This window comes from Electrona antarctica (genome assembly GCF_951216825.1).
Source record: "Electrona antarctica genome assembly, chromosome: 15".
In the NCBI taxonomy this organism is placed as follows: Eukaryota; Metazoa; Chordata; class Actinopteri; order Myctophiformes; family Myctophidae; genus Electrona; species Electrona antarctica.
Genome location: NC_136796.1, coordinates 42,478,246 through 42,622,424, shown reverse-complemented (window position 1 = coordinate 42,622,424; position 144,179 = coordinate 42,478,246). Strand labels below are relative to the sequence as shown.

Here is a 144,179-nt window from a genome sequence, read left to right as displayed (position 1 = left end):
TAGTTTTAGAAATATAGTGCTTCCAAATTTGAGAATTTTACTATGGGGCTCAATGGCAGATATTGGCACGTCAAAAAAGCACTTTCACCTAGAAACTCCATTCACACTTTTTATAATTCAGCTTACTGTGGAGACACATGCTGGAACTTTTTACGTTGAAATGTTTTGTAGTTTCTGAGTTATTTAACTTTAACGCCCAATGCATTCTCAATGGCAATAGCACAAACTTTGGCATGCTACTAGTCCTACATACTTACACCTAGAAACCCCATTCAAGCCTACTTAGGTTCATCTTACGGTGGACATGTTTGCCTGAAAAGGAATCTTTGAAATGTGTCATAGTTTTAGAAATATAGTGCTTCCAAATTTGAGAATTTTACAATGGGGCTCAATGGCAGATATTGGCACGTCAAAAAAGCACTTTCACCTAGAAACTCCATTCCCACTTTTTATAATTCAGCTTACTGTGGAGACACATGCTGGAACTTTTTACTTTGAAATGTTTTGTAGTTTCTGAGTTATTTAACTTTAACGCCCAATGCATTCTCAATGGCAATAGCACAAACTTTGGCATGCTACTAGTCCTACATACTTACACCTAGAAACCCCATTCAAGCCTACTTAGGTTCATCTTACGGTGGACATGTTTGCCTGAAAAGGAATCTTTGAAATGTGTCATAGTTTTAGAAATATAGTGCTTCCAAATTTGAGAATTTTACAATGGGGCTCAATGGCAGATATTGGCACGTCAAAAAAGCACTTTCACCTAGAAACTCCATTCCCACTTTTTATAATTCAGCTTACTGTGGAGACACATGCTGGAACTTTTTACTTTGAAATGTTTTGTAGTTTCTGAGTTATTTAACTTTAACGCCCAATGCATTCTCAATGGCAATAGCACAAACTTTGGAATGCTACTAGTCCTACATACTTACACCTAGAAACCCCATTCAAGCCTACTTAGGTTCGTCTTACGGTGGACATGTTCGCCTGAAAAGGAATCTTTGAAATGTTTCATAGTTTTAGAAATATAGTGCTTTCAAATTTGAGAATTTTACAATGGGGCTCAATGGCAGATATTGGCACGTCAAAAAAGCACTTTCACCTAGAAACTCCATTCACACTTTTTATAATTCAGCTTACTGTGGAGACACATGCTGGAACTTTTTACTTTGAAATGTTTTGTAGTTTCTGAGTTATTTAACTTTAACGCCCAATGCATTCTCAATGGCAATAGCACAAACTTTGGCATGCTACTAGTCCTACATACTTACACCTAGAAACCCCATTCAAGCCTACTTAGGTTCATCTTACGGTGGACATGTTTGCCTGAAAAGGAATCTTTGAAATGTGTCATAGTTTTAGAAATATAGTGCTTCCAAATTTGAGAATTTTACTATGGGGCTCAATGGCAGATATTGGTACGTCAAAAAAGCACTTTCACCTAGAAACTCCATTCACACTTTTTATAATTCAGCTTACTGTGGAGACACATGCTGGAACTTTTTACGTTGAAATGTTTTGTAGTTTCTGAGTTATTTAACTTTAACGCCCAATGCATTCTCAATGGCAATAGCACAAACTTTGGCATGCTACTAGTCCTACATACTTACACCTAGAAACCCCATTCAAGCCTACTTAGGTTCATATTACGGTGGACATGTTTGCCTGAAAAGGAATCTTTGAAATGTGTCATAGTTTTAGAAATATAGTGCTTCCAAATTTGAGAATTTTACAATGGGGCTCAATGGCAGATATTGGCACGTCAAAAAAGCACTTTCACCTAGAAACTCCATTCACACTTTTTATAATTCAGCTTACTGTGGAGACACATGCTGGAACTTTTTACGTTGAAATGTTTTGTAGTTTCTGAGTTATTTAACTTTAACGCCCAATGCATTCTCAATGGCAATAGCACAAACTTTGGCATGCTACTAGTCCTACATACTTACACCTAGAAACCCCATTCAAGCCTACTTAGGTTCATCTTACGGTGGACATGTTTGCCTGAAAAGGAATCTTTGAAATGTGTCATAGTTTTAGAAATATAGTGCTTCCAAATTTGAGAATTTTACTATGGGGCTCAATGGCAGATATTGGCACGTCAAAAAAGCACTTTCACCTAGAAACTCCATTCACACTTTTTATAATTCAGCCTACTGTGGAGACACATGCTGGAACTTTTTACGTTGAAATGTTTTGTAGTTTCTGAGTTATTTAACTTTAACGCCCAATGCATTCTCAATGGCAATAGCACAAACTTTGGCATGCTACTAGTCCTACATACTTACACCTAGAAACCCCATTCAAGCCTACTTAGGTTCATCTCACGGTGGACATGTTTGCCTGAAAAGGAATCTTTGAAATGTGTCATAGTTTTAGAAATATAGTGCTTCCAAATTTGAGAATTTTACAATGGGGCTCAATGGCAGATATTGGCACGTCAAAAAAGCACTTTCACCTAGAAACTCCATTCAAACTTTTTATAATTCAGCTTACTGTGGAGACACATGCTGGAACTTTTTACGTTGAAATGTTTTGTAGTTTCTGAGTTATTTAACTTTAACGCCCAATGCATTCTCAATGGCAATAGCACAAACTTTGGCATGCTACTAGTCCTACATACTTACACCTAGAAACCCCATTCAAGCCTACTTAGGTTCATCTTACGGTGGACATGTTTGCCTGAAAAGGAATCTTTGAAATGTGTCATAGTTTTAGAAATATAGTGCTTCCAAATTTGAGAATTTTACAATGGGGCTCAATGGCAGATATTGGCACGTCAAAAAAGCACTTTCACCTAGAAACTCCATTCACACTTTTTATAATTCAGCTTACTGTGGAGACACATGCTGGAACTTTTTACGTTGAAATGTTTTGTAGTTTCTGAGTTATTTAACTTTAACGCCCAATGCATTCTCAATGGCAATAGCACAAACTTTGGCATGCTACTAGTCCTACATACTTACACCTAGAAACCCCATTCAAGCCTACTTAGGTTCATCTTACGGTGGACATGTTTGCCTGAAAATAAATCTTTGAAATGTGTCATAGTTTTAGAAATATAGTGCTTCCAAATTTGAGAATTTTACTATGGGGCTCAATGGCAGATATTGGCACGTCAAAAAAGCACTTTCACCTAGAAACTCCATTCACACTTTTTATAATTCAGCTTACTGTGGAGACACATGCTGGAACTTTTTACGTTGAAATGTTTTGTAGTTTCTGAGTTATTTAACTTTAACGCCCAATGCATTCTCAATGGCAATAGCACAAACTTTGGCATGCTACTAGTCCTACATACTTACACCTAGAAACCCCATTCAAGCCTACTTAGGTTCATCTTACGGTGGACATGTTTGCCTGAAAAGGAATCTTTGAAATGTGTCATAGTTTTAGAAATATAGTGCTTCCAAATTTGAGAATTTTACAATGGGGCTCAATGGCAGATATTGGCACGTCAAAAAAGCACTTTCACCTAGAAACTCCATTCCCACTTTTTATAATTCAGCTTACTGTGGAGACACATGCTGGAACTTTTTACTTTGAAATGTTTTGTAGTTTCTGAGTTATTTAACTTTAACGCCCAATGCATTCTCAATGGCAATAGCACAAACTTTGGAATGCTACTAGTCCTACATACTTACACCTAGAAACCCCATTCAAGCCTACTTAGGTTCGTCTTACGGTGGACATGTTTGCCTGAAAAGGAATCTTTGAAATGTTTCATAGTTTTAGAAATATAGTGCTTTCAAATTTGAGAATTTTACAATGGGGCTCAATGGCAGATATTGGCACGTCAAAAAAGCACTTTCACCTAGAAACTCCATTCACACTTTTTATAATTCAGCTTACTGTGGAGACACATGCTGGAACTTTTTACTTTGAAATGTTTTGTAGTTTCTGAGTTATTTAACTTTAACGCCCAATGCATTCTCAATGGCAATAGCACAAACTTTGGCATGCTACTAGTCCTACATACTTACACCTAGAAACCCCATTCAAGCCTACTTAGGTTCATCTTACGGTGGACATGTTTGCCTGAAAAGGAATCTTTGAAATGTGTCATAGTTTTAGAAATATAGTGCTTCCAAATTTGAGAATTTTACAATGGGGCTCAATGGCAGATATTGGCACGTCAAAAAAGCACTTTCACCTAGAAACTCCATTCACACTTTTTATAATTCAGCTTACTGTGGAGACACATGCTGGAACTTTTTACGTTGAAATGTTTTGTAGTTTCTGAGTTATTTAACTTTAACGCCCAATGCATTCTCAATGGCAATAGCACAAACTTTGGTATGCTACTAGTCCTACATACTTACACCTAGAAACCCCATTCAAGCCTACTTAGGTTCATCTTACGGTGGACATGTTTGCCTGAAAAGGAATCTTTGAAATGTTTCATAGTTTTAGAAATATAGTGCTTTCAAATTTGAGAATTTTACAATGGGGCTCAATGGCAGATATTGGCACGTCAAAAAAGCACTTTCACCTAGAAACTCCATTCACACGTTTTATAATTCAGCTTACTGTGGAGACACATGCTGGAACTTTTTACGTTGAAATGTTTTGTAGTTTCTGAGTTATTTAACTTTAACGCCCAATGCATTCTCAATGGCAATAGCACAAACTTTGGCATGCTACTAGTCCTACATACTTACACCTAGAAACCCCATTCAAGCCTACTTAGGTTCATCTTACGGTGGACATGTTTGCCTGAAAAGGAATCTTTGAAATGTGTCATAGTTTTAGAAATATAGTGCTTCCAAATTTGAGAAATTCAGAATGGGGGTCAATGGCAGATTTTGGCAAGTAAAGATTTGAGTGGGGTTTGAACCCACTATCTCCAGATCATGCAGCCAGTGTGGTAAGTCGCTGATCTACTTGCTACCTGCCACAATGCAGTCTGCTGTTCCCTTTGAGTACAACATTGATACAAAAATAAAATACAAAAAATAAAATACAAAAAATAAAATAACAGGAGATTTGTCTATTGTTTCTTTTGCTGTTGTTTATCTCTAGACGCTCGAATGTTTATGAACCACAATGGAAACAAGTCTCTGGCTCTTCTGTCATTATCTATTCGGCCTTTTAAGAACAGCATGCACAGTGGCTCACTGGGTACAGAGCCTGCCTGGTAATCAGGAGGCTGCAGGTTCAAGTCCTGGCTCTGACATAGTGTCCCAAAATCATGAAAATATGACATAATATATTATACCGTCCCAAACCATGGACTATAGTATGTCGTTTTTTCATGATTTTCATCTTTTTTTCAAATCCTCCAAAATCATGAAAAACGACATGCTATAGTATGCCGTCCGAAGCCATGAACTATAGTATGTCGTTTTTTCATGATTTTCATCTTTTTTTCAAATAGTCCAAAATCACGAAAAACGGCATGCTATAGTATGCCGTCCGAAAAAAATTATAACTTTGGCATGCTACTAGTCCTACATACTTACACCTAGAATCCCCATTCAAACCTATTTAGGTTCATCTTACGGTGGACATGTTTGCCTGAAAAGGAATCTTTGAAATGTTTCATAGTTTTAGAAATATAGTGCTTTAAATGTGAGAAATGTATAATGGCAGATAGTGGCACGTCAAAATCACTTTCACCTAGAAACTCCATTCACACATTTTATAATTCAGCTTACTGTGGAGACACATGCTGGAACTTTTTACTTTGAAATGTTTTGTAGTTTCTGAGTTATTTAACTTTAACGCCCAATGCATTCTCAATGGCAATAGCACAAACTTTGGCATGCTACTAGTCCTACATACTTACACCTAGAAACCCCATTCAAGCCTACTTAGGTTCATCTTACGGTGGACATGTTTGCCTGAAAAGGAATCTTTGAAATGTGTCATAGTTTTAGAAATATAGTGCTTCCAAATTTGACAATTTTACAATGGGGCTCAATGGCAGATATTGGCACATCAAAAAAGCACTTTCACCTAGAAACTCCATTCACACTTTTTATAATTCAGCTTACTGTGGAGACACATGCTGGAACTTTTTACGTTGAAATGTTTTGTAGTTTCTGAGTTATTTAACTTTAACGCCCAATGCATTCTCAATGGCAATAGCACAAACTTTGGCATGCTACTAGTCCTACATACTTACACCTAGAAACCCCATTCAAGCCTACTTAGGTTCATCTTACGGTGGACATGTTTGCCTGAAAAGGAATCTTTGAAATGTGTCATAGTTTTAGAAATATAGTGCTTCCAAATTTGAGAATTTTACAATGGGGCTCAATGGCAGATATTGGCACGTCAAAAAAGCACTTTCACCTAGAAACTCCATTCAAACTTTTTATAATTCAGCTTACTGTGGAGACTCATGCTGGAACTTTTTACGTTGAAATGTTTTGTAGTTTCTGAGTTATTTAACTTTAACGCCCAATGCATTCTCAATGGCAATAGCACAAACTTTGGCATGCTACTAGTCCTACATACTTACACCTAGAAACCCCATTCAAGCCTACTTAGGTTCATCTTACGGTGGACATGTTTGCCTGAAAAGGAATCTTTGAAATGTGTCATAGTTTTAGAAATATAGTGCTTCCAAATTTGAGAATTTTACTATGGGGCTCAATGGCAGATATTGGCACGTCAAAAAAGCACTTTCACCTAGAAACTCCATTCCCACTTTTTATAATTCAGCTTACTGTGGAGACACATGCTGGAACTTTTTACTTTGAAATGTTTTGTAGTTTCTGAGTTATTTAACTTTAACGCCCAATGCATTCTCAATGGCAATAGCACAAACTTTGGAATGCTACTAGTCCTACATACTTACACCTAGAAACCCCATTCAAGCCTACTTAGGTTCGTCTTACGGTGGACATGTTTGCCTGAAAAGGAATCTTTGAAATGTTTCATAGTTTTAGAAATATAGTGCTTTCAAATTTGAGAATTTTACAATGGGGCTCAATGGCAGATATTGGCACGTCAAAAAAGCACTTTCACCTAGAAACTCCATTCACACTTTTTATAATTCAGCTTACTGTGGAGACAAATGCTGGAACTTTTTACTTTGAAATGTTTTGTAGTTTCTGAGTTATTTAACTTTACCGCCCAATGCATTCTCAATGGCAATAGCACAAACTTTGGCATGCTACTAGTCCTACATACTTACACCTAGAAACCCCATTCAAGCCTACTTAGGTTCATCTTACGGTGGACATGTTTGCCTGAAAAGGAATCTTTGAAATGTGTCATAGTTTTAGAAATATAGTGCTTCCAAATTTGAGAATTTTACTATGGGGTTCAATGGCAGATATTGGCACGTCAAAAAAGCACTTTCACCTAGAAACTCCATTCCCACTTTTTATAATTCAGCTTACTGTGGAGACACATGCTGGAACTTTTTACTTTGAAATGTTTTGTAGTTTCTGAGTTATTTAACTTTAACGCCCAATGCATTCTCAATGGCAATAGCACAAACTTTGGAATGCTACTAGTCCTACATACTTACACCTAGAAACCCCATTCAAGCCTACTTAGGTTCGTCTTACGGTGGACATGTTTGCCTGAAAAGGAATCTTTGAAATGTTTCATAGTTTTAGAAATATAGTGCTTTCAAATTTGAGAATTTTACAATGGGGCTCAATGGCAGATATTGGCACGTCAAAAAAGCACTTTCACCTAGAAACTCCATTCACACTTTTTATAATTCAGCTTACTGTGGAGACAAATGCTGGAACTTTTTACTTTGAAATGTTTTGTAGTTTCTGAGTTATTTAACTTTACCGCCCAATGCATTCTCAATGGCAATAGCACAAACTTTGGCATGCTACTAGTCCTACATACTTACACCTAGAAACCCCATTCAAGCCTACTTAGGTTCATCTTACGGTGGACATGTTTGCCTGAAAAGGAATCTTTGAAATGTGTCATAGTTTTAGAAATATAGTGCTTCCAAATTTGAGAATTTTACTATGGGGCTCAATGGCAGATATTGGCACGTCAAAAAAGCACTTTCACCTAGAAACTCCATTCACACTTTTTATAATTCAGCTTACTGTGGAGACACATGCTGGAACTTTTTACGTTGAAATGTTTTGTAGTTTCTGAGTTATTTAACTTTAACGCCCAATGCATTCTCAATGGCAATAGCACAAACTTTGGCATGCTACTAGTCCTACATACTTACACCTAGAAACCCCATTCAAGCCTACTTAGGTTCATCTTACGGTGGACATGTTTGCCTGAAAAGGAATCTTTGAAATGTGTCATAGTTTTAGAAATATAGTGCTTCCAAATTTGAGAATTTTACAATGGGGCTCAATGGCAGATATTGGCACGTCAAAAAAGCACTTTCACCTAGAAACTCCATTCCCACTTTTTATAATTCAGCTTACTGTGGAGACACATGCTGGAACTTTTTACTTTGAAATGTTTTGTAGTTTCTGAGTTATTTAACTTTAACGCCCAATGCATTCTCAATGGCAATAGCACAAACTTTGGAATGCTACTAGTCCTACATACTTACACCTAGAAACCCCATTCAAGCCTACTTAGGTTCGTCTTACGGTGGACATGTTTGCCTGAAAAGGAATCTTTGAAATGTTTCATAGTTTTAGAAATATAGTGCTTTCAAATTTGAGAATTTTACAATGGGGCTCAATGGCAGATATTGGCACGTCAAAAAAGCACTTTCACCTAGAAACTCCATTCACACTTTTTATAATTCAGCTTACTGTGGAGACAAATGCTGGAACTTTTTACTTTGAAATGTTATGTAGTTTCTGAGTTATTTAACTTTACCGCCCAATGCATTCTCAATGGCAATAGCACAAACTTTGGCATGCTACTAGTCCTACATACTTACACCTAGAAACCCCATTCAAGCCTACTTAGGTTCATCTTACGGTGGACATGTTTGCCTGAAAAGGAATCTTTGAAATGTGTCATAGTTTTAGAAATATAGTGCTTCCAAATTTGAGAATTTTACTATGGGGCTCAATGGCAGATATTGGCACGTCAAAAAAGCACTTTCACCTAGAAACTCCATTCACACTTTTTATAATTCAGCTTACTGTGGAGACACATGCTGGAACTTTTTACGTTGAAATGTTTTGTAGTTTCTGAGTTATTTAACTTTAACGCCCAATGCATTCTCAATGGCAATAGCACAAACTTTGGCATGCTACTAGTCCTACATACTTACACCTAGAAACCCCATTCAAGCCTACTTAGGTTCATCTTACGGTGGACATGTTTGCCTGAAAAGGAATCTTTGAAATGTGTCATAGTTTTAGAAATATAGTGCTTCCAAATTTGAGAATTTTACAATGGGGCTCAATGGCAGATATTGGCACGTCAAAAAAGCACTTTCACCTAGAAACTCCATTCACACTTTTTATAATTCAGCTTACTGTGGAGACACATGCTGGAACTTTTTACTTTGAAATGTTTTGTAGTTTCTGAGTTATTTAACTTTACCGCCCAATGCATTCTCAATGGCAATAGCACAAACTTTGGCATGCTACTAGTCCTACATACTTACACCTAGAAACCCCATTCAAGCCTACTTAGGTTCATCTTACGGTGGACATGTTTGCCTGAAAAGGAATCTTTGAAATGTGTCATAGTTTTAGAAATATAGTGCTTCCAAATTTGAGAATTTTACAATGGGGCTCAATGGCAGATATTGGCACGTCAAAAAAGCACTTTCACCTAGAAACTCCATTCCCACTTTTTATAATTCAGCTTACTGTGGAGACACATGCTGGAACTTTTTACTTTGAAATGTTTTGTAGTTTCTGAGTTATTTAACTTTAACGCCCAATGCATTCTCAATGGCAATAGCACAAACTTTGGAATGCTACTAGTCCTACATACTTACACCTAGAAACCCCATTCAAGCCTACTTAGGTTCGTCTTACGGTGGACATGTTTGCCTGAAAAGGAATCTTTGAAATGTTTCATAGTTTTAGAAATATAGTGCTTTCAAATTTGAGAATTTTACAATGGGGCTCAATGGCAGATATTGGCACGTCAAAAAAGCACTTTCACCTAGAAACTCCATTCACACTTTTTATAATTCAGCTTACTGTGGAGACACATGCTGGAACTTTTTACTTTGAAATGTTTTGTAGTTTCTGAGTTATTTAACTTTACCGCCCAATGCATTCTCAATGGCAATAGCACAAACTTTGGCATGCTACTAGTCCTACATACTTACACCTAGAAACCCCATTCAAGCCTACTTAGGTTCATCTTACGGTGGACATGTTTGCCTGAAAAGGAATCTTTGAAATGTGTCATAGTTTTAGAAATATAGTGCTTCCAAATTTGAGAATTTTACTATGGGGCTCAATGGCAGATATTGGCACGTCAAAAAAGCACTTTCACCTAGAAACTCCATTCACACTTTTTATAATTCAGCTTACTGTGGAGACACATGCTGGAACTTTTTACGTTGAAATGTTTTGTAGTTTCTGAGTTATTTAACTTTAACGCCCAATGCATTCTCAATGGCAATAGCACAAACTTTGGCATGCTACTAGTCCTACATACTTACACCTAGAAACCCCATTCAAGCCTACTTAGGTTCGTCTTACGGTGGACATGTTTGCCTGAAAAGGAATCTTTGAAATGTTTCATAGTTTTAGAAATATAGTGCTTTCAAATTTGAGAATTTTACAATGGGGCTCAATGGCAGATATTGGCACGTCAAAAAAGCACTTTCACCTAGAAACTCCATTCACACTTTTTATAATTCAGCTTACTGTGGAGACACATGCTGGAACTTTTTACTTTGAAATGTTTTGTAGTTTCTGAGTTATTTAACTTTACCGCCCAATGCATTCTCAATGGCAATAGCACAAACTTTGGCATGCTACTAGTCCTACATACTTACACCTAGAAACCCCATTCAAGCCTACTTAGGTTCATCTTACGGTGGACATGTTTGCCTGAAAAGGAATCTTTGAAATGTGTCATAGTTTTAGAAATATAGTGCTTCCAAATTTGAGAATTTTACTATGGGGCTCAATGGCAGATATTGGCACGTCAAAAAAGCACTTTCACCTAGAAACTCCATTCACACTTTTTATAATTCAGCTTACTGTGGAGACACATGCTGGAACTTTTTACTTTGAAATGTTTTGTAGTTTCTGAGTTATTTAACTTTACCGCCCAATGCATTCTCAATGGCAATAGCACAAACTTTGGCATGCTACTAGTCCTACATACTTACACCTAGAAACCCCATTCAAGCCTACTTAGGTTCATCTTACGGTGGACATGTTTGCCTGAAAAGGAATCTTTGAAATGTGTCATAGTTTTAGAAATATAGTGCTTCCAAATTTGAGAATTTTACTATGGGGCTCAATGGCAGATATTGGCACGTCAAAAAAGCACTTTCACCTAGAAACTCCATTCACACTTTTTATAATTCAGCTTACTGTGGAGACACATGCTGGAACTTTTTACGTTGAAATGTTTTGTAGTTTCTGAGTTATTTAACTTTAACGCCCAATGCATTCTCAATGGCAATAGCACAAACTTTGGCATGCTACTAGTCCTACATACTTACACCTAGAAACCCCATTCAAGCCTACTTAGGTTCATCTTACGGTGGACATGTTTGCCTGAAAAGGAATCTTTGAAATGTGTCATAGTTTTAGAAATATAGTGCTTCCAAATTTGAGAATTTTACAATGGGGCTCAATGGCAGATATTGGCACGTCAAAAAAGCACTTTCACCTAGAAACTCCATTCACACTTTTTATAATTCAGCTTACTGTGGAGACACATGCTGGAACTTTTTACGTTGAAATGTTTTGTAGTTTCTGAGTTATTTAACTTTAACGCCCAATGCATTCTCAATGGCAATAGCACAAACTTTGGCATGCTACTAGTCCTACATACTTACACCTAGAAACCCCATTCAAGCCTACTTAGGTTCATCTTACGGTGGACATGTTTGCCTGAAAAGGAATCTTTGAAATGTTTCATAGTTTTAGAAATATAGTGCTTTCAAATTTGAGAATTTTACAATGGGGCTCAATGGCAGATATTGGCACGTCAAAAAAGCACTTTCACCTAGAAACTCCATTCACACTTTTTATAATTCAGCTTACTGTGGAGACACATGCTGGAACTTTTTACTTTGAAATGTTTTGTAGTTTCTGAGTTATTTAACTTTACCGCCCAATGCATTCTCAATGGCAATAGCACAAACTTTGGCATGCTACTAGTCCTACATACTTACACCTAGAAACCCCATTCAAGCCTACTTAGGTTCATCTTACGGTGGACATGTTTGCCTGAAAAGGAATCTTTGAAATGTGTCATAGTTTTAGAAATATAGTGCTTCCAAATTTGAGAATTTTACTATGGGGCTCAATGGCAGATATTGGCACGTCAAAAAAGCACTTTCACCTAGAAACTCCATTCACACTTTTTATAATTCAGCTTACTGTGGAGACACATGCTGGAACTTTTTACGTTGAAATGTTTTGTAGTTTCTGAGTTATTTAACTTTAACGCCCAATGCATTCTCAATGGCAATAGCACAAACTTTGGCAGCTACTAGTCCTACATACTTACACCTAGAAACCCCATTCAAGCCTACTTAGGTTCATCTTACGGTGGACATGTTTGCCTGAAAAGGAATCTTTGAAATGTGTCATAGTTTTAGAAATATAGTGCTTCCAAATTTGAGAATTTTACAATGGGGCTCAATGGCAGATATTGGCACGTCAAAAAAGCACTTTCACCTAGAAACTCCATTCCCACTTTTTATAATTCAGCTTACTGTGGAGACACATGCTGGAACTTTTTACTTTGAAATGTTTTGTAGTTTCTGAGTTATTTAACTTTAACGCCCAATGCATTCTCAATGGCAATAGCACAAACTTTGGAATGCTACTAGTCCTACATACTTACACCTAGAAACCCCATTCAAGCCTACTTAGGTTCGTCTTACGGTGGACATGTTTGCCTGAAAAGGAATCTTTGAAATGTTTCATAGTTTTAGAAATATAGTGCTTTCAAATTTGAGAATTTTACAATGGGGCTCAATGGCAGATATTGGCACGTCAAAAAAGCACTTTCACCTAGAAACTCCATTCACACTTTTTATAATTCAGCTTACTGTGGAGACAAATGCTGGAACTTTTTACTTTGAAATGTTATGTAGTTTCTGAGTTATTTAACTTTACCGCCCAATGCATTCTCAATGGCAATAGCACAAACTTTGGCATGCTACTAGTCCTACATACTTACACCTAGAAACCCCATTCAAGCCTACTTAGGTTCATCTTACGGTGGACATGTTTGCCTGAAAAGGAATCTTTGAAATGTGTCATAGTTTTAGAAATATAGTGCTTCCAAATTTGAGAATTTTACTATGGGGCTCAATGGCAGATATTGGCACGTCAAAAAAGCACTTTCACCTAGAAACTCCATTCACACTTTTTATAATTCAGCTTACTGTGGAGACACATGCTGGAACTTTTTACGTTGAAATGTTTTGTAGTTTCTGAGTTATTTAACTTTAACGCCCAATGCATTCTCAATGGCAATAGCACAAACTTTGGCATGCTACTAGTCCTACATACTTACACCTAGAAACCCCATTCAAGCCTACTTAGGTTCATCTTACGGTGGACATGTTTGCCTGAAAAGGAATCTTTGAAATGTGTCATAGTTTTAGAAATATAGTGCTTCCAAATTTGAGAATTTTACAATGGGGCTCAATGGCAGATATTGGCACGTCAAAAAAGCACTTTCACCTAGAAACTCCATTCACACTTTTTATAATTCAGCTTACTGTGGAGACACATGCTGGAACTTTTTACTTTGAAATGTTTTGTAGTTTCTGAGTTATTTAACTTTACCGCCCAATGCATTCTCAATGGCAATAGCACAAACTTTGGCATGCTACTAGTCCTACATACTTACACCTAGAAACCCCATTCAAGCCTACTTAGGTTCATCTTACGGTGGACATGTTTGCCTGAAAAGGAATCTTTGAAATGTGTCATAGTTTTAGAAATATAGTGCTTCCAAATTTGAGAATTTTACAATGGGGCTCAATGGCAGATATTGGCACGTCAAAAAAGCACTTTCACCTAGAAACTCCATTCCCACTTTTTATAATTCAGCTTACTGTGGAGACACATGCTGGAACTTTTTACTTTGAAATGTTTTGTAGTTTCTGAGTTATTTAACTTTAACGCCCAATGCATTCTCAATGGCAATAGCACAAACTTTGGAATGCTACTAGTCCTACATACTTACAACTAGAAACCCCATTCAAGCCTACTTAGGTTCGTCTTACGGTGGACATGTTTGCCTGAAAAGGAATCTTTGAAATGTTTCATAGTTTTAGAAATATAGTGCTTTCAAATTTGAGAATTTTACAATGGGGCTCAATGGCAGATATTGGCACGTCAAAAAAGCACTTTCACCTAGAAACTCCATTCACACTTTTTATAATTCAGCTTACTGTGGAGACACATGCTGGAACTTTTTACTTTGAAATGTTTTGTAGTTTCTGAGTTATTTAACTTTACCGCCCAATGCATTCTCAATGGCAATAGCACAAACTTTGGCATGCTACTAGTCCTACATACTTACACCTAGAAACCCCATTCAAGCCTACTTAGGTTCATCTTACGGTGGACATGTTTGCCTGAAAAGGAATCTTTGAAATGTGTCATAGTTTTAGAAATATAGTGCTTCCAAATTTGAGAATTTTACTATGGGGCTCAATGGCAGATATTGGCACGTCAAAAAAGCACTTTCACCTAGAAACTCCATTCACACTTTTTATAATTCAGCTTACTGTGGAGACACATGCTGGAACTTTTTACGTTGAAATGTTTTGTAGTTTCTGAGTTATTTAACTTTAACGCCCAATGCATTCTCAATGGCAATAGCACAAACTTTGGCAGCTACTAGTCCTACATACTTACACCTAGAAACCCCATTCAAGCCTACTTAGGTTCATCTTACGGTGGACATGTTTGCCTGAAAAGGAATCTTTGAAATGTGTCATAGTTTTAGAAATATAGTGCTTCCAAATTTGAGAATTTTACAATGGGACTCAATGGCAGATATTGGCACGTCAAAAAAGCACTTTCACCTAGAAACTCCATTCACACTTTTTATAATTCAGCTTACTGTGGAGACACATGCTGGAACTTTTTACGTTGAAATGTTTTGTAGTTTCTGAGTTATTTAACTTTAACGCCCAATGCATTCTCAATGGCAATAGCACAAACTTTGGCATGCTACTAGTCCTACATACTTACACCTAGAAACCCCATTCAAGCCTACTTAGGTTCATCTTACGGTGGACATGTTTGCCTGAAAAGGAATCTTTGAAATGTGTCATAGTTTTAGAAATATAGTGCTTCCAAATTTGAGAATTTTACAATGGGGCTCAATGGCAGATATTGGCACGTCAAAAAAGCACTTTCACCTAGAAACTCCATTCCCACTTTTTATAATTCAGCTTACTGTGGAGACACATGCTGGAACGTTTTACTTTGAAATGTTTTGTAGTTTCTGAGTTATTTAACTTTAACGCCCAATGCATTCTCAATGGCAATAGCACAAACTTTGGAATGCTACTAGTCCTACATACTTACACCTAGAAACCCCATTCAAGCCTACTTAGGTTCGTCTTACGGTGGACATGTTTGCCTGAAAAGGAATCTTTGAAATGTTTCATAGTTTTAGAAATATAGTGCTTTCAAATTTGAGAATTTTACAATGGGGCTCAATGGCAGATATTGGCACGTCAAAAAAGCACTTTCACCTAGAAACTCCATTCACACTTTTTATAATTCAGCTTACTGTGGAGACACATGCTGGAACTTTTTACTTTGAAATGTTTTGTAGTTTCTGAGTTATTTAACTTTACCGCCCAATGCATTCTCAATGGCAATAGCACAAACTTTGGCATGCTACTAGTCCTACATACTTACACCTAGAAACCCCATTCAAGCCTACTTAGGTTCATCTTACGGTGGACATGTTTGCCTGAAAAGGAATCTTTGAAATGTGTCATAGTTTTAGAAATATAGTGCTTCCAAATTTGAGAATTTTACAATGGGGCTCAATGGCAGATATTGGCACGTCAAAAAAGCACTTTCACCTAGAAACTCCATTCACACTTTTTATAATTCAGCTTACTGTGGAGACACATGCTGGAACTTTTTACGTTGAAATGTTTTGTAGTTTCTGAGTTATTTAACTTTAACGCCCAATGCATTCTCAATGGCAATAGCACAAACTTTGGCATGCTACTAGTCCTACATACTTACACCTAGAAACCCCATTCAAGCCTACTTAGGTTCATCTTACGGTGGACATGTTTGCCTGAAAAGGAATCTTTGAAATGTTTCATAGTTTTAGAAATAAAGTGCTTTCAAATTTGAGAATTTTACAATGGGGCTCAATGGCAGATATTGGCATGTCAAAAAAGCACTTTCACCTAGAAACTCCATTCACACGTTTTATAATTCAGCTTACTGTGGAGACACATGCTGGAACTTTTTACGTTGAAATGTTTTGTAGTTTCTGAGTTATTTAACTTTAACGCCCAATGCATTCTCAATGGCAATAGCACAAACTTTGGCATGCTACTAGTCCTACATACTTACACCTAGAAACCCCATTCAAGCCTACTTAGGTTCATCTTACGGTGGACATGTTTGCCTGAAAAGGAATCTTTGAAATGTGTCATAGTTTTAGAAATATAGTGCTTCCAAATTTGAGAATTTTACTATGGGGCTCAATGGCAGATATTGGCACGTCAAAAAAGCACTTTCACCTAGAAACTCCATTCACACTTTTTATAATTCAGCTTACTGTGGAGACACATGCTGGAACTTTTTACGTTGAAATGTTTTGTAGTTTCTGAGTTATTTAACTTTAACGCCCAATGCATTCTCAATGGCAATAGCACAAACTTTGGCATGCTACTAGTCCTACATACTTACACCTAGAAACCCCATTCAAGCCTACTTAGGTTCATCTTACGGTGGACATGTTTGCCTGAAAAGGAATCTTTGAAATGTTTCATAGTTTTAGAAATATAGTGCTTTCAAATTTGAGAATTTTACTATGGGGCTCAATGGCAGATATTGGCACGTCAAAAAAGCACTTTCACCTAGAAACTCCATTCCCACTTTTTATAATTCAGCTTACTGTGGAGACACATGCTGGAACTTTTTACTTTGAAATGTTTTGTAGTTTCTGAGTTATTTAACTTTAACGCCCAATGCATTCTCAATGGCAATAGCACAAACTTTGGCATGCTACTAGTCCTACACCTCTTCAGGAAACACTACCCTTCCTCTCTGCCTGACCTACTTGTTGTTAACTAGTTGTACGAACGCTTGTTTTCTATTGTTGTATTGTTTATTGGATCTTGTTTAGTCGATACACTTAATTGTTCTAGCTCATGCTCATTTGATTTAGCTATTTTGTCTCATCTGGTTAAGGAAATAGGTAGCTGATATATTGCACTTTTACCTTAGCGCTAGGTATACTCTTGGTTGCTTGTTTTTGCAGAAAATGCACTAAAGACTTCTGGTGATTAGTAGTTTTTGTTCCCTACCTATGTTGAATACACTTATTGTAAGTCGCTTTGGATAAAAGCGTCTGCTAAATGACTGTAATGTAATGTAATGTAATGTAATGTACATACTTACACCTAGAAACCCCATTCAAGCCTACTTAGGTTCATCTTACGGTGGACATGTTTGCCTGAAAAGGAATCTTTGAAATGTTTCATAGTTTTAGAAATATAGTGCTTTCAAATTTGAGAATTTTACAATGGGGCTCAATGGCAGATATTGGCACGTCAAAAAAGCACTTTCACCTAGAAACTCCATTCACACTTTTTATAATTCAGCTTACTGTGGAGACAAATGCTGGAACTTTTTACTTTGAAATGTTTTGTAGTTTCTGAGTTATTTAACTTTACCGCCCAATGCATTCTCAATGGCAATAGCACAAACTTTGGCATGCTACTAGTCCTACATACTTACACCTAGAAACCCCATTCAAGCCTACTTAGGTTCATCTTACGGTGGACATGTTTGCCTGAAAAGGAATCTTTGAAATGTGTCATAGTTTTAGAAATATAGTGCTTCCAAATTTGAAAATTTTACTATGGGGCTCAATGGCAGATATTGGCACGTCAAAAAAGCACTTTCACCTAGAAACTCCATTCACACTTTTTATAATTCAGCTTACTGTGGAGACACATGCTGGAACTTTTTACTTTGAAATGTTTTGTAGTTTCTGAGTTATTTAACTTTACCGCCCAATGCATTCTCAATGGCAATAGCACAAACTTTGGCATGCTACTAGTCCTACATACTTACACCTAGAAACCCCATTCAAGCCTACTTAGGTTCATCTTACGGTGGACATGTTTGCCTGAAAAGGAATCTTTGAAATGTGTCATAGTTTTAGAAATATAGTGCTTCCAAATTTGAGAATTTTACTATGGGGCTCAATGGCAGATATTGGCACGTCAAAAAAGCACTTTCACTTAGAAACTCCATTCACACTTTTTATAATTCAGCTTACTGTGGAGACACATGCTGGAACTTTTTACGTTGAAATGTTTTGTAGTTTCTGAGTTATTTAACTTTAACGCCCAATGCATTCTCAATGGCAATAGCACAAACTTTGGCATGCTACTAGTCCTACATACTTACACCTAGAAACCCCATTCAAGCCTACTTAGGTTCATCTTACGATGGACATGTTTGCCTGAAAAGGAATCTTTGAAATGTGTCATAGTTTTAGAAATATAGTGCTTCCAAATTTGAGAATTTTACAATGGGGCTCAATGGCAGATATTGGCACATCAAAAAAGCACTTTCACCTAGAAACTCCATTCACACTTTTTATAATTCAGCTTACTGTGGAGACACATGCTGGAACTTTTTACGTTGAAATGTTTTGTAGTTTCTGAGTTATTTAACTTTAACGCCCAATGCATTCTCAATGGCAATAGCACAAACTTTGGCATGCTACTAGTCCTACATACTTACACCTAGAAACCCCATTCAAGCCTACTTAGGTTCATCTTATACGGTGGACATGTTTGCCTGAAAAGGAATCTTTGAAATGTGTCATAGTTTTAGAAATATAGTGCTTCCAAATTTGAGAATTTTACAATGGGGCTCAATGGCAGATATTGACACATCAAAAAAGCACTTTCACCTAGAAACTCCATTCAAACTTTTTATAATTCAGCTTACTGTGGAGACACATGCTGGAACTTTTTACGTTGAAATGTTTTGTAGTTTCTGAGTTATTTAACTTTAACGCCCAATGCATTCTCAATGGCAATAGCACAAACTTTGGCATGCTACTAGTCCTACATACTTACACCTAGAAACCCCATTCAAGCCTACTTAGGTTCATCTTACGGTGGACATGTTTGCCTGAAAAGGAATCTTTGAAATGTTTCATAGTTTTAGAAATATAGTGCTTTTAAATTTGAGAAATTCAGAATGGGGGTCAATGGCAGATTTTGGCAAGTAAAGATTTGAGCTGGGTTTGAACCCACTATCTCCAGATCATGCAGCCAGTGTGCTAAGTCACTGATCTACTTGCTACCTGCCACAATGCAGTCTGCTGTTCCCTTTGAGTACAACATTGATACAAAAATAAAATACAAAAAATAAAATAACAGGAGATTTGTCTATTGTTTCTTTTGCTGTTGTTTATCTCTAGACGCTCGAATGTTTATGAACCACAATGGAAACAAGTCTCTGGCTTTTCTGTCATTATCTATTCGGCCTTTTAAGAACAGCATGCACAGTGGCTCACTGGGTACAGAGCCTGCCTGGTAATCAGGAGGCTGCAGGTTCAAGTCCTGGCTCTGACATAGTGTCCCAAAATCATGAAAATATGACATAATATATTATGCCGTCCCAAACCATGGACTATAGTATGTCGTTTTTTCATGATTTTCATCTTTTTTTCAAATCCTCCAAAATCATGAAAAACGACATGCTATAGTATGCCGTCCGAAGCCATGAACTATAGTATGTCGTTTTTTCATGATTTTCATCTTTTTTTCAAATAGTCCAAAATCACGAAAAACGGCATGCTATAGTATGCCGTCCGAAAAAAATTATAACTTTGGCATGCTACTAGTCCTACATACTTACACCTAGAATCCCCATTCAAACCTATTTAGGTTCATCTTACGGTGGACATGTTTGCCTGAAAAGGAATCTTTGAAATGTTTCATAGTTTTAGAAATATAGTGCTTTAAATGTGAGGAATTTATAATGGCAGATAGTGGCACGTCAAAATCACTTTAACCTAGAAACTCCATTCACACGTTTTATAATTCAGCTTACTGTGGAGACACATGCTGGAACTTTTTACTTTGAAATGTTTTGTAGTTTCTGAGTTATTTAACTTTAACGCCCAATGCATTCTCAATGGCAATAGCACAAACTTTGGCATGCTACTAGTCCTACATACTTACACCTAGAAACCCCATTCAAGCCTACTAAGGTTCATCTTACGGTGGACATGTTTGCCTGAAAAGGAATCTTTGAAATGTTTCATAGTTTTAGAAATATAGTGCTTTCAAATTTGAGAATTTTACAATGGGGCTCAATGGCAGATATTGGCATGTCAAAAAAGCCCTTTCACCTAAAAACTCCATTCAAACTTTTTATAATTCAGCTTACTGTGGAGACACATGCTGGAACCTTTTACGTTGAAATGTTTTGTAGTTTCTGAGTTATTTAACTTTAACGCCCAATGCATTCTCAATGGCAATAGCACAAACTTTGGCATGCTACTAGTCCTACATACTTACACCTAGAAACCCCATTCAAGCCTACTTAGGTTCATCTTACGGTGGACATGTTTGCCTGAAAAGGAATCTTTGAAATGTTTCATAGTTTTAGAAATATAGTGCTTTTAAATTTGAGATATTCAGAATGGGGGTCAATGGCAGATTTTGGCAAGTAAAGATTTGAGCTGGGTTTGAACCCACTATCTCCAGATCATGCAGCCAGTGTGCTAAGTCACTGATCTACTTGCTACCTGCCACAATGCAGTCTGCTGTTCCCTTTGAGTACAACATTGATACAAAAATAAAATACAAAAAATAAAATAACAGGAGATTTGTCTATTGTTTCTTTAGCTGTTGTTTATCTCTAGACGCTCGAATGTTTATGAACCACAATGGAAACAAGTCTCTGGCTTTTCTGTCATTATCTATTCGGCCTTTTAAGAACAGCATGCACAGTGGCTCACTGGGTACAGAGCCTGCCTGGTAATCAGGAGGCTGCAGGTTCAAGTCCTGGCTCTGACATAGTGTCCCAAAATCATGAAAATATGACATAATATATTATGCCGTCCCAAACCATGGACTATAGTATCTCGTTTTTTCATGATTTTCATCTTTTTTTCAAATCCTCCAAAATCATGAAAAACGACATGCTATAGTATGCCGTCCGAAGCCATGAACTATAGTATGTCGTTTTTTCATGATTTTCATCTTTTTTTCAAATAGTCCAAAATCACGAAAAACGGCATGCTATAGTATGCCGTCCGAAAAAAATTATAACTTTGGCATGCTACTAGTCCTACATACTTACACCTAGAATCCCCATTCAAACCTATTTAGGTTCATCTTACGGTGGACATGTTTGCCTGAAAAGGAATCTTTGAAATGTTTCATAGTTTTAGAAATATAGTGCTTTAAATGTGAGAAATTTATAATGGCAGATAGTGGCACGTCAAAATCACTTTCACCTAGAAACTCCATTCACACGTTTTATAATTCAGCTTACTGTGGAGACACATGCTGGAACTTTTTACTTTGAAATGTTTTGTAGTTTCTGAGTTATTTAACTTTAACGCCCAATGCATTCTCAATGGCAATAGCACAAACTTTGGCATGCTACTAGTCCTACATACTTACACCTAGAAACCCCATTCAAGCCTACTTAGGTTCATCTTACGGTGGACATGTTTGCCTGAAAAGGAATCTTTGAAATGTGTCATAGTTTTAGAAATATAGTGCTTCCAAATTTGAGAATTTTACAATGGGGCTCAATGGCAGATATTGGCACATCAAAAAAGCACTTTCACCTAGAAACTCCATTCACACTTTTTATAATTCAGCTTAATGTGGAGACACATGCTGGAACTTTTTACGTTGAAATGTTTTGTAGTTTCTGAGTTATTTAACTTTAACGCCCAATGCATTCTCAATGGCAATAGCACAAACTTTGGCATGCTACTAGTCCTACATACTTACACCTAGAAACCCCATTCAAGCCTACTTAGGTTCATCTTACGGTGGACATGTTTGCCTGAAAAGGAATCTTTGAAATGTGTCATAGTTTTAGAAATATAGTGCTTCCAAATTTGAGAATTTTACAATGGGGCTCAATGGCAGATATTGGCACGTCAAAAAAGCACTTTCACCTAGAAACTCCATTCAAACTTTTTATAATTCAGCTTACTGTGGAGACACATGCTGGAACTTTTTACGTTGAAATGTTTTGTAGTTTCTGAGTTATTTAACTTTAACGCCCAATGCATTCTCAATGGCAATAGCACAAACTTTGGCATGCTACTAGTCCTACATACTTACACCTAGAAACCCCATTCAAGCCTACTTAGGTTCATCTTACGGTGGACATGTTTGCCTGAAAAGGAATCTTTGAAATGTTTCATAGTTTTAGAAATATAGTGCTTTTAAATTTGAGAAATTCAGAATGGGGGTCAATGGCAGATTTTGGCAAGTAAAGATTTGAGCTGGGTTTGAACCCACTATCTCCAGATCATGCAGCCAGTGTGCTAAGTCACTGATCTACTTGCTACCTGCCACAATGCAGTCTGCTGTTCCCTTTGAGTACAACATTGATACAAAAATAAAATACAAAAAATAAAATAACAGGAGATTTGTCTATTGTTTCTTTTGCTGTTGTTTATCTCTAGACGCTCGAATGTTTATGAACCACAATGGAAACAAGTCTCTGGCTTTTCTGTCATTATCTATTCGGCCTTTTAAGAACAGCATGCACAGTGGCTCACTGGGTACAGAGCCTGCCTGGTAATCAGGAGGCTGCAGGTTCAAGTCCTGGCTCTGACATAGTGTCCCAAAATCATGAAAATATGACATAATATATTATGCCGTCCCAAACCATGGACTATAGTATGTCGTTTTTTCATGATTTTCATCTTTTTTTCAAATCCTCCAAAATCATGAAAAACGACATGCTATAGTATGCCGTCCGAAGCCATGAACTATAGTATGTCGTTTTTTCATGATTTTCATCTTTTTTTCAAATAGTCCAAAATCACGAAAAACGGCATGCTATAGTATGCCGTCCGAAAAAAATTATAACTTTGGCATGCTACTAGTCCTACATACTTACACCTAGAATCCCCATTCAAACCTATTTAGGTTCATCTTACGGTGGACATGTTTGCCTGAAAAGGAATCTTTGAAATGTTTCATAGTTTTAGAAATATAGTGCTTTAAATGTGAGAAATTTATAATGGCAGATAGTGGCACGTCAAAATCACTTTCACCTAGAAACTCCATTCACACGTTTTATAATTCAGCTTACTGTGGAGACACATGCTGGAACTTTTTACTTTGAAATGTTTTGTAGTTTCTGAGTTATTTAACTTTAACGCCCAATGCATTCTCAATGGCAATAGCACAAACTTTGGCATGCTACTAGTCCTACATACTTACACCTAGAAACCCCATTCAAGCCTACTAAGGTTCATCTTACGGTGGACATGTTTGCCTGAAAAGGAATCTTTGAAATGTTTCATAGTTTTAGAAATATAGTGCTTTCAAATTTGAGAATTTTACAATGGGGCTCAATGGCAGATATTGGCATGTCAAAAAAGCCCTTTCACCTAAAAACTCCATTCAAACTTTTTATAATTCAGCTTACTGTGGAGACACATGCTGGAACCTTTTACGTTGAAATGTTTTGTAGTTTCTGAGTTATTTAACTTTAACGCCCAATGCATTCTCAATGGCAATAGCACAAACTTTGGCATGCTACTAGTCCTACATACTTACACCTAGAAACCCCATTCAAGCCTACTTAGGTTCATCTTACGGTGGACATGTTTGCCTGAAAAGGAATCTTTGAAATGTTTCATAGTTTTAGAAATATAGTGCTTTTAAATTTGAGAAATTCAGAATGGGGGTCAATGGCAGATTTTGGCAAGTAAAGATTTGAGCTGGGTTTGAACCCACTATCTCCAGATCATGCAGCCAGTGTGCTAAGTCACTGATCTACTTGCTACCTGCCACAATGCAGTCTGCTGTTCCCTTTGAGTACAACATTGATACAAAAATAAAATACAAAAAATAAAATAACAGGAGATTTGTCTATTGTTTCTTTTGCTGTTGTTTATCTCTAGACGCTCGAATGTTTATGAACCACAATGGAAACAAGTCTCTGGCTTTTCTGTCATTATCTATTCGGCCTTTTAAGAACAGCATGCACAGTGGCTCACTGGGTACAGAGCCTGCCTGGTAATCAGGAGGCTGCAGGTTCAAGTCCTGGCTCTGACATAGTGTCCCAAAATCATGAAAATATGACATAATATATTATGCCGTCCCAAACCATGGACTATAGTATGTCGTTTTTTCATGATTTTCATCTTTTTTTCAAATCCTCCAAAATCATGAAAAACGACATGCTATAGTATGCCGTCCGAAGCCATGAACTATAGTATGTCGTTTTTTCATGATTTTCATCTTTTTTTCAAATAGTCCAAAATCACGAAAAACGGCATGCTATAGTATGCCGTCCGAAAAAAATTATAACTTTGGCATGCTACTAGTCCTACATACTTACACCTAGAATCCCCATTCAAACCTATTTAGGTTCATCTTACGGTGGACATGTTTGCCTGAAAAGGAATCTTTGAAATGTTTCATAGTTTTAGAAATATAGTGCTTTAAATGTGAGAAATTTATAATGGCAGATAGTGGCACGTCAAAATCACTTTCACCTAGAAACTCCATTCACACGTTTTATAATTCAGCTTACTGTGGAGACACATGCTGGAACTTTTTACTTTGAAATGTTTTGTAGTTTCTGAGTTATTTAACTTTAACGCCCAATGCATTCTCAATGGCAATAGCACAAACTTTGGCATGCTACTAGTCCTACATACTTACACCTAGAAACCCCATTCAAGCCTACTAAGGTTCATCTTACGGTGGACATGTTTGCCTGAAAAGGAATCTTTGAAATGTTTCATAGTTTTAGAAATATAGTGCTTTCAAATTTGAGAATTTTACAATGGGGCTCAATGGCAGATATTGGCATGTCAAAAAAGCCCTTTCACCTAAAAACTCCATTCAAACTTTTTATAATTCAGCTTACTGTGGAGACACATGCTGGAACCTTTTACGTTGAAATGTTTTGTAGTTTCTGAGTTATTTAACTTTAACGCCCAATGCATTCTCAATGGCAATAGCACAAACTTTGGCATGCTACTAGTCCTACATACTTACACCTAGAAACCCCATTCAAGCCTACTTAGGTTCATCTTACGGTGGACATGTTTTCCTGAAAAGGAATCTTTGAAATGTGTCATAGTTTTAGAAATATAGTGCTTCCAAATTTGAGAATTTTACTATGGGGCTCAATGGCAGATATTGGCACGTCAAAAAAGCACTTTCAACTAGAAACTCCATTCACACTTTTTATAATTCAGCTTACTGTGGAGACACATGCTGGAACTTTTTACGTTGAAATGTTTTGTAGTTTCTGAGTTATTTAACTTTAACGCCCAATGCATTCTCAATGGCAATAGCACAAACTTTGGCATGCTACTAGTCCTACATACTTACACCTAGAAACCCCATTCAAGCCTACTTAGGTTCATCTTACGGTGGACATGTTTGCCTGAAAAGGAATCTTTGAAATGTTTCATAGTTTTAGAAATATAGTGCTTTCAAATTTGAGAATTTTATAATGGGGCACAATGGCAGATATTGGCATGTCAAAAAAGCACTTTCACCTAGAAACTCCATTCACACGTTTTATAATTCAGCTTACTGTGGAGACACATGCTGGAACTTTTTACGTTGAAATGTTTTGTAGTTTCTGAGTTATTTAACTTTAACGCCCAATGCATTCTCAATGGCAATAGCACAAACTTTGGCATGCTACTAGTCCTACATACTTACACCTAGAAACCCCATTCAAGCCTACTTAGGTTCATCTTACGGTGGACATGTTTGCCTGAAAAGGAATCTTTGAAATGTGTCATAGTTTTAGAAATATAGTGCTTCCAAATTTGAGAATTTTACTATGGGGCTCAATGGCAGATATTGGCACGTCAAAAAAGCACTTTCAACTAGAAACTCCATTCACACTTTTTATAATTCAGCTTACTGTGGAGACACATGCTGGAACTTTTTACGTTGAAATGTTTTGTAGTTTCTGAGTTATTTAACTTTAACGCCCAATGCATTCTCAATGGCAATAGCACAAACTTTGGCATGCTACTAGTCCTACATACTTACACCTAGAAACCCCATTCAAGCCTACTTAGGTTCATCTTACGGTGGACATGTTTGCCTGAAAAGGAATCTTTGAAATGTGTCATAGTTTTAGAAATGTAGTGCTTCCAAATTTGAGAATTTTACAATGGGGCTCAATGGCAGATATTGGCACGTCAAAAAAGCCCTTTCACCTAGAAACTCCATTCAAACTTTTTATAATTCAGCTTACTGTGGAGACACATGCTGGAACTTTTTACGTTGAAATGTTTTGTAGTTTCTGAGTTATTTAACTTTAACGCCCAATGCATTCTCAATGGCAATAGCACAAACTTTGGCATGCTACTAGTCCTACATACTTACACCTAGAAACCCCATTCAAGCCTACTTAGGTTCATCTTACGGGGGACATGTTTGCCTGAAAAGGAATCTTTGAAATGTGTCATAGTTTTAGAAATATAGTGCTTCCAAATTTGAGAATTTTACTATGGGGCTCAATGGCAGATATTGGCACGTCAAAAAAGCACTTTCACCTAGAAACTCCATTCACACTTTTTATAATTCAGCTTACTGTGGAGACACATGCTGGAACTTTTTACTTTGAAATGTTTTGTAGTTTCTGAGTTATTTAACTTTAACGCCCAATGCATTCTCAATGGCAATAGCACAAACTTTGGCATGCTACTAGTCCTACATACTTACACCTAGAAACCCCATTCAAGCCTACTTAGGTTCGTCTTACGGTGGACATGTTTGCCTGAAAAGGAATCTTTGAAATGTGTCATAGTTTTAGAAATATAGTGCTTCCAAATTTGAGAATTTTACTATGGGGCTCAATGGCAGATATTGGCACGTCAAAAAAGCACTTTCACCTAGAAACTCCATTCACACTTTTTATAATTCAGCTTACTGTGGAGACACATGCTGGAACTTTTTACTTTGAAATGTTTTGTAATTTCTGAGTTATTTAACTTTAACGCCCAATGCATTCTCAATGGCAATAGCACAAACTTTGGCATGCTACTAGTCCTACATACTTACACCTAGAAACCCCATTCAAGCCTACTTAGGTTCGTCTTACGGTGGACATGTTTGCCTGAAAAGGAATCTTTGAAATGTTTCATAGTTTTAGAAATATAGTGCTTTCAAATTTGAGAATTTTACAATGGGGCTCAATGGCAGATATTGGCACGTCAAAAAAGCACTTTCACCTAGAAACTCCATTCACACTTTTTATAATTCAGCTTACTGTGGAGACACATGCTGGAACTTTTTACTTTGAAATGTTTTGTAGTTTCTGAGTTATTTAACTTTAACGCCCAATGCATTCTCAATGGCAATAGCACAAACTTTGGCATGCTACTAGTCCTACATACTTACACCTAGAAACCCCATTCAAGCCTACTCAGGTTCATCTTACGGTGGACATGTTTGCCTGAAAAGGAATCTTTGAAATGTGTCATAGTTTTAGAAATATAGTGCTTCCAAATTTGAGAAATTCAGAATGGGGGTCAATGGCAGATTTTGGCAAGTAAAGATTTGAGCTGGGTTTGAACCCACTATCTCCAGATCATGCAGCCAGTGTGCTAAGTCACTGATCTACTTGCTACCTGCCAAAATGCAGTCTGCTGTTCCCTTTGAGTACAACATTGATACAAAAATAAAATACAAAAAATAAAATAACAGGAGATTTGTCTATTGTTTCTTTTGCTGTTGTTTATCTATAGACGCTCGAATGTTTATGAACCACAATGGAAACAAGTCTCTGGCTCTTCTGTCATTATCTATTCGGCCTTTTAAGAACAGCATGCACAGTGGCTCACTGGGTACAGAGCCTGCCTGGTAATCAGGAGGCTGCAGGTTCAAGTCCTGGCTCTGACATAGTGTCCCAAAATCATGAAAATATGACATAATATATTATGCCGTCCCAAACCATGGACTATAGTATGTCGTTTTTTCATGATTTTCATCTTTTTTTCAAATCCTCCAAAATCATGAAAAACGACATGCTATAGTATGCCGTCCGAAGCCATGAACTATAGTATGTAGTTTTTTCATGATTTTCATCTTTTTTTCAAATAGTCCAAAATCACGAAAAACGGCATGCTATAGTATGCCGTCCGAAAAAAATTATAACTTTGGCATGCTACTAGTCCTACATACTTACACCTAGAATCCCCATTCAAACCTATTTAGGTTCATCTTACGGTGGACATGTTTGCCTGAAAAGGAATCTTTGAAATGTTTCATAGTTTTAGAAATATAGTGCTTTAAATGTGAGAAATTTATAATGGCAGATAGTGGCACGTCAAAATCACTTTCACCTAGAAACTCCATTCACACATTTTATAATTCAGCTTACTGTGGAGACACATGCTGGAACTTTTTACTTTGAAATGTTTTGTAGTTTCTGAGTTATTTAACTTTAACGCCCAATGCATTCTCAATGGCAATAGCACAAACTTTGGCATGCTACTAGTCCTACATACTTACACCTAGAAACCCCATTCAAGCCTACTAAGGTTCATCTTACGGTGGACATGTTTGCCTGAAAAGGAATCTTTGAAATGTTTCATAGTTTTAGAAATATAGTGCTTTCAAATTTGAGAATTTTACAATGGGGCTCAATGGCAGATATTGGCATGTCAAAAAAGCCCTTTCACCTAAAAACTCCATTCAAACTTTTTATAATTCAGCTTACTGTGGAGACACATGCTGGAACCTTTTACGTTGAAATGTTTTGTAGTTTCTGAGTTATTTAACTTTAACCACTCACTCCTCTCTGCCTTCTCCCTCTCACTAACCACTGCTAAAACCTCTTTCTACCACACCAAAATCCAATCCTGTACTTCTAACCCAAGGAAGCTCTTCTCCACTTTCTCCTCCCTCCTTAAGCCCCCTCCCCCCACCCAACCTTCATCCCTCACTGCTGATGTTTTTGTCAACTACTTCGAGAAGAAGGTTGACGATATCAGCAGCTCCTTCCCCCCCCTCCCCCATAAAGTGGCATCTGACTCAACCAACACTAACCCCAACACACCACGCATGTCCTCCTTCTCTCCTCTTTCCCCAGACGAGGTCCTACAACTAGTGACTTCCACTAGACCTACCACCTGTCCTCTCGACCCTGTCCCGTCTCCAATCTTCCAGACCATCGCACCTGATCTGCTCCCCTTCATCACCTCCATCATCAACACCTCAGTAACCTCAGGCTGCGTCCCATCTGCCCTCAAGTCAGCCAGAGTAACACCACTCCTCAAGAAACCAACCCTTGACCCCTCAGATGTCAAGAACTACAGACCGGTATCACTCCTTTCATTTCTATCAAAAAGCATTGAACGTGTTGTCTCCAACCAGCTCTCTCTCCATCTCTCACATAACAACCTGCTAGATCCCAACCAGTCCGGATTCAAAAAAGCCCACTCCACAGAAACTGCCCTGCTGGCAGTCACAGAAGCACTACATGCTGCCCAGGCTGCTTCCCACTCTGCAGTCCTGATTCTCCTAGACCTATCAGCAGCATTTGACACAGTGAACCACCAGCTGCTCCTAGACACCCTAGCGGATCTAGGCATCGGCGGGACGGCACTAAAGTGGTTCTCCTCTTACCTCACCGACCGGACCTACCAGGTCTCCTGGAAAGGTCTGTTATCATCCCCCCGAACCCTCCAAACTGGGGTCCCACAGGGATCTGTACTTGGTCCCCTCCTTTTCTCACTGTACACTAAATCCCTTGGCACTATCATCTCTGCCCACAATATATCCTATCACTGTTATGCCGATGACACACAACTGTTTCTATCCTTCCCCCCCTCTGCCACCCAGGTGGAAGAGCGCATCACTGCTTGCCTGGCTGACATCTCACAGTGGATGTCCTCCAACCACCTCAAACTGAACCCAGACAAGACTGAGCTTCTCTTCTTCCCAGCTAAGTCCTGCCCGATGCGGGAGCTAACTATTTCCGTAGACAACGCCCTGGTAACGTCTGTCCCAACAGCCAGGAACCTTGGTGTTGTCCTGGACAGTCAGCTCTCGTTCAAAACTCACATCACAGCTGTCACTCGATCCTGTAGGTTCACACTCTATAACATACGACGAATTAGACCGTTCCTCACCCAGGAATCATCCCAGCTCCTAATCCAGACAACAGTCCTGTCAAAACTTGACTATTGTAACTCTCTCCTTACTGGCCTACCGGCATGTGCACTGAAGCCTCTCCAACTGATCCAAAATGCCGCAGCTCGCTTGGTCTTCAACCAGCCAAAATTCTCACATGTCTCCCCCCTGCTCCGCTCCCTGCACTGGCTCCCGGTCGCTGCCCGCACAGAATACAAAACTCTGATGTTGGCATTTAAAGCAACCAAAGGTATGGCTCCCCCATATCTTGCCAGCATGATTGAACCCTACAAACCCTCCCGCGCACTCAGATCAGCCAACGCAGGGAAGCTGGAAGTACCCTCACTAAAAACGCCGGGACAACGCTCCACACGTCCCAAACTCTTCTCCCTTCTGGCCCCAAAACTGTGGAATGCACTTCCCGTTGCAATCAGAACTGCAGCATCACTCCCGATCTTCCGCCGTAGTCTGAAAACCCACCTTTTCAGACTCCATCATGGCCCATAGCACTTACCCTACCCCCTTAGACAGCACTTCTTAGACTTATATAGCATTTGAAACAGACTTATAGCATGTCATGTAGACAGCACAATAAGTGCATTGTATGTAGTCATAGCACTTCATACTATATATGTACAGCATAGTATAGCACATATGTGTAGTTTATATGTATAGTGTCATTATATAGATATGTTCTAGTTATAGTTTATATGTATAGTGTCATTATATAGATATGTTCTAGTCACGGTCTTAGCTTACGCATGTTTCGCGATAAATGCATTTTGTTACATATGTGATGTATTCCCATGCTTTTTGTTCTTGCCTATTGTAAGTCGCTCTGGATTAAGAGCGTCTGCTAAATGCCTAAATTGTAAAATTGTAAATTGTAACGCCCAATGCATTCTCAATGGCAATAGCACAAACTTTGGCATGCTACTAGTCCTACATACTTACACCTAGAAACCCCATTCAAGCCTACTTAGGTTCATCTTACGGTGGACATGTTTGCCTGAAAAGGAATCTTTGAAATGTGTCATACTTTTAGAAATATAGTGCTTCCAAATTTGAGAATTTTACTATGGGGCTCAATGGCAGATATTGGCACGTCAAAAAAGCACTTTCACCTAGAAACTCCATTCACACTTTTTATAATTCAGCTTACTGTGGAGACACATGCTGGAACTTTTTACGTTGAAATGTTTTGTAGTTTCTGAGTTATTTAACTTTAACGCCCAATGCATTCTCAATGGCAATAGCACAAACTTTGGCATGCTACTAGTCCTACATACTTACACCTAGAAACCCCATTCAAGCCTACTTAGGTTCATCTTACGGTGGACATGTTTGCCTGAAAAGGAATCTTTGAAATGTGTCATAGTTTTAGAAATATAGTGCTTCCAAATTTGAGAATTTTACAATGGGGCTCAATGGCAGATATTGGCACGTCAAAAAAGCACTTTCACCTAGAAACTCCATTCCCACTTTTTATAATTCAGCTTACTGTGGAGACACATGCTGGAACTTTTTACTTTGAAATGTTTTGTAGTTTCTGAGTTATTTAACTTTAACGCCCAATGCATTCTCAATGGCAATAGCACAAACTTTGGCATGCTACTAGTCCTACATACTTACACCTAGAAACCCCATTCAAGCCTACTTAGGTTCATCTTACGGTGGACATGTTTGCCTGAAAAGGAATCTTTGAAATGTGTCATAGTTTTAGAAATATAGTGCTTCCAAATTTGAGAATTTTACAATGGGGCTCAATGGCAGATATTGGCACGTCAAAAAAGCACTTTCACCTAGAAACTCCATTCACACTTTTTATAATTCAGCTTACTGTGGAGACACATGCTGGAACTTTTTACGTTGAAATGTTTTGTAGTTTCTGAGTTATTTAACTTTAACGCCCAATGCATTCTCAATGGCAATAGCACAAACTTTGGCATGCTACTAGTCCTACATACTTACACCTAGAAACCCCATTCAAGCCTACTTAGGTTCATCTTACGGTGGACATGTTTGCCTGAAAAGGAATCTTTGAAATGTTTCATAGTTTTAGAAATATAGTGCTTTCAAATTTGAGAATTTTACAATGGGGCTCAATGGCAGATATTGGCATGTCAAAAAAGCACTTTCACCTAGAAACTCCATTCACACGTTTTATAATTCAGCTTACTGTGGAGACACATGCTGGAACTTTTTACGTTGAAATGTTTTGTAGTTTCTGAGTTATTTAACTTTAACGCCCAATGCATTCTCAATGGCAATAGCACAAACTTTGGCATGCTACTAGTCCTACATACTTACACCTAGAAACCCCATTCAAGCCTACTTAGGTTCATCTTATGGTGGACATGTTTGCCTGAAAAGGAATCTTTGAAATGTGTCATAGTTTTAGAAATATAGTGCTTCCAAATTTGAGAAATTCAGAATGGGGGTCAATGGCAGATTTTGGCAAGTAAAGATTTGAGTGGGGTTTGAACCCACTATCTCCAGATCATGCAGCAAGTGTGGTAAGTCGCTGATCTACTTGCTACCTGCCACAATGCAGTCTGCTGTTCCCTTTGAGTACAACATTGATACAAAAATAAAATACAAAAAATAAAATAACATGAGATTTGTCTATTGTTTCTTTTGCTGTTGTTTATCTCTAGACGCTCGAATGTTTATGAACCACAATGGAAACAAGTCTCTGGCTCTTCTGTCATTATCTATTCGGCCTTTTAAGAACAGCATGCACAGTGGCTCACTGGGTACAGAGCCTGCCTGGTAATCAGGAGGCTGCAGGTTCAAGTCCTGGCTCTGACATAGTGTCCCAAAATCATGAAAATATGACATAATATATTATACAGTCCCAAACCATGGACTATAGTATGTCGTTTTTTCATGATTTTCATCTTTTTTTCAAATCCTCCAAAATCATGAAAAACGACATGCTATAGTATGCCGTCCGAAGCCATGAACTATAGTATGTCGTTTTTTCATGATTTTCATCTTTTTTTCAAATAGTCCAAAATCACGAAAAACGGCATGCTATAGTATGCCGTCCGAAAAAATTATAACTTTGGCATGCTACTAGTCCTACATACTTACACCTAGAATCCCCATTCAAACCTATTTAGGTTCATCTTACGGTGGACATGTTTGCCTGAAAAGGAATCTTTGAAATGTTTCATAGTTTTAGAAATATAGTGCTTTAAATGTGAGAAATGTATAATGGCAGATAGTGGCACGTCAAAATCACTTTCACCTAGAAACTCCATTCACACGTTTTATAATTCAGCTTACTGTGGAGACACATGCTGGAACTTTTTACTTTGAAATGTTTTGTAGTTTCTGAGTTATTTAACTTTAACGCCCAATGCATTCTCAATGGCAATAGCACAAACTTTGGCATGCTACTAGTCCTACATACTTACACCTAGAAACCCCATTCAAGCCTACTTAGGTTCATCTTACGATGGACATGTTTGCCTGAAAAGGAATCTTTGAAATGTGTCATAGTTTTAGAAATATAGTGCTTCCAAATTTGAGAATTTTACAATGGGGCTCAATGGCAGATATTGGCACATCAAAAAAGCACTTTCACCTAGAAACTCCATTCACACTTTTTATAATTCAGCTTACTGTGGAGACACATGCTGGAACTTTTTACGTTGAAATGTTTTGTAGTTTCTGAGTTATTTAACTTTAACGCCCAATGCATTCTCAATGGCAATAGCACAAACTTTGGCATGCTACTAGTCCTACATACTTACACCTAGAAACCCCATTCAAGCCTACTTAGGTTCATCTTACGGTGGACATGTTTGCCTGAAAAGGAATCTTTGAAATGTGTCATAGTTTTAGAAATATAGTGCTTCCAAATTTGAGAATTTTACAATGGGGCTCAATGGCAGATATTGGCACGTCAAAATCACTTTCACCTAGAAACTCCATTCACACGTTTTATAATTCAGCTTACTGTGGAGACACATGCTGGAACTTTTTACTTTGAAATGTTTTGTAGTTTCTGAGTTATTTAACTTTAACGCCCAATGCATTCTCAATGGCAATAGCACAAACTTTGGCATGCTACTAGTCCTACATACTTACACCTAGAAACCCCATTCAAGCCTACTTAGGTTCATCTTACGATGGAAATGTTTGCCTGAAAAGGAATCTTTGAAATGTGTCATAGTTTTAGAAATATAGTGCTTCCAAATTTGAGAATTTTACAATGGGGCTCAATGGCAGATATTGGCACATCAAAAAAGCACTTTCACCTAGAAACTCCATTCACACTTTTTATAATTCAGCTTACTGTGGAGACACATGCTGGAACTTTTTACGTTGAAATGTTTTGTAGTTTCTGAGTTATTTAACTTTAACGCCCAATGCATTCTCAATGGCAATAGCACAAACTTTGGCATGCTACTAGTCCTACATACTTACACCTAGAAACCCCATTCAAGCCTACTTAGGTTCATCTTATACGGTGGACATGTTTGCCTGAAAAGGAATCTTTGAAATGTGTCATAGTTTTAGAAATATAGTGCTTCCAAATTTGAGAATTTTACAATGGGGCTCAATGGCAGATATTGACACATCAAAAAAGCACTTTCACCTAGAAACTCCATTCAAACTTTTTATAATTCAGCTTACTGTGGAGACACATGCTGGAACTTTTTACGTTGAAATGTTTTGTAGTTTCTGAGTTATTTAACTTTAACGCCCAATGCATTCTCAATGGCAATAGCACAAACTTTGGCATGCTACTAGTCCTACATACTTACACCTAGAAACCCCATTCAAGCCTACTTAGGTTCATCTTACGATGGACATGTTTGCCTGAAAAGGAATCTTTGAAATGTGTCATAGTTTTAGAAATATAGTGCTTCCAAATTTGAGAATTTTACAATGGGGCTCAATGGCAGATATTGGCACATCAAAAAAGCACTTTCACCTAGAAACTCCATTCACACTTTTTATAATTCAGCTTACTGTGGAGACACATGCTGGAACTTTTTACGTTGAAATGTTTTGTAGTTTCTGAGTTATTTAACTTTAACGCCCAATGCATTCTCAATGGCAATAGCACAAACTTTGGCATGCTACTAGTCCTACATACTTACACCTAGAAACCCCATTCAAGCCTACTTAGGTTCATCTTACGGTGGACATGTTTGCCTGAAAAGGAATCTTTGAAATGTGTCATAGTTTTAGAAATATAGTGCTTCCAAATTTGAGAATTTTACAATGGGGCTCAATGGCAGATATTGGCACGTCAAAATCACTTTCACCTAGAAACTCCATTCACACGTTTTATAATTCAGCTTACTGTGGAGACACATGCTGGAACTTTTTACTTTGAAATGTTTTGTAGTTTCTGAGTTATTTAACTTTAACGCCCAATGCATTCTCAATGGCAATAGCACAAACTTTGGCATGCTACTAGTCCTACATACTTACACCTAGAAACCCCATTCAAGCCTACTTAGGTTCATCTTACGATGGAAATGTTTGCCTGAAAAGGAATCTTTGAAATGTGTCATAGTTTTAGAAATATAGTGCTTCCAAATTTGAGAATTTTACAATGGGGCTCAATGGCAGATATTGGCACATCAAAAAAGCACTTTCACCTAGAAACTCCATTCACACTTTTTATAATTCAGCTTACTGTGGAGACACATGCTGGAACTTTTTACGTTGAAATGTTTTGTAGTTTCTGAGTTATTTAACTTTAACGCCCAATGCATTCTCAATGGCAATAGCACAAACTTTGGCATGCTACTAGTCCTACATACTTACACCTAGAAACCCCATTCAAGCCTACTTAGGTTCATCTTATACGGTGGACATGTTTGCCTGAAAAGGAATCTTTGAAATGTGTCATAGTTTTAGAAATATAGTGCTTCCAAATTTGAGAATTTTACAATGGGGCTCAATGGCAGATATTGACACATCAAAAAAGCACTTTCACCTAGAAACTCCATTCAAACTTTTTATAATTCAGCTTACTGTGGAGACACATGCTGGAACTTTTTACGTTGAAATGTTTTGTAGTTTCTGAGTTATTTAACTTTAACGCCCAATGCATTCTCAATGGCAATAGCACAAACTTTGGCATGCTACTAGTCCTACATACTTACACCTAGAAACCCCATTCAAGCCTACTTAGGTTCATCTTACGGTGGACATGTTTGCCTGAAAAGGAATCTTTGAAATGTTTCATAGTTTTAGAAATATAGTGCTTTTAAATTTGAGAAATTCAGAATGGGGGTCAATGGCAGATTTTGGCAAGTAAAGATTTGAGCTGGGTTTGAACCCACTATCTCCAGATCATGCAGCCAGTGTGCTAAGTCACTGATCTACTTGCTACCTGCCACAATGCAGTCTGCTGTTCCCTTTGAGTACAACATTGATACAAAAATAAAATACAAAAAATAAAATAACAGGAGATTTGTCTATTGTTTCTTTTGCTGTTGTTTATCTCTAGACGCTCGAATGTTTATGAACCACAATGGAAACAAGTCTCTGGCTTTTCTGTCATTATCTATTCGGCCTTTTAAGAACAGCATGCACAGTGGCTCACTGGGTACAGAGCCTGCCTGGTAATCAGGAGGCTGCAGGTTCAAGTCCTGGCTCTGACATAGTGTCCCAAAATCATGAAAATATGACATAATATATTATGCCGTCCCAAACCATGGACTATAGTATGTCGTTTTTTCATGATTTTCATCTTTTTTTCAAATCCTCCAAAATCATGAAAAACGACATGCTATAGTATGCCGTCCGAAGCCATGAACTATAGTATGTCGTTTTTTCATGATTTTCATCTTTTTTTCAAATAGTCCAAAATCACGAAAAACGGCATGCTATAGTATGCCGTCCGAAAAAAATTATAACTTTGGCATGCTACTAGTCCTACATACTTACACCTAGAATCCCCATTCAAACCTATTTAGGTTCATCTTACGGTGGACATGTTTGCCTGAAAAGGAATCTTTGAAATGTTTCATAGTTTTAGAAATATAGTGCTTTAAATGTGAGAAATTTATAATGGCAGATAGTGGCACGTCAAAATCACTTTCACCTAGAAACTCCATTCACACGTTTTATAATTCAGCTTACTGTGGAGACACATGCTGGAACTTTTTACTTTGAAATGTTTTGTAGTTTCTGAGTTATTTAACTTTAACGCCCAATGCATTCTCAATGGCAATAGCACAAACTTTGGCATGCTACTAGTCCTACATACTTACACCTAGAAACCCCATTCAAGCCTACTAAGGTTCATCTTACGGTGGACATGTTTGCCTGAAAAGGAATCTTTGAAATGTTTCATAGTTTTAGAAATATAGTGCTTTCAAATTTGAGAATTTTACAATGGGGCTCAATGGCAGATATTGGCATGTCAAAAAAGCCCTTTCACCTAAAAACTCCATTCAAACTTTTTATAATTCAGCTTACTGTGGAGACACATGCTGGAACCTTTTACGTTGAAATGTTTTGTAGTTTCTGAGTTATTTAACTTTAACGCCCAATGCATTCTCAATGGCAATAGCACAAACTTTGGCATGCTACTAGTCCTACATACTTACACCTAGAAACCCCATTCAAGCCTACTTAGGTTCATCTTACGGTGGACATGTTTGCCTGAAAAGGAATCTTTGAAATGTGTCATAGTTTTAGAAATATAGTGCTTCCAAATTTGAGAATTTTACTATGGGGCTCAATGGCAGATATTGGCACGTCAAAAAAGCACTTTCAACTAGAAACTCCATTCACACTTTTTATAATTCAGCTTACTGTGGAGACACATGCTGGAACTTTTTACGTTGAAATGTTTTGTAGTTTCTGAGTTATTTAACTTTAACGCCCAATGCATTCTCAATGGCAATAGCACAAACTTTGGCATGCTACTAGTCCTACATACTTACACCTAGAAACCCCATTCAAGCCTACTTAGGTTCATCTTACGGTGGACATGTTTGCCTGAAAAGGAATCTTTGAAATGTTTCATAGTTTTAGAAATATAGTGCTTTCAAATTTGAGAATTTTACAATGGGGCTCAATGGCAGATATTGGCATGTCAAAAAAGCACTTTCACCTAGAAACTCCATTCACACGTTTTATAATTCAGCTTACTGTGGAGACACATGCTGGAACTTTTTACGTTGAAATGTTTTGTAGTTTCTGAGTTATTTAACTTTAACGCCCAATGCATTCTCAATGGCAATAGCACAAACTTTGGCATGCTACTAGTCCTACATACTTACACCTAGAAACCCCATTCAAGCCTACTTAGGTTCATCTTACGGTGGACATGTTTGCCTGAAAAGGAATCTTTGAAATGTGTCATAGTTTTAGAAATATAGTGCTTCCAAATTTGAGAATTTTACTATGGGGCTCAATGGCAGATATTGGCACGTCAAAAAAGCACTTTCACCTAGAAACTCCATTCCCACTTTTTATAATTCAGCTTACTGTGGAGACACATGCTGGAACTTTTTACGTTGAAATGTTTTGTAGTTTCTGAGTTATTTAACTTTAACGCCCAATGCATTCTCAATGGCAATAGCACAAACTTTGGAATGCTACTAGTCCTACATACTTACACCTAGAAACCCCATGCAAGCCTACTTAGGTTCGTCTTACGGTGGACATGTTTGCCTGAAAAGGAATCTTTGAAATGTTTCATAGTTTTAGAAATATAGTGCTTTCAAATTTGAGAATTTTACAATGGGGCTCAATGGCAGATATTGGCACGTCAAAAAAGCACTTTCACCTAGAAACTCCATTCACACTTTTTATAATTCAGCTTACTGTGGAGACAAATGCTGGAACTTTTTACTTTGAAATGTTTTGTAGTTTCTGAGTTATTTAACTTTACCGCCCAATGCATTCTCAATGGCAATAGCACAAACTTTGGCATGCTACTAGTCCTACATACTTACACCTAGAAACCCCATTCAAGCCTACTTAGGTTCATCTTACGGTGGACATGTTTGCCTGAAAAGGAATCTTTGAAATGTGTCATACTTTTAGAAATATAGTGCTTCCAAATTTGAGAATTTTACTATGGGGCTCAATGGCAGATATTGGCACGTCAAAAAAGCACTTTCACCTAGAAACTCCATTCACACTTTTTATAATTCAGCTTACTGTGGAGACACATGCTGGAACTTTTTACGTTGAAATGTTTTGTAGTTTCTGAGTTATTTAACTTTAACGCCCAATGCATTCTCAATGGCAATAGCACAAACTTTGGCATGCTACTAGTCCTACATACTTACACCTAGAAACCCCATTCAAGCCTACTTAGGTTCATCTTACGGTGGACATGTTTGCCTGAAAAGGAATCTTTGAAATGTTTCATAGTTTTAGAAATATAGTGCTTTCAAATTTGAGAATTTTACAATGGGGCTCAATGGCAGATATTGGCATGTCAAAAAAGCACTTTCACCTAGAAACTCCATTCACACGTTTTATAATTCAGCTTACTGTGGAGACACATGCTGGAACTTTTTACGTTGAAATGTTTTGTAGTTTCTGAGTTATTTAACTTTAACGCCCAATGCATTCTCAATGGCAATAGCACAAACTTTGGCATGCTACTAGTCCTACATACTTACACCTAGAAACCCCATTCAAGCCTACTTAGGTTCATCTTACGGTGGACATGTTTGCCTGAAAAGGAATCTTTGAAATGTGTCATAGTTTTAGAAATATAGTGCTTCCAAATTTGAGAATTTTACTATGGGGCTCAATGGCAGATATTGGCACGTCAAAAAAGCACTTTCACCTAGAAACTCCATTCCCACTTTTTATAATTCAGCTTACTGTGGAGACACATGCTGGAACTTTTTACGTTGAAATGTTTTGTAGTTTCTGAGTTATTTAACTTTAACGCCCAATGCATTCTCAATGGCAATAGCACAAACTTTGGAATGCTACTAGTCCTACATACTTACACCTAGAAACCCCATGCAAGCCTACTTAGGTTCGTCTTACGGTGGACATGTTTGCCTGAAAAGGAATCTTTGAAATGTTTCATAGTTTTAGAAATATAGTGCTTTCAAATTTGAGAATTTTACAATGGGGCTCAATGGCAGATATTGGCACGTCAAAAAAGCACTTTCACCTAGAAACTCCATTCACACTTTTTATAATTCAGCTTACTGTGGAGACAAATGCTGGAACTTTTTACTTTGAAATGTTTTGTAGTTTCTGAGTTATTTAACTTTACCGCCCAATGCATTCTCAATGGCAATAGCACAAACTTTGGCATGCTACTAGTCCTACATACTTACACCTAGAAACCCCATTCAAGCCTACTTAGGTTCATCTTACGGTGGACATGTTTGCCTGAAAAGGAATCTTTGAAATGTGTCATACTTTTAGAAATATAGTGCTTCCAAATTTGAGAATTTTACTATGGGGCTCAATGGCAGATATTGGCACGTCAAAAAAGCACTTTCACCTAGAAACTCCATTCACACTTTTTATAATTCAGCTTACTGTGGAGACACATGCTGGAACTTTTTACGTTGAAATGTTTTGTAGTTTCTGAGTTATTTAACTTTAACGCCCAATGCATTCTCAATGGCAATAGCACAAACTTTGGCATGCTACTAGTCCTACATACTTACACCTAGAAACCCCATTCAAGCCTACTTAGGTTCATCTTACGGTGGACATGTTTGCCTGAAAAGGAATCTTTGAAATGTTTCATAGTTTTAGAAATATAGTGCTTTCAAATTTGAGAATTTTACAATGGGGCTCAATGGCAGATATTGGCATGTCAAAAAAGCACTTTCACCTAGAAACTCCATTCACACGTTTTATAATTCAGCTTACTGTGGAGACACATGCTGGAACTTTTTACGTTGAAATGTTTTGTAGTTTCTGAGTTATTTAACTTTAACGCCCAATGCATTCTCAATGGCAATAGCACAAACTTTGGAATGCTACTAGTCCTACATACTTACACCTAGAAACCCCATGCAAGCCTACTTAGGTTCGTCTTACGGTGGACATGTTTGCCTGAAAAGGAATCTTTGAAATGTTTCATAGTTTTAGAAATATAGTGCTTTCAAATTTGAGAATTTTACAATGGGGCTCAATGGCAGATATTGGCACGTCAAAAAAGCACTTTCACCTAGAAACTCCATTCACACTTTTTATAATTCAGCTTACTGTGGAGACAAATGCTGGAACTTTTTACTTTGAAATGTTTTGTAGTTTCTGAGTTATTTAACTTTACCGCCCAATGCATTCTCAATGGCAATAGCACAAACTTTGGCATGCTACTAGTCCTACATACTTACACCTAGAAACCCCATTCAAGCCTACTTAGGTTCATCTTACGGTGGACATGTTTGCCTGAAAAGGAATCTTTGAAATGTGTCATACTTTTAGAAATATAGTGCTTCCAAATTTGAGAATTTTACTATGGGGCTCAATGGCAGATATTGGCACGTCAAAAAAGCACTTTCACCTAGAAACTCCATTCACACTTTTTATAATTCAGCTTACTGTGGAGACACATGCTGGAACTTTTTACGTTGAAATGTTTTGTAGTTTCTGAGTTATTTAACTTTAACGCCCAATGCATTCTCAATGGCAATAGCACAAACTTTGGCATGCTACTAGTCCTACATACTTACACCTAGAAACCCCATTCAAGCCTACTTAGGTTCATCTTACGGTGGACATGTTTGCCTGAAAAGGAATCTTTGAAATGTTTCATAGTTTTAGAAATATAGTGCTTTCAAATTTGAGAATTTTACAATGGGGCTCAATGGCAGATATTGGCATGTCAAAAAAGCACTTTCACCTAGAAACTCCATTCACACGTTTTATAATTCAGCTTACTGTGGAGACACATGCTGGAACTTTTTACGTTGAAATGTTTTGTAGTTTCTGAGTTATTTAACTTTAACGCCCAATGCATTCTCAATGGCAATAGCACAAACTTTGGCATGCTACTAGTCCTACATACTTACACCTAGAAACCCCATTCAAGCCTACTTAGGTTCATCTTACGGTGGACATGTTTGCCTGAAAAGGAATCTTTGAAATGTGTCATAGTTTTAGAAATATAGTGCTTCCAAATTTGAGAATTTTACTATGGGGCTCAATGGCAGATATTGGCACGTCAAAAAAGCACTTTCACCTAGAAACTCCATTCCCACTTTTTATAATTCAGCTTACTGTGGAGACACATGCTGGAACTTTTTACGTTGAAATGTTTTGTAGTTTCTGAGTTATTTAACTTTAACGCCCAATGCATTCTCAATGGCAATAGCACAAACTTTGGAATGCTACTAGTCCTACATACTTACACCTAGAAACCCCATGCAAGCCTACTTAGGTTCGTCTTACGGTGGACATGTTTGCCTGAAAAGGAATCTTTGAAATGTTTCATAGTTTTAGAAATATAGTGCTTTCAAATTTGAGAATTTTACAATGGGGCTCAATGGCAGATATTGGCACGTCAAAAAAGCACTTTCACCTAGAAACTCCATTCACACTTTTTATAATTCAGCTTACTGTGGAGACAAATGCTGGAACTTTTTACTTTGAAATGTTTTGTAGTTTCTGAGTTATTTAACTTTACCGCCCAATGCATTCTCAATGGCAATAGCACAAACTTTGGCATGCTACTAGTCCTACATACTTACACCTAGAAACCCCATTCAAGCCTACTTAGGTTCATCTTACGGTGGACATGTTTGCCTGAAAAGGAATCTTTGAAATGTGTCATACTTTTAGAAATATAGTGCTTCCAAATTTGAGAATTTTACTATGGGGCTCAATGGCAGATATTGGCACGTCAAAAAAGCACTTTCACCTAGAAACTCCATTCACACTTTTTATAATTCAGCTTACTGTGGAGACACATGCTGGAACTTTTTACGTTGAAATGTTTTGTAGTTTCTGAGTTATTTAACTTTAACGCCCAATGCATTCTCAATGGCAATAGCACAAACTTTGGCATGCTACTAGTCCTACATACTTACACCTAGAAACCCCATTCAAGCCTACTTAGGTTCATCTTACGGTGGACATGTTTGCCTGAAAAGGAATCTTTGAAATGTGTCATAGTTTTAGAAATATAGTGCTTCCAAATTTGAGAATTTTACAATGGGGCTCAATGGCAGATATTGGCACGTCAAAAAAGCACTTTCACCTAGAAACTCCATTCCCACTTTTTATAATTCAGCTTACTGTGGAGACACATGCTGGAACTTTTTACTTTGAAATGTTTTGTAGTTTCTGAGTTATTTCACTTTAACGCCCAATGCATTCTCAATGGCAATAGCACAAACTTTGGAATGCTACTAGTCCTACATACTTACACCTAGAAACCCCATTCAAGCCTACTTAGGTTCATCTTACGGTGGACATGTTTGCCTGAAAAGGAATCTTTGAAATGTGTCATAGTTTTAGAAATATAGTGCTTCCAAATTTGAGAATTTTACTATGGGGCTCAATGGCAGATATTGGCACGTCAAAAAAGCACTTTCACCTAGAAACTCCATTCACACTTTTTATAATTCAGCTTACTGTGGAGACACATGCTGGAACTTTTTACGTTGAAATGTTTTGTAGTTTCTGAGTTATTTAACTTTAACGCCCAATGCATTCTCAATGGCAATAGCACAAACTTTGGCATGCTACTAGTCCTACATACTTACACCTAGAAACCCCATTCAAGCCTACTTAGGTTCATCTTATACGGTGGACATGTTTGCCTGAAAAGGAATCTTTGAAATGTGTCATAGTTTTAGAAATATAGTGCTTCCAAATTTGAGAATTTTACAATGGGGCTCAATGGCAGATATTGACACATCAAAAAAGCACTTTCACCTAGAAACTCCATTCAAACTTTTTATAATTCAGCTTACTGTGGAGACACATGCTGGAACTTTTTACGTTGAAATGTTTTGTAGTTTCTGAGTTATTTAACTTTAACGCCCAATGCATTCTCAATGGCAATAGCACAAACGTTGGCATGCTACTAGTCCTACATACTTACACCTAGAAACCCCATTCAAGCCTACTTAGGTTCATCTTACGGTGGACATGTTTGCCTGAAAAGGAATCTTTGAAATGTTTCATAGTTTTAGAAATATAGTGCTTTTAAATTTGAGAAATTCAGAATGGGGGTCAATGGCAGATTTTGGCAAGTAAAGATTTGAGCTGGGTTTGAACCCACTATCTCCAGATCATGCAGCCAGTGTGCTAAGTCACTGATCTACTTGCTACCTGCCACAATGCAGTCTGCTGTTCCCTTTGAGTACAACATTGATACAAAAATAAAATACAAAAAATAAAATAACAGGAGATTTGTCTATTGTTTCTTTTGCTGTTGTTTATCTCTAGACGCTCGAATGTTTATGAACCACAATGGAAACAAGTCTCTGGCTTTTCTGTCATTATCTATTCGGCCTTTTAAGAACAGCATGCACAGTGGCTCACTGGGTACAGAGCCTGCCTGGTAATCAGGAGGCTGCAGGTTCAAGTCCTGGCTCTGACATAGTGTCCCAAAATCATGAAAATATGACATAATATATTATGCCGTCCCAAACCATGGACTATAGTATGTCGTTTTTTCATGATTTTCATCTTTTTTTCAAATCCTCCAAAATCATGAAAAACGACATGCTATAGTATGCCGTCCGAAGCCATGAACTATAGTATGTCGTTTTTTCATGATTTTCATCTTTTTTTCAAATAGTCCAAAATCACGAAAAACGGCATGCTATAGTATGCCGTCCGAAAAAAATTATAACTTTGGCATGCTACTAGTCCTACATACTTACACCTAGAATCCCCATTCAAACCTATTTAGGTTCATCTTACGGTGGACATGTTTGCCTGAAAAGGAATCTTTGAAATGTTTCATAGTTTTAGAAATATAGTGCTTTAAATGTGAGAAATTTATAATGGCAGATAGTGGCACGTCAAAATCACTTTCACCTAGAAACTCCATTCACACGTTTTATAATTCAGCTTACTGTGGAGACACATGCTGGAACTTTTTACTTTGAAATGTTTTGTAGTTTCTGAGTTATTTAACTTTAACGCCCAATGCATTCTCAATGGCAATAGCACAAACTTTGGCATGCTACTAGTCCTACATACTTACACCTAGAAACCCCATTCAAGCCTACTAAGGTTCATCTTACGGTGGACATGTTTGCCTGAAAAGGAATCTTTGAAATGTTTCATAGTTTTAGAAATATAGTGCTTTCAAATTTGAGAATTTTACAATGGGGCTCAATGGCAGATATTGGCATGTCAAAAAAGCCCTTTCACCTAAAAACTCCATTCAAACTTTTTATAATTCAGCTTACTGTGGAGACACATGCTGGAACCTTTTACGTTGAAATGTTTTGTAGTTTCTGAGTTATTTAACTTTAACGCCCAATGCATTCTCAATGGCAATAGCACAAACTTTGGCATGCTACTAGTCCTACATACTTACACCTAGAAACCCCATTCAAGCCTACTTAGGTTCATCTTACGGTGGACATGTTTGCCTGAAAAGGAATCTTTGAAATGTGTCATAGTTTTAGAAATATAGTGCTTCCAAATTTGAGAATTTTACTATGGGGCTCAATGGCAGATATTGGCACGTCAAAAAAGCACTTTCAACTAGAAACTCCATTCACACTTTTTATAATTCAGCTTACTGTGGAGACACATGCTGGAACTTTTTACGTTGAAATGTTTTGTAGTTTCTGAGTTATTTAACTTTAACGCCCAATGCATTCTCAATGGCAATAGCACAAACTTTGGCATGCTACTAGTCCTACATACTTACACCTAGAAACCCCATTCAAGCCTACTTAGGTTCATCTTACGGTGGACATGTTTGCCTGAAAAGGAATCTTTGAAATGTTTCATAGTTTTAGAAATATAGTGCTTTCAAATTTGAGAATTTTACAATGGGGCTCAATGGCAGATATTGGCATGTCAAAAAAGCACTTTCACCTAGAAACTCCATTCACACGTTTTATAATTCAGCTTACTGTGGAGACACATGCTGGAACTTTTTACGTTGAAATGTTTTGTAGTTTCTGAGTTATTTAACTTTAACGCCCAATGCATTCTCAATGGCAATAGCACAAACTTTGGCATGCTACTAGTCCTACATACTTACACCTAGAAACCCCATTCAAGCCTACTTAGGTTCATCTTACGGTGGACATGTTTGCCTGAAAAGGAATCTTTGAAATGTGTCATAGTTTTAGAAATATAGTGCTTCCAAATTTGAGAATTTTACTATGGGGCTCAATGGCAGATATTGGCACGTCAAAAAAGCACTTTCACCTAGAAACTCCATTCCCACTTTTTATAATTCAGCTTACTGTGGAGACACATGCTGGAACTTTTTACGTTGAAATGTTTTGTAGTTTCTGAGTTATTTAACTTTAACGCCCAATGCATTCTCAATGGCAATAGCACAAACTTTGGAATGCTACTAGTCCTACATACTTACACCTAGAAACCCCATGCAAGCCTACTTAGGTTCGTCTTACGGTGGACATGTTTGCCTGAAAAGGAATCTTTGAAATGTTTCATAGTTTTAGAAATATAGTGCTTTCAAATTTGAGAATTTTACAATGGGGCTCAATGGCAGATATTGGCACGTCAAAAAAGCACTTTCACCTAGAAACTCCATTCACACTTTTTATAATTCAGCTTACTGTGGAGACAAATGCTGGAACTTTTTACTTTGAAATGTTTTGTAGTTTCTGAGTTATTTAACTTTACCGCCCAATGCATTCTCAATGGCAATAGCACAAACTTTGGCATGCTACTAGTCCTACATACTTACACCTAGAAACCCCATTCAAGCCTACTTAGGTTCATCTTACGGTGGACATGTTTGCCTGAAAAGGAATCTTTGAAATGTGTCATACTTTTAGAAATATAGTGCTTCCAAATTTGAGAATTTTACTATGGGGCTCAATGGCAGATATTGGCACGTCAAAAAAGCACTTTCACCTAGAAACTCCATTCACACTTTTTATAATTCAGCTTACTGTGGAGACACATGCTGGAACTTTTTACGTTGAAATGTTTTGTAGTTTCTGAGTTATTTAACTTTAACGCCCAATGCATTCTCAATGGCAATAGCACAAACTTTGGCATGCTACTAGTCCTACATACTTACACCTAGAAACCCCATTCAAGCCTACTTAGGTTCATCTTACGGTGGACATGTTTGCCTGAAAAGGAATCTTTGAAATGTGTCATAGTTTTAGAAATATAGTGCTTCCAAATTTGAGAATTTTACAATGGGGCTCAATGGCAGATATTGGCACGTCAAAAAAGCACTTTCACCTAGAAACTCCATTCCCACTTTTTATAATTCAGCTTACTGTGGAGACACATGCTGGAACTTTTTACTTTGAAATGTTTTGTAGTTTCTGAGTTATTTCACTTTAACGCCCAATGCATTCTCAATGGCAATAGCACAAACTTTGGAATGCTACTAGTCCTACATACTTACACCTAGAAACCCCATTCAAGCCTACTTAGGTTCATCTTACGGTGGACATGTTTGCCTGAAAAGGAATCTTTGAAATGTGTCATAGTTTTAGAAATATAGTGCTTCCAAATTTGAGAATTTTACTATGGGGCTCAATGGCAGATATTGGCACGTCAAAAAAGCACTTTCACCTAGAAACTCCATTCACACTTTTTATAATTCAGCTTACTGTGGAGACACATGCTGGAACTTTTTACGTTGAAATGTTTTGTAGTTTCTGAGTTATTTAACTTTAACGCCCAATGCATTCTCAATGGCAATAGCACAAACTTTGGCATGCTACTAGTCCTACATACTTACACCTAGAAACCCCATTCAAGCCTACTTAGGTTCATCTTACGGTGGACATGTTTGCCTGAAAAGGAATCTTTGAAATGTTTCATAGTTTTAGAAATATAGTGCTTTTAAATTTGAGAAATTCAGAATGGGGGTCAATGGCAGATTTTGGCAAGTAAAGATTTGAGCTGGGTTTGAACCCACTATCTCCAGATCATGCAGCCAGTGTGCTAAGTCACTGATCTACTTGCTACCTGCCACAATGCAGTCTGCTGTTCCCTTTGAGTACAACATTGATACAAAAATAAAATACAAAAAATAAAATAACAGGAGATTTGTCTATTGTTTCTTTTGCTGTTGTTTATCTCTAGACGCTCGAATGTTTATGAACCACAATGGAAACAAGTCTCTGGCTTTTCTGTCATTATCTATTCGGCCTTTTAAGAACAGCATGCACAGTGGCTCACTGGGTACAGAGCCTGCCTGGTAATCAGGAGGCTGCAGGTTCAAGTCCTGGCTCTGACATAGTGTCCCAAAATCATGAAAATATGACATAATATATTATGCCGTCCCAAACCATGGACTATAGTATGTCGTTTTTTCATGATTTTCATCTTTTTTTCAAATCCTCCAAAATCATGAAAAACGACATGCTATAGTATGCCGTCCGAAGCCATGAACTATAGTATGTCGTTTTTTCATGATTTTCATCTTTTTTTCAAATAGTCCAAAATCACGAAAAACGGCATGCTATAGTATGCCGTCCGAAAAAAAAATATAACTTTGGCATGCTACTAGTCCTACATACTTACACCTAGAATCCCCATTCAAACCTATTTAGGTTCATCTTACGGTGGACATGTTTGCCTGAAAAGGAATCTTTGAAATGTTTCATAGTTTTAGAAATATAGTGCTTTAAATGTGAGAAATTTATAATGGCAGATAGTGGCACGTCAAAATCACTTTCACCTAGAAACTCCATTCACACGTTTTATAATTCAGCTTACTGTGGAGACACATGCTGGAACTTTTTACTTTGAAATGTTTTGTAGTTTCTGAGTTATTTAACTTTAACGCCCAATGCATTCTCAATGGCAATAGCACAAACTTTGGCATGCTACTAGTCCTACATACTTACACCTAGAAACCCCATTCAAGCCTACTAAGGTTCATCTTACGGTGGACATGTTTGCCTGAAAAGGAATCTTTGAAATGTTTCATAGTTTTAGAAATATAGTGCTTTCAAATTTGAGAATTTTACAATGGGGCTCAATGGCAGATATTGGCACGTCAAAAAAGACCTTTCACCTAAAAACTCCATTCAAACTTTTTATAATTCAGCTTACTGTGGAGACACATGCTGGAACCTTTTACGTTGAAATGTTTTGTAGTTTCTGAGTTATTTAACTTTAACGCCCAATGCATTCTCAATGGCAATAGCACAAACTTTGGCATGCTACTAGTCCTACATACTTACACCTAGAAACCCCATTCAAGCCTACTTAGGTTCATCTTACGGTGGACATGTTTGCCTGAAAAGGAATCTTTGAAATGTGTCATAGTTTTAGAAATATAGTGCTTCCAAATTTGAGAATTTTACTATGGGGCTCAATGGCAGATATTGGCACGTCAAAAAAGCACTTTCACCTAGAAACTCCATTCACACTTTTTATAATTCAGCTTACTGTGGAGACACATGCTGGAACTTTTTACGTTGAAATGTTTTGTAGTTTCTGAGTTATTTAACTTTAACGCCCAATGCATTCTCAATGGCAATAGCACAAACTTTGGCATGCTACTAGTCCTACATACTTACACCTAGAAACCCCATTCAAGCCTACTTAGGTTCATCTTACGGTGGACATGTTTGCCTGAAAAGGAATCTTTGAAATGTTTCATAGTTTTAGAAATATAGTGCTTTTAAATTTGAGAAATTCAGAATGGGGGTCAATGGCAGATTTTGGCAAGTAAAGATTTGAGCTGGGTTTGAACCCACTATCTCCAGATCATGCAGCCAGTGTGCTAAGTCACTGATCTACTTGCTACCTGCCACAATGCAGTCTGCTGTTCCCTTTGAGTACAACATTGATACAAAAATAAAATACAAAAAATAAAATAACAGGAGATTTGTCTATTGTTTCTTTTGCTGTTGTTTATCTCTAGACGCTCGAATGTTTATGAACCACAATGGAAACAAGTCTCTGGCTTTTCTGTCATTATCTATTCGGCCTTTTAAGAACAGCATGCACAGTGGCTCACTGTGTACAGAGCCTGCCTGGTAATCAGGAGGCTGCAGGTTCAAGTCCTGGCTCTGACATAGTGTCCCAAAATCATGAAAATATGACATAATATATTATGCCGTCCCAAACCATGGAGTATAGTATGTCGTTTTTTCATGATTTTCATCTTTTTTTCAAATCCTCCAAAATCATGAAAAACGACATGCTATAGTATGCCGTCCGAAGCCATGAACTATAGTATGTCGTTTTTTCATGATTTTCATCTTTTTTTCAAATAGTCCAAAATCACGAAAAACAGCATGCTATAGTATGCCGTCCGAAAAAGAAAAAAAAACTTTGGCATGCTACTAGTCCTACATACTTACACCTAGAATCCCCATTCAAACCTATTTAGGTTCATCTTACGGTGGACATGTTTGCCTGAAAAGGAATCTTTGAAATGTTTCATAGTTTTAGAAATATAGTGCTTTAAATGTGAGAAATTTATAATGGCAGATAGTGGCACGTCAAAATCACTTTCACCTAGAAACTCCATTCACACGTTTTATAATTCAGCTTACTGTGGAGACACATGCTGGAACTTTTTACTTTGAAATGTTTTGTAGTTTCTGAGTTATTTAACTTTAAAGCCCAATGCATTCTCAATGGCAATAGCACAAACTTTGGCATGCTACTAGTCCTACATACTTACACCTAGAAACCCCATTCAAGCCTACTTAGGTTCATCTTACGTTGGACATGTTTGCCTGAAAAGGAATCTTTGAAATGTTTCATAGTTTTAGAAATATAGTGCTTTCAAATTTGAGAATTTTACAATGGGGCTCAATGGCAGATATTGGCACGTCAAAAAAGCCCTTTCACCTAGAAACTCCATTCAAACTTTTTATAATTCAGCTTACTGTGGAGACACATGCTGGAACTTTTTACGTTGAAATGTTTTGTAGTTTCTGAGTTATTTAACTTTAACGCCCAATGCATTCTCAATGGCAATAGCACAAACTTTGGCATGCTACTAGTCCTACATACTTACACCTAGAAACCCCATTCAAGCCTACTTAGGTTCATCTTACGGTGGACATGTTTGCCTGAAAAGGAATCTTTGAAATGTTTCATAGTTTTAGAAATATAGTGCTTCCAAATTTGAGAATTTTACTATGGGGCTCAATGGCAGATATTGGCACGTCAAAAAAGCACTTTCACCTAGAAACTCCATTCACACTTTTTATAATTCAGCTTACTGTGGAGACACATGCTGGAACTTTTTACGTTGAAATGTTTTGTAGTTTCTGAGTTATTTAACTTTAACGCCCAATGCATTCTCAATGGCAATAGCACAAACTTTGGCATGCTACTAGTCCTACATACTTACACCTAGAAACCCCATTCAAGCCTACTTAGGTTCATCTTACGGTGGACATGTTTGCCTGAAAAGGAATCTTTGAAATGTTTCATAGTTTTAGAAATATAGTGCTTTTAAATTTGAGAAATTCAGAATGGGGGTCAATGGCAGATTTTGGCAAGTAAAGATTTGAGCTGGGTTTGAACCCACTATCTCCAGATCATGCAGCCAGTGTGCTAAGTCACTGATCTACTTGCTACCTGCCACAATGCAGTCTGCTGTTCCCTTTGAGTACAACATTGATACAAAAATAAAATACAAAAAATAAAATAACAGGAGATTTGTCTATTGTTTCTTTTGCTGTTGTTTATCTCTAGACGCTCGAATGTTTATGAACCACAATGGAAACAAGTCTCTGGCTTTTCTGTCATTATCTATTCGGCCTTTTAAGAACAGCATGCACAGTGGCTCACTGTGTACAGAGCCTGCCTGGTAATCAGGAGGCTGCAGGTTCAAGTCCTGGCTCTGACATAGTGTCCCAAAATCATGAAAATATGACATAATATATTATGCCGTCCCAAACCATGGAGTATAGTATGTCGTTTTTTCATGATTTTCATCTTTTTTTCAAATCCTCCAAAATCATGAAAAACGACATGCTATAGTATGCCGTCCGAAGCCATGAACTATAGTATGTCGTTTTTTCATGATTTTCATCTTTTTTTCAAATAGTCCAAAATCACGAAAAACAGCATGCTATAGTATGCCGTCCGAAAAAGAAAAAAGAAACTTTGGCATGCTACTAGTCCTACATACTTACACCTAGAATCCCCATTCAAACCTATTTAGGTTCATCTTACGGTGGACATGTTTGCCTGAAAAGGAATCTTTGAAATGTTTCATAGTTTTAGAAATATAGTGCTTTAAATGTGAGAAATTTATAATGGCAGATAGTGGCACGTCAAAATCACTTTCACCTAGAAACTCCATTCACACGTTTTATAATTCAGCTTACTGTGGAGACACATGCTGGAACTTTTTACTTTGAAATGTTTTGTAGTTTCTGAGTTATTTAACTTTAAAGCCCAATGCATTCTCAATGGCAATAGCACAAACTTTGGCATGCTACTAGTCCTACATACTTACACCTAGAAACCCCATTCAAGCCTACTTAGGTTCATCTTACGTTGGACATGTTTGCCTGAAAAGGAATCTTTGAAATGTTTCATAGTTTTAGAAATATAGTGCTTTCAAATTTGAGAATTTTACAATGGGGCTCAATGGCAGATATTGGCACGTCAAAAAAGCCCTTTCACCTAGAAACTCCATTCAAACTTTTTATAATTCAGCTTACTGTGGAGACACATGCTGGAACTTTTTACGTTGAAATGTTTTGTAGTTTCTGAGTTATTTAACTTTAACGCCCAATGCATTCTCAATGGCAATAGCACAAACTTTGGCATGCTACTAGTCCTACATACTTACACCTAGAAACCCCATTCAAGCCTACTTAGGTTCATCTTACGGTGGACATGTTTGCCTGAAAAGGAATCTTTGAAATGTTTCATAGTTTTAGAAATATAGTGCTTTCAAATTTGAGAATTTTACAATGGGGCTCAATGGCAGATATTGGCACGTCAAAAAAGCCCTTTCACCTAGAAACTCAATTCAAACTTTTTATAATTCAGCTTACTTTGGAGACACATGCTGGAACTTTTTACGTTGAAATGTTTTGTAGTTTCTGAGTTATTTAACTTTAACGCCCAATGCATTCTCAATGGCAATAGCACAAACTTTGGCATGCTACTAGTCCTACATACTTACACCTAGAAACCCCATTCAAGCCTACTTAGGTTCATCTTACGGTGGACATGTTTGCCTGAAAAGGAATCTTTGAAATGTGTCATAGTTTTAGAAATATAGTGCTTCCAAATTTGAGAATTTTACTATGGGGCTCAATGGCAGTTATTGGCACGTCAAAAAAGCACTTTCACCTAGAAACTCCATTCACACTTTTTATAATTCAGCTTACTGTGGAGACACATGCTGGAACTTTTTACTTTGAAATGTTTTGTAGTTTCTGAGTTATTTAACTTTAACGCCCAATGCATTCTCAATGGCAATAGCACAAACTTTGGCATGCTACTAGTCCTACATACTTACACCTAGAAACCCCATTCAAGCCTACTTAGGTTCATCTTACGGTGGACATGTTTGCCTGAAAAGGAATCTTTGAAATGTGTCATAGTTTTAGAAATATAGTGCTTCCAAATTTGAGAATTTTACAATGGGGCTCAATGGCAGTTATTGGCACGTCAAAAAAGCACTTTCACCTAGAAACTCCATTCAAACTTTTTAAAATTCAGCTTACTGTGGAGACACATGCTGGAACGTTTTACGTTGAAATGTTTTGTAGTTTCTGAGTTATTTAACTTTAACGCCCAATGCATTCTCAATGGCAATAGCACAAACTTTGGCATGCTACTAGTCCTACATACTTACACCTAGAAACCCCATTCAAGCCTACTTAGGTTCATCTTACGGTGGACATGTTTGCCTGAAAAGGAATCTTTGAAATGTGTCATAGTTTTAGAAATATAGTGCTTCCAAATTTGAGAATTTTACAATGGGGCTCAATGGCAGATATTGGCACGTCAAAAAAGCACTTTCACCTAGAAACTCCATTCAAACTTTTTAAACTTCAGCTTACTGTGGAGACACATGCTGGAACGTTTTACGTTGAAATGTTTTGTAGATTCTGAGTTATTTAACTTTAACGCCCAATGCATTCTCAATGGCAATAGCACAAACTTTGGCATGCTACTAGTCCTACATACTTACACCTAGAAACCCCATTCAAGCCTACTTAGGTTCATCTTACGGTGGACATGTTTGCCTGAAAAGGAATCTTTGAAATGTGTCATAGTTTTAGAAATATAGTGCTTCCAAATTTGAGAAATTCAGAATGGGGGTCAATGGCAGATTTTGGCAAGTAAAGATTTGAGTGGGGTTTGAACCCACTATCTCCAGATCATGCAGCCAGTGTGCTAAGTCACTGATCTACTTGCTACCTGCCACAATGCAGTCTGCTGTTCCCTTTGAGTACAACATTGATACAAAAATAAAATACAAAAAATAAAATAACATGAGATTTGTCTATTGTTTCTTTTGCTGTTGTTTATCTCTAGACGCTCGAATGTTTATGAACCACAATGGAAACAAGTCTCTGGCTTTTCTGTCATTATCTATTCGGCCTTTTAAGAACAGCATGCACAGTGGCTCACTGGGTACAGAGCCTGCCTGGTAATCAGGAGGCTGCAGGTTCAAGTCCTGGCTCTGACATAGTGTCCCAAAATCATGAAAATATGACATAATATATTATGCCGTCCCAAACCATGGACTATAGTATGTCGTTTTTTCATGATTTTCATCTTTTTTTCAAATCCTCCAAAATCATGAAAAACGACATGCTATAGTATGCCGTCCGAAGCCATGAACTATAGTATGTCGTTTTTTCATGATTTTCATCTTTTTTTCAAATAGTCCAAAATCACGAAAAACGGCATGCTATAGTATGCCGTCCGAAAAATGTTATAACTTTGGCATGCTACTAGTCCTACATACTTACACCTAGAATCCCCATTCAAACCTATTTAGGTTCATCTTACGGTGGACATGTTTGCCTGAAAAGGAATCTTTGAAATGTTTCATAGTTTTAGAAATATAGTGCTTTAAATGTGAGAAATTTATAATGGCAGATAGTGGCACGTCAAAATCACTTTCACCTAGAAACTCCATTCACACGTTTTATAATTCAGCTTACTGTGGAGACACATGCTGGAACTTTTTACTTTGAAATGTTTTGTAGTTTCTGAGTTATTTAACTTTAACGCCCAATGCATTCTCAATGGCAATAGCACAAACTTTGGCATGCTACTAGTCCTATACATACTTACACCTAGAAACCCCATTCAAGCCTACTTAGGTTCATCTTACGGTGGACATGTTTGCCTGAAAAGGAATCTTTGAAATGTGTCATAGTTTTAGAAATATAGTGCTTCCAAATTTGAGAATTTTACTATGGGGCTCAATGGCAGATATTGGCACGTCAAAAAAGCACTTTCACCTAGAAACTCCATTCACACTTTTTATAATTCAGCTTACTGTGGAGACACATGCTGGAACTTTTTACGTTGAAATGTTTTGTAGTTTCTGAGTTATTTAACTTTAACGCCCAATGTATTCTCAATGGCAATAGCACAAACTTTGGCATGCTACTAGTCCTACATACTTACACCTAGAAACCCCATTCAAGCCTACTTAGGTTCATCTTACGGTGGACATGTTTGCCTGAAAAGGAATCTTTGAAATGTGTCATAGTTTTAGAAATATAGTGCTTCCAAATTTGAGAATTTTACAATGGGGCTCAATGGCAGATATTGGCACGTCAAAAAAGCACTTTCACCTAGAAACTCCATTCAAACTTTTTAAAATTCAGCTTACTGTGGAGACACATGCTGGAACGTTTTACGTTGAAATGTTTTGTAGTTTCTGAGTTATTTAACTTTAACGCCCAATGCATTCTCAATGGCAATAGCACAAACTTTGGCATGCTACTAGTCCTACATACTTACACCTAGAAACCCCATTCAAGCCTACTTAGGTTCATCTTACGGTGGACATGTTTGCCTGAAAAGGAATCTTTGAAATGTGTCATAGTTTTAGAAATATAGTGCTTCCAAATTTGAGAAATTCAGAATGGGGGTCAATGGCAGATTTTGGCAAGTAAAGATTTGAGTGGGGTTTGAACCCAATATCTCCAGATCATGCAGCCAGTGTGCTAAGTCACTGATCTACTTGCTACCTGCCACAATGCAGTCTGCTGTTCCCTTTGAGTACAACATTGATACAAAAATAAAATACAAAAAATAAAATAACATGAGATTTGTCTATTGTTTCTTTTGCTGTTGTTTATCTCTAGACGCTCGAATGTTTATGAACCACAATGGAAACAAGTCTCTGGCTTTTCTGTCATTATCTATTCGGCCTTTTAAGAACAGCATGCACAGTGGCTCACTGGGTACAGAGCCTGCCTGGTAATCAGGAGGCTGCAGGTTCAAGTCCTGGCTCTGACATAGTGTCCCAAAATCATGAAAATATGACATAATATATTATGCCGTCCCAAACCATGGACTATAGTATGTCGTTTTTTCATGATTTTCATCTTTTTTTCAAATCCTCCAAAATCATGAAAAACGACATGCTATAGTATGCCGTCCGAAGCCATGAACTATAGTATGTCGTTTTTTCATGATTTTCATCTTTTTTTCAAATAGTCCAAAATCACGAAAAACGGCATGCTATAGTATGCCGTCCGAAAAATGTTATAACTTTGGCATGCTACTAGTCCTACATACTTACACCTAGAATCCCCATTCAAACCTATTTAGGTTCATCTTACGGTGGACATGTTTGCCTGAAAAGGAATCTTTGAAATGTTTCATAGTTTTAGAAATATAGTGCTTTAAATGTGAGAAATTTATAATGGCAGATAGTGGCACGTCAAAATCACTTTCACCTAGAAACTCCATTCACACGTTTTATAATTCAGCTTACTGTGGAGACACATGCTGGAACTTTTTACTTTGAAATGTTTTGTAGTTTCTGAGTTATTTAACTTTAACGCCCAATGCATTCTCAATGGCAATAGCACAAACTTTGGCATGCTACTAGTCCTACATACTTACACCTAGAAACCCCATTCAAGCCTACTTAGGTTCATCTTACGGTGGACATGTTTGCCTGAAAAGGAATCTTTGAAATGTGTCATAGTTTTAGAAATATAGTGCTTCCAAATTTGAGAATTTTACTATGGGGCTCAATGGCAGTTATTGGCACGTCAAAAAAGCACTTTCACCTAGAAACTCCATTCACACTTTTTATAATTCAGCTTACTGTGGAGACACATGCTGGAACTTTTTATGTTGAAATGTTTTGTAGTTTCTGAGTTATTTAACTTTAACGCCCAATGCATTCTCAATGGCAATAGCACAAACTTTGGCATGCTACTAGTCCTACATACTTACACCTAGAAACCCCATTCAAGCCTACTTAGGTTCATCTTACGGTGGACATGTTTGCCTGAAAAGGAATCTTTGAAATGTTTCATAGTTTTAGAAATATAGTGCTTTCAAATTTGAGAATTTTACAATGGGGCTCAATGGCAGATATAGGCACGTCAAAAAAGCACTTTCACCTAGAAACTCCATTCACACGTTTTATAATTCAGCTTACTGTGGAGACACATGCTGGAACTTTTTACTTTGAAATGTTTTGTAGTTTCTGAGTTATTTAACTTTAACGCCCAATGCATTCTCAATGGCAATAGCACAAACTTTGGCATGCTACTAGTCCTACATACTTACACCTAGAAACCCCATTCAAGCCTACTTAGGTTCATCTTACGGTGGACATGTTTGCCTGAAAAGGAATCTTTGAAATGTTTCAAAGTTTTAGAAATATAGTGCTTTCAAATTTGAGAATTTTACAATGGGGCTCAATGGCAGATATTGGCACATCAAAAAAGCACTTTCACCTAGAAACTCCATTCACACTTTTTATAATTCAGCTTACTGTGGAGACACATGCTGGAACCTTTTACTTTGAAATGTTTTGTAGTTTCTGAGTTATTTAACTTTAACGCCCAATGCATTCTCAATGGCAATAGCACAAACTTTGGCATGCTACTAGTCCTACATACTTACACCTAGAAACCCCATTCAAGCCTACTTAGGTTCATCTTACGGTGGACATGTTTGCCTGAAAAGGAATCTTTGAAATGTTTCATAGTTTTAGAAATATAGTGCTTTCAAATTTGAGAATTTTACAATGGGGCTCAATGGCAGATATAGGCACGTCAAAAAAGCACTTTCACCTAGAAACTCCATTCACACGTTTTATAATTCAGCTTACTGTGGAGACACATGCTGGAACTTTTTACTTTGAAATGTTTTGTAGTTTCTGAGTTATTTAACTTTAACGCCCAATGCATTCTCAATGGCAATAGCACAAACTTTGGCATGCTACTAGTCCTACATACTTACACCTAGAAACCCCATTCAAGCCTACTTAGGTTCATCTTACGGTGGACATGTTTGCCTGAAAAGGAATCTTTGAAATGTTTCAAAGTTTTAGAAATATAGTGCTTTCAAATTTGAGAATTTTACAATGGGGCTCAATGGCAGATATTGGCACATCAAAAAAGCACTTTCACCTAGAAACTCCATTCACACTTTTTATAATTCAGCTTACTGTGGAGACACATGCTGGAACCTTTTACTTTGAAATGTTTTGTAGTTTCTGAGTTATTTAACTTTAACGCCCAATGCATTCTCAATGGCAATAGCACAAACTTTGGCATGCTACTAGTCCTACATACTTACACCTAGAAACCCCATTCAAGCCTACTTAGGTTCATCTTACGGTGGACATGTTTGCCTGAAAAGAAATCTTTGAAATGTTTCATAGTTTTAGAAATATAGTGCTTTTAAATTTGAGATATTCAGAATGGGGGTCAATGGCAGATTTTGGCAAGTAAAGATTTGAGTGGGGTTTGAACCCACTATCTCCAGATCATGCAGCCAGTGTGCTAAGTCACTGATCTACTTGCTACCTGCCACAATGCAGTCTGCTGTTCCCTTTGAGTACAACATTGATACAAAAATAAAATACAAAAAATAAAATAACAGGAGATTTGTCTATTGTTTCTTTTGCTGTTGTTTATCTCTAGACGCTCGAATGTTTATGAACCACAATGGAAACAAGTCTCTGGCTCTTCTGTCATTATCTATTCGGCCTTTTAAGAACAGCATGCACAGTGGCTCACTGGGTACAGAGCCTGCCTGGTAATCAGGAGGCTGCAGGTTCAAGTCCTGTCTCTGACATAGTGTCCCAAAATCATGAAAATATGACATAATATATTATGCCGTCCCAAACCATGGACTATAGTATGTCGTTTTTTCATGATTTTCATCTTTTTTTCAAATCCTCCAAAATCATGAAAAACGACATGCTATAGTATGCCGTCCGAAGCCATGAACTATAGTATGTCGTTTTTTCATGATTTTCATCTTTTTTTCAAATAGTCGAAAATCACGAAAAACGACATGCTATAGTATGCCGTCAGGAAAAAATTATAACTTTGGCATGCTACTAGTCCTACATACTTACACCTAGAATCCCCATTCAAACCTATTTAGGTTCATCTTACGGTGGACATGTTTGCCTGAAAAGGAATCTTTGAAATGTTTCATAGTTTTAGAAATATAGTGCTTTAAATGTGAGAAATTTATGATGGCAGATAGTGGCACGTCAAAATCACTTTCACCTAGAAACTCCATTCACACGTTTTATAATTCAGCTTACTGTGGAGACACATGCTGGAACTTTTGACTTTGAAATGTTTTGTAGTTTCTGAGTTATTTAACTTTAACGCCCAATGCATTCTCAATGGCAATAGCACAAACTTTGGCATGCTACTAGTCCTACATACTTACACCTAGAAACCCCATTCAAGCCTACTTAGGTTCATCTTACGGTGGACATGTTTACCTGAAAAGGAATCTTTGAAATGTTTCATAGTTTTAGAAATATAGTGCTTTTAAATTTGAGATATTCAGAATGGGGGTCAATGGCAGATTTTGGCAAGTAAAGATTTGAGTGGGGTTTGAACCCACTATCTCCAGATCATGCAGCCAGTGTGCTAAGTCACTGATCTACTTGCGACCTGCCACAATGCAGTCTGCTGTTCCCTTTGAGTACAACATTGATACAAAAATAAAATACAAAAAATAAAATAACAGGAGATTTGTCTATTGTTTCTTTTGCTGTTGTTTATCTCTAGACGCTCGAATGTTTATGAACCACAATGGAAACAAGTCTCTGGCTCTTCTGTAATTATCTATCCTCCCTTTTAAGAACAGCATGCACAGTGGCTCACTGGGTACAGAGCCTGCCTGGGAATCAGGAGGCTGCAGGTTCAAGTCCTGGCTCTGACATAGTGTCCCAAAATCATGAAAATATGACATAATATATTATGCCGTCCGAAGCCATGAACTATAGTCGTTTTTTCATGATTTTCATCTTTTTTTCAAATAGTCCAAAATCACGAAAAACGACATGCTATAGTATGCCGTCCGAAAAAAAATATAACTTTGGCATGCTACTAGTCCTACATACTTACACCTAGAATCCCCATTCAAACCTATTTAGGTTCATCTTACGGTGGACATGTTTGCCTGAAAAGGAATCTTTGAAATGTTTCATAGTTTTAGAAATATAGTGCTTTAAATGTGAGAAATTTATAATGGCAGATAGTGGCACGTCAAAATCACTTTCACATAGTCCAAAATCACGAAAAACGACATGCTATAGTATGCCGTCCGAAAAAAATTATAACTTTGGCATGCTACTAGTCCTACATACTTACACCTAGAATCCCCATTCAAACCTATTTAGGTTCATCTTACGGTGGACATGTTTGCCTGAAATGGAATCTTTGAAATGTTTCATAGTTTTAGAAATATAGTGCTTTAAATGTGAGAGATTTATAATGGCAGATAGTGGCAAGTCAAAAAAGCACGTTCACCTAGAAACTCCATTCACACTTTTTATAATTCAGCTTACTGTGGAGACACATGCTGGAACTTTTGACTTTGAAATGTTTTGTTGGTAATGAGTTATTTAACTTTAACGCCCAATGCATTCTCAATGGCAATAGCACAAACTTTGGCATGCTACTAGTCCTACATACTTACACCTAGAAACCCCATTCAAGCCTACTTAGGTTCATCTTACGGTGGACATGTTTGCCTGAAAAGGAATCTTTGAAATGTTTCATAGTTTTAGAAATATAGTGCTTTTAAATTTGAGATATTCAGAATGGGGGTCAATGGCAGAAGCCATGAACTATAGTCGTTTTTTCATGATTTTCATCTTTTTTTCAAATAGTCCAAAATCACGAAAAACGACATGCTATAGTATGCCGTCCGAAAAAATATATAACTTTGGCATGCTACTAGTCCTACATACTTACACCTAGAATCCCCATTCAAACCTATTTAGGTTCATCTTACGGTGGACATGTTTGCCTGAAAAGGAATCTTTGAAATGTTTCATAGTTTTAGAAATATAGTGCTTTAAATGTGAGAAATTTATAATGGCAGATAGTGGCACGTCAAAATCACTTTCACATAGTCCAAAATCACGAAAAACGACATGCTATAGTATGCCGTCCGAAAAAAATTATAACTTTGGCATGCTACTAGTCCTACATACTTACACCTAGAATCCCCATTCAAACCTATTTAGGTTCATCTTACGGTGGACATGTTTGCCTGAAATGGAATCTTTGAAATGTTTCATAGTTTTAGAAATATAGTGCTTTAAATGTGAGAAATTTATAATGGCAGATAGTGGCAAGTCAAAAAAGCACGTTCACCTAGAAACTCCATTCACACTTTTTATAATTCAGCTTACTGTGGAGACACATGCTGGAACTTTTGACTTTGAAATGTTTTGTTGGTAATGAGTTATTTAACTTTAACGCCCAATGCATTCTCAATGGCAATAGCACAAACTTTGGCATGCTACTAGTCCTACATACTTACACCTAGAAACCCCATTCAAGCCTACTTAGGTTCATCTTACGGTGGACATGTTTGCCTGAAAAGGAATCTTTGAAATGTTTCATAGTTTTAGAAATATACTGCTTTCAAATTTGAGAATTTTACAATGGGGCTCAATGGCAGATATTGGCACGTCAAAAAAGCACTTTCACCTAGAAACTCCATTCACACTTTTTATAATTCAACCTACTGTGGAGACACATGCTGGAACTTTTTACTTTGAAATGTTTTGTAGTTTCTGAGTTATTTAACTTTAACGCCCAATGCATTATCAATGGCAATAGCACAAACTTTGGCATGCTACTAGTCCTACATTCTTACACCTAGAAACCCTATTCAAGCCTACTTAGGTTCATCTTACGGTGGACATGTTTGCCTGAAAAGGAATCTTTAAAATGTTTCATAGTTTTAGAAATATAGTGCTTTCTAATTTGAGAATTTTACAATGGGGCTCAATGGCAGATATTGGCACGTCAAAAAAGCACTTTCACCTAGAAACCCCATTCAAGCCTACTTAGGTTCATCTTACGGTGGACGTGTTTGCCTGAAAAGGAATCTTTGAAATGTTTCATAGTTTTAGAAATATAGTGCTTTCAAATTTGAGAATTTTACAATTGGGCTCAATGGCAGATATTGGCACGTCAAAAAAGCACTTTCACCTAGAAACTCCATTCACACTTTTTATAATTCAGCTTACTGTGGAGACACATGCTGGAACTTTTTACGTTGAAATGTTTTGTAGTTTCTGAGGTATTTAACTTTAACGCCCAATGCATTCTCAATGGCAATAGCACAAACTTTGGCATGCTACTAGTCCTACATACTTAGACCTAGAAACCCCATTCAAGCCTACTTAGGTTCATCTTACGCTGGACGTGTCTGCCTGAAAAGGAATCTTTGAAATGTTTCATAGTTTTAGAAATATAGTGCTTTCAAATTTGAGAATTTTACAATGGGGCTTAATGGCAGATATTGGCACGTCAATATGGTCTCGGATGATGGTCTCGGGTGATTTTCGTATTTTTTTAATCCTCAACAATTATGTAAAATGGCATGGTATAGTATGCCATGGGTCATATGGGCTGAACTTGAACCGACGACCTGTGGCTCACATATACTGTAGCAGTTTATCACAGAGTGCCACCATGCTCTCTGAGAATCTGCAGCTTTCCATCTCTTTCCAGTGTTCTTCTGCTCAAAACATGCTGCAGAGTGAAAGTAGGAGGAACTCAGCAAGATTAGAACTCACAACCTCTGGCTCCCATGGATATCGTTTTAGCAAGGGTGCCACAGAGCTCTCTGTGATTCTAAGTTTTAAATTGTTCCTTTTGATGTCACCTATCAAATGGGGCCTTGGGATCATGTACAACGCATTTGAATGGTGTTTGCTGTGTATCAAAGGTGTCTTTAGTGCATTTAAGGGTTATCGTGGATGTTATTCAAATAATAGAGGAGAAACCATGACAGAACATGACAGAACATGACAGAACACAGAGAGCCTGGTAACTCAGTGTGTTAAGTGGCTGTCCACATGATCCAGACGTTGTGGGTTCAAATCCCACTCTGGTCTTTACTGTGAAACTTTACTTTGAAGAAAGAAGAAGATAAAACTGCAAAGAAATCTCAATCAGTCAGGCTAAGGTAGTGCTGGTGCGTGCAGTTGGTAAAGAAAAAAGGCCCTTTAGTTTATGCATCGTGGTGTGGCGAACCACTTGCAGGTTCAAGCCTAATGCCACTAACTAAACTAAAATCCAGATCTGTCTGAAATATGAATACAAGGAGAGAGATGAAGGGGTGTAGTGAGTGAGAGAGAGAGAGAGAGAGGTGTCTCAAATCTATTCACACTTTTTATAATTCAGCTTATTGTGGAGACACATGCTGGAACTTTTTACTTTGAAATGTTTTGTAGTTTCTGAGTTATTTAACTTTAACGCCCAATGCATTCTCAATGGCAATAGCACAAACTTTTGCATGTTACTAGTCCTATACATACTTACACCTAGAAACCCCATTCAAACCTATTTAGGTTCATCTCACGGTGGACATGTTTGGCTGAAAAGGAATCTTTGAAATGTTTCATAGTTTTAGAAATATAGTGCTTTCAAATTTGAGAAATTTACAATGGGGCTCCATGGTAGATATTGGCACGTCAAAAAAGCACGTTCACCTAGAAACTCCATTCACACTTTTTATAATTCAGCTTACTGTGGAGACACATGCTGGAACTTTTTACTTTGAAATGTTTTGTTGGTAATGAGTTATTTAACTTAAATAACTCCACATACCATAGTATGTTGAAATACGTCATACTATAGTAGGTTCATTTTCATTGTTTTCGACGATGAAGTACTGTCCAACTTTATTCACATGCAAGGAAGGTCATGGGACATCATTTATCAACGTGATTTAAACCGAAAAAGCTGTCGTATATTAGATACCAGTTTTTCTGTCGTAGCCTGGCGGAGCAGCATTGTCTGACCAGCTGATAGGCAGATCTAGCGCTCATGCAAGACTCGAGAGCATTTTTGGCGATGTGATGATTTAAATATTGTCACGGACAGTGAGGTCTCCAAACGTATATAGGCCTACAGTCAGTACGCCCTCTGGAGTTATGTCAACCTGTGTTAAGGATAAAAACCTCACGCTCCAAACCTGTGCCCAGTAATGTGATATCTTCAAGCTGTGGATTTATTTGTGCCACCGGGAGAACGACTAACGAAATGTACGCTATAGGATTGGCTGTATAGAATCCCTTGATAAATGTCACGTTGACGTGGGCATATGTTCATTCCTAAGCAAAAACAATGAAGGCAGAATATACACTCCATTATACACTCCATTGATAAATAAGGCCCATGGTGTTTAAACAGCAAAAGGCTCTGGTAGTATGGTACTCCTGGTTTATCGGGACAGGGTTCAACTCCCTGCAGTGCCCTGCTGACTTATTCATCTTTTGTATGTATGTTTACCTGAAATGTTGGGTGGAATAGGCCTGACATCCCTGTAACATAACGCTGTGTAAAATATATGATGCAGTACAGGAATATTGCTGAATATTGCTGGAACACATGCTGGAACTTTTTACTTTGAAATGTTCTGTAGTTTATGAGTTATTTACCGCCCAATGCATTGTCAATGGCAATAGCACAAACTATGGCACGCTACTAGTCCTACATACTTACACCTAGAAACCCCATTCAAACTTTAAAATGTTCATCTTATGGTGGACATGTTTGCCTGAAGATTTATCTTTGAAAGCACTATATACTACATTTCAAATTTGAGAAATATATAATGGGGGTCAATGGCAGATTTTGACACGTCGGAAATTCACTTTCACCTAGAAACTCCAATCTACTTCTCTCGCTTTCTACATATCCTCAGTTGTTTTCTGTGTTCTATAAGCCTCTTGGTGGATCCAGTAGGTGGTGGTGGCATGAGGCTTGAACCTGCAAATGCTGCAGCACAAACATCAAGGTATCAGTGATCTATCTGCTCCACCTTTGCCAGACTGAGTGAGATTTCCAGGCGCTTTTATCTTCTTCTTTCTTCAAAGTAAAGTTTCAGATTAAAGAGCAGAGTGGGATTTGAACCCACAATGTCTGGATCATGTGGACAGACACTTTTTTCATGATTTTTTTAAAATCCTCCAAAATCATGAAAAACGACAGACTATATTCTATCTTCCGAAAAAATAGCATGTCGTTTTTTCACGATTGACAGTGCCTCCCCAGTGTCCCCCCAGTGCCTCTCCAGTGCCTCCCCAGTGCCTCCCCAGTGCCCCTCCAGTGTCCCCCCAGTGCCTCCCCAGTGTCTCAATTTTTTTTGAATCCTCCAAAATCATGAAAAATGACAGACTATAGTCTGTCTTCCGAAACCATGAACTATAGCATGTCATTTTTTCATGATTTTAAAATGTTGCCCCCCCAGTGCCCCCCCCGGTGTCCCCCCAGTGCCTCCCCTGTGCCCCCGTGTCCCCCCGCCCCCCGGTGCCCCCCCAGTGCCTCCCTCCCCCAGTGCAGCACAAATATCCAGGTATCAGCTATATCTATTTACTCCACCATCACTACCTTTGCCAGATTGAGTGATATTTCCGGGCGCTTTTATCTTCTTTCCTTCAAAGTAAAGTTTCAGAGTAGGCCTAAAGAGCAGAGTGGGATTTGAAGTTTTGGACCCACAATGTCTGGATCATGTGGACAGACACTTAACACTGTGAGCTACCACGCTCTCTGTGTTCTGTCATATTGACATATAGGCCTACTATAGTACGTCTTCCGAAACAATGAACAATAGTATGTTTTTTTTCATAGTGCTTTCAAATTTGAGAAATGTATAATGGGGGTCAATGGCAGATTCTGGCACAATCACTTTCACCTAGAAACTCCATTCACACTTTTTATAATTCAGGTTACTGTGGACACACATGCTGGAACTTTTTACTTTGAAATGTGTTTCTGAGTTATTTAACTTAAACGCACAGTGCATTCTCAATGGATATAGCACAAACTTTGGCATGCTACTAGTCCTACATACTTACATCTAGAAACCCCATTCAAACTTTAATAGGTTCATATTACGGTGGACATGTTTGCCTGAAAATCAATCTTTGAAATGTCTCATAGTTTTAGAAATATAGTGCTTTCAAATTTGAGAAATGTATAATGGGGGTCAAAGGCAGATTATGGCACGTCAAGAAAATCACTTTCACCTAGAAACTCCATTCACACTTTTTAGAATTCAGCTTACTGTGGACACATGCTGGAACTTTTTTTTATCCATGACGATCTATGTCGATCGATGTCGATCTCGATCGATGTCGATTAAAAAAAGTTCCAGCATGTGTCTCCACAGTAAGCTGACATCGACATCGATCGACATCGATCGACATCTACATCGATATCGATCGATATTGATCGACATCGACATCGATCGACATCTACATCAATATTGATCGACATCGACATCGACATCGACATCGACATCGACATCGACATCGACATCAACATCGACATCGACATCAATCGACAAGGAACAGAGGAGCAGAACAATGAACTTCTGGTTGTCAGTTTTCATTTAGTTTCCATTTAGTTTTCGTCAGTGAAAAAAGGTAGTCGACGAACATTTTTCGTCATAGTTTTAGTCAACGAAATCAACACTGATAATGCTGACCTGTAAGACACAAGTGACAAGTCAAAGTCCAAATCTCTGTTTGTCTTACAGATTAGAATGTAGTAGGCTATAGCTTTAGGTTTTGTTAAAGATTATGCTTCACTAATAACATAATTTGAATTAAAGGTATATAGTCAGAGTTGACTAGATCAGTCTGACACGCATAATACTGACGGGAGACGATATATATTGTGATTGTTGGCCAACAAATTATGATTGTATCCTGAAGCTGCTACCAGTGAACTCACGCAAACGATGCTATACTGTTGCCTTTATTGTCTAACATGAACATGAGAGAGTGTGTGTGTGTGTGTGTGTGTGTGTGTGTGTGTGTGTGTGTGTGTGTGTGTGTGTGTGTGTGTGTGTGTGTGTGTGTGTGTGTGTGTGTGTGTGTGTGTGCGCGCGCGCGTGCATATGTGTGCGTGTGCGCGCGCGTGTGCGTGTGTGCGTGCGTGCCTCCATCTATATAGATTTCAGCACCCTGGACAGCGCCGTCAGATCCGCCTGCATGTTAGCAGCAAAGCGTTTGCATAATAGTATTCTTATGTCAGTGGATTTCGTAATGATAAGCGTGTATATAATGTTGACCATGTGATTGTTGTGAGTAAAACTCCTTCATTCAATTCATTATAATGAGTGGGAGTGGTCACTCAGCGCGTACGTGTGAGGGGTGCACGGGGGCGTCATGCGGTCACAGATTGCCAAGGGACGGCCATGTGAGCGCTTCCAAGAATAGGCAATGGAATGGCTGGAAAATAGACACAAGCGAAGCGACACACACAGAGCCGAGCCATCTCGGGTGAATCGTGACACTCGCTTAAAGGAGAGGGGAGAACTTGTAGAGCGAACGGAGGGAGGAGGAGGGGGAACCTGTTTGAATGTGACACCAGCGGAATCTTATGATCTATCTATATGACTTGTGTTAACCTCCACCGCCCCGTGAAATGCGGGGTTAATGAGAGAGGGGGTCCCACGCGACGAGGGGAGAAAAACACGTCATTATTTTTTTTCTTCCACAAATTGGCAGCAGCTGGGCAGAGAGAGAGAGAGAGAGAGAGAGGCATCAGGTTGGAGTATAGTGTGGTGGTGGTGCGCGCCGCTCGTGTGTGTGTGTGTGTGTGTGTGTGTGTGTGTGTGTGTGTGTGTGTGTGTGTGTGTGTGTGTGTGTGTGTGTGTGTGTGTGTGTGTGTGTGTGTGTGTGTGTGTGTGTGTGTGTGTGTGCGTGCGTGCGTGCGCGCGCGCCAAGCCAAGCCAACGCAGCCTGCGCGGGGCTAGAGCGCAGTGTGCAGGCTGCTGCTCATAAATGATGCTCGGGTTTGATTTATGAACTCCTCTCTCTCTCTGTCAAACTGTTCTTTATCTGTCTATCTTATATCTCTCTCTACCGCACTCTCGGCTCGATTCTGGACACCTGCATGCATGCATCGCACCTGCAAGCAAATGCCAACCACCACCACCACCACCACCAGCACCTCGCCGCAAACAAACACAGCCTATGTATAGCTCACGGGGGAAAGTCCTGCGCTGCATGGAACCTGTTGTCGTCTGTTATGGTTTGCTGCGGTGTTGACGGAGAGGGAGCTCTCTCCTTCTTCTTCTTGGGGATATTGTTTTTCTTTCACGCAAAGCGGAGACGATGGGACTTAAGTTATTATGAGATACATTGTATATGAAGGATATTATCCAAGGCATCCCGAAACTCGCGTGACATTTTCTTTCCACCCCTGCATGCGTCTATATACAAACTGTCCCCTCTCCAGTCTGACTGGAACGACGACTCAGCACATTGCTGCTGCTGACCACTCCAGGATGCCTGTCGTTGTTCGCGAGGGAGCCTCCGGGGTTCCACGGACAGAATATTGATTTTGTTTTTTGTTTTTTTTGGGGGGGGGGGGGGGGACGAGTGCTGCGTGTGCATGGCTTTCTAAATATAGCCTGAAAATGATGCGATGAAACAGGTTGGTGTTTACTGAAACTTGGGGACCTGCTGAATGCTGCTCCGTGCAAAGAGGATCACTTCATCGCGCGCTCTCTCTCTCTCGCCTATACTTTTCCTGGTCACAAACCTTATTGAGAGAGAGCGAACGGCATCAAATATTAAAAATAAAAAACAACTTAAGTCACGCCGGGACGGCATTGTTTAAAACTGTGTTATAGTTGCTCATCTGAAGACTGGGGGTGGGGTGGGGTGGGGTGGGGGGAGAGGGAAAAAAAGCAAAAAAAAAAAAAAAGCAACTGGTTGAAGCCGCTTGTTGATGGCACTGCGCACCGGGAGGACCTGGTTTGGGCACGTGTTGCGCAGGGTCTCTCGGCTCCGGGGCTCCGGCTGGTGGTCCCGGCGATCCAGCAGCCTCTTGTGTCTCTCCGCGAACCAGCAGAAGCAGCAGCAGCAGGGCTTGGGGGGCTGTTACTACTACCGGGACCATCACGGCTGCGCCTCCGGCGTCCACCGTCACCACCACCACCGGCGGCGGCGGCGGCGGGGACACGCATCGGTCTGTCCGTCATCAGCATCCACTTCTTCTTCTTCTTCTTCTTCTTCTGATTCTTCTTCTTCCAGACGCTTCCCCGACTATTACAACTACTACTGCTGCGGCGGCGGCGCCTTACCGGGGGACCACCCGGGGGGACATGACGAGCCCCTCGCTCGCCGGTTCCTCGTGGCCATGAAGCGGCAGAACGTGCGGACGCTGTCCCTGATCGTCTGCACGTTCACCTACCTGCTCGTGGGCGCCGCGGTCTTCGACGCCCTGGAGTCGGACTTTGAGATGCGCGAGAAGGAGCATCTGGAGGCGGAGGAGAAGCGTCTCCAGGGGAAGTACAACATCAGCGATGAGGATTATCGCAAGCTGGAGAGCATCATCATGGAGGCCGAGCCCCACAGGGCCGGCGTCCAGTGGAAGTTCGCGGGCTCCTTTTACTTTGCCATCACGGTCATCACCACTATCGGTGAGTATTGCACTTTGTTGTGATATAGTGTATAAGACGAGTACGCACGGCTTCTGTGTGGAGACAATTCCACTTTCAGTGCCATACAAAAAAACTGTCATAACAGCGAATATGGGGTATAACCTTTCCAACACATTCCGAGACAAATCACAACCCCACTGTGAGTTGGTTACATAATCTATACGGTTATGTGCTGACAAGACAAGATAAAGTTGTCAAGCAACATGTTGCCGTGTGTGTGTGTGTGTGTGTGTGTGTGTGTGTGTGTGTGTGCGTGCGTGCGTGCGTGCGTGCGTGCGTGTGTGTGTGTGTGTGTGTGTGTGCGTGCGTGCGTGCGTGTGTGTGTGTGTGTGGACCCACGGGTCACAGTCTCGCGCAGGGTCGACGTGAATTAGTCCTTGAGTGAATCGATAAGATGATATAGGCTATATGATGTAATTGTGATTTCAAAGACCACGTAATGTTGCCACTACACAGTAAACACATCCAGTGTCGATTTATCCATGCACTTACAACAACTCCGATTGAATGTAACCAAATGGACCCTTTAAAGTGTCAATTTGGTTATTGTATATACAGTATAGGCTACCGCTACTCTGGAGCTGAAACACAGGATATATTTTTTTACACATTTATACATTTGGACAGCCTTTCCCCTTTATGTTTGAAACACAAAAACGAACACGGCCTTTACGTGCAACGACATGACGATGACTTCACTGGGGTTTGCTGTCGTGACCCCCCCCCCCCCCCCCCCCCCCCCCCCCCTATAGGCTATAAGATACTTTGACATTGCACCACCAGGGCTAACGATGAGAAGAGTGACACAACGACTGTCTTAACTCGACCTCGAAGCCTATAAATAGATTTCCTGGATTTATCATAAACATCCTTTTTTATTTTTTGTTTTTGTTTTGTCCACTGTAATACCTGGACCTTCAGAGGCCTATACTCGTTTTAATTACATTTTAGATTATTTTAAGGTATTTTTTTATTTTTTTACTTCATGAATGCACTGGGATGTTATTTTAACCAGGGAATCAGGAGTAGCCATGCTGCACTCCAGTAGCTCCGTGTACAGTTTGTGTGGCTGTTCTGTGTGGTGGTGCTGAAAGGACAGCTCCTCTGAGCGCAGCTGCAGAGAGAGAGAGAGGGGCCACGTCATGATGAAACTCTCTCGCTTGCCATTAATAACGGATCTACAAGCTACCAACGCATTGCTTGTACACGTTGACCCGACTGTACACGTCTTGTCTAGATTCGTTAAGGCAAACGACCACAGGCCTCGTTATATGCCGATGAAGTAGCATGTATAAAAATTAGCTTAATCAGCGTTCGAGGCCTGCCAGGCGATGACAAGGCCCTCCCCAATCTATCTCATTCTTTATGACAGTTCGGAAAGTCCAAATGGGGATTTATAGGCATTCGATTGCATTTCTTTTGGAATAACCCATTTCGACCTGAGGATGATTCTACAAATGTCTTCTAAATCCTGACAGTTTTCTGAAAAACCTGTGTTTCTGTCTCAGTGGTTCTCAAAGTTTTTCATGTCAAGCACCCCTAAAATTATATGAATTTGGCCGCGGACCCCCATCTGAAAATATGTTGTTCCGGGGACCCCCCCAGAAGCAAAGATTTGAGTTAAAACGTGCGCTCTGAAATAATATATATTCAAATCGGTGCCGCGCTATGAGCTTGTATATCTGCTATTTTTCAATAGCTTTTAAGTATAACTTAATGCTTAAAACACCAAAAGGGATTCCCGTCCAGAATGGGATAAGTCACTGCTGCTGAAGTCGTTACGTTGTCATAGGATGTCAACGGCTGTGAGTTAAGAGAAAGCATCACTGGGGGTGTTGCCAAAATAAGGTCCCCGCCACCATGATGCAGGCCTGAAGCGCGTCGGTTCCGCACGTTATTTATGCACACACTGTGCTGTTCCAGGTTTAGACCCTTTATACTCAAATGAGCTTAGATGCAGGGACTATATTCAATATTAATTTCACCTTTTTAGAAGTCACAGTTGTTGTTGAAGGGATGCGCCTTCGCCATTAAGGAAGTCAGATAGGGGCCCATGAGTCTATTTTTATTATTCAGGTGGAGTACTTTTAGCTTAACCCATTCTGACCTGAGATCAGATTCTAAAAATGTCTTCTACGTCCTGACAGTTTTCTGAAAAAGCTATGTTTCTATGTCAGTGGTTCTTCGATTTTTCAAAAATAGCAGACCTACAAGCTCGTAGCGCGCCACTCGGTGGCGCGCTATGAGCTTGTAGATCTGCTATTTTTCAATAGCTAAAGCATAACATAATGATAACACCAAAAAAGGGTTCCCGCCCAAAATGGGTTAAAGGGAGAACCAAAGCTGGCATTGTCCTCGAATTTACTTTTAAAAGACATTGCTGCAAAGACTAATGAAGGTGACTCCATTGTTTCTGTCTGGGATTAACAGTAAACATTGTAATGTCTCCTGTAAAGAAAGAAACCCCTTTGTTATACACTATAGCAGTGTCTCAAAGAATGCAAGGGTATTGGCTGATTAAAGGAGACTTCCATGCTAGAAGGCTTCCTTACCTTTATTTGTAGTAGGCCTATTTCACAGAATTTCCCCGCCCCCTTTTTACGCCCCCTTTCGGGGCTAGTGGTGATAGCGTGACGTCACTCCATAGACACTACATGTTAACAGACGTTATTTAAGAAGTCTACAACTTTTGTTTTCTCAAGGTAAGGTTTGTTCTATCTGTTCGAGCTGATTTACCATCTTGTTTGCTTCATAATAATATTGGTCTGTCACATTTTTACATTAGGAAATTTACTTAGATTCTCCAGAGAAAAAAACGTGTAAATGCTAATGTTAAATGACACCACTATCTACCGGAAGTGGGCGTGGAAAGCGGGCTGTGAGATAGGCCTATTGTTACGTCCCCACCAAAGAGGTCCAGGTGTTATTTTGTGCAAAAGCACATTATTGGCTATTTCCCCTACCATAAGCCTCAATGAATTGAATTGCATTGAATTGAATGGGGTGTTGTGCTAATTTGTTTATTTCCATCGCTCAAAAATAAACACTTTACTACTTATTTCGATCGGAAATAAGCAAATTAGCACAAAAGCCCAACCCCCATTGAGGGCTTATATTAGGGGAAATAGCCAATAATGCACTTTTGCACAAAATAACACCTGGACCTCTTTGGTGGGGACGTAACAACTACAAATAACATGGTATATTACATTTAAAGCAGTGGTTCTCATATTGGGGTTCGGGGGACCCCCCCAGGGGTCTTTGACTGAGTGATCGATCCCGATTGAATAAAATTGGTATCCCGATTTGAAAATGCATTTAAGCCGGAGGGACATGATGCGACTCATGTTACTGAACAAACAACTAAAAGTTGTCCTCAGTAGGGGGCTGAGGGAGAGGCTATGGATTTATGGGGTGCCTTAATTGGTAAAGTGTAACACGTACCTTTACCTTCCCCACAAAACCACCTCACATCTGTCATTATATAACCACACATACCTGTACATGTATACTACTGATAAACTGGCAGATCTCAGTTTTGTGGGGAAGGTATACGTGTTAGTGTTATACTTTACCAATTAACTAATTAAGGCATATAGAAAGGCACCCAAAAAGCAACAGCCTCTGACCTGCATCCCCCTATTGAGGAAAGGCTTTAAAGGACAACTTTTTGTTTTCAACCAAGGTTTTTTATTTTTTATTTTATTTGCTGCTTTCTTTAGTTTTAACGATTTTTAGCTATTTTTGAACAAGTGGCTAAATATGTATTTTTTGACAAAACTTTACAGCGATTGTTATTTACTATAGTCCGACTCCTATTAGACCCCAGGAAATGACATTTGGCCACAATAGATCACAGAATCTATTGAATGTGAGGAGGGAGGTACTATAGGGGGCGATGCCATACTGTGTGTCACAAGCTCAATATATGTCAGTTTGTCACCTCCCCGTCCACATTCAGTAGATCCTGTGATCTAAATTTGTGGCCTGACGTAATTTCCTGGGGTCTAGTATAGGACTATATAGTAAATAATAATAAAGAAATCGCCCATCCCCTATCAAAAATAGCTAAAATCGCTAAAATGAAAGAAAGCAGCAAAATATTTTATTTTCTGTAATAACAAACCTAAAACATGAACCTTGGTTGAAAAACCCAAAGTTGTCCTTTAAGAAATTAGAAAACACCTAATGAGAAAAACAACAACACAAACATAGTGGAAATACAAGATCTTGTTTTTCTTTATTATTACTTTTTGGGGGGATGGAAATGTAAAGTTTTGACAATAATGTCCAAAGTAGGGGTGCTAGGTTGAAATTGGTTAAACTGGAACGATAAGGAAAATGAAAATGAAATAAAATAGTTACATTTAAAATACAGTACCTGAATATATAGGCAACAGCAAATTCAACTAGATCCATGTGGTGTTGGATGACATAAGAGATGTGACCACTGGTGTAAAGTAACTAAGTACGTATACTCAAGTACTATACTTAAGTACAATTTTGAGGTATCATTAAACTTTACTGGAGTATTTCCAATTTTCAGCAGATACTTTTACTTCTACTCCACTACATCTCAGAGGCAAATATTATAACTTTTACTCCGCGGCAAGTATTTGAAAACCTTTGAAAAACATTTGACATTTGAAAATAGGCAATCTACAAGCTCAGTATTAGCATTAGTATTTGCCATACTAAAAAGTGTTAGTATGTGATTTCGGCCAGGGCCGCCTGCGTCCAAAATCACATCACAATTTACTTTAGACTAGAGTATGTCCGAAATGTCACCCTTCTGCTAGTAGATATAGCCTCCTAAATATTAGGCTGAAAATAGCCTACTGTGTAGTATGCAGTATACGTAAACGGTAAGTTATATGTTTTGGTTAAAACAAAAAGTATTTTGTTAAAAGGTTAAATCACTATTCTGTAGTAATCATTGTTATAATGTGTGTTATAGAGTGTTTGTTCAGTAACCTGTCTCTCCAGCTCTTTAAAAAAAACATACATTTTCTCATTTGTATTTGTGTCATCACTTACAATTCCACTTGTTTACCTGAAATGTTATTTTCTGTTTAATATACAAGGCTGGAGAGACATGGAGACTCCTGTTACTGAACAAACACACTGAGTACTATAACACAATATAGCTTATTTTAACCAAAGACAATCACTTACCCTGCTATACCTTCCGTGGTGTCGGATGCAACCCATAATGGAGCGGGTGCAGTTGAATCTCATAATGCACTCGACCCACCCAGGTCAATCCCATATCCCTGACGTATAACTATAATAGCAAAAGAGAACATGGAAACAATCAAAAACACAAACGCACAACCAACAGTGGCATCATGTCGCTATGACTCAGTCATATAAACAGTGGCATCATGTCGCTATGACTCAGTCATATAAGAGTTCCAAAAGCAGCTCTACAGCATGCCCAATTATGGAGTGTTGTCTAACGTCAATGTGTCAGGCACAAACAAATGAAATCAGTCAGCTCCATATATGGGCTATAACCTGGCATGGCCACAAAAGGGAGCATGCGGCATGCATGCAAAATTCAGGGCTGGAGCCTATAGTAGTATCTGGAATGAAATGCTGATGCTGTTGTTGCTGTTAGACCAGTATTCGGTGAACATGCTGTAGGATGAACAACGGGTGGCATATAGTATAATAATTAAGATTTCTTAGACTTAATACATTAGTATAGTTCAGTCAGATAACTCACGAATAGATTTAACCAATGTTTATTATATAATAGTTAGTTAGTTTCATTTATTGTCCACGTGTGGATAATAAACAACAGCAACAACACTTACACAATTATTTTTCCATGGCAGAAAAGTGCAGGACAACAGTGGCAAATACATTGAATTGAATGAGAATACAAGTGTGCATATAATGTTTAATCTTGGCGATCGGCTCTGCTACATTTTTCTCCCTGCTCGGCACAATTAAACACCATCATTAAACATTAAGAGCAGGGAGATAGATATACAATAACAACCCCCCCACGGGGTTACAGAAATAACAGAGCCCACCGGTGGTGCTGGGGTGGTGGTGGGAGCAAACATCACATATAGCAACCAGGAGCCATATGCAGAAGGAAGGCAGGAAGAACATGCAGTCTAGGAGAGCTTATAAATACCCCACCCAATTGGTCAGCTGACTGCCACATCAGCGAATGACATGTGGGTCTTTCAAACCTGAATACACCCACATAGTAATGCAGCATATTAATCCCTTGAGTATATGTATGCGCCCTTGAGCACAGCATGAAGCCGCTCGAGTATACCTGACTGAACTAACTCCGCAAGCTACGTATCATTTGCTTATAGATACAGTGCTTTAAAGTCACAATGGGCAGTTTTATGCGTGTCTTAAGTACCAGGACTTATTACTTAACTTAAGACCTGGAGGCGTGATCAATGCCATTTGGCTATTCTGAGTGGCCAAACAGCATTGACCACGCCTCCAGGTCTTAAGTTAAGTCATAAGACCTGGTACTTAAGACATAAGGGCATAATACTGCCCATTGTGTCAAAATCGATTTTATTGGAGACACCTCCATTGAACTAATATCTGGAGGACACAGATGGAAACTCCCTGCCCATTCATTTTGAGTAGAGGGGTGCTATGGACATGGATGGATGATTCATGAGGTCCAAACCTTTGGTCGTACATTACCGGGTTGTCAGACACAGCCTGGAAAATCAAAAGAGCTTGAACCCCTCCTCGCCATACGTTCAACTGCTTCCAGCTTGAAGCGCCCTGCAGTATCCTAGAATTCAGGTTTGGAAAAAAATCTGGAAAGCGTTGTGTGTATAGAGAAGTTGTAAAAGAAATAGTAAAAAACTAGAAAAAGTGCCCTTCTGGGCACAGGTCTCCACTAGAGACTGACATTTTGTCGGGACTCCCGCGGGTCACGGGATTCCCGCGGGATTCCCGCGGGATGGGATTCATATTTTTATTAATCCCGTGATCGTGACGGGACGGGAATGAAAGTCAACAGGAGCGTGCAGGAGCGGGAATGACATCGATGTAGTCATCTTTCTGTGAGCCAACACTTGCTGACGCAAGTCAAAAGAACTACATTACCCATAATCCAGCAGTGCTAGTGCTTCCACAACACAAAAACCTCCAATTGCAAACCAGTCGGGCTGGACGTCTTATAAAGTTTTATATGAAGACATCGTAATGCGGCCGTGTATGATTCTGCATCGCGCCGGTGCCGTGATTTTATCGATTATTTATAGCCAGATCATCCTGATGCATTTGTTTCCCCTGGCAGTGGCAACGTTCCAACTTTCAATTGTGATGCTATGTTAGCTACATGCTAACGCTGTTACAGCTCTCTGAACAGCTGTTCTGTTCTGAGCGAATGTTCTACAATACATCGTCAGATCGTCTCCCTTCTTTCTCCCAACCGAGTCGCATACACCAGTGGTTCCCAAACATTTTCATGTCAAGGACCCCTAAAATGACATTTATTAGCCCGCGGACCCTCATTTGAAAAGATGCCAAGGGCAGGGACCCCCATAAGAGAAGATTTGTATTACGGTTCTGTAGCTGTGATTCTCAACCATTTTAATTTCAAGGACCCCCAGTTTGACATGCATTAGTCTACGGACCCCCATTTAATGACATTTTTATCGCTGGGACCCCCAATTTATATTGTAAAATCAATGTTAATTTAACTCTGAGTGTACAAATGGAACAACATTTGGTTCCATTTGTACACTCACATAACATAATTTGTTACAGACGGTCTGTAACAGACCCATAAGGGTCCATTTGGTTCCAAACTATTAATTAGCTGGGGACCCCCTGGAACTCTCTCAAGGACCCCTGGGAACCACTGCCATACAGACTTGTACACTGAATAATTATTCATATAGAGTTAAATTAACACAGGTTTTTTTTTATCTTAATTGACAAAGCACTTGTTAACTGTTAAGCTTTAAGTTCTGTTCAGGGAAAAACCGTATAGAACTTAAATGAAGTGTCAGAACTGTATTTGGTAGTCAAAGTTAAATCCAACATTGCCCACTTTATTTATTTTAATTTTATTGGTAGGCTATCTGTCTTGAGAAGCCAGAAGTGATAGATAGATAGGCCTATAGATAGATACAGTAGATGGATCGATAGATGGATCGATCAATTCATCAATTGCCTTTCCTAATGACTAATACAAAATAAAAAAACAGGAGCGGGATGGGAGCGGGAGTAATTTCGAGTGGGAGCGGGATGGGATCAGGAGTCATTCTACAGGAGTGGGACAGGACAGGATTTTTTTTTTAACTCTGGCCCAGGATTGGGACAGGACAGGATTTTTTCTGTGGGAGTGGGACAGGACAGGAGTGAAAATCCACTCCCGTGTCAGTCTCTAGTCTCCACCAGGAGGATAGGACTGTGTGAGATGTTTGGCAAAATGTTTAGGAGTAATATAAACATGTTTTGATGGCAATTGGACGATTTGAGGCATTTTGTTCCAAAAATGTGTTTTGCAAAAATCAACCTGTTGGTGGCGCTATAACAGGCCAATGTGAAAAGGGTGGTATATATTCCTCAGCCTAGTAAGAAAATGTGTGAACGATTTCACGTAAATTGCATGCTGCGTTCATGATTTGAGGCTTTTGTTCAAAACGGGGCAATCTTGCAAACTGTGAAAGCCAATTATAGCCAATTAGGATGGAATATGAAATATCGGACAGGTCCGACTTGAGCAGATGACCATAGAGATACTGTGTAACGATTTGTGAGATTTTTGGACAGAATCTGGAGGAGTAATATCAAAAAATGTGTTTTACAAAAGTCAGCCTCCTGGTGGCGCTATAAAAGGCAGATGCGGAAAATGCAGGTCAAAGGTTTGTCCTTGGCCTCTAGGGAGTGTGCATGCAACGTTTCACGCAGATCGGTGCAGTTTTAGGTAAAAAATGTGAAAAGCTGCCTCATGGTGGCGCTATAACAGGCCGTTGTGGAAAATGCGGGGCAGAGGTTCATCGTTGGCATCCAGGGAGTGTGTGTGCAAAGTTTGGCATCGACTGGGTTAACGGTGCCGGAGATTAGCTGGTAACGGACGGACGGAAGGACGGACGGACACACACACACACACACACGGACGGAGTGCAAAACATACTCTCTCCCCATGCCTTCGGCCTGGTGGAGACAATAATAATATGCGGAATGGTTATTATGGAGAATATACTAATAATGACACATTCCATCAAAACTCTTCTTATCTTCTTAATGACACGTTACACAGAAATGACTTTAATATGTTGTGATGTACTGTATCATACACTGCTCTTTAATCAGTCATCTGTGGGTTTATGGAAGAGGACGTGGAGTTGCAGGCAAAGAGGACATTTTTCTCCTGTTTGATCTTTCAGGGGTTACAGTGAGTTCAGTGTCAGGGTTGGCAGGCGTTCTGGTGCATCGTGGCTCTCAGAGCAGCACCGTCATCCAGCAACACCGGCAGGGTTGGCATGAGTGCACTGTGGTGGAATCTGTGGTGGAAGGAGAGAGAAAGTATACTCCCGTTTGTTTTTATACTTTGCTTAATCCAATTCTGGTTGTTTGGGTGTTTTAAAGCATTATGTTATGCTTTTATTTAGCTGTTGAAAAATAGCAGATCTACAAGCTCATAGCGCGGCACCGAGTGCCGCGCTATGAACTTGTAGGTCTGCTATTTTTGAAAAATCGTCAAAATGTTTTGAGTATATATTCTTTCAGAGCGAACGTTTTTAACTCAAACCTTTGCTTCTGGGGGGTGTCAACATATTTTCAGATGGGGGTCGGCGGCCAAATACATATGATTCTAGGGGTCCTTGACATGAAATAGTCTGATAACCACATAGAAACATAGGTTTTTCAGAAAACTGTTGGGATTTAGAAGACATTTTGTAGAATCTATAGTGTCAGGTCTAAATGGATTAAACAATGCAGAAATACTCACAATAGTCACAAGTAAAAGGTCATGATGACATGTATGTATTCAAGGCATTTTTGCTTGAGTCAAAGTACAAAAGTATTAGCATCGAAATTGTTACAGGACCGGTCGTGAAAATGCTCGGAATGTCAAATTTCACATTATTTTGGAAAAATAACCAAATGAAGGCTTAAGTGGTTGTATGTATAGTTTTGTAATAATAATCTAAATCTAAAGCATCTTTGGAACGGGAAGCTGTCAAATAATTGTAGTAGAGTAAAAACTAATAACTAAGTAATACATTATTAGTAGTACATTATTTGCCTCCGACATGTAGTGGCGTAGAAGTATTGGAAAAAGTCACATTCTCACCTGCGGTCGCCCGACGCCTATACGGTATTTGAGTAAATGTACTTTATCCAGTAATGTTATACTTTCCACCTCTTGGCGCTATAGTGTCAACCATGGGAGGGGGTGTTGGAGTTCCAACACACACACACACACACACACACACACACACACACACACACACACACACACACACACACACACACACACACACACACACACACACACACACACACACACACACACACACACACACACACACACACACACACACACTGTGTGGCTTCCGGCCACTACCAAGGATTAACCCATTAGACCCGGGAAAGCAAGCTCATATAGCGTGTTACTTTGTGCCACACTATGAGCTTGTAGATCTGCTTTTTTGTTTTGCTTTTTTTGTGAAATATTGTGCAAATTCTTTGAATATAATAGTTGTTTTAAACAAACTTCTGGAGGTCCCTGGAACAACATGGACCCTTGATAGGAAAAAGTCAGCTTGAGCAACATACGGTTTTTCAAGAAAACTGTTTTAGTATTTAGAAGAATTTTTCAATAGCTAAAGTATATTACATAATGCTATAAACACCAAAAGGGGTTCCCGTCTAGAATGGTTTAACACCATCTCCATCAACAGCCAGCGCAGCGGGTCCTCTCCCCGGACCCTTACATCATCTTGCACCAAATCACACACCAATGTCATCCTGTGAAGAGGAACACACTGTGCTCAACCCGGACACTAGTGCCTCTTCCCAGTGTTTCGCCCCCGGGGTGGACATACGTGCTTTTGAGGGTTATAGGTTGAGGCATAGTTTCTGTGAGGTTAAGGTTAGGTAACTTAGGCTTAGTTTTTGTGGCTTTGAGGTTAGGGTTGAGGCATAGTTTCTGTGAGGTTAAGGTTAGGTAATTTAGGCTTAGTTTTTGTGGCTTTGAGGTTAGGGTTGAGGCATAGTTTCTGTGAGGTGAAGGTTAGGGGTATAAGGATAGGGTTTAGGTTAGGGTTAGGCTTAGTTTTAGTGAAGTTAACCCATTTAGGACATTTTAGGCAGATTCTAAAAACGCTTTTCTGAAATTTTCAAATACTTGCCGCCTTGTGGCCGCGGGGGGTACTGCGCCCTGTGGCCGTGGGGGATACGGCACCCTGGGTGCGTTTTCGCATTTTTTATTCACTAATAAATTAATTATTAATTTGTAATTTGTTAAATTGGAAAAAGGGCTTTGTTAAGACCTCCATATTATTATGGTCAATGCCTGTGTGAAAAGTGGGAGTGATTGGTGCAGGCAGTGAGGAGCTACGGCAGTCACAGTGACACACAGACAGACAGACACACATTAATTCAGACATTGTCAGAATTGACATTGTCAGAATTATAGTATGATTATAGTAGCCTATGATGATGATGATGATGATGATGTCAGAATTATAGTATGATTAATTCAAAATGTACAAAAATGTCATGCTGCCAATATACTGTATATAGCAACAATAAGAACCCCAAAAGGGGTTCCCATCCTGGAAGGTTAGGTTGTAGGCACCACCTGGGCTTAAGGAGATATGGTGTACCTACTACCAGCATACAATAAGGTCAGACTAAAGAGGTCCTTTGTCCAACTTTGTCGACTTTGAGGCTTAATCAGGAGTTGTAGTAGCCACGGGGTAATCTAGGCGGTGGACATTGCTCTTGTCTTCATGTCTTTATGTATGTAAAATTGTCTTGTTCTTCGTGTTATTATGTCAAATGTGTTCTGCATACAAGGCCGCTGGGTCGCAAGACACATTTCAGTGTGAACTGGCAATAAAGTACTATATCATATCATATCATTATAGGACACGACGGGCTGCGTTTCGAGCTTGCAGTCGATTTGCTACTTGTGATGTTTTTGAATTTGAATCCTGGAAAGTAACAGTTTAGGACACAATGAGGTTTCCGCCACCCGACAGAGACGAGATAATGCGTTTGTGCGTTGATATCCAACCAAAAACACCACTGATAAGAGAACAAAAAAGACCAGCTTCCTAGCAAACCTTCTAGTGTCTGCTTTTCTGTAGCATTTGTTTTAGACAGCCAGCTCTCCAGCAATGGGTTAAACACTCCCCCAGACAGACAGACAGACAGACAGGCAGACAGGCAGGCAGGCAGGCAGGCAGGCAGGCAGGCAGACAGACAGACAGACAGACAGACAGACAGACAGACAGACAGACAGACAGACAGACAGACAGACAGACAGACAGACAGACAGACAGACAGACAGACAGACACCACAAAACATTAGGGACATTACTTCAACCCAATAGGACCCCTTCAATGTTTACTTTTTGAGTGGTGTAAACCACTCCTACAACTGGCGTTGTTAGTGCAGAAAAAATGAGCATGGTTGCTATGTTCACCCTGTTCACCCGGGTGTGATTTCATTACGTTAGACATGATTTCATTACGTCAGACAGGCACACCACTCAGTTCACACGGGTGTGATTTTTTATTATATATTTAAAAAAAAAAACACTTTGAAATAGTAAAAGTAGCCAATCTACAAGCTCAACAACAACAACAACACATCACTCACATTCTCGGTCATATGACATCCCAAATATTGCATGACATGAAAATGTTTAACAACTATACTTTGAGACAAAAATCTCGCTGGATGGCTGTGAAACGACTCCGAGAGATACTGTTAGCACATGTCAGACCAGCTGTCGTGAGTGTGTGTGTGTGTGTGTGTGTGTGTGTGTGTGTGTGTGTGTGTGTGTGTGTGTGTGGTGTGTGTGTGTGTGTGTGTGTGTTGGGGGGGGGGAGCTCAGTCACTATGGTGACACTGTGTACAGATACGCCCCACCCAACCCACCCACCCTCCACTAGGGTGTCCAGATTGGCCCTGGTGGCCAAGTTGATTCTATTCATTTTCTGTGACTAATTGCACAGAATGTTTTCACTTTCTTTCGCCGATGTGTCTCTCTCTCATACATTAAGCAATAACAAAAAGCATGGCATACATCACATATATAAAAAGTAGTTATCCTGAAACATGCGTAAGCTAAGAACATAACAGTGGAGTATCTGTATCATGAAACTATATATGTAAACTATACATACTATACTATATTATATATTATACACTTTATAGTACACATTATACAGTGTACTATAAAGTGCTATGACTACATGAAATGCAATTCTAGTGCTGTCTACGTAACATATGCTATAAGTCTTAGCAGTTTAAAATGCTATCTAAGTCTACATAAAGTGCTATCTAAGGGTCTAGGGCAAGTGCTGTGGGCCATGATGGAGTCTGAAAAGGTGGGTTTTCAGACTACGGCGGAAGATTGGGAGTGAGGCTGCAGTTCTGATTGTGACGGGAAGTGCATTCCATATAGTTTTGGAGCCAGAAGGCAGAAGGGAGAAGAGTTTGGGACATGTGGAGCGTTGTTTCGGCATTTTTAGCGAAGGTACTTCCAGCTTCCCTGCGTTGGCTGATCTGAGTGCGTGGGAGGGTTTGTAGGGTACGATCATACTTGTAAGATATGGGGGAGCCATGCCTCTGGTTGCTTTGAATGCCAGCATCAGAGTTTTGTATTCTGTGCGGGCAGCGACCGGGAGCCAATGGAGGGAGCGGAGAAGGGGGGAGACGTGTGAGAATTTTGGCTGGTTGAAGACCAAGCGAGCTGCGGCATTTTGGATCCGCAGCTCGCTTGGTCTTCAACCAGCCAAAATTCTCTCTCTCTCTCTCTCTCTCTCTCTCTCTCTCTCTCTCTCTCTCTCTCTCTCTCTCTCTCTCTCTCTCTCTCTCTCTCTCTCGCTCTCTCTCTCTCTCTCTCGCGCACGTGCGAAAGCCAGCATGGCGTGTCCCGTTGGAGCTCCAGGTGTTCTCTCACACAGGAGATCTGACTGCAGGCATGTTCTGCTTGGATGGAGGTTTTGTCGCTCTTATTACTGAGCACATTGATCTAGGGTGCCTATATATTCTCGGTGTGTGGGGGAATGAAAACAGTTGATCTACAAGCCCATGCACGACGCATCGTAAAAAAAAAGTGCTGTTTTCGTTGCACGGCCATTTCCCCTTCCAGGAAGTTTACGGAATCCAAAATGCATTCCGTAAACTTCCGGTTGTCCCCATTCAATAGAAGTCTATGTAGAAGAGCCTGGCCCCATGAAGTGAAGAGAGTTGTCGTAACTCTGTTTTAAGGCTCATACATAGTCTGGATTTTCGGTGGCTAGGTGACCACCGAACTACAACATGACGTCACAAGCCGCGGTGAAGAGCAAACCACCGCCACCGCCCCAGCCCTTCTCTCTGTTTTTACTCACCATCGCTCAATGTTATTTGTAGTTCCGGTGGTCAGCTCACCACCGAAAATCCAGACTATGAATGAGCCTTAACTCTATGGCTCTGGGGGTGACCAACCAACCAACCAACACACTGACGGGAAATGCACAATTCCTAACTGCGACCTTCGGTCGCAATTAACCTCCAGCCTACAGCTACAGACATACTCAAACATAATAACCAACCTTACAATTATTCTACTGCATGAGGATTATTTTTTCTAGTTTCCTTTGAAAGCTAGCAGAGATGGAGATGTTTTTATAGCCTAGGATCTGTGGCGTTCCAAAAAGTAGGTATGTGCAGAACCTTGGATTGATGTGTGGCATATGAATGAATATCTGAATTAAAAGAAAAGAAGCAAAACCATTTGGAAGATTGTGACAGTCATGAGACTATTATGTTACATTTGTGTTCCAGATTCAACGTTTTGCTTTGCAAACTGCAATCTATATGAGTCTCTTTGCTGAAGAACAGATACTGTCTGTACAAGCTCACAACGCCTTGCAGCACGAGGCAAAGTGAAGTAGTGAACTTGTCGTTCAACTTCTGCTATTTTTCGGCTAATGTTGCCCTTGGAATGCGGATGCTAGGGTGCAAGTGGCTGGCTAATGTTGCCCTCAGAATACGGATGCTAGGGTGCAAGTGGCTGGCTAATGTTAAACAAATCACACCCGTGTGAAGTGAGGGGCACTCTTATCATCTTAGGTGATGTAATGATGATGTAAAACAAATGGTGTCAAAACAAACATTACATTCTCTTTATTGTCTCCACCAGGCCGAAGGCATGGGGAGAGAGTATGTTTTGCACTCCGTCCGTCCGTCCGTGTGTCCGTGTGTCCGTCCGTCCGTGTGTCCGTCTGTGAACAGCTAATCTCCGGCACCGTTAACCCGGTCGATGCCACATTTTGCACACACACTCCCTGGATGCCAACGATGAACCTCTGCCCCAAAAATTCCAGAACGGCCTGTTATAGCGCCACCAGGAGGCCGCTTTGTGCAAAACAAGTTTTCTGACAGTACACCTACAGATTTTGTCCAAACATCACGCAAATTGGTACACAGTCTCTCTAGAGCCATTCAACGAAACAGGTTTTTCAGATTTCTCAGACTCCATCCTGATTGGCTAAGATTGCCTTCCAAAGTTCGCAGGAGTGCTCAGTTTCAAACAAAATGCTGCAAATCATGAACACATTGTGTGATTTCCGTGAAATTGCGCATGCACATTCCCACTAGGCCGAGGAAGAAATGCCACGTGAACATTTTCAACTCAGCCTCATGGTGGCGCTATAACTGGCCGAAAAGGGTTTTTACCTCCAACTGCACGGATTTGTGGATAACTTTGTATGCCAACTCCCTAGAGGCCAAGGAAAAACCTTTGCCTGGAATTTTTCACATCTGCTCTTTATAGCGCCACCAGGAGGCCGACATATGTAAAACACATTTTCTAATATTACTCCTTCAGATGTTATCCAAATTTCACGCAAATCGGTACACATGCTCTCCATAGTCATGTGATCAAGACGGCTTTGTTTGATTTCTCATAATCCACCTTCATTGCCTACGATTGGCTTCTAAACTTTTCAGGAGTAGCCCGCTTTGTACCCGTTTTGTACAAATCGCCACAACGACTCAACGCAGTGTCCGATTGCGGTGAAACTGTGCATGCATATTCCCACTAGGCTGAGGAAGAAATGCCACTTGACAGTTTTCAAATCAGCCTCATGGTGGCGCTACAACAGGCCAAGCCACGTCTCACACACACACACACACACACACACACACACACACACACACACACACACACACACACACACACACACACACACACACACACACACACACACACACACACACACACACACACATACACACATACACACACACACACACGTTTATATTGCTCCTAAACATTTTGCCAAACATCACACTCACACTCCTGGTGGAGACCTGTGCCCAGAAGGGCACTTTTTCTAGTTGTTAATGGGATTATCATACATAATATACATAAATACAATGTATGTCCTCACTTTTTATCCTCAATATGTACATTGCTCAGCTAATCAAATCATTGCTATGTGGTGCTCAGCCAACAAATCATCACTATGGGTACACACACACACACACACACAGTAGTGAGATGACGTCAGTCGGTCATCAGGTCAAGTGGCGCATTGATCACTGAAAGACATGCAGCTGGTTCAACTAATCAGCGCATCTTCCAGAGTTTGAGTTGAGACACAACTTACGACGAGGCTACGGGAAACAAACAAATAATAACAATGAAAAGAAATAGGCCTAAGTTGCCTTTCTTCTCCCAAAAAGGCATCCTGCAGTTTCTTAAAAGAAAGAATCAACCTGTAAGTTAAATGTTATGAATATGTGTCCATGTTCATCCATGGCATCTAAAGTTACACCTTTTCATATTATTCAAATTGAGTACCAACAATATTTATACTGACTGATATGGTGGAATCTATCTAGGGAGTGATTCTGTAGTTCTAGGTGCAGCTGGAAGTTTGTTCCACAGCTGTGGAATTGAGATCCTTTTTTTTAAACTCATATAATCTGCTATGATTTCTTAAATTATTATTCATGACATGAATGTGCAGTAGCCTACCAAAAAAAGATATAGATATAATGTCACGTTATTATTTATATAAATAAAAAGTGGACTGGTTGGAGGATAAAATAAATAGTATTCTTAAACTACATTTGTGTGACTTTATTTTTTATTTTTTTTATCATCGTCTCTGCTCTGCTTTTTCTCCCTGGAAATAAAAACGTCTGGGTTTCCGAGGCTACTGCTCTGCTGCTGACGCTATTTCCGGTTACCTTTACGCACGGGGCGCACGGATTTGAATTTCTCCGGTCAGCCTGAATGTGTGTGTTGTTGTTGTCAACATGGCTCAGAAGAGAATGAGTGATTTATTTGGTGGGTCCAAGCCCAAATCAAGTCTAGTTAATGAACCCTTGGCCTTCATGGGCACCAGCAGCAGTGTTCAGCAGGGAACGAGTGCTAACGTTGTTGGAGGAGAAGGAGGACAATAATAAAAACAACAGCAGCAGCAGCAGCAGCAGCGCAAGCAGCAGTGTCCATCTCACGTAGCCTACATAATGACATTCTGGACACGTAACTCACGTTGGATATACAGTAAATGCCATGATGAGGGAATTAACCACCCCGGAGCGCAAGAGCACATTTGGGGTTTAAGGTAAAGCATTTACAATTTAACTATATTATTTCTCTAATAGTCACTATTGCAGTGAGAAATAATATAGTATTTACTAATTACTATGGCCGCCGTGCCAACTGAACTGCTGAATGCTGCTGCAATTTAATGTTAGATATTAGATTCTGACGGGGAGGGATCTATGATGAATGATGACGATACAACACCGGGGTCGCCGAGCCCAAGCGCGCTGCGCTGTCAGCTCGTCTGTTGTATAATAGGGCTATAATTTATATGTTTTGTTTTGATATCGGCGCCTTGCCAATGTCATGTGTAGCCTAAATAGGCCTATGCCTTTTTATGATGCATTTTGTCAGTTTGTTCATATAACTTGCGTGTGGAGAGGGAAAGTAAAAGCCACTTTTCCTTGTGAAAATGCGCGAAAACGCGCGTGCACGAGGCACATGCACGCGCATTTTTGCATGAGTCCAAATCTGTGCTCCCCCACCTGGAAACGAAGTTAGGCGCCCCTGACACACACACACACACACACACACACACACACACACACACACACACACACACACACACACACACACACACACACACACACACACACACACACACACAAACACTGGGCATAGGAGGAGCTAGTAGAAGTCTGATCCACAGACTTCTTGTAACGTCTGATCTTAATGCAACTTGTTGTACGTTGTCATTTTAATCACAGCCTCGATTGTTTTTTTAGAGATAAAAGATGCCTGTTTGTCTTTGATGTGATTTTCTGCTATTAACACCTGTGGCAACATTCAGATTATTTATATACTGGCACCTGGGTTGAAGTTCCCCCCAAAAAATATATAAAACCTGATAACTTCAAAGTTGTACGTTGAATATTCTAAATCAGTATAGTTCTCAAGCATTTTTGTGTCAAGTATACCCCCAAATTGAGATACCGTATATGGTCACGGACCCCCATCTATGTTTTGTGCCAGGGACCCCCAGAAGAGAACGTTTCGTAGTGCATCACTTTGTGCCGTCGGTAGTTCTGTCGCCTCACAGCTATAAAGGTCCCGGGTTCAATTCCCGCCGGGGACACTGTGGGCGCTGGGGGCGTGTTCTCTCCTCTCTGTCATCAGTGCACATACCCTAGGTGGGGTTGGCGAAAAGGGCCTTTCTGTGTGGAGTTTGCATGTTCTCCCCATGTCCCCTAGGGGTAACTACCCTCACACAAAACATGCTGTAATCCTGGTCTCTAAACTGCCTCCTCCTGCTGGTCAGCTGGGGCGCCTGATGGAGGGGCAAAGGAACTGTTTGGAAATCCTTCCGGGTGCTAAGTCCCTATACCAGTGAAACTCCCCCACTGTCAGGTGATAAGAAGTGGCCTGCTCACTCCTCATGCACTGAAGGAAGCATGAGTTCAGTTCGGGGCTCTCCCCAGGTTGACAGAGGGAGAGTAGCGCCATTGGCACCGGGTGAAACAGATAATACAATTAAAACATAAATCAAATCCGTGGTTCAGGGGGTCCCTCACTGGAACTAAATATTTTTAAATCAAATGTGGGTCCGTGGCCAAATACATATCATTTTGGGGGGCGGCGATTTTCAGACAAAGCTTTTTTCCCCACAACAACAGACAACCACAGCACCTTCTAGTGCTGTTTCTAGACAATTTACTGTTTGCAAATAAGAGGGCATATTGCATTTCAATGCTTTGTACGTGTGCACTTCTGACAAAAAAAACATTTCTACACAAGCTTGGTTGTATACAATAAATCTGTTCTCTGCTAAGGGGCACAACGTATCAGATGAGACCTTAGTAATGTTTTCATGGATTTTATTCAACACACCACTGGCTCATATTGACGAGGAGCTGTCTGGAAGTCATTCTTCAACTGGCCGCGATCCATAACTTTCATGTCCATATAACTGGGATTATAGGTGTTGGGGGTTATAGGGTTGGCGTTATATGCCTGATATAATACGCAACTGTGTGCACTGGTGTCGTGCACATGTAGACAATAGCTGATCTACAAGCTCACAATGCATCGCAGCACGGATGTTGACTCCTCACGCGCGAGCGTGTGTGTGTGTGTGTGTGTGTGTGTGTGTGTGTGTTCACAACACCACACCTTGACAATGATTGACTGGATACCACCAGCTCATACATTAACTAACCCGTTAAGACCTGAGGGCAATTCTACAAAGTTCTTCTAAATCCTTAACACAATCAGTGGATTGTGGATTTCTTTCAAAATAGAAGCTCGGGGTGCCGGGAAGATATGGCCGCTTTTACTCTGTAAAGCCCCCCCCCCCCCCCCCCTTCCGTTCTGGACAAAAACCAGGAGACATATTTTTGCTTGCTTACCTCGCTATCGTTACGATAAAATCGCTGAATAATCCCTCGCGTTCATATTTTGAACGAGAGGCAGGTCAGAAGTCAGAAATAAAGAGCTTAGTACTGTATATCTGGTTCTGGTCAAAACCACGGAGAGTTCCCTAGATTAGCACATACGAGGCATTCTTTCTGATCCGTACACAGGGAAGCGAACGACAACATGCGTGCGTGCGCGAAGAGCAAGGAGTATGGTGGCCTTGGAGGCCAACTCCCAAAAGAAAAAAGAAAAAAAAAAACATAATATTTTTCTCTCGTTTGATATCAATGAAAATGCGCGGTTGGATTAGTTATGACGTTCCCACACGTCGTACGGTCTAAATGGGTTAAACGTGTTATGTTGCTGTATCAGTGGTGCTCAAACTTTTTAATGTCAAGGACTAACCACGCTTATCTCAAAATATGTTGCTCCAGGGAACCCCAGAAGCAAGGATTTGTGTTAAAAATATTCACTTGAAAAACGATATACGTATTCAAAGATTTGCACAGTGTTTGACGATTTTGCATTGGAAAAGTATAAAATAATGATGATTCCTTTGATCATTGATATTTTTTAATGTCAGTTATTGTCATACAGAACACAGGTGCATAGTTCAAGCACTGCAGAAGTGCTTGATTCCTGGGTAAGCGCTTCTAAAAGATTAACCATCAAACAAATAAATAAGTAAATAACCCCTAAGGAGAACTTAGAATGAATGTACCAAATTATAAGCTTTTTTGATGTCCATTTATCTTTTCTTTTGTGTCAACTGCTTTAGGCGGTGAAGCAGTTGACACAATTGTGTCCACTTCCAATACTTTTGTACAATTCCTATTTGAATTATGGGGTTTAGGTTGGATTTCGTGCATTCCATATTTAATAATAAGGGGCCGACAAAAGGAAGGCAGCAATTTCTGCACAGAATTTCATTTATTTTCTTATTGCTTATTGTCTGGACTTGTGGAATATGGTCTCTGGACCTTAGTCTAGCACTTTGTGCTTTTGGGCTACGTGCAATAAGGGCTATGTGCAATATGGTCATATCTAATGTTTTTTTCTTCCTGCTCATATCCTTAATTACTTATTTATTTAAATGACTACTGCTCATATCTGCATTTACTACTGTACTTATTAATGTGTCCTTACTGACATGTTTGCACTTTGGTGAGATGCGAAAATACTTTGCGCTGTACTGTACTGTACTGTACTGTACTGTACTGTACTGTACTGTACTGTACTGTACTGTACTGTACTGTACTGTACATTGACAATAAATTGAATCTCATCTCATCTCATTATTGTCACTTGAAACCTAAATGTCCAAAATTGTTACTTTTCAAGAACAGGAAAAACAACAACCTATGTTCTAATGGGTCCAATGTTAATATTTAGTCATTTGAACAGAAAGGAGGAGAGGTCGCACAACTCGTAGTCACGATGCAAATAGGCCTAACTTTGTTTTAAGATGGCCAACGTTTGCCTTCTCACACCCTGAAGAATCTTAAAATAAAGTATTTGCATTGTGACTATGAGTCGTGCGACCTCTCCAGCACCTCCACACTAGTGGTGTCCACTCCTATACCTCTTTGTTTGGTCCATTATTCAGTCATTTAACAATAATATTGGTCCAAATGTATAAAAACCCATGCACACAAAATCACCTTCACTTTATTCACTTATTTTAATAGTAAATATCGCAGAACTACAAGCTCACGCACGGTGTGTGTGTGGCGTCACTGGCGTGTTTATTATATATATTTTTAAAATTTTGGCAATTTTGAGCGACACTCTGAAGTAGAGGAAATTTACAAATGTAAGAAAAAGAAAAGAAAGAAAGACACTTGAAATAATGGAGATACAGGGTTCCTGCCCGACAGTGACGTTATTCAAAGCGTGAATTACATCTCATAAAAACCTGCCATGATGTCTGTAATTTGTGAAGTCCTATTCCCAGTGGAAAATTGCATTACATTACATTATGCGCTCCACTCTGCATCTTGAACAGGTGAGCTGATAATGGCTTTCAGAGAGTGCTCTGCATTTATAGACTCTGTAATGAGTGTACGCACGTATGCATCCCTTTTACACCGGGACACGCCCCCCTCATCTAGACTGAGTGGCAACACATTGAGCAGCATGGAGTTCATGGGAAGGCGCGTTGGAAATCACTCGACGGCCCTGCATAGCCTATAGAGCGTCGCAGTCCCTGCCCCGACCATGGACTAATTAATCCCAATGCATTTTTCCTATAGACATTTCAAAAAGTATTTATTTAAAGACGGTTACGCCGCGGACAAAGCCAACTCGAGTCGTGACAACTCATGACAACACAAACAATATTTTGGACCAAACAAATAATTACAAAGGAGAAAAACAACAAAAAAAGTGTTGTAACCTGCCGTTTTTTTCTTCTTTCTAATTATTTGTTCGGCCCAAATAATTGTGTTTGTTGTCATGATTTGTCACGACTCGAGTTGGCTTGGTCCGCGGCGTAAACGTCTTTAAATAAATACTTTCTGAAATGTCTATGAGGAAAATGAACGGAGAATCATTTCCTGGTCCATGGTAGGGGGCGGGACTGCATAGCCTATACCAGCGGTTCCCAAACCTTTTTGGCCACGTTACCTCCTGACCTATAGCTGACGCACCCCCCACATGGAAATAAAAATTGCATAAGCTATATGTATTTCCTATATATACATATATTAACCTGAATATGGCATATATATGCAGCATAGGCTATATTCTGCATATACTTGCCATATATTGGCATAATACAGTATGTTAATATATTTACTGTATAATAAATCCATAGCACCACCTTTTCATGTCGCACACCCCTTAGAAGGCGCTCGCGCACCACAAGGGGCGCTCGCGCACCACAAGGGGCGCTCGCGCACCACAAGGGGCGCTCGCGCACCACAAGGGGTGCACGCACCACAGTTTGGGAACCACTGGTCGCCCAATACCACCTGTTTCGAAATTGCGCTGCAAAGTCTTCTCTCCTGGGGGTCCAAAACATAGATGGGGGTACTTCCTTGACACGAAACAGTTTGAGAACTACTGATTTAATTAAAAGGCATTTGTAGAATCGGCCTCAGGTCTGAATGGGTATAGACTTGGTATCTAGACCCGAGTTGAGTCTGTAGGCTACTATCTGCATATAGATCTGTTATTTGTGTCTAATGTTCCCTCCAGAATCGATACTGGGGTTCACTTCACCCATTTTCAACCTATGCTCGCGTGCGTGCGTGCGTGCGTGCGAATCGCCTTAATGCCAATTACTGCAAAACTTTACAACAAACTCATCCTTAATCTCATCCTTAGTCATCCTGCTAAATACCTAACTGACACTGATTTCATTGATGACGTCGCACTTATCAGTCAAATTAACCTTGGAGTACGCTCAGGCTCTCCTTCAGTCTCTTGAGCACTAGGGGTGGGACGATATGGGTACCTCACGATACGATATATATCGCGATATTAGGCCCTCGATAACGATAATATCACGATATTCGATATATTGCGATATTTGCGATATATCGATATATTGTATGAAATTTCATCAACGATATATCATGATATCTGCATCTACAAAATACTTGGAACTGAAAAAACGATATTTTCGTGCTCGGACACAAGGAGGGACACACACATAGCTGTCTATAGTGGTTGCACCACTCAAACACTAAATTAATACTCAATAAACTCCCCCTTTGCCTCATCATAATACCTCACAAACACCACCAACTGACCATTATCACTGGTATCATCATAATGCCTCACAAACACCACCAACTGACCATTATTACTGGTATCATCATAATGCCTCACAAACACCACCAACTGACCATTATCACTGGTATCATCATAATGCCTCACAAACACCACCAACTGACCATTATCACTGGTGTCAGTGGACTTGTCCACTGCTGGGGAAATGCATTCTGCATTTTGTATTCCCACAAAGCTGTTTGGACAAATCACCATCCAGTAATTCAGTACTTCTGGTTGCTGTGGAATCTGATAGTGGGATTTGCTTTATTTTAGCTGTCATTTCCTCCTTTTCTAAACATGTTGTTCATCACTTCATTATGAACAACGTTTAAAAAAAAAAGGGGGGGGGGGGGTTAATATCGATATTTTAATAATCAATATCGATTATTTATCGCGGGAGGACGTATCGATATATATCGCCATATCGATATTTCAGCACACCCCTATTGAGCAGGCCTCTTTTTCTCAACGAGACAAAAACTGAATACGTAAATATTTGCAAATCCAACAATAACCACATTATCAAAACACTTAACAACACTCCTTTGAAACAGGTTGATGACAAGTATTTGGTCTGGCCTGGGCAGCCTGCAATGACATGCATGTAGCGGACCCAGCTGCTAATAAGATCATAAGATGATTTTTACCATTTTATTGTAATCTGTCACCGTGAAAACTGAAAGAAGAAACATACAATACATACATCAAAGGTCAATCAACATTGCATCAATAACTTCACATATCAGTACATCAGTAGTTTCATATATAAAAGTAAATCACATTTATGCATTCCCCATACATAGCCTACATTTATAATAATGAATACAATCAATGCATCCTGAACCATAAACCATCAGTCCACCATCAATACACATTAGATCGAGAGACCACTACGCTCTCAGGATGCTGGAAAACTCACAGTCACAACACACAACAAAATAACGGTTGGGGGCAGAGCTTTCACACACCGTGCCCCCTGTCTCTGAAACGCTCTCCCTCAGGATGTCAGAAATGCACACTCCCTGGAAATATTTAAGTCAAGGCTAAAAACACACCTTTTTTCTATACACTACGGTTCCGCTTAGTTTTAATCAGTATGATTCATACAGCTATGCACATTTTACCATGTTTTACTATGTTTTTATTGCTATGCTATTTGTGTTTGATTTTTGTTAAGGTCCATTCTTGTGATCGTCTAAAAGTTACATGACAAGTTTTCCATTGTCCATGTCCATGGGGATCACACCAAACATGACTCGTTTGTGCGATTCCCCGTACCGTCCGTCCATGCCAAACAATTCCTGGCCCTGTGCATGCTAAGCTGGACTTAAATAGCCCTCTCTTGTGACAGCCGGAAGCCGGAGCTGGTTTCCGCTTCCGGCCATACCCTTCAAAATAAAAGTGTAGCCTTCTCGGGGTCCGTTACAATGCATTAGATCTGGTCATCGCAGCTTAGTAAGAGGTTCAAACTAAGTAAAGAAAAATTAGGACGACCGTCGAGCCGATTCTACTCTATGGCTCCGAGACATGGACACTTTCAAAGAAATTAGAGAAATGGCTGGATGGCACTTACACCTGCCTTCTAGCGCAAAATCTCTCTTGGAAGAGCCACCCATCGACTCTAATATACGGAAACCTTCCCCGTGCTTCTTCACTAGTTTGCCGGCCACTGCTACAGAGCTGATCATGAGGTTATATCTTCCCTTCTTCTCTGGAATCCTGCCTCAAAGCAGACCAGAGATAGAAAACTGTCGTTCCCTGATGTCATCGCTATAGGGACACAGGCATCAGTAAGCAGGAACTGGGGATGGCAATGAAGGACCGGGAAGTCTGGCGTGGCATTGTGAAATCCATGATCTCGACCGCGGTCGAAAAATGATGATGTGATGTTTTTTGGCCAGTGTAGTGAAATCTGTGGATGCTGGATGAGTTGCATTGTTAGTCTGCTAAAATTAACCTTTTTTTACATTTTTATACAATATGTATAAAGCTGGGCTGAGAGATAGATAAAGCAGGGACCCCCCTGCTTCATCTCTCTCTCAGCTAAGGGGTCCTTGGCCCGGAAAAACCTTGAAGACCTCCGCTGTAGAAGGCTCTACAGCAAGTGGTGTTCTTTTTATGTAATGAATATAGAGTTGCCATTTTAAGTACATAATGGCTATACCCACTCTGCTATGACGCAATTGTGCCAATCAAGTTCCCACCCTGTCAAAAATGCCAGTTCTAAGGAATGCTCTGAAGTGTTGTTGTTGTTCGAGAGGGTAACTAAGGACTGTATTAGGTGGTAGGGTAGGGCAGTATAGTATTCGCCACAGGGAATTGGTAAGAATTCACAAGGAGACAAGGATGGAGTGTTGCTTGTAGGCACAGTCTTTGTTGAATGTAGCACAGCACAATAGAGCACAGTATGGTAGATTGGCAAGACACATATCAAGACATAATCTTTGTCTGTTCATGTGTGTGGTTCTAAAGGAGGGAGGGAGACAAAGGAGATCACAATATATAGTAGGCCTATGCATTGCTTACAATGCAAACAGTACTTACTCCACAAAGCACATAACACTCACTACAATATATACACCATGTACACAGCAGTTAAGTATTCACAAATAATCACTTAAGTATATCAGCTTCATGAAAGGAAATTATCACCATCATAAGGAAACTATATTGTCACCCATATTCTGTATATTAACACATGGTTGCCACATTGCCATGGGGAAATCAAACCAATCATACTAATCATTATAGTCTTGTCATTTACATGAATCAGAACCAAATAACAATAATGTTGGTAAATTACTTTGGGTCAGTGACGCACAAACATAAACATTTGACAGGTAGTCGACTGGTAACACAGTAAAACAGACTAAATAAAATAGAAATGTTCAGCTCTGTTGCTGGCATGTTCTCCTGTCCTTGTTCTGAAGTGAATGAAAGCTCTCATCAAGAGCACGGTGACCCTGTGCTAATAGTCACACCTGCACTGGATGTGACTTAATTGTCCATTTCAATTAGGGCCTTTTGTACAGCAGTCGTTACGAATAAGCAATTAAGCAGTAATGAACATTAGTGAATATTAAAGAGTTGCTATTTTAAGTACACAAATGGCTACCCATGTACTGGCCCCGCCCCTCTATCCACGCACTGACACATTTCCCAAGTATACAAACCCTAGCTGTCACAAAAACACTTCTGCCAAGGTTTCAAATCATGCATTCCAATTTGTGAAATCTTCCAATTATTTTTACCACCGGCACTCTGCCGGGAATGTGGCCAGCCCTGCTGATAAACTAGACATGACTCTTTTTGATAGGCAGCATTCGAGGAAAAAAGTGGTCACGCAATTAAACTGACATGTTCCCAAAAACTGCACAAAAGTATATAACGAAGCAACAGATGTGGTGTACTGTTAGGCTGTCCCTTGAAATAAGGAATTGTCCCTTATTTGCAAACTGAAAGACGTGTCCCTTATTGAACTGATAGAGGACACTCTAATCTGTGGAAATCAATCAATTACACACATCTTACAAGTTCAAACAGCTCATATACATAACCACTTAAATGCTCTGGAGTCTAGACTTAGTAAACTAGGCCAGAGTTGTCTGTGCTTGGACTGTTTTTTTTTCCTGTCTACTAAATCTCTTTGCTAAAAATAGCACTGTGAGCTTTTAGTTCTGCAAATTTTGGCTAATGACCCCCCCCCCCAATATATTTTACTGTACTACTGTACTGTGAGAGTTTATCAAACATATTTCCTGAATCATCAAGTAGGCCTAGTATAGCCGGTTCATATATGCATGAGATGAAAGCTTTTTTTTCCCTTCCTCCTGAAAATGCAATTAATGGGGGTCCATACGGGGTGCTGTTGTTAATTATACATGAAAACATATAATTATATCGATGCTGCAATCCGAGAACAGACGTGACACTTTCTGCAGCGTGGCGGGGGGTTAGAGCGTATGTTTCACATGTTTTATACTTTGGAAATAATGTATTTAACTTATTGTTATAATGGAAGTCAGTGGTGCGCTGATCAGATTCACTGCATTGTCACTTAGATGCACAGTTTGTGACAAACGTACGCTCGGAAGCTCCAATACAATAAAACATGATCCTAAAAACATGATAAAAAGACCTAAATCACTCAATAGACAATAAACAAAGGGCAAGAATATCAGCCAAAGAAAGTGCAGAGTACAAACGGTTATTGCACATTCACTTGTCACTGTCATTTAACAGCCTGATAGCCTCTGGGGGGGGGGAAAACTGTTCCTCAGCCTGCTAGTGCACGCTGAGAGGTGTGTGTGTGTGTGTGTGTGTGTGTGTGTGTGTGTGTGTGTGTGTGTGTGTGTGTGTGTGTGTGTGTGTGTGTGTGTGTGTGTGTGTGTGTGTGTGTGTGTGTGTGTGAGAAAGAGAGGGAGAGAGAGAGAGAGAGAGAGAGAGTGAGAGGGTCAAACTGGGACCTTGACCAATATGGCGTCGCACATAAACTTCCATTTTCATCAAAAGTATAGGTTTAGCAGCGCATGTGACTGCGCGGTAGAGAGAGACAGCATGGCTTGTGGAGCCGAATAGTGACAAAACCCTGAACCGAAAGGAAAAAAAACAGAGGGAAATAATAATTAAGAAAGACAAACTCAACCCTATACTGTGAATGGCTAAACTAAAAGTAAACAGCCCAGCTTTAATGATCTTTAATAATAAAATGTAATGTTGTCTAATCTGCATGGTAAGAGTATGTTAATGTGTGTGTGTGCGTGCGCGTGCGCGCGACGTGCGTGTGCCAACAGTCTTGAGAGACTACCAGGGCAGTGGTGGAAAAAGTACTACATGTTTTTACTTGAGTAAAAGTATCGATACCACCATGTAACCATACTGTTACAAGTAAAAGTCTGGTATTCAAAATTTAAGTATTGGAAAAATCACATTTTTCTTATGTCAGATGAAGCCACTATACGACCACAAATGTCCCAAAAAACTAGCTAGCCTAGCCACCGAGTATGCTGCGCTCTGGGAGATATCAACACGGCTGAATTCTTTGTTTTAATTAGGTGTTCCATGATGCTGGTTTGAAGCACGGCTAGAAGGCTGTTTCAACCAATCAGCTTGCTTCCTCGAAACGACCTGTTGTATAATGTATTACTATTGTATACTATCTATTAACTAACTCAAGTTTTATTGCAGTGGATTAAAAGTATATTTGCCTGTGTGCAAAAGTAATTCAAATTGGAAATACTCGAGAAAAAGTAAAATTCATTTTGAATACATCAAAATGGTATAAAGTACAATAACTGCGTGAATGTACTTGGGTACTTTCCACCACTGGTCTGAGGGCAGCAGGATGTGGGTGCTGTTATATGAGAGCTGACATGTTTTTTAGTCCACCTGCGCTTATCCCTTTGGCTGCTCGGACGGCCGCGGCTATTGATCCATAAAAGTTAATTTCCTCCCTCTCTATGCACCTCACCTGAGGGGAGCTGTGATTTATCCTCCGTGGTGCGACCGAGCATCAATCAAGCATGAGTCAGCAGCAGCATGGAAGCAACACGTTGCTGCTTTGGCTCACTTCAGGTTGGCGTTGCTTATAGAGGTCTCAACCTGTGGGTCGGGACAGGATGTTTCTTGCATGATTTTTTTGGGAACAGAAACATAAACTACTGAATATTGACCACGATAGCGACATGATACTGACCATGATCATTACTGACCATGACCATTACTGACCATGATACTGACATGATACTGACCATGATACTGGCATGATACTGACATGGTACTGACCATGATACTGACATGATACTGACCATGCTACTGACACGGTACTGACATGACACTGGAGGAAAGGCAGCAAGATTATCAAGATTCTTAACAAACCAGTGGAGCTGAGTATCTTTACCAGTGTTGCGGACTATTCTTTCCTATTGCCGTTTGTCCAGCACCTGGGCTAGAGTGACCATGATACTGACCATGATACCGACTTGATACTGACCATGCTCATTACTAACCATGATACTGACATGACACTAACCATGATACTGACCATGACCCTGACAATATACTGTCAAGATTCTGACATGATGATACTGACATGATACTGTCATGATACTGAACATGATACTAGTGACATGATACTGCCATGATACTGACATGATACTGACATGATACTGTCATGATACTGTCATGATACTGACATGATACTGACATGATACTGACATGATACTGTCATGATACTGTCATGATACTGACATGATACTGACATGATACTGTCATGATACTGACATGATACTGACATGATACTGTCATGATACTGACATGATACTGACATGATACTGTCATGATACTGACATGATACTGACATGATACTGTCATGATACTGACATGATACTGTCATGATACTGTCATGATACTGTCATGATACTGACATGATACTGACATGATACTGTCATGATACTGTCATGATACTGACATGATACTGACATGATACTGTCATGATACTGTCATGATACTGACATGATACTGACATGATACTGACATGATACTGTCATGATACTGACATGATACTGACATGATACTGACATGATACTGTCATGATACTGTCATGATACTGACATGATACTGACATGATACTGAACATGATACTGACATGATACTGACATGATACTGTCATGATACTGTCATGATACTGACATGATACTGACATGATACTGTCATGATACTGTCATGATACGGACATGATACTGACATGATACTGACATGATACTGACATGATACTGACATGATACTGTCATGATACTGACATGATACTGACATGATACTGTCATGATACTGTCATGATACGGACATGATACTGACATGATACTGACATGATACTGACATGATACTGTCATGATACTGTCATGATACGGACATGATACTGACATGATACTGACATGATACTGACATGATACTGTCATGATACTGACATGATACTGAACATGATACTGACATGACACTAACCATGATACTGAACATGATACTGAACATGATACTGACATGATACTGACCATGATACTGATGATACAATATGGCATTTCTGCAGATACAATGAATGGCATTTCTGCAGCCTTTCACATTAATAATTAATTATACATTGCAACATCGACTGCCACAAGCACATCAGCATATACCGAGTTGTATATTATGAGTTGTCATTTTACATAATGTATACGTTTTCCAAAACCATTCGCATAGCTACAGCCTACTATAAAATTGCTTCTCATTGGATCCTTCTTTACTTGTTTTAATGCACTCCCACACTGTCTTATAGGCAGCCACTTGATTCCATTCCATGTGTGCATGAGGTGGGAGTGTGTGTGGGGTCGACTCCATTGTGTGAGTTATTGCCACAGGACAGCAGCGTGGAATCACTGTCGTCGGGCAGAAACCTCGTATGTGCAGAACCGCTCTTTTCAGGAAACGGAAAAAAACAGAAAGTGGTTCTCAAACATTTTCGTGTCAACTGTCAAGGACCCCCACATTGATACGCATTTGGCAGCGGACCCCCCCCCCCCCATCTGAAAATATTTTGTGCCAGTGACCCCCAGAAGATTTATCTAAAAAAATATTTCTCTACTTTCAGAAATTGCAGATGTACAAGCCAAAAATATGGAGATATGAGGTTTCTGCCTGACAGTGACAGCAACGATGAAATCGGTGTGTGTTGGTGGGCCCTGCATGCATACAGCGTGTATGCGTGTGTGTGAGAGTGCACGACTGCACGTGTGTGAGTGCGCATGTGCGTGTGTGCGCCCCGCTCCACTTGTGCATTTGATAAATGAATGGTGTCTGTGATATGACGTAAACAACACGGTGTCCCTGGGGGTTGGAAAGTGAACGAGGCCGGAGAGGAGCGCTGTTCTTCTGTGCTATGGGAATCACATGAGAAGGCAAAATAATGGAACAGCGCCATGGGAAGATCATGCTTACAGCACCCCCTGCAGTTGTCAGCGTGCGGTGCACGTAGCATGTCGAACCACGAAAGCCAATTGGAAAAGAATTCGAAATATCGGAGAGATCCATCTTGATCACATGCCCATAGACATCTCCATATAATGGGTCCTCGCTCGTGATACTAGTGTTGTGATGGGTGCACTGGCCAATCACAGAGCGTCCTTACTCAAAAGATTCTGATTAACTATACTTGTATAACCACCAGCGAGCAGTGTTAGTTAAGTGTTTCCATTCTGACCAGCGGTGCTGTAAAGGAGTGGTTTTCACCCTTTTAGTATCAATGTCCGTTATTTATCTGGCATTGAGCCACAGACCACCATTTGACAACTTTTTGTCCACAATTCCATGCTGTATTGATGTGGTACAAACGTGGAAACAACAACTCTCTCGCATTCTCCATTATTGTGTAGACTTATGTGGCGTCTCGGTCAGGGAGAGAGAGAGCGAGAGGCGGAGTGAAGCGCTGTCAACTTGGCCTGGTCCTGGAAGGACGGTATACATCCCACGTCACCTCTTCATTTACCAGATTAGCTGACAGCATGCGTGACGACGCCCAGACAGCATAAAAGCCAGTCTATATCAGAGACTATAAAACGGGATAGTACTTGTTATTTCTCACCTCACAGGCTGCTCCACTCCACGTTTGAATGACCTCTGGGCTCTGTGGCTACAGTATATGGCGCAACCTTTTCCCCTGTTCCCCACCAGTGACTATAAGAGTGACATGTGACTGATTATATTTACCCGTTTGTCTGAGGAGAGACCCCGGCAGCCCCCAGCCCCCACTTACCGGTCGACGGTCCTCCCCCGACCCCTGTAAGAGAAATTAACCTTGATTACTTTTGATCTGAAGTTGTTGATATAACTATACTACAGAAGAGACCATGAGGGACAGCTCCAGGGGGGGGGGGGGGGGGGGCAAGGGGGGGCTTTAGCCCCCTCTGGTGGAGGCATAGCCCCCCCTAAGCCCCCCCTCCAAACAAGCCAAATTGACTGACTTCTATGTAAACCAAGATTCATTAGCCCCCCCTCTAAATAGCCAGCCCATACATAGCACCCCCAGTCACAATTTTCTGGAGCCGTCACTGGAAGAGACCTAAGTTTGCACCTGAGTTTTAAAGTTAACCTTACTCACCTTACCTGGAAACCGCTGGGTCCTCTGCTGCTCCTCATCGCTGCCCCCCCCCCCCCCCCCCCCCCCCCTGCCCCCCTGAAAATAAATAAAGACATTGCCTAGCCTAGGAACACTTATACCTTGAGCTCTTTTCTCTGTGAATAAAAAAGTGCCAAAGTTGGCTTAATGTGACGCTGTATGCCTCCTGTGAATTTCTTGGTGTGTAAACAGCGCCCCCACAACTTCTTGAAAATTAATTAATGCAGATGTTTAACAATAATTTAAGTCTTGGGAGCGTAAAATGAAATCATTTGGTTTAATTACTCTCTCATTTTACTCTCTCATTGTACTCGTTTCATTTAACTCTCGAGAATTAAAGACCTGAGGGTCCAAAAAAAGGGTCCATCATTCAGCTGGGGACCACCTGGAACGCGCTCAAGGACCACTGGTGGTCCCCAGACCACTGGTGGTCCCCAGACCACTGGTTGAGAACCACTGCAGCGTACAGTAAACTGTACTCACCTGCGTTTCCAGTAGGGCATTAAGCAACTAGTCGACTAGTTTACTAGTCGACTAGTAAATCCACTAGTCGACTAGTTTACTAGTCGACTAGTTTACTAGTCGACTAGTAAATCCACTAGTCGACTAGTTTACTAGTCGACTAGTAAATCCACTAGTCGACCTTGTTGGTACTAGTTGACTAGTTGATAAGAAAAAAAAGAAAAAAAACGTTTGTTTTATTTTTTATTTTTTTCCCGATTTTGTAGGCCTCAAGATCAGGTAGATTATAGTTATAGTCACCATGTACACAGTTTTTCAATGTACAAATATTTATTTAAAAAAAAAAAAAGTTTATTTTTTTAATTTATTTAATTTTTTACATAATAGGTAGTTAAACAACTAGTCGACTAGTAAAAATGACTAGAAGTGAATGCCCTAGTTTCCAGTAACGTCTATACTAACCTGGATGAACTTTGTTGTGCACGTCTAGAAAATAAAAGAAGAACAATAATTTCAGAACCAATGCAAAGACTATGAGAAGAATGAGAGGTCGAAGTCCTCTTTGAGACCCGGGTAACTGGTGCCCTTGAGGTTATACATCCAGTATGCCCCGCTTTGTTTGAGGTGTTGGACTTTGTCCCCTCCCCTGGCATCAGAGTTGATGACTTCAATACCAGACACTCTCCCAGGAGAGCCTGGCTGTCACTATGAGGAATGAGAGAGGCACTTTACTTGTTTCCAATTTTCTGTACTTTTACTTCTACTCCACTATACTGTACAACTCAGAGACCATAATACTTGAACTCCACTGCAAGTATTTGAAAACTCTGGTTACTATAGTTGCTTTGCGGATTTGGACTATCATTGCAAAACATTTATTATAGCCACTTCAGCCCTATATGCATTTCGACTTTCACTTTTACTCTTTGTTCTTTAAGTATTTTGATTTATTATACTCGTTTCATACATTGTGGTACTGCTATACTTTTAACCTACGTAAAAAAAGAGCATCTAGAGCAGGGGTCTTCATCAGGGGGACCGGGACCCCTATAGGAGGTCCTCATATTTACTACAGGGATTTACTATAGGCCAAATATTTGTGTGATATAGGCCTTTTGTTTTACATTGTGAAAAAGGACTTCCAGTATGTTTACAAGCACAGTATAGGTGCCAAACAGTAAGTAGTAGTAGTAAGTAAGTATCCTTGCCGAGCCATGAGGCCCATAGGGCAGGAGCCTATCTCCTGTTAGTGGTGCCAAACAGTAGGTGAGATTAATCTGGAAATCTACACTATAGCATAACTATTCTGAGTGAAACATTCGCCAAAAATAACAGATTTGCGAGGTATTTGTGAGCTATTTTCAGAGTTTTGGTGTAAAAGGGAAAAAAGAGCTGACCAAATACAGAGCGAAAGGTTGAGTTTACTATGTATTGAGGGTTGAACAGTCTTCCCACACCGCAAGGATCTTTTTTAGCGTTTTTACTAATCTTTCAAAACCCACAGAACATTTTGCATGCCAAAACAAAGACGAGTCTCTCTACTTACATCGGGGATAATAGTGTGTCACAGCATCGCTCTGTTCTTTAGTTATTAGAAGTGGTGGAAAGTAACTAATTACTTTTACTTAAGTATTGTACTTAAGTACAATGTTGAGGTATTTGTACTTTACTTGAGTATTTCCAATTTCCAGTACTTTTACTTCTACTCCACTACATCTCAGAGACACATTTTTTTTACTTCACTACAATTATTTGAAAACTTTAGTTACTAGTTACTTTGGCGATATTTTTATTTATTTGAAACATACATTAACCACTTCAACCCTATACATTTTGGCCATTTGAAAATAGCCGATCTACAAGCTCACAATGCGTCTAACATAATCTTTTCTTAGAATTAGACGGAATGATTTAGATCAAGCGTTATTAACGTTTTAAGATTTTCAATCTCGTCGGCTAAAATGGGGGGGGAACATTTTCGATGACGTCCCACCGGAAAATAACATCCAATGTTCCGCAACAGACGCTCCCAGCCTGTGCAGCGATGCGATCAATAATCTCCGTCCTTTTGATCAATCTCCGTCCTGAGTGCTGGGCGTTACTACTACATGCGTGGCAGGTTAAAATTAACCTGTGGTGGAAGTATATCTTCCACCACTGGGCTGGCACTGGAGAAAAGCTCAAAAACATACGCTGATCTGCCAGAGTCAAAAGGTGACTGCTAGCCATTAGCACAGTCTCAGCCTTCACTGCCAAAACACACTGTACTCCAAGTCCCACGGCCTGCAGGGATTAGCTGTCAATAGCTGTCACGGAAGACATAGCTCTGTATAGTTGTTTATATAAAGTCAGCATAGCCTGTACGGAAATACCAAGACACATATAGGCTATATTTGAGACCTCCTTCTGACTGAGGCAGTATTGCTCCTTGTTGCATGTTTGTTACAGTATGTGTATGTCAGGCAGACAGACAGACAGACAGACAGACAGACAGACAGACAGACAGACAGACAGACAGACAGACAGACAGACAGACAGACAGACACAGACAGACGCAGACAGACAGACAGACAGCTCCTTGGGCCAAGTGCTGTCAGTTCCTTTTTTTGTATTCTTTTGTATTCTTTTATTATTGTTTCAGTATACGGTACATCTAAAACAATCCCCGGCCTAGCACATAAAATAAATAATGACAGTAACATGACATAATAAACATCTCTCGAGATGCCAACTTGCGCCTTGCACACAAGTAGGCCGAGGTGCAATGAGGTGCGCTCACCACTGGCATCTCTGCTGTCTGTCTTGGTACGCCTACTGTTCCTATAGTCCTTATAGAGCTAGTGTCTACTGCTTGGTCTAAATCCTCTGCAAATCCTCCTTACTTTAACTGCTACTAACTAATATCTAATAGAACTACTACTGTTCTAAATCCTTTAGACTGTCACTGACCTTATACCAACCTTGAAACGTAATCAAAGCAACCAAGTTTTGCCTCGGTCTGGATTACTTTTGGCTGAGTTGGTACAACTGTTACTATGAGTCTTGTCAATTCCCAGTTGTCTGTCTGGTAACTCTCTCTGTAAAGTGGTCTTCATCTCTCAGTTCTATGCGTGATCTGTAGTGTTGGACAAAAGAGAAAACAATGAGTAGAATGGTACAACTGCTGTTTTGAGTTCTGGTTCCAACTGCTGAATTACTTTCTACAAGGCAAAGCCTGGTCAACTATTGGTCTAAATCCTCTATTTGAGTGCTACTAACCAATGTTTAATACAACTGCTGTTTTAAATCCTTTAGACCCGTTATTGACCTTATATCAACCCTGAAACATACCTTAGTTACATCACCAAGAACGGTGGTCCCTTATTGGCTGTTGATGGTGACGTATAATCAAATCTGTTTCAGTCATTATCCTATTGGGATGCGTGCGGATTGAAGTCCGTCCACGCACGCGCATACACGCACGCACCGCGCGCGCGCACGCACGCACGCACGCACGCACGCACGCACGCACGCACGCACGCACGCACGCACGCACGCACGCACGCACGCACGCACGCACGCACGCACGCACGCACACGCGCGCGCACACATGCACACACACACACACACACACACACACACACACACACACACACACACACACACACACACACACACACACACACACACACACACACACACACACACACACACACACACACACACACCTTCTACCTACTGTCTGCTGCGAGATATGAGTTAACATTTTTTGTCAGGACCTGGCTGGATGACCTAATCCACGGCCACGCCTACCCAGATCATGCTGTGCTCTGATTGGCTGAAGGCTATAGACGCAGCCTCAAAAAGCTGTGTCAAACATGAGGTTTAGGGAGAAAAGGCAAGCTTTTTTGTTGTCTAGTTTCGGGACGCTAATATAAACATTAAAACGCTCATTTGCATAGAGATTACTCTGTCTCAAAGTGTGATTGAATGCTTGGCACAATGCACTAAAACCTCACACGGGAAAAGGTTGTATGCTAAGTGTAGCCATTGGAATATCACACATGAAAGAGAATGAAGATAATTATGTTCAGCTAGTCTGTAAGGGGCTATTAGCTGAAAGAGAGACTTAAAAACAATCCGACAATGCTCGGGTGGCACAGCGGGGCTGCCAACTTTCAGGAAATGGCGTGGAGTGAGACTTTAGTGCCATGATGCGTTCGGCCAAAACAATTGCCTTTGTAATGTCGATTTGGCCTTTTTAACATCGATTTAGAGGAATACAGACATTCCCACCCTAGTAAAAAATCCTAAAATAATGTACTGAACCAACGGTTGTTCTGTTCTGTTCTGTTCTGTTCTGTTCTGTTCTATCGCAATAAAACCCATTAAAACCGGGAAAGTACCTGTGTTAACGACTTTAACCATTAATTTTACACTGGGAGACGATGCTCTCTATCCACTGTTGAAAGGAACTCCGACCATTTGACCTCTTTGACTTCTTCAGACTAATTGTTGAAAGGAGGTTTCGGACAAAGCTGCGGGAATCGATGGCTTTAGCGAGTGAACTACGCAGCACACACTGTTCTTTAAGTTGTGAGGACATTGTGATTAGCACACCAAGAACACAGTTGCGCCACACATGAGTTGTTCATGAGGTGTGTAATTGATAGAGACTACTGTATGTCATTTTTGGGGTGAAGTATACTTTAAGTGGTTACTTCACCACTGCCCAACTGTCCATTTTGGGTAGCGTGTGTGTGTGTGTGGGGGGGGGGGGGGGGGGGGAGTTATAGGCTAAAAAGATAATTGGCTAAGGGGCCCCCCTTGAGTCTTTTAATCCGTCCCTGGCACAGGCCACACAAGACCAGAGGAATGACATCAGTGCTGCCACTGCACCGCTTCCATTATCTTTTCACGGTCTCCGATTCTAAGCCATGCCCCGAGTCGACCCGCGCACCACGGACATCACCTCATCTTCGCATGCATGCATGCTTGCGCTGCTTTTTTCCCCTTGTTTTCTTTCAATCCCTTCCTCCTCCTCGTGCAATTTCGCTTTGGCACCTGTCCAGAACTGTGTGTGTGTGTGTGTGTGTGTGTGGCCCATAGCTCCCCGACCCGTTGCTTAGTAGCAATCAGTGGCTGTATTTAACCATATGAGTTTCATTAGTTAGAGGCCTTAACGGGGGACAACAGAGTGACAACTGGCTGCATGGGCAGCAGCCTGGACGACAGTGAAGAAGCCACTGCAATGCAACAAAGGCTCTAACAGCAGTAATGCAGTATAGGCTACTTAAAACACATGTTTTACTTACGTAAAAGTATCCTTCTTTTTTTTTGAGTGGTGTAAACCACTCCTACGACTGGCTTTGTTAGTATACGTGTCTGTCTGTCTGTCTGTCTGTCTGTGCTAAAAAAATGAGCATGGTTGCTACGGTCACCCAGTTCACCCGGGTGTGATTTCATTACCTCAGACATTACGTCAGACCACAGGTGATCAGGCTATATAATACCTTACACCACTCAGTTCACACGGGTGTGGTTTTTTATGTTTTATCCCACAATTTTGTAACCCATTTTTTCACCCAGTGTCAATTATCTAATGTAATCCTGGGCGCTACACTTCCTCTGCCAAGCGGACTGACCTCATGCTTCCTTCTATGCATGAGGAGTCCAAGCTGCTTCTTTTCACCTGACAGGGGAGAGTTTCCCCGGACGGACGTAGCACGTGGAAGGAACATGTTATTCCAACCAGTTCCTTTCCCCTCCATCAGGCGCCCCGGCTGGCCAGGGGGAGGTAGTTTAGAGACCAGGATTACGGCATGTTTTTGTGAGGGTACCTACCCTAGGCCTAGGGGACACGGGGAGAACATGCCAACTCCACACAGAAAAAAGTATCCTGATAATGATACATCTCCAGATAATGAACGCAGCATTCGCTATGGTGACAGACAGCAATGCAAATGCCCCCCCCCCTTTCCATGCCATGGGCCTACCCGAAGGCAGCATTCAGGAGAATTGCTTATTTCCGAACTCTCCTGAAAGAGTGAACACGGTTATTTTACGCTGAAATAATTAGTCCCCTGTTTAGAAATCCATGTTGTGCGGCGTATTTCCAGATGCTAAAAGTTTGCTTAAGTTCACGTGGGTGGTGCTAAGGTGAAAACCTGCAGAAACCTGCAGGAATCTTTTTGCAAAAGAATATGTTTAGAAGATTTAGAAAACTTTCCTTGGGGTCTTTATGTGTGTAATATGTGGTTTTAGATATATTAGATTTTAGCAGTGAGCCCAGTGTCTCTTATGTCATCGACACTGGGCTCACTTCCTTCATGGACTACAATTTCCATAATGCTTTGGTGCACTGCTCCTCCTTGTGGATAGGGGGAGGGCTGTCTTACTGAGACAACATGTAGTCCAGGAAGTAAGTGAGCCCAGTGTCCATGACATCAGAGACACTGGGCTCACTGCTAAAAATCCAAAATATCTAAAACCACATATTACACACACAGACCCCCATGCAGGAAAGTGTTCTAAATCTTCTAAACGTCATTAACATATATGTTTTTGCAAAAAGGGTGAAGTTTCCCTTTAATGAACTGGTGGTTGTGGCCACAAAAAACACTTTCTGTACACTTTTTGAAAAAGGTCTTTCTCCTATATAATAATACCTGATGATCATGTTTTAGGGGGGGAACAACAAATCATGGCAATCCGTCTTTAATATTGAGGGTATCTCATATAATTGTGTTTGGGCGATTATGTACTGATTTGACAGGCCTATCTATGCAGTTTGAGAGTTTTGAGACGACAGCAACCATTAGAAGTGAGACATCAAAGGCTTCTCTCCTCCGACTGTGTTTTGAAGGAAAAAGGGAGCCAAATGGGAGACACAAATGAAACACGGAGGCATCAGAGTGAGTCAGGATTTGCTTTGGCAATTTGCTCTATTTTCCCATGCCAATAAAGCCCTTTGAATTGAATTGAGTCACCCTGCTGTTGACTCAAAAGATGGCACTGTTTTTCCTTTGTTTTGCCAATGGGTTCCCAGATTGATACTATATTATAGGCCCTCGCCTTTTCCTTCAGATTGATACTATATAGGCCCTCGCCTTTTCCTTCAGATTGATACTATATAGGCCCTCGCCTTTTCCTTCAGATTGATACTATATAGGCCCTCGCCTTTTCCTTCAGATTGATACTATATAGGCCCTCGCCTTTTCCTTCAGATTGATACTATATAGGCCCTCGCCTTTTCCTTCGCCGCGCAGAACCTTGTGTTGTAGTCCGCCTGAGTCGACCGAATCAGCGCCGTGCGAGTTATGTCCTGCAGGGACAGAATTTTAAATCATGAGTGCGGAAATCCCCCCAAAAAAGGCATACATTTTGTTTTTATCCCCAAGTCACATGTTGACGTTTGGTCAATAAGTCACAATATGACTTGCGGGGGTGAGACAACGCTGTAGTAACTCTGAGGACACCCTAGTGGTCCCATTCAGACCCCCCATAGACACATACAGTTGGAGAGAGGAGCAGTGTTGGATGAAAGAGGGCTGTTGGAATGGAGGGATGACAATGGACTCAAGAGTTGTGCGACAGGATCAGCTAGCCCTTTAAAGGACCACTTCACCACTTTTCAACCTATCTTTATATAGTAGGTCCTCACAAATAATCATGAAAAAAATGGCGCAATTTTTTTCTACTCAGTCTGTGTCTCATAGGAGGGCTATGGGCAGTTCAGAAACCGTCTTCCAGTGACATCATCGATGGGGAATACAAGCTAATAGAAACTGCAGGCTTACTAGTCCTGAAAAGTTGCAATGCGAAAATGGAAGCCATCGTTCTCACGATAATGAAAATCTAAACATTTTTGTAAAAATATCTTGCCTAATGATGATATCACTGGAAGACGGTTTCTAAACTGCCCACAGCCCTCCTATGAGACACTGAGTAGAAAAAAATCGTGCCATTTTATCATGATTATTATAGAGGACCTATTATATGAAGATAGGTTGAAAAGTGGTGAAGTGGTCCTTTAAGGTTCCTGAGAACAATGGGCTTTTCTTTGTTTATATACTGTGAATTAAATTGTCCCTAGATCATTCTGGCCTAATGTTGGATTACTGCCTTTTGAGCACTTATGTTAGCGGATTTGTACGTTGCACTTACCTTTGATAAGATGGAGTTTGTTGTTGTCCTGCCCGCAGGACGTATACGGGGTATTGTAATTGGTCCTGTGCGAGTGGCTTGTTGCCAGTATCGGCCCAGAACCAGGGTGGATATCCCCTTTTCAGAGCAGGCTTCAGGTACCTGATGAAGGTCGTTTAGACCGAAACGTTGTCACCTGAATAAAACTGCTGCTCTATAAGTGTAAGACAGTGTGCGGGACCTTTTCTTCTCTTTCTCTTAATCTGTGAAAAAATATATATATAAAAAACAGCTTGTTGTTACTGAATAATGACTATATTGGATGATTGGATCCATTTGAACACAGGTTTTTTTCCCCCAATATATATAAATAAAATTCATTCATTCATTCAATATTTTTCCAATATCCAATATCCTGATCGGTTTTAGACATGCATGGTTTCCACCCAAACAGCATACATATTTTGTCTTTTGTTTCTTTAGAACAAACGGAAAGGAGCGCACACCAGTAGTGGCGAGGTGCTGACCACAGGAGATAAAACTTTGACATAAGTTCTTCATACCCTGAAGAAGGCAACCTGCTTGCCGAAACGTTGGTTTATTAAAAAGTTTCTAGCATCGTGACTACCAGCTGTGCGGCCTCTTTTCTAATGTCAAAGTCTTTTGTTTCTTTGTCAATATATTATATATTAATGAATGTTCAGATCAGACAGGGTTTTGAACCGTAGAACAGTCACTGTGTGGCAGGTATAGCAAACGCTGTCCAGCTTTACAAGTCTTGTAAACTTGTAAACTTGACAGGTAGTGATTTTTTTGAGGTAGTGAATCAAGGTCCAAAGGGTGAAAATCCTTGTCAGAACTTTGTCTGCCTTTTCCCCCCCTCTTCTTATAATTCAACTTTTCAAAATCACATTGTACACTGTTAAGTTTCACTTCTAAAACTATTGGGGTCAGTCTATGTGTGTCTTATACTGTACCTCATGCATGTCCTGGCTCTTTTCTGTTTAAAATGTTGCTTTCGACCAGAGTAATCTAGTAAGAGAGTAATGACACTCCCGTTGACTCTCATTGTAACAATGGGATGCGGAAGTGCTCATTATATCTCAATGGAATAGTTCCAGCCATAGGAGCAATGTTTGGAACTATCGCCCATAGGCACCCGCTTTGCGGCGAGATCAAAGCGTGTCACCACTCTCTTACTAGATTACTCTGCTTTCGACTTACTGCGGCGGATCCAAGACAAAAGCTCATCGTAAGCCTGATTTATACTCAGTTGAATGCCAGTGTCCCGTATAATGGCAAATATGAAATTAATTCAGGTTGCAAATTCACTTCGCACTACGTCGCTTCACACCATAAAAATGTGAAAGGGATGAGAAGCAGCTAGTGTTTCCATGTCCACTTATTATAAGCGACTTTGGCTTGTTTATCTGTAAAGTTGCTTGTACATTTTGGTAGTTCCGAATTGCTTTTTTGTTTTGTTTCAAATGTGTAGTCATTATTTGGGCTTGCTTCCTAATGTTGTTTAAACGTATATTCAGTGATTTCACTTTTGTTCCCCTTTTTTTTGGATAGTCCTCCCTACTATAGAGTGTGCTGCCCATATAAGGAGTTCATCCCTGTCCCCAGTGAGCCCCTGGGGTAAAAAAAACCCTAGTTTCAGTTTTGGTGGTGGGTGAGAACATAGATATTAAAAAAATAGATGCCTCATTGGCCACTGCAGTTCGTTGGAGTGATGTGTGTCGACGGGAGAGCGTTTAAAAAATATTCCACATTTTGTCACTTCTTTTCAATATCTTTTTTTGAAAGTAGCTCACAATGCATTTTTTTCACAATGCTATTTCCAAATAACCAAAATATTTAGGGATGAAGTGGTAAATGTAAAATCCACAAAGTAACTATAGTAACTCAAGTTTTTAAAAATATTTGTGGAGTAAAAGTACAATATTTGCCTCTGAGATGTAGTGGAGTAAAAGTACTGAATAGATACTTAAGTACAGTACTTGAGTAGTTACTTTACACCACTGGCGTGCAGGCAGGGTGGAACAGATGGAGGAATGTGTCAGGAGTGATTTATGACAGAAAGGGTGAGAGGGAAGATGTAGAAGACGGTAGTGATGGCTTGGATACGGTGGCACAGACAAAAAGACAGGAGGAGGTGGAGCTGGAGGTGGCAGACTCCAGGATCCTATATATACCATTCTTATTAGGAGTGACGAGACAGAGAAGGACTACACTGAGGATCATGCAGCCCCAGTTTAGAAGGTTTGGGGATTAAACAAGAAGAGAGGCGAAATTGAGATGGTTTAGACATGTGAAAAGGAGGGATGGTAGAGGGCACTGAGGTGCTTTTGCAATCCTGACACAACATTCCGGTGCATTACAGCCTGCAGGCACTCTGGAAGAAGCAAGCCCCACATACGATGGTGTCACGTAGGGCTACTACAAATGTCTATCTGCGCCCTGTAAGCAGACTTAGAAATAGAACTAGTGTTGACTAATCATTACAAGTCGCTCAATTTTGAAGAGGAAGTCAGAGGAAGTCCGTTCCGGCCACTGACAGTTGTTGAAAGGGAAAGGTGTTATGATATGCACTATATAGTCTAGGCAAATAAACAAGAACCCGCACATGGATTATAAACACAAGCTCATATGTACGATATGAATTAATTACCATGCATCTGTCACTTAAACAATGCACACACTCTGGAATTATATTAAAGGTATATTCATTGATTTCACTTAATTCAAATATCACTTCTTTTCTTGTTTTGTTGTGATAATCCTCCCTACTACAGAGTGTGCTGACCATATAAGGAGTTCCTCACTGTCCCCAGTTAACCCCTGGCGGTCAAAAAACCTTAGGTTTCGTTTTTGGCTAGGTGGCCCAGCCGTCATCCAATCAGGATAGAGAGGGGCCTTCCGCCAATCGTGATTGAGCGGGGGCAGGCCTTGGTGTGTGTGCTGTTGGCCTGTTGCGTGTCCCCCCCACTGTAGTGCGTGTGCATGTGCACATCTTGTTACCGGGGCAGACCGGGGGGGTTTCCAAATCATCCAAATCACTGAATGCTCCTTTAAACATGGAACCTCCGTCATTGTATCTGTGTTGCAGAGCATCAGTAGGCCACGGCTGTACCTCAAGTAATCTTTTCTTCTGGGGGTGACTATCTCAAAACCGTTTTAGTTGGGGTCTACAGCCAAATACAAAATCAATTTGGGGTTCCTTGACATGAAAATGTTTGAGAGACTGTGCTACATATTGTACAGTAGAGGCTACCTGGAGAGGGCTGCTTTTGCATTCAAATGAAATGTATTCGACTCACTGCTGCGAGGCATTTCCAATACTGACCACACTGAGAGGATTAGTAAGGTCTTAAGGCCAATACACACTCCTCCTGACATCTGAAAACTCATTCTGTTGGGAAAGGGAGGTGATATAATGAGAATAACTACAAATTCACTCATTCGTAGACGCTCTACAACGTCCTCCCGGTGAGGGCTCCTCACTGGCAGGTGGACAGATCTACAAGCGGGCTTGCAGATCACCTATATACTTTTGATGCTTTTGTGTGACGCTGTAGTATGATCAAGGACAGGAGTAGGAAATTACCAAAATTATGGTTTCTGCCTGACAGTAACGATATATTCATTCATATATTCATTGCAGATAGACTATATTATATTCATTGCTGACAGACTATATATATTCATTCATTGCTGCTAGACATACATAAGTATAATTTGCTCATACTGTATATTCATTGTTAATCTAACATAGGTGACCAGATTTGACTATGAGCCTGCTATCGAGCAAATTCCAGCTTTTCACCAGAGGAGAAAAACTTTTATTTTTATTTTTATGAGTTATAGCACAGGCAGACTCTTCACATACTAGAGCATGTCTGAAATAAGTGTCAGAGCTGAAATCAACATGTAAATATGAAATAAATGCTTAAACATGTAGCTAGGTGTAATGTTAAGAGTCCACAGAAGTTAACCTTTCAAGCCTGTTTTCTCAACTCGCTGTTTCTCTGCAAGACATTACTCTATAAGCCAAAGCCATATCTCCAAAACTGGTGGGTCAAACTGAACCAACCAATATGTAAATTTGAAGCTATGATTCCCTGCTTCCCTGAAAAATCCAAAAACATCCAATGGCAGTCCCTCAGTCAAATTTGGTCACATATGTTGCTGTAGCCTACCTCATCGCCGTTTCACCCTTACTGAATCACTGGGCCAAGACAATGGCAGGTATACTGCCCCTTCTTTCACGTTTCCCCCACTTCACTTCATCCATTTGGTCTGCTTAGTTTAAGAAATTGTCTTGGCACATGTCGCCGCTCGCTTCCTGTTGGCGAGGCATTTTGCTCCACTAGCAATTCAAGTGAGACACTTCTTTGTGCCAAATGCTAAGCAGCACATTTAAACTTCCACCCCGACTCCAACTTCCATTCAGTTGCTGGAGTGGCCGAGCATGCACTCCTTAATGTTGAGTTTCCCAAGCCATTAGCACCAACGAATGGACATCTGAATTCCACCATTAGCCTCTAGACAAATGAAGTAACAGCGGTGGACAGTAACTAAGTACTGCGCTGAAAGGACCACTTCACCCATTTTCAACCTATCTTCACATAATTGGTCCTCACAAATGCTCATTATAACAAGTTGGCACCATCTCTGTCTATTCGGTCTGTGTCTCAGAGGGGAGGGCTAGTTGTGGAGTGGACAGTTCATAAACCTGCCGTACCCGAGGCGGGGTTGGCGAAAGGGCCTTTCTGTGTGGAGTTGCAGTAATCCTGGTCTCTAAAACTGCCTCCCCCTGGCCAGCCGGGGCGCCTGATGGAGGGGAAAGGAACTGGTCGGAATAACGTGTTCCTTCCACGCGCTACGTCCGCCTGGGGAAATTCCCCCCTGTCAAGTCCCCCCTGTCCCCCCTGAAAAGAAGCAGCTTGGACTCCTCATGCATAGAAGGGGGCATGAGGTCAGTCCGCTGCCCCCCCAGGCTGGCAGAGGAAGCGCAGCGCCCAGGATTACATTAGATAATTGGCACTGGGTGAAAAAACTGGGTTGCAAAATCGTGGGATAAAAATTATTTAAAAAAAAAAAAGATCGCAGGTTTATGAATTGCATTTTAGAGCGCTTTAATTTCTATGCCTTACATGCATACTCAAAGCACTTACAATGGTTCATTGATTCGTACATTGGGAGGTGAAGCGGCAAACAGCCGACACCAGCGTCCTCAGTTCCCACATTCAGGCAAGCCAGCAGCGTAACTAGACGTCAGTAGGCCATTGCCAGGTCATTGCATCTCTGTATGTGACGCGTGACGCAGACAATTGTGTCGTCTGCGTCATGCTAGTTACGCCCCCTGTGGCAGGCTACCATGCGAGGCACCGACCGACTCCGTTACGCTCCGCGTACTGTGGGATTCCTGTGTATTCCTCCCCCTGTCTCTCTTCCCCTCTATCGATTCCCTGCAGGTTTGAAGTCACCAATCACCTCATCTGCCAATGAACCCATTACCTGACTCCACCCCCATCCAATCACAACGATCTGCTGACTATAAAAGGCTGGGTTCCACCTCAGCTCATTCTCTTCCCAAAACATTTCACCCTTTTGGTCACCCTGTTCTTTTGTAGCCCTGTTTGTGTAGCCTTATTATTTTGCATCCCTCATTCCCATAGAAAACTTTGTATTTTATTGTTCTCCTATGTAAATTTCTATAGCTCTGCCTTGGGATAGCTGTGCCTGTGCACAACTACAGTATGTAAATAATGTAAATACTTTTTGAAAAGTAAAGAGAAACTGAAACTGTGTTGGCTCAATTGTTTGCACTGCTTATGCAGCCTGGTTAATAATTTTATGTTACAAACTCATATCTCTATCGAAAAGGGTTTCGTAACGGACTCATTGAAGGCAATGTGGGGTTCAGTGTCTTGCCCAAGGACACTTCGACATGTGGCAGGAGGAGCCCCGGGATCGAACTGGAAACCTCACGGTTCCCATGGTGTCTCTACCAGCCACTCTACAGCCCCTGTTTGGTCATTTCAAACATATTTTTTTTGAGTGGTGCAGCCACTCCAAGGAACAGCAAGAGTCCTTTGTCTGTTTAGATTACCAAATCAAAGTGGCGCTGTTGAGCTTCACACTGTGCACAGGTGCATGATGGGAAGCTGAGCTTTTAGTACCAGTAACACCAGCACAGAGCACAGTGCAGTACAGACTACGGTACGGTGTAGCACCGACAGCCAATAGTCCGACAGCCAACAGTCCCACGCGGGAATAGCGGTCGGACTAGCGCTCGAACACGTGCTGCTCCCGTGCTTGCGGTTATGGTTAGATTAGGGTTTGAGGTAGGTTGTCGGTCTAATGACTGTCGGACCAATAATAGTGTCGGAACTAAAGCCTGTACCCCCCACTATTCCAATAGTCCGACAGCCAATAATCCGACAACAAACAGTCCCACTATTCCAATAGTCCGACAACCAATAGTCCGACAATCAATAGTCCGACAACCAATAGTCCGACAATCAATAGTCCGACACCCCAACAGCACCACTCATTTCAGACGGGTCTGATTTTTTATTAATGAAGAACAATGCTTCTATTTCATCGTGCTAACTTTCCAGGTCATTGGAATTGTCATTGGTAGGCAGGTTTCTGAACTGTCCATATAAGCACTAGCCTGGTGAAACCACTCCCCCTGCTGGACAACATTTGCATTCTGCCAGAAGGGAGAGCCTGGTGTCTCTCGGGCAGAGACGACGTACTCCGGACCAATTCTGTCCGGAGCATTATGCGGCTGTATGCGGCCGCTAGAGGCCGGATCAACGCGAGACTTATGACATAATATTGAAGCTGTGCCACAGCGCAAATGTAAAAACAACATAACAAGACTACAACTCGAAATGATTATGGAGATATCAGATACTGCCGCAATCTGGCAGAGTCAGGTTATATAAGCAGACACCGATGAGACACAAGAGTGAGTAGACGGAAATTGTGGCGTCTTATGAGCACTATCTGTTTTTCAATTCATTATGCACTCACTACATCTCAGAGGCAAACAACATATTTTACTCCACTATAATTATCTGACAGCTTCTAGACTAGTTATTAGATGCACGCAGATGTAGATTATTATTACAAAACATGCATTAGTAACACACTTAGGCTGTTCGGAAATAGCCTCACTGCAAGTGAGCTTCGGCCATTTTCAAAAAGTTTACGTGAGTGCTTTTAATTTTGTTGATACCAACACTGTTGTACTTTTACTCAAGCAAAACCCACCAAAATAAAAACGAACCCTATATACTGTGTATGGCTACTTGAAAATCGATGATCTCTAAGCTCACAATGCATTGTGATGGGACATATTGTGAGCTTGTAGATCTGCAATTTTTAAAATAAATGTGAAATATTTTCAGATGGCTATGTCTGCTGCCTATTGCATACAATATTGCGTTCATTTGGGGGATCCTTGACATGAAAAAGTTACTTAGTTACAGCACAGTTGGTGGTGATCGAGCTTGTACTGTGTCTGTGATTAACATAGACATAGAACATTGTAATAAGTGCTCCTATCTCACAACAGCACTCGTGTACAGTAACTTGGCAACCGCCACCAGCTGTTAAGAGACGGTACAGTACTTGAGTACACGTACTTAGTTACTTTACACCACTTGCGTGCCGCCGTGCCAGCAAAGTGTTCTAACCAAATGCTAGCTACTCATTAAGTTGTTCTCATACACTGACTCACATCAGACAAGGCAACACGGCAATCCACTGCAGCGCTTGCAGTATAATCAAAAACATTCCAAGGCACTACTTCAGATCATTAAAACAGGCTAAACTTATAACGGGGAAGGAGGTCACTTGAAAACAAGAAACGATTTGGTCAGGTGAAAGAAGCACTGTGTTCTTGTCTCTGTTGTGTTCTCCCCCCATATTAGTATGATTATGTTAGTAACGTGTATGCCTCGCGGCCGGTGTTTGCGGTCGTTTCCGACATTCTGTGCGTGGTTCAATGACGCATTGCGTGGTTCAATGAACAATGTTTTGTTGTGCAGCTGCTGTCTGCTTCGAGGCTGCGGTGGTAAAGCTTGCTCACTGCGGTGCGGAAATCAGCCCTTTCGCGGTGTGTGTGGCATAGCTTAGGAGGCAGGCCATCATACTACACTCCCATTGGCTTAGGCATGCAGCGTGTACTGGCAGCCAATCAGGCTAGGCCGTCACTCAGTATGACTAGCTGCTGACGATGTCGTCTACATTTCATGAGCGCAGTAGTCAGGTTTCACCGGACCAAAAAAAAACATACATCTATGATGAACTAACCTATTTGATTCAAGCTCGTAACTTTCTGAAGAGTGCCTTGGAATAGTTTATATCCGCGTAAATATAATAGCATTGTTTTGGTTTTGTTCACAGCACAGGGCATACATTTCTACCAACAAAATACTATTTATGTTGCACTGTAGTTAATTACAGTTACTGTAATGTGATGCGTTGCATACGTAAGTGACTTTGGTATGATCCAAACTAAGGTACTTTATGACAGGAAATGCAGGCATCGACACAGATAATTACATTTCAGAGCACAATTCTGGAGATAATAAGGCAGCTCTGGTAATTCATTGATAATTGATCAATTCTTGTTTAAATGCCTGGGAAAGAAATGTGGTAAATCACTGGCACACAGAGATGAGCCGTCAGATGATTATCCAGTGTGCTAACGTTATGTACCACAACAAGAGGTTGTTTTCAAGGCATCACATGCCACAGTCACACTCACACCATGTGCAAACAGCAGGATGATGACGGCACCCTTGACGTGAAAAAAAAAGGGGAAAAAAACGCTTACGCCTTAGAGCTGGCGTGAAGCATGCGCAATAGGCCTATCTCACAGCCCGCTTTCCACGCCCACTTCCGGTAAATAGTGGTGTCATTTAACATTAGCATTTACACGTTTTTTTCTCTGGAGAATCTAAGTACATTTTCTAATGTAAAAATGTGACAGACCAATATTATTATGAAGCAAACAAGATGGTAAATCAGCTCGAAGAGATAGAACAAACCTTACCTTGAGAAAACAAAAGTTGTAGACTTCTTAAATTACCTCTGTTAACATGTAGTGTCTATGGAGTGACGTCACGCTATCACCACTAACGCGGAAAGGGGGCGTATTAAGGGGGCGGGGAAATTCTGTGAGATAGGCCTATTTGCGTATGTTTTTGAAAGAGTGCTGCATGGACAATGGTCCTGTCTGTGTGTATAGCTATAGTGTTCCCACTTCCCAGACATGTGCAGTAGCCTATATATAGCTCTCGTCTCCAGACACAGAAGAACTCTGCTCCGTCTTTTGTCTATTGTCTTCATTGAGACGACGAGGCTTGGCTTGTGGCAATTCAAGGACCAATAGCACAGGGGTCTTGTTTATCTGAGGTTGTTGTTGTTGTTTTTTTACAGCCACCACTTTAAACCTAGCAACATTTTCCGAAAATAGCTTCTCTACAAACTCACAATAATGTGGCCATTTTCAGCAAAGAGGTTTGGTGTAGTGTCGCCATTGCATGTCACCGTCTATTCACACCTTTGGCTATGGATGTGTGCAGCCAATGTATAGGCCTATACTCTCTATTAGGGCTATATTATAGATTTGATATACAGATGTATATGTACAGTACATTGGGGAAGGTCGAAGGCAGCCACCACATTACAATGCTGAAAAGTGCAAGTGCAATATATCTATTTTTTTATTTTTATTATTATTATTATTATTATTGCAGAATAGAAGCATTTTGAGCAGTGGCGTGCACAGACATTTAGAGGGGCAGGTGCTCAAGTGAAAAAAAGGGCACCTGGAACCGGCCGGTTGCCTTAATAGTGTGAGATTTATAGATTTTGGGGGCTAAATAATATATTAGAAGAATATATTTTTTTATCAAGAATTGATCAACGTCACCATGGTCCACGTACTGTACAGTGTGTACACAGTACAAAAGAAAATCAAAAGGGCAGGCACCCCCTAGTGTCTATCTGTGCACGCCACTGATTTTGAGTCCATGTTGGCCAAACGTCATTGTGCCATCAAGGCGTCATGGATGTTTGAATTTAATTGGCAAATTAATCTTATTCTTCCCCTACCCCAGGGACTATATTTCCAGCTTGAATTTTCAAATCAAATTGACAAAAAGAAAGAAATTGGATACTTTGGATTACCCATCGCAAGCAATTAAGTTTCAAGTGTCAAAGTTGTAATTGTTTTTACGCCATAATGAAATGAACAGTTAGAGAATTCACAGAATAACATGGAAATCAAACAACCTATGTGGAAAACTAACTTTGGAAAAGCCTATAAGCCTATTGATACTATATCAGCTACTTGGATAGATCAAATCAATGTATTGTGATGCGTTGTGACATATTGTAAGCTTGTAGGTCTGCTACTTTCAAAATAAATCTTGAAATGTTTTGAAAAGTATTTTTTTTATGTTTAATGACAGGTACAGTGCATGGGGTCCTTGACAAAATATTTTCAGATGGCGGCCCGCAGCCAATTACATACAGTACTGCATTAATGTGCATGAAAAAGTGAATTATAGCACAATTGGTTGTGAGCTTGTACTGTGATAACAGAGGACATTGTAAAAGTGCTCAGACTATCTCCCCATAACAGCACTCAGATTGCATCTCGTGTAACTTGGCAACGGCCACCAGCTGTTAGAGACAACCAATTAGCGTTTACCCAGCGATGGAAGAAGTACTCGCATGTCTTCTAAAAGTGTCAATATTGCAATGTTGATATACTCTGTAGTGTTACAAGTAGAAGTCCCATATAAAAATGTATACTTGAGTACATGGAAATGTACAAATAATAAATGTTATAAATGTACAAAAGCCTCGGCATCAAAATATACTTAGAAGTGCCAAAAGTTGAAGTTCTCATTGTGCAGAATGTCCCGTTCCACAAGTTCAAAGTGTATGAAAAATCTTTTCACGTTGTGAGCACACACACACACACACACACACACACACACACACACACACACACACACACACACACACACACACACACACACACACACACACACACACACACACACACACACACACACACACACACACACACACACACACACACACACACACACACACACACACACACACACACACACACACAGCCAGAGCAGGTACAACACAAAAAAATGAGCGTTTGCGCCTGTCACAGACATTGATGCGCAAAGCAAGTTCAGTCAGGAAACTCGGTGCAGTTACTGCCGGCCGTTCATCGGGCCACCTCAGCATCACGTTCTCATTAATAATAATAATAATAATAACTTAATTTATATAGCACTTTTCTGGACGGAGTCACAAAGTGCTGTACAACACAATCAATAAAAGCAGGAAAATCGAACAAAATTAGATAGATGCAACATAGCAAATCAACAACTTACAGTCAGCTGGCCAACAGTAGAAAGCATATTTTAAAGATGCAATATAAAAAACAACAATGTAATAGATAAAAATAGATAATAATACCGACAAAGTTCAGTGAAAAAACATTTAACGGGGCAGGGGGGGGAATGCTTTTCTGAACAAATAAGTTTTGAGAAGAGATTTAAAAGATGCAATGGTATCTGCTTGTCGGATGGATTTGGGAAGGGTATTCCAAATTTTAGGGGCACGGATGGAGAAGGCTCGTTCTCCCTTGTTTACACGATGGAATTTCTCGGGAACCTTTAGGAGAGCCCCGTCTGAAGACCTAAGGGTACGGGGAGGGTTATAGGGGTGTAGGAGATCAACAAGATATTGGGGTGCCTGGCCCATTTGTACCTTAAATGTTAATAAAAGGATTTTAAAGTCAATTCTAAAAACAACAGGAAGCCAGTGAAGTGTAGCCAGGATCGGAGTGATGTGATCCCGTCTCCTGGTGTTTGTCAGGAGTCTGGCGGCAGCATTTTTGGACAAGTTGTAAGCGGGAAATTGATTTATGGGTTAGGCCTGTGTATAGTGCATTACATTCACATGATTCACTTAATTCATCCAATCACACACTCATTCCTTCTTCATACCGGCTATTTAAACTGGAAGCTTGCACTGCTCATCCTGCTTGCTTACTTGCTGCTGCACACTGATATTGCTGCGCTGCTGTCTGCTTAAACCTTTGCTGCTCTCCCCCCCAGCTACCACCTGTCTCACCCTCCTCCCCCCCAGCTACCACCTGTCTCACCCTCCTCCCCCCCAGCTACCACCTGTCTCACCCTCCTCCCCCCCAGCTACCACCTGTCTCACCCTCCTCCCCCCCAGCTACCACCTGTCTCACCCTCCTCCCCCCCAGCTACCACCTGTCTCACCCTCCTCCCCCCCAGCTACCACCTGTCTCACCCTCCTCCCCCCCAGCTACCACCTGTCTCACCCTCCTCCCCCCCAGCTACCACCTGTCTCACCCTCCTCCCCCCCAGCTACCACCTGTCTCACCCTCCTCCCCCCCAGCTACCACCTGTCTCACCCTCCTCCACCCCAGCTACCACCTGTCTCACCCTCCTCCACCCCAGCTACCACCTGTATCACCCTCCTCCACCCCAGCTACCACCTGTCTCATACCCTCCTCCACCCCAGCTACCACCTGTATCACCCTCCTCCACCCCAGCTACCACCTGTCTCACCCTCCTCCACCCCAGCTACCACCTGTCTCACCCTCCTCCACCCCAGCTATACCACCTGTCTCATACCCTCCTCCACCCCAGCTATACCACCTGTCTCACCCTCCTCCACCCCAGCTACTGCACCTGTATCACCCTCCTCCACCCCAGCTACCACCTGTCTCATACCCTCCTCCACCCCAGCTACCACCTGTATCACCCTCCTCCACCCCAGCTACCACCTGTCTCACCCTCCTCCACCCCAGCTACCACCTGTCTCATACCCTCCTCCACCCCAGCTATATCACCTGTCTCACCCTCCTCCACCCCAGCTACCACCTGTCTCATACCCTCCTCCACCCCAGCTATACCACCTGTCTCACCCTCCTCCACCCCAGCTACCACCTGTCTCATACCCTCCTCCACCCCAGCTACCACCTGTCTCACCCTACTCCACCCCAGCTACCACCTGTCTCATACCCTCCTCCACCCCAGCTATACCACCTGTCTCACCCTCCTCCACCCCAGCTACCACCTGTCTCATACCCTCCTCCACCCCAGCTATACCACCTGTCTCACCCTCCTCCACCCCAGCTACCACCTGTATCACCCTCCTCCACCCCAGCTACCACCTGTCTCATACCCTCCTCCACCCCAGCTACCACCTGTCTCACCCTCCTCCACCCCAGCTACCACCTGTATCACCCTCCTCCACCCCAGCTACCACCTGTCTCATACCCTCCTCCACCCCAGCTATACCACCTGTCTCACCCTCCTCCACCCCAGCTACCACCTGTCTCATACCCTCCTCCACCCCAGCTACCACCTGTCTCATACCCTCCTCCACCCCAGCTATACCACCTGTCTCACCCTCCTCCACCCCAGCTACCACCTGTCTCACCCTCCTCCACCCCAGCTACCACCTGTCTCATACCCTCCTCCACCCCAGCTACCACCTGTCTCACCCTCCTCCACCCCAGCTACCACCTGTCTCATACCCTCCTCCACCCCAGCTATACCACCTGTCTCACCCTCCTCCACCCCAGCTACCACCTGTCTCATACCCTCCTCCACCCCAGCTACCACCTGTCTCATACCCTCCTCCACCCCAGCTATACCACCTGTCTCACCCTCCTCCACCCCAGCTACCACCTGTCTCACCCTCCTCCACCCCAGCTACCACCTGTCTCATACCCTCCTCCACCCCAGCTACCACCTGTCTCACCCTCCTCCACCCCAGCTACCACCTGTCTCACCCTCCTCCACCCCAGCTACCACCTGTCTCACCCTCCTCCACCCCAGCTATACCACCTGTCTCATACCCTCCTCCACCCCAGCTATACCACCTGTCTCACCCTCCTCCACCCCAGCTACTGCACCTGTATCACCCTCCTCCACCCCAGCTACCACCTGTCTCATACCCTCCTCCACCCCAGCTACCACCTGTATCACCCTCCTCCACCCCAGCTACCACCTGTCTCACCCTCCTCCACCCCAGCTACCACCTGTCTCATACCCTCCTCCACCCCAGCTATATCACCTGTCTCACCCTCCTCCACCCCAGCTACCACCTGTCTCATACCCTCCTCCACCCCAGCTATACCACCTGTCTCACCCTCCTCCACCCCAGCTACCACCTGTCTCATACCCTCCTCCACCCCAGCTACCACCTGTCTCACCCTACTCCACCCCAGCTACCACCTGTCTCATACCCTCCTCCACCCCAGCTATACCACCTGTCTCACCCTCCTCCACCCCAGCTACCACCTGTCTCATACCCTCCTCCACCCCAGCTATACCACCTGTCTCACCCTCCTCCACCCCAGCTACCACCTGTATCACCCTCCTCCACCCCAGCTACCACCTGTATCACCCTCCTCCACCCCAGCTACCACCTGTCTCATACCCTCCTCCACCCCAGCTACCACCTGTCTCACCCTCCTCCACCCCAGCTACCACCTGTATCACCCTCCTCCACCCCAGCTACCACCTGTCTCATACCCTCCTCCACCCCAGCTATACCACCTGTCTCACCCTCCTCCACCCCAGCTACCACCTGTCTCATACCCTCCTCCACCCCAGCTACCACCTGTCTCATACCCTCCTCCACCCCAGCTATACCACCTGTCTCACCCTCCTCCACCCCAGCTACCACCTGTCTCACCCTCCTCCACCCCAGCTACCACCTGTCTCATACCCTCCTCCACCCCAGCTACCACCTGTCTCACCCTCCTCCACCCCAGCTACCACCTGTCTCATACCCTCCTCCACCCCAGCTATACCACCTGTCTCACCCTCCTCCACCCCAGCTACCACCTGTCTCATACCCTCCTCCACCCCAGCTACCACCTGTCTCATACCCTCCTCCACCCCAGCTATACCACCTGTCTCACCCTCCTCCACCCCAGCTACCACCTGTCTCACCCTCCTCCACCCCAGCTACCACCTGTCTCATACCCTCCTCCACCCCAGCTACCACCTGTCTCACCCTCCTCCACCCCAGCTACCACCTGTCTCACCCTCCTCCACCCCAGCTACCACCTGTCTCACCCTCCTCCACCCCAGCTATACCACCTGTCTCATACCCTCCTCCACCCCAGCTATACCACCTGTCTCACCCTCCTCCACCCCAGCTACTGCACCTGTATCACCCTCCTCCACCCCAGCTACCACCTGTCTCATACCCTCCTCCACCCCAGCTACCACCTGTATCACCCTCCTCCACCCCAGCTACCACCTGTCTCACCCTCCTCCACCCCAGCTACCACCTGTCTCATACCCTCCTCCACCCCAGCTATATCACCTGTCTCACCCTCCTCCACCCCAGCTACCACCTGTCTCATACCCTCCTCCACCCCAGCTATACCACCTGTCTCACCCTCCTCCACCCCAGCTACCACCTGTCTCATACCCTCCTCCACCCCAGCTACCACCTGTCTCACCCTACTCCACCCCAGCTACCACCTGTCTCATACCCTCCTCCACCCCAGCTATACCACCTGTCTCACCCTCCTCCACCCCAGCTACCACCTGTCTCATACCCTCCTCCACCCCAGCTATACCACCTGTCTCACCCTCCTCCACCCCAGCTACCACCTGTATCACCCTCCTCCACCCCAGCTACCACCTGTCTCATACCCTCCTCCACCCCAGCTACCACCTGTCTCACCCTCCTCCACCCCAGCTACCACCTGTATCACCCTCCTCCACCCCAGCTACCACCTGTCTCATACCCTCCTCCACCCCAGCTATACCACCTGTCTCACCCTCCTCCACCCCAGCTACCACCTGTCTCATACCCTCCTCCACCCCAGCTACCACCTGTCTCATACCCTCCTCCACCCCAGCTACCACCTGTCTCACCCTCCTCCACCCCAGCTACCACCTGTCTCATACCCTCCTCCACCCCAGCTACCACCTGTCTCACCCTCCTCCACCCCAGCTACCACCTGTCTCATACCCTCCTCCACCCCAGCTATACCACCTGTCTCACCCTCCTCCACCCCAGCTACCACCTGTCTCACCCTCCTCCACCCCAGCTACCACCTGTCTCATACCCTCCTCCACCCCAGCTACCACCTGTCTCACCCTCCTCCACCCCAGCTACCACCTGTCTCATACCCTCCTCCACCCCAGCTACCACCTGTCTCACCCTCCTCTACCCCAGCTACCACCTGTCTCACCCTCCTCCACCCCAGCTACCACCTGTCTCACCCTCCTCCACCCCAGCTACCACCTGTCTCATACCCTCCTCCACCCCAGCTACCACCTGTCTCACCCTCCTCCACCCCAGCTACCACCTGTCTCACCCTCCTCCACCCCAGCTACCACCTGTCTCATACCCTCCTCCACCCCAGCTATACCACCTGTCTCACCCTCCTCCACCCCAGCTACCACCTGTCTCATACCCTCCTCCACCCCAGCTACCACCTGTCTCATACCCTCCTCCACCCCAGCTATACCACCTGTCTCACCCTCCTCCACCCCAGCTACCACCTGTCTCACCCTCCTCCACCCCAGCTACCACCTGTCTCATACCCTCCTCCACCCCAGCTACCACCTGTCTCACCCTCCTCCACCCCAGCTACCACCTGTCTCATACCCTCCTCCACCCCAGCTATACCACCTGTCTCACCCTCCTCCACCCCAGCTACCACCTGTCTCATACCCTCCTCCACCCCAGCTACCACCTGTCTCATACCCTCCTCCACCCCAGCTATACCACCTGTCTCACCCTCCTCCACCCCAGCTACCACCTGTCTCACCCTCCTCCACCCCAGCTACCACCTGTCTCATACCCTCCTCCACCCCAGCTACCACCTGTCTCACCCTCCTCCACCCCAGCTACCACCTGTCTCACCCTCCTCCACCCCAGCTACCACCTGTCTCACCCTCCTCCACCCCAGCTACCACCTGTCTCACCCTCCTCCACCCCAGCTACCACCTGTCTCATACCCTCCTCCACCCCAGCTATACCACCTGTCTCACCCTCCTCCACCCCAGCTACCACCTGTATCACCCTCCTCCACCCCAGCTACCACCTGTCTCACCCTCCTCCACCCCAGCTACCACCTGTCTCATACCCTCCTCCACCCCAGCTATACCACCTGTCTCACCCTCCTCCACCCCAGCTACCACCTGTCTCACCCTCCTCCACCCCAGCTACCACCTGTCTCATACCCAAGACACTGAACCCCAAATTGCTCCCGATGTGCTGGTTGGTACCTTGCATGGCTTCCGCCGCAATCAGTGCATGAATGTGTGTGTGAATGGGTGAATGTAATGCACATCTATGTAAAGCGCCTTGGATAAAGGCGCTATATAAATGCACCATTTACCATTTTACCCTCCTCCGCCCCAGCTATACCACCTGTCTCACCCTCCTCCACCCCCGCTACCACCTGTCTCACACCCTCCTCCGCCCCAGCTACCACCTGTCGTTTTGGATCTGCTGTTTAGGTACGAGGGATTCGGAGTCCCTATATGGTTGGGACTGATGAGCTTGAGTACCTAAAAAGTAGGTCCAGTTCATCGCCAAACCAAAAGTGTATCGGGACATCCCTAATTCGAACGCATAACCTCTGCACCCGCTTCGAATGTTATCGACCGATAATCACCAGTCTGTTCAAGGACCATGCAATGGAGCCAGTATGGACATTTCCACATACTGCCTATACCGCCATGCGTAGGCGACTAGGAAATGCGGAAGTGAAATGATTGCCGCCGAAGCGAAAACATCATGCAAACTGACTTACATGGCCGGTTAAGACTGATATGAGGTTAAGGGAATTATACGTGGGCGTTTAAGACTGAGGTTAGGGTTAGATTTAGCCGTCACGGTTAGTAATAGTCAGACAATGCGACCAGCATTGTAGTCAGACAATAGTCAGACAATGCGACCAGTTTGGACAATGGCTGACAACAACGTCAGTATGTGGAAATGTCCATACTGGCTGCATTGAATGGTGTTGATAACGGCTGATGGAGATGAAATCATCTGATAACATCTGAAGCCGCTAACCTCTGTGGTGGTGGGCAGGGACTTTAATTACCACTGCGCCACCGCTCAGGACACTGTACTGCACGTTCAGCAGTATACTTTGGCCATTTGATAATAGCAGATCGACAAGCTCACGACGCAGCCCAAAGTTATAGGCCGAAGAAATATAATCGTCCCGTTTATTAGATTTTTTTTAATTCGATTTTAGTAGGTGCTAAAGAGGCCTAAGGAAAGATATGGTGCATGTATCCGCTTCGTAACGATAATGGCCTTAAGCCAATGCTATTAATTAAGACGGGTGGTCTGTGATCTGAGGTGATTTGTGGTTTTTTCCTCTCCATGAGAGGAGAGAGAACAGAGCATTGAATCTTTGATTTTGTCTCTCGGACTGAGCTCTGATGAATTCTTGTTGAAGAGGAGCATCAATGCAGAATATTCTGGTGAATTATTGATGATGGAGATTCTGAAATAATGACAAGGGAAAAGGAAACAATTGTCTTCGGGGAGCTATATAGATAAATCATGGAAAGCAAGAAAGTATAGCTTTTATTTGTATTTGTAGTTTCTTGTTATTTGTTCATGTTTATTCATTACATCCTCAAAATTATTTGTGAATCCAATACCATAATATATTCCACGATTTACAAATGTGTTTCCATACGATTTACAATTTAGGCATTTGGCAGACGCTCTTAATCCAGAGCAATTTACAATAAGCAGAACAAAAAAGCATGGCAATATATCACATACATAAAAATTGTTATCATGAAACATGCGTAAGCTAAGAACGTAACAGTGGAATATCTATATAATGAAACTATACATATAAACTATACATACTATACTATATACTATAAAATGCTATGACTACATAAAATGCAATTCTAGTGCTGTCTATATACCATGCTATAAACATGATTATTTACAAATGTAAAAATATTATATTTGTGTGTGCGTTAATTCTAAAATACCATTATTTTGTAAATCCTCAATTCTGACTGTAAATCTGTATTTGTGAGTAGACCAACACACGCATGCATTCCTTTTTCCTGTTGAATCATTTTGAGACAAACGTCACGCATTTGTATGATCAATCTTCACAAATGTATTGTAAATATTCCACGATTCTCAAATGTGTTTCCATGATTCATGAAGACTTCATGAATCATGGAAACACATTTGTGAATCATGGAAACACTTAGTGTTTCCATGATTCACAAATGTGTTTCCATGATTTACAAAGTATTGTAGAAAACTGCACACATTAACAAATCGTGCATTCGAAATTGGCCTGAGAAAATTAATGATTTTTGAAATGAGACTTCAATCCATATACTGTATGTACTGTGAATACTGAGACAAGTATCTTGTTTCATGCACCACCCCATAGGTCACTATGGCATTGCATTATGCTATACATATTATGGTCTGAGGCCTGTGTGTTTGAAACATTGAGTACATGACTGCCTCAATGGAATGAAGATCTAAACATTTTATGTATTACTAATGTGCCTCAAAATCCATTACCAATGCCTTTTAGAACAGATTGGTTTGGGGGGTTCTGTCCTATAGCAGGTTGGCTTCGGATGGTCCTGTTGCGCATGTGACATAAGAAGGCATGGGTGTCATTAGGATGTTATCGGTTCACACTCTGCTTATTTATTCCAGCTCTTATCGATTCCCCAGTTCAGTTCCATATAGGTAAAAATACAAAATACATTTGTAAATCATGGAAACACATTTTGTAAATCATGGACACACTTTTGCAATCTTGGAAACACATGTAAATCATGGAAACACATTTGTATTATGGTATTGGATTCACAAATAATTTTGAGACAAATGTCTCCCCATATACTAAACTGCTGCTTTTGAAAAAGAAAATCACAGATCAATTCAAATAATCAGTGACTTCTAATTTACAACTATAGCAAATGCAGGTCTTTTGTCCCTTCTTTAGTTCATAAAACGAATGAACTTCCTTGAATGATACCAACGAAATGAAAGTAGCCCAAACTAATCTATCCAACAAAAACCCAAACATCTTCTGTCTGTCCAGAAATCAAGTACAAGTAATCTTCAAATCCATAAGGGAAATGCAAAGCAATGCACTGTATGAAAAGACACTATAATACTCTTACCCAACCTCTGTGTTAGGGAGCTCCAGGAAGATTAACTTGTTCCTTTATTCTGTCAGTTCACAATATCCACCATCAGAATAGTATTACTGTATATTGGCCCAAGTCATTGTTTGAGGAATATCATATTTTCGCCTAAATCATCTCTTCATGACACTGGCCACCTCTGGTAAAATTGCTTGTAATGGAAAAGGATCAAGCTGTTCCTATAGTTCCCTCCCCAGTAGTATAATGGCATACAGATCTGGGTTTGCTATGCCACAAGAATGTGGAATGCGATACCAACACTCATACAGAGAGTAAATCCTTTTTCTCTTTCAAAACCGTTCGAAGAGAGCACTTACAGGTGGCTGCAATTCAAAACAAAACGTAATTAGTAACTAAAGTTCAAAACTTTAGTTACTAGGCCTAATTACTTTGTAGATGTGGAAAACTTTAAGTTTTCATATACTTGCAGTGGAGTAAAAGTACGATATTTTCCTCTGAGATGTACAGTAGGCTATAAGTAAAAGTATTGAAATTTGTAAATATCAGAGAAAGTAAAAAATAAAACTAAAGTACTTTAGTAGATGTACTGTACATAGTTACTTTACACCCCTGCTGATTTATCTACTGCTAATAGACTGTATTGGTGAGCTCAGGGAACTTAAGGGCATGTTACGTTTGACGCGTGCACGCACACACGCACACACACACACACGATAATATTCATGGGACAACCATTTCCTATCCGTGTCAGCTCTGCAGTACGCAGTTTTGTCAGCTGCAGTCAGACCTGGAATATGAATAGCTTTGTGCAATGCAGTCATTTTGGTAAATATTTTAAACCCGAAGTTGCTACAGACAAAGTCAAGGGTTTTTAAAGACCAGTGTGTATTCAGCCACCGTTCTGAGTTCCATTCCGAAGGACAGCAAAGAAGCCTTTTTAATAAGAGGCGTTTGCACAGAGCGCCGCCACACTTCACACGGCGTGATCCATTAACCCATTCTGGCCTGACATCGAAATTTAAATCTACATAATACCTATGTTTCAATATTTCATGTCAAGGAACCCAACATTTTTATGTAAGAGGCCGCTGAACCCCATCTAAAAATATGTTGTTCCAGGGACCCCCCAGAAGCAAATATTTAAGTCATTTTTAAAAAAATAAATAAAAAATAGCAAACCTACAAGTTCGTAGCGCGCCACTCGGTGGCGCGCTATGAGCTTGTAGATCTGCTATTTTTCAATAGCTAAACTGCTAAAGTATAACAATATTTAAACACCAAAAGGGGTTCCCGCCCAAAATGTGTTAAATCAGCTTCTGAGTTGAGTTCACCTTGTCTATTATGGATGTGAAAGTGCCTTTTCATCTCATTAACTGTACATAAAACTACTGTAAAAACCACAGAGACGACATTAAGCCAATATTAACCGACTGACCTTGTGCCTTTAAAAGAAAACAAGAATTGATCAATTATCAATTCATTACCAGCTGCTGCCTTATATCTCCAGAATTGTGCTCTGAAATGCAAATATCTGTATCTGTATTTGTGTGTGTGTGTGTGTGTGTGTGTGTGTGTGTGTGTGTGTGTGTGTGTGTGTGTGTGTGTGTGTGTGTGTGTGTGTGTGTGTGTGTGTGTGTGTGTGTGTGTGTGTGTGTGCGTGTGCGTGCGTGCGTGCGTGTGTGTGTGTGTGTAAACAACAGGATCTGTCGAGGTGACTCTGTAACTGTGACAGTGTAGCCTTAGTCTACCACAAATGGAACCAAAGGACCCTTTTATAACAATAAACTCTGAGACTGTACAAATGGACTGTTATGGGTCCATTTGGTTGTATTTGTATACACTCTCAGCCCTCAGGTAGGCCATTCTCCAAACCATTATATATCACACCTCACGCACAGCTGTCGGTTGTAGTGTTGACATTGGCTTGGCAGGTATTAAAGAACATCTCTCATATGTGTCAAAATCGCGGGGGTCCTCGGTAGTCTGCCTGGGGATCCCCGCGGAGGTCTGCAGCGGGTGTGCTCTCATGCAGGTCTACGCACTGTTTAGCTGCGCTGCACTGTTATGCTCAAATGAGTTAGCCTAAAGAATTCTGAGGCATCATGGCGGCGGGTTCGCGCGAACGTTTAGACGATGGAATTCAAAGTGTCTGGTTGCGTAGAGACGAGGCAGCCAATCAGGACGCCAGGTACAGCATCCAATGAGCTATTGGAAGCCATCCCGAGCGTTTACAGCCCAGCATGCTTTTCAAGCAGCTGGTAAAAAGTTCCGGAGCTAATTTTAATAATGAGGTGAGGGATGGATGGAACAGTAGGTACAGTAGGTGTTGGTGTACGTACGTACATACGTACGTACACCCTGGGCTGAATCGCTGAGCTACAATATTTATTCCATAGGCTACAGAAAAAGACGTGTTATTAAATCAAATCAATCCAATTGATTTTGTGCATGGTTCATGAACGTATGGATGACAGAGACAGAGTAGGCACCCCACTACATGTATTGTATTCAACCGTGATGCATTAAACTTGTTTGTTTGTGTATTTGTTTGTTTGTTTGTGGCTTTCAGATCTAGCTCATCGTATTTAGCTGACTGTCTGATGTTCACTTTTGAGAGATTTCAGACTTATACACTAGCTAGGAAGGATTCCACTGTTTGTTTGTTTGTTTGTTTGTTTGTTTGTTTGTTTGTTTGTTTGTTTGTTTGTTCGTTTAAGTGAGTATGGGTTGGGAGATTTTAGACTAGATAAGACCTTGCTGATCTCGCTGGGTAAATTCAGCCAAAGACAGTACAGCAGTTAAGAACAGATTACAGGGAGAGGTGGAAAAGGAACAGCAGATACAGCATGGTGGAGAGACTAGTCTTTTAAGTGACTATGGGGTGCCTCCTAGTGCTGCTTCAGCTTTGGTGGCTTCATATATTAGTTTCACAGCACTCAATAATATTGGATTTGTGTTAAATGGACAAATTACATTTGTATTCATTAAAAAGGTTACATAGTGAGGCTTTAATGTGTAATTTCAGACATTCAACTAAAAACATGTTGCTAATGCTATCACACAACCTGTGGCAACCCTGTAGCAACACTGAAAAGGGTGATACTGTATAGTGCTGCCAAAAGTCTATGTAGACAACTATGAAATATACATCCATCCTGCAACAATTCTATTCCAATATGCAGTGGGGGTCCCCGCTTTCTCACCCTCACACTCACTCACTCGCTCTACAGTATATCATTGGATCATTGATTCACAACCCTTTCAGGTCATGAAAGGTTTTGTCCAAAGCGTTTTTTACAACCTTTCATTGGTTCAATATTTATTTTTTTACCAATACACAGACGTAAAGCGTGTTCAATAACACTGATTTATGCAAAAAAAAAGGTGAGTTTCCACCCGACGTATGTTTTGTGTGCAAGAGTTTATTTGATATAATATGAACTAGGCTACTGTACAAATTAATTGTACAGTAGCCTATGTGAACTGCCCCCCCCCCCCCCCAGTTCAAGCACGTGGAATTAAAGAAGTTTAGTAGCCTGGCATGTTATTAGTTTGTAATCTCTGTGTGGAACCTGCATTTCCAAGGGGCAAAAATAAATAAATGCCTCTGGTGATTCAACCCCATGGGGGTCCAGACCCACATGTTGAGAACCACTGGTGATTAAACCCCATGGGGGTCCAGACCCACATGTTGAGAACCACTGGTGATTAAACCCCATGGGGGCCCAGACCCACATGTTGAGAACCACTGGTGATTAAACCCCATGGGGGCCCAGACCCACATGTTGAGAACCACTGGCGATTAAACCCCATGGGGGCCCAAACCCACATGTTGAGAACCACTGGTGATTAAACCCCATGGGGGCCCAAACCCACATGTTGAGAACCACTGGTGATTAAACCCCATGGGGGCCCAGACCCACATGTTGAGAACCACTGGCGATTAAACCCCATGGGGGCCCAAACCCACATGTTGAGAACCACTGGTGATTAAACCCCATGGGGGCCCAAACCCACATGTTGAGAACCACTGGTGATTAAACCCCATGGGGGCCCAAACCCACATGTTGAGAACCACTGGTGATTAAACCCCATGGGGGCCCAAACCCACATGTTGAGAACCACTGGTGATTAAACCCCATGGGGGCCCAAACCCACATGTTGAGAACCACTGGTGATTAAACCCCATGGGGGCCCAAACCCACATGTTGAGAACCACTGGTGATTAAACCCCATGGGGGCCCAGACCCACATGTTGAGAACCACTGCACTAGATCAAAAAATGTGGCCCAAAAATACCACATGTAAATGGAATTAATATGAAAAAGAAAGACAATGGAGGGCAATTCATATCCCCGTCTGAATATCTGGCAGAACACCTGGCAGGCTGCGCACCTTTAAAAATGATTGTATAATTACGTAATGTATGCGGCCTCGCGGGGCTTTTATGGTGGAGTGCATGATCTATTTGTGCATCCGATGCGCCAGCACGCCGCGCCCGTACACAAAAAGCAATCCACCTGTGCACACACGAGCACAAAGGCACCTGTGCATCGATGGGAGGCCCTGCACCCGCGTCCCGGGTACAACAAATGTGTCTGTTCCCTTGGCAACGCGTGCGATAATAGAGTCATTATAACAGGACAAACAGATTACGACAGACCTGCAACGGCAGACGAGGGGAGCAAGGATCCAATCAACAATATCAAAGAGATGCTTAAGAGAGGAAAGGGAAAGGACAGCGGGAAGACTCATTAGGACATAACCAGGCAGTCGTCTCATTCTCCTGCATGTGAAACACAGTGTGTGAGCAATTTAGTGGAGGCTGGGGCTGTAGTTGTCGCACTTGTTTTTTTTTTGGCTTTCACTTCAATCTCTCCGTCTCAGTACGTCACACTTTTCATATTAAATCAAATAAACTCTTGCGCACAAAACATCGGGTGGAAACCACCTAACTCCATTTTTGAGGGTTTTTTTTATTTATTTATTTTTGCATAAATCAGTGTTATTGAACACGCTTTACGTCTGTGTATTGGTAAAAAAATAAATATTGAACCAATGAAAGGTTGTAAAAAAACGCTTTGGACAAAACCTTTTAACTCCATTGGACCCTCAAACTGTCAGCTATAACTCCACCACCTCTCCCCCTGCAAGTAATTGACAATATATAAAGTCACAACACCAACTTTGATAAGGCTGTCAAAGTTGGTGTTGTTGATGTTTTAAAAATATAAAGTTTTCTTCATTTCCTGAAAAACGAACATTTTGGAGTTAGGTGGTTTCTTCCCAACAGCAGACATATATAATTATATATATAGATTTGTACTTCTCACATTAATATAAAGATATAGATACATTACAGGAATAGTGTGTTAAGTTTAGCTTGACCTCATACACACTATTCCTGTTCAGTGGTGTTAAGGAACTAAGTATATTTATTCAAGTATACTGTACTGTATACTAAAGTACAATTATTTTTTACTTTAGTGAAGTTCCAAATTTGGTGACATCAGTGTTCTGCGCTGCATTCTACTGTCTCTACTGTCTACGGAGGGGAGGGGAGGGGAGGGGAAAAGGCGGGGAGGCGAGCGGATGGTAGGGGAGGCGGGCTCATACTGTAGGTTGGTGAACCAATAGGAAGTCGGCGTCGGTTTCCAGCGCTAGTTTGTCCCGACCCTCTATGCCCAGAAAAGCATAGGTCTCTTTCTTTCTTTTTTTTTAAAGATTTGTATTTGGCTTTTCTGCCTTTATGAAGATAGACAGGAAAGAGGGAGAGAGAGAGAAGGGGAGAGACATGCAGCAAAGGTCGTCATGAACGGGACTCGAACACGCAACGCGCTGTCAGGCCAAAGCCTATATGTGGCATGCGCCTGGACCGCTTGGCCAGCAGGCGCCCCACAGCATATAGGCTAGTTGCAGCCGAGTGTAAAACGTTATATTGATTGACATTTGTTCCTTCCTTCCTTCCTTCTTTTTTAGGTGGTAGAGTGTCCCATTAGTAATGTCTGCTCAAATCTAGCCCACAGATCTGCCAGTTTTCCATGGCTGAATCCATTACTCCCCAATTAATTCCCGAGAATAATCGAGAAGTAAGAATTTATATCAATTAACTTGTTACTTTGCAGGGAGGAGGCTGGAAAGACAGCTGTTCGGAGAGAATCATTTCTTGAATCAAATAAATTACATCTGACACATTATGCGCTCATTATAGATTATGAATCATGCACGATGTTTTGATTTATACATCGCATGCATTTCACACCTGTTGTTTAGCTTTGTCCAACACACATTACCGCCACAGTTAACAATGAGGAATTCAAAATATATATATATTTTCCACTCCGTGATGTATTTATGGCCCCGTTATATGACAGTGTTGCCCACCGGAAATAGCCGATCTACAAGCTCACAACCTGTCACATCTTTCATTCAAGTTTCATTTATTCTCGAAATTACACTGAGTAATTAAACTCATTTTCAGTGTCGTCGAGTAATACAATATCATATAAAAAAACATCACAAAAATCAGAAGATCAGGAAAACAAAAAGGTATACATTATGAATTACATAGGTTACAAATAGAAGCTAAGACAAATTTCAAAACGATCTAAAAACAGCTACATATTGTGGGGGTCTGTATGCTCACCAAGGTTTTAAAACGACTCGGGGGTACCAATGTGGTCAATTTTAATGTAGTTTGCAGGACATTCCATGTATTAGGGCCACAGAAGCCAAAAGCAGATCTACCAAGTTCAGAGTTAACTTTTGGTACATTGAATTTGGGGGAATGACTTGACCGGGTGTGGTAGGGTTCAGAGTCCCATTTCAGAAATGATGAGATGTATTTAGGGCAATCTCCAAGCATGGCTTTATACAAGAACAGGTGCCAATGTGGTTGTCGTCTCTCTGTCAGAGAGAACCATCCAACCTTGTTATATAAGATGCAATGGTGAGTACCATACTATCACCTGTAATAAATCGAATCGATGAGTGAACAGAGTCTAGGGATTTGCTGCATGTCTATAGATTATGTCCCCATAATCCAAGACAGACAGGAACACTGCCTCAATACCCTCTTTCTGCTAATGATACGATACGAACTGGCTTTATTTCTATACAAAAAGTATATAAATTTAAGGTCATTACCGTCATTCATATGTGAATGTCATTATAGGAGATATTTTTGGCTCTGGAGAACAACATGAATTTTGTTTTGCTGATGTTCAACATCAATCTGAGACCAATAAGAGCATCCTGGAGGACGTTCAAAGAAAGTTGTAGGTTTTCCATTGCGACTTGTATAGAGTCTGCTGTACAATAAATGATTGTGTCATCTGCATAGAGATGACAGCTACAGTCATTTAAGAATTAGGTGATATTTATATACTGTAGATACTAAAAAGGATCAGGCCCATAATTGATCCTTGTGGGACACCTTTTGAAATGGTTAAAAACTCAGACTGGGTATTTCCCGTTTTCACACATTGATGTCTTTCAGACAGGTAGCTTTGGAACCAACTGCAGACATTTGTGTCAAAACAATACTGTCTAATCTCTGCAACAAAAGGAAGGGAATGATGGACACAGTATCAAAAGCTTTTGATAAGTCTACAAATAGCACAGTGCATTTTTTTTCATTTACATTTTCTCTCTAAAGCTGGATTGATGTGGGCTTAGGACAGAGTGTTCTGAGAGAAATGCTTTAACCTGTTTGTTTATCAGGGATTCCATAATTTTAGCTAAACAGGATAGCTTGGAGATCGGTCTGTAGTCATTTAAATCGCCTCTATCTGCGACACATTGTGAGCTTGTAAATCGCCTATTTCCGGCACTGACACAGTCACACGACAAAGTATACTGTATAAGGCAGCTTTATGAATAGTTCTGCCACTTTCCGAATTCGAGACATCTAATGGATCGTCACAAAGTCATTACTGACAAAAACAAAATAACAAATAAAAATCAACGAGAGCAAAGAGTGATGTGTGTGTGTATGTTTCAGGATGATCATCATTCCTCCGGTGCAAGTTTATGGAAAGTATACTGTGGGTGGAAGGAAGACTTTGTTTTTTCACTGTCAGAAAAAGAAAAAGTATGGCATGCACAGATGCACTGTCTATTATTCTGTGAATCTGTGTACATCAGCCAGAGTCAGCTGCTTTTGACCATAGCTTGATCCATCAGCTCTTTTGCAACTCTCCCAAAAATCATATCACTGCGGGTTAAAAGGACTGCATTGTGAATGCACATAAAACTCAGGTTTTTTTTAATTATTGCTAGCCACAAATCACATTGACGGAAACTACAGTTTATAAAAACTGTAGTTTTTATAAACTGTACACCCACCCCCTCAACACGTGGTTGAGGGGGTGGAGAATCCTCCCGAGGTAATGTAGAATCAATATCGGGCGGCGCAATCCACTGAAAAACTTGCCTGGGTTTCAAGAGTGCGAAAGTGCATAGTTGATGCACTTTGCAAAGCATATGTTAGCGTGATAAACATGCACAACTGGCAGTGCTTGAAGAAAGTACTCCAATTGTACTTAAGTAAAAGTAAAAGTAGTATAGCACTCAGATTTTTTCCAAAAACTTCCGCACAAATAAAATCATCAACCTGTATGAATGAGGCTTGAGCAGAAATACGTTTGAATAACCGTGTCGCCTTTTCATGTCGTGTATTTGTATCGCAACCTTAAGTATCAAATCTCCCTTAAAAATGTCCTGAGTTAGCTTTTGTGTTTACAAACATGACCATGCAAGAAAAATCTTTTGAAGGGACCTATGCTGTATTTTGCCTCTTGCCAGAATGGGATATTGAATAGAGGCATGCTTGCAAGAAATGTGTCGTGCTCGTTAATCTTATTTGGGACTCAAAGATTGCGGGGGAAGGGGGGGGGGTTCCAATTAGTCTGAACTTTTTTCTCTATGGTCGAGGGCTTTGGGAAGTAAAGAGAGGAGGTATTGGATGAGAACGGATTCATTGAGGAGCCAGTGAAGCTTTTAGCTTAATTAGACTTTATCTTTAGGCTATGGGCTGCTGACTCACACAGAAACACTGTTGAGAAAAAAATATAGTGTGTGTGTGTGTGTGTGTGTGTGTGTGTGTGTGTGTGTGTGTGGGGGGGGGGGGGGGGGGGGGGGACAATAGGAGGGTGGGGGGGGGGGGGGGGGGTTATTAAATGTAGATACCGTTTGCTCTGTGATATATTCAAGAACAAATATTAACAACAGAAACAAGTACAAATAGTAACAGAAACAAGACTGTAGGATGAGGATTAACACAGTCTTTCTCTCTCTCTCCCTCCCTCTCACTCCCTCTCTCCCTCTCCCTCCCTCTCACTCACTCACTCCCTCTCCCTCCCTCCCTCTCCCTCTCCCTCCCTCTCCCTCTCTCTCCCTCCCCCTCTCTCTCCCCCTCAAGGCTACGGGCACGCGGCTCCGGGGACGGACGCGGGCAAGGCCTTCTGCATGTTCTACGCCGTGCTGGGCATCCCGCTGACGCTGGTCATGTTCCAGAGCCTGGGCGAGCGCATGAACACGTTCGTCAAGAGCCTGCTGAAGCGCATCAAGAAGTGCTGCGGCATGAGCGTCACCGACGTCTCCATGGAGAACATGGTGACGGTGGGCTTCTTCTCCTGCATCGGCACGCTGTGCGTGGGCGCCGTCGCCTTCTCCCACTACGAGGAATGGAGCTTTTTCCAGTCCTACTACTACTGCTTCATCACGCTCACCACCATCGGCTTCGGGGACTTTGTGGCGCTGCAGAAGAATCGCGCGCTGCAGCGGAAGCCGCTCTACGTGGCCTTCAGCTTCATGTACATTCTGGTGGGCCTGACGGTCATCGGCGCCTTCCTCAACCTGGTGGTGCTGCGCTTCCTGACCATGAACAGCGAGGACGAGCGGCGCGACGCCGAGGAGCGGGCCTCGCTGGTGGCCGGCAACAGGAACAGCATGATCATCCAGATCCAGGACGAGGCGCCGCAGCAGCACCGCGGTGGGGGGCGCCGGCGTGGCCGGCGAGAGCAGCCACACCATCAGCAGCAGCAGCAGCAGCAGCATCAGCAGCAGCAGCAGCAGCATCAGTACCGGCCGGACGTCACCGACCTGCAGTCGGTGTGCTCCTGCATGCGCTACCACTCGCACGAGTTCAGCAGCTCCGGGGGAGGCGGGGGTGGAGGAGGAGGAGGGGGAGGAGGAGGGGGGGGCATAGGAGGCCTGGGCTGTGCCTTCTCCCACCAGAACTCGTTCAGCTCGCAGCTGAACCCCACGCAGTACTTTCACGCGGCCGTCTCCTACCGGATCGAGGAGATCTCGCCCAGCACCTTGAAGAACAGCTTCTTCCCGTCGCCCGTCAGCTCCGTGTCGCCGGGCCTCCACAGCTTCACGGACTACCACAGGCTCATGAAGAGGAGGAGGAAATCCGTCTGAGTTCTTGATCTACCCTGTACTCCCCCCGGAAAGAAAAAACAAGGGAGCCGTTTAAGCTTTCCCATAATGTTTTCTACAATTAGGTCAAACATCTATACGGATGCTGCTCCTTACCAAATCTTTATCTCAGCACTTACGGTTTCTTTTTCTTGGATTGATATGTAATGTATAAAGTATTCATGGGAATGTGTGGAGGAGCGCTACAGCAGAGCAGCGAAGCGTGGACACTGAAGACGTTTATACGAGAGACGCATAAGCATGAAGCATGGATGTCTATTTTTTCAACGAACAGGCCCATTTAAAAACAGAAGAAGAAAAAAAAAGACACCTTCCTTGTTGGATATTTACAAAATTGATATATTAACGTTGGTTACATACCAAATGATGCACACTTGGGATTTTAGGAAGATGCTATTTTTCAAAAGGGAGTATGCCTGTTTCACCTTAACTTGAAGAAAATATTATTAATTATCATTATTATATCATCATTATGTACTATTCCATTGCCTCACTTCATACAGTACAGATACTTTGAAATGACATCAGGTATTATTTTGTATAAGACACACACTACATCATGCCAAAATATTGTCGCCAATATTAGCATGTGCATTAGATGTCGTTCAATGAGTGTGCCATGGTTTTGTGACCTTAAAATTCATCCGTTTGGGAAACAGCCACGTTTGTACGAAGAAAACGATACATCTCATTTCCGATCGTATTTTTCTTGAATTCAAAGGATCATCTTGGTTGCGATTGTGCACCTCGAGCTCCTCTCTGAAGGCTGATAGGCAAGTGTCCAGCACTGAAAATGAAGCCAATGCCGAAGGAAACGCTGCAGAGGGCCTATAGAGGGTGCCATTTCCCTGCCTGCCAGTTGCAGATTAATTTTTAATCCATTAGAGTTAACAGTTGGTTTAATTACCTCTGTAAACATTTTCATAAATATTTAT

At 41.0% G+C, this 144,179-nt stretch overlaps 1 protein-coding gene across 1 annotated transcript; it reads left to right on the top strand.

The window, feature by feature from the left end:
• Nucleotides 1-70,552: 70,552 nt before the first annotated feature.
• kcnk9 (potassium channel, subfamily K, member 9) lies at nucleotides 70,553-143,541 on the top strand. The gene is made up of 2 exons (XM_079521860.1): nucleotides 70,553-70,855; nucleotides 142,220-143,541. The coding sequence occupies exons 1-2, from the start codon at nucleotides 70,573-70,575 to the stop codon at nucleotides 143,224-143,226; spliced, it is 1,290 nt and encodes a 429-aa protein (XP_079377986.1). The 5' UTR covers nucleotides 70,553-70,572; the 3' UTR covers nucleotides 143,227-143,541.
• The last annotated feature ends 638 nt before the right edge of the window (nucleotides 143,542-144,179 follow it).

Bases quoted from the DNA above. Each gene is read 5' to 3' on its own strand.
- kcnk9 (XM_079521860.1), top strand. From the start codon at position 70,573: ATGAAGCGGCAGAACGTGCGGACGCTGTCCCTGATCGTCTGCACGTTC. The intron at 70,856-142,219 runs GTGAGTATTGCA...CTCCCCCTCAAG, and splicing joins CACGGTCATCACCACTATCG to GCTACGGGCACGCGGCTCCG.